Consider the following 141,152-nt stretch of genomic DNA (forward strand, 5'->3'; position numbering starts at 1 on the left):
TTCAGGTAAGAGCATGCTTAAAAGCTACTTATATGTTGACCACTTTGTTGTTTTTAATTGGAGTTAAGTAGCCTTTTATAAGACTCATTGATCTGCAAACTGGTTCAAAGCCAGCCCGGGCAGAAAAAGGTCCCTGTGAGACTGTCACCTCTACTCAGCCAGCAGACTGCTGAAAGAGCAAGCAGAGTTGCCTTGGGACTCATAGTGGCAGAGTGCTAGCCTTGAGTTGTAAAGCTGAGGGACAGCACTCAGGCCCGAGTTCATGTCCACCAACTAGCTAAGGAAAATACAGATAAGACATCTATCCCAGTGTAGAGAAGACATTCCTGGGACAAGAGCAATGGAGGAGCATCCAGAGGCAGTAAGCCACTGCTTGGATGACAAAAATGTCAAATCCTAGAGTCATTTGTGCATGGCCCTTCAAAAATTGGTCAGAGCAAGGAGGTCATGTGAAGATAGTTTGTAAGCATGCCTAATATCTATGAGTATCTACTTTGTAGGGACAGAAACTTGTGATAGTATTAAAAAGCTAAAGTTATAAAATGTCGGCAATGGTTTAAATCCCAACCCCTGTATGTGTCAAAGGCCCTAATTGGCAATAACTTTTGAGCAACACCAGCTACATAAAGTTTATCTGCTCAAGAAAAAGGTTTGTAAACCAAAGAGTGTGTTTCTATTAACATCTGTCTACAGGCCTGCACAGGTGACTTAGATATTGTTAGGGTTACTAGAGGTCACATTCCTAAAGATGCTGCAAAAGATGATTCTTTGCTCATCCTCCCCTTTTTTGAACAAGGGACCAAAGTCATAAAAAAAAATGTGACAATATAGACAAAAAAAAGACGTGAAAAATAGTAGTACAGGCCTGAGCCCTCTATATCTGCCTAAAAAAGTCAGCTTTATTTTAAAAAAAAACTATCTAGTTAAAAAGGTTGTCATCTTGGTAATTTCTCCTGGGTTATTGTCTAAATAGTCTTAAAAACTCGTGGGGCCACAGTCTGTGAAGCCTATGCATTACTTGTATACTTAACCAGGCTGTGTAGAAATTTACAGCCCTGCAAGTGGTGTGACAGTCCCTTGGAGCCACTGAGAGACCCTGCTGCAGCCTGACAGTCACCTGGAGGAAATCTACATTGTTACCCTGACCACCTCCACCGTGGAAAAAGTAGACTAAACTCCTGCCTGATTCCATTTTTTTGGATGGCTTCCCATTGTCCATGTGACCATATACCTACTCTAATTTTATTATGGCTACTCCTCTTACCGGAGAGACTAGCAAACATTGTATTGCTCCTTCCCTACACTGTTTTGCCACTCTGGGAGTTCCTAAATATATTAAAACTGATAATGGTCCGGGATATGTTGGACAAGCTTTTCAAACTTTTTATAAATCTTACCAGATTTTTCACTCTACAGGTATTCCCTGTATTCCTCAAGGACAAGAAATTGTTAAACAAGCCAACTGGCTATTAAAACACCAAATTTTTTAATTAAAAGGGGGAAATTATACCCCTTCTTTCCTGTTAATATTCTTCTCACACGTTATTTATACTAAATTTTTAAAGCTTAGACTGTAATGGCCTTTCCGCAACACAGCGGTTTTTGGGGGGAAAAAAAGAGAGCAAAGAGCTTTTGCCCAAGTTACATGGAAGAATCCTTTAACGGGTGATTGCCATGGGCCCGATCCAGTTTTAACATGGGGTTGAGGACAGGTTTGTGTTATTTTGCAGGAAGTAAATAAATCCCGCTGGTTGCCTGAGTATTGCGTTACGATTGTGGAAGCTCATACAGATGACACAAACACTGACACACTGGGCTTACGTGCTGGATCCCCCGATTGTGCACCCTACAACTTGGGAGGGAGTTGAAGTAATCATTCACGTCAATAGATCAGCATACAATACAGCTCCGGATCCCTTCATCCAACACAGCAAGATGGTAGATATCTCAGCCTCATACATTGAAATTCCTTTTTGTTTTACCACCAGCTCTAAAGGCTCCATTCCAAGCTGTATTATAATGCTATCCATGACTCATAAAATTTGGACCCCGGACAAAAATCAAATGTACAATATACAGATGACATCTTTACCAACTAAACACCCAGTTCATGCAAATTCTTCTCCATCCTATATGATACCCCGTTGCATTCATTCTTCACAAATAGTAGTATCTACAGGAGAGACTCATCCAAAAGGTACAGACATGTACAGCTATTTTATTACCAATATTTCTGGAACTAACTCTGAATTAATGGACTGGTCTGGCGCTAATCTTACTAACAAGTACAATCTTGGACTGTGGTGGATGAATGGGCATCCTCAACATCATGTTTGCATACTGGTGGCTGCACTCAACTACATAACCTGGCCCAATTCATCCCTTTTAAAAAATATTATGAGATTACACGGGAAGATGGCGGAGGAGAAGCTGGAATCTGAACAAGCTCTTGAATAGAAAACAGTTTCAGAGAAAGTTCATTACTGAACACATTCTATGAAGCCATCATAACCCTCATCCCAAAACCAGGCAGGGACTCATCAAAGAAAGAGAACTATAGACCCATTTCTTTGATGAACATTGATGCAAAACTTCTCAACAAAATTTTGGCCAACTGACTTCAACAATTCATCCAAAAAATCATACACCACGATCAAACAGGATTCATTTCAGGGATGCAAAGCTGGTTCAATATACGCAAATCAATTAATATTATTCATCACATCAACAGGAGCAAGAATAAGAACCACATGGTTATTTCAATAGACGCAGAAAAAGCATTCGACAAGATCCAACACCCCTTTATGATGAAGGTTTTGGAAAAATTAGGAATCCATGGAACATTCCTCAATACAATAAAGGCTGTATATGACAAACCTACAGCCAGCATTATACTCAATGGTGAAAAACTAAAGCCATTTCCTCTTAACTCAGGAACAAGACAAGGATGCCCACTCTCTCCACTTCTCTTCAATCTAGTATTAGAATGCCTAGCTACAGCAATAAGACAAGATGCAGACATAAAGGGGATCCAAATAGGAAAAGAAGAAATAAAACTCTCCCTCTTTGCAGATGACATGATCTTGTATTTAAAGAATCCCATAGACTCCACTCCCAAATTACTCAAGCTGATTCAAAACTTTGGCAAAGTAGCAGGTTATAAAATTAACCCCCAAAAATCAATGGCTTTTCTGTATGCCAACAATGAGAAAAGTGTGGCTGAAATTAGGAAAGCAACTCCATTTGTAATAGCCCCACAAAAAATAAAATACCTAGGAATTAACTTAACTAAAGAAGTGAAGGACCTCTATGATGAAAACTTTAAAATCTTGAAAAAGGAAATCAACACAGAACTTAAAAAATGGCAAAACCTCCCATGCTCCTGGATTGGAAAGATTAACATCGTGAAAATGGCAATACTTCCCAAGGCTATCTACAAATTCAACGCAATACCTATCAAAATTCCACCCTCATTCTTCAAGGAAATAGAAGAGGCAATCCAAAAATTCATATGGAACAATAAAAGACCCCGAATAGAAAAACGCTCCTCAACGGAAAGAACACTGCTGGAGGAATATCAATACCAAATTTCAAACTCTACTATAAAGCCATAGTAATCAAAACAGCTTGGTATTGGCATAAGAACAGACCTCAGGACCAATGGAATAGAATTGAAAACCCAGAAATGAACCTACAGACCTATAGCCATCTAATCTTCGATAAGGGAGCTAAAACAATAGAATGGAAGACAGACAGCCTCTTCAGTAAATGGTGCTGGCAAAACTGGTTAACTACATGTAGAAAACTAAAGCTAGATCCTTATATATCACCCTGCACCAGAATCAACTCCAAATGGATCAAAGACCTTGAACTCAAAGCAGACACTCTGAAAACATTACAGGATGGAATAGGAGAAACCCTAGGTCTCCTTGGCTCAGGCCGAAATTTTCTGAATAGAGACCCGGAAACACAACAAATCAAAGAAAGGTTGGACAAATGGGATTGTATAAGGTTGCAGAGCTTCTGCAGGGCAAATGACATAGCTAGCAAGATCAATAGAAAGCCCACGGACTGGGAGAAGATCTTTACTAGCCATACAACGGACAAGGGTCTCATATCTAAAATATACTTGGAACTCAAAAAATTAAACCACCCAACAACAAATCCTCAAGGAAACAACTGCCCAATAAGTAAGTGGGCGAAAGACTTAAAGAGAAGCTTCTCTGAAGAAGAAAGAAGGATGGCCAATAGACACATGAAGAAATGTTCAACATCCCTAGCCATAAAAGAAATGCAAATCAAAACAACATTGAGATATCACCTCACTCCAGTTAGAACAGCAAAAATCAAGAACTCTAACAACAACAGATGCTGGAGGGGATGTGGACAGAAAGGAACCTTACTTCATTGTTGGTGGGAATGTAAACTTGTTCAACCACTTTGGAAAGCAGTATGGAGGTTCCTCAAAAGACTCCACATAGAGCTCCCCTATGACCCAGCAATCCCACTTTTGGGCATTTACCCTAATGTCTACAAAAAAGACCACACTAAAGCTACCAGCACAACTATGTTTATTGCAGCATTATTTACCATAGCTAAGATATGGAACCAACCCAGATGCCCCTCAATAGATGAATGGATCAAGAAAATGTGGTATATATACACAATGGAATTCTATGCCTCCATCAGAAAGAATGACATTGCCCCATTTGTTAGGAAATGGAAAGGCTTGGAAAAAATTATATTAAGTGAAGTAAGCCAGGCCCAAAGAAACATAGGTCCCATGGTTTCCCTTATTTGCAATATCTAGTATAGGTATGAGTCAAGCGGAAAAAGTCAGAGAAGGTGATGTTAGGAAAACGAACCCTCAAATATGTATTTTAATGTTTTTGTTTCTTTCATGCATGTGTTTCTAATGCATTTATAAGATTATTTCTTGGTTGCTTTGTATGTCCCTCCCCCACAGTGTAACCCCTGCTTTCACTATATTTGATGTAAGTATAACATGTGGAGGAGATGGGGACAAACAAGTCGTTTAAGGATTCAGGTGGACCTGTTGCAACAATGAGAAGTACGAAATGTCACGTCAAAACCAGCTTTACAATGTCGGAGGGGGGGAGGGGGGTATGATTTCGTGGGGGGGAGGGGGGAGGCTGGGAAGGGAGGTGAAGGGTAAACAAAGGAGGAGGCTGCAATGCTTGGTAAGAAATGTATGCATTATCCTGACCATGTAATTGTAACCCCTCTGTACACTATGTTCTCAAATAAAATAAAATAAAATTTAAAAAAAAAAAATATTATGAGTTGCATATCACCACCCCATGTCTTTATGTATTGACCGTTTAATATCTCTGTAGGAGCTAATTATTTTAATGTCACCTGTTCTAATTGTTCTTTTACTAATTGCTTGTATAGAGGCATAACTAAATCCATACTTATTGTTAGACAACCATCTTTTTTTATGCTTCCTGTAAATATTTCTAAAACTTGGTATAAAAATTCTGGCATTCAGGTGTTAAGACAATTGAAAGAACTAATGTCCCCTCATTGATTTGTTGGGCTACTTGTAGCTGATGTTTTGGCCTTTATTTTGTTAGCTGCCTCTGCAGTGGCAGCTGCTGTGATACTAACACAAAATGTACAAACAGTCCATTATCTTAATCAGCTTGCTCATAATACTACATAAGCCCTACCTCTGGACTCTAAGGTGGCAAAAACTGCTATAAAAAAAAAAAACTGTTTAAACAATTTCAATGCTATATCGCTTCCCTGAATTATGTCAAAGGATTGCTAATGTCATTCCTTGGCCTGGGAATGCTTTTACTGATGGTTTTTCTATGCCTTCCTTGTATTATACGTGCACTGCAAAACTCTCTTGAGTTTAGCCAGCCAGCTACGTAAGATCAAGCTCCATATAAATAAATTCCCCCCGAGAGGAACTACAGCCAGAGATGGGTAAGAGAGGGTGCCAGTCTGACCAACCTAAGACAGGGCCTTCAGCTTCGCTCTGAAAAAGTTCCCGATGACGGGTAAGGCAGACAAGGTGATCCACCCAACCTGAGACAGGCGGGTTCGCTTCTTCAAAGACGGGGTGATATTGATTCCTTTACCAAATGGAATCTAGGAACTAAATTTTTAGAAATTGTTATGAGAATGACTAAAATTCTACCAACCAATTAGTTGAATTTACAGAGTGAGATAAAAATACTGAGCTTACCAATTATTATACATATAAAATTCTCTCATTCATGATTCTAATACCAGTACACTCTTCAAGGAATTTGGTAACAGTTAATTGACTAGGTACAACAAATAAACTTTGCAACCAAACATTAGAGCTGGAATAGCATAGTATGTGGCGTATGTAAGGTCAGTCAAACTTAACCCATTTTCATATATTTAGATATATATATTCCCTGGAAGATCTGTTCTGTCCCAGAGACAATAAAATCTGGAGTGAAAACATTTGGAGTTGGTTGCTACATTTATCACATTATTTATTACCTATTTCTATGTATTCCTCCCAGACTTTCTACTTCTAATCGATATATAACCAAAATCATTTTTTTTTGGGGGGGGGGGTCCGGACATGGGGCCTGAACTCTAGGCATGGGCACTGTCCCTCAGCTTTTCAGCTCAAGGCTATCCCTCTACAACTTGAGCCATAGCGCCACTTCCAGCTTTTTTCCTTTTGCTTATGTGGTGCTGAGGCATCGAACCCAGGGCCTCATACATACAAGGCAAGCACTCTCCCACTGAGCCACCTTCGCAGCCCATTACCAAAATTCTTATCTTTTCAGATAGCAAGTAGGGTATTTGGTGCAAAACAAGTTGGTTCTTTGTTTTTAAACAGATCTCAATTTGATAATTTAGTTTCAACTTAAAAATCCTCTTCATAGCCCAAATCTGTTTTCAAATGGTTAAAGAGAAACCATCAGTCCTATCTTATTATAAGAAAGTACAACTGACAAACTTTAGGCAAGGTTTTGGTTAACTTCAGGACTTACAGATAAGATGACTGTCAGGTGATTACTACTCAAAGTACTTTTACAAATGTGAAACTGTCTTGACTTAGGAGAAGGTACAAGGGGAGGATGAGGCAGATGGAGGAGAGACACACAATGTTGAACAGGTATATACATAAAGCTGTGCATTCAATACATGATTTTGGTCACATTTTCACAACATAGTTATTTTCTTCTATATCTTAATAAGTAAGCCTGTAGTAAAAGACTAAGCCTATATATCAAAGCAAATTCAATACAACATTCATCTTCAAGTTTCATAAATATATGCAATTCTAATTATAAAGTCTCTACAATACATCTGCACATTTTCTTAGACTAACATAATACCCAGACTCATGGAAGTCTCCTGTTAAGTAGTTAATTTTGCCTAGATTTGAAATTATTTTAATAAACATTCAATGAAGCCAGAAACAAAGGTACTGTAACCTTTGGAATCTACCCAAGTTTTAAAGGGGGGAGAGAGGGAGGGAGGGGGAAGGGACAGAGAGAAGGAAAGGGAGAGAGAGAGAGGGAAAGAGAAGCAGCAATTCCATAAATGAGAAGGGAACTCAATCCCTTACTTTCTTTTGCTTTTTGCATCAGTTGTTTGGAAAACACTAGAAGCAGACATGAGGTTTTCTATATATTGTCCAAGAACTTAGTTTTCTGATTTTAGCTTCAGGTTTTCTTTCTTAACTGCATCTACTCTTGCTGAGAGATCTTCAAGTGTGTGTTGGAGTTTCAGCACTTGATTAGTAAGTCGTGTTTTTCGTTCAGTTCCATCTGATTTTCAGCATCAACATCCATGTCAGCATTCATCATCCTGGGCACTGAACTGTGCCTCGAACAGAAAAATCCTGATGAAGGGTCGTCAGAGGCAATGGGAGGGGCGGAATCCGAAGATCACGCCCCCGGCCAGGGACTCCAGCACTGACTGACCAGACTCCATCTTCTTGATGCATTCATCCACAGTTGGGCCTTTGACTCCACTGCTCTGAACCTGGCTGACTTTACTCCACACAAACATGTCCAGTGTCACTCGTTTTTCTGCAGACACCATGGAGCTTCTGGGTTGTTTCTTGGCTGTGGTGAATAGTGCCGCAGTAGATATGGTGTTCAAGGACCAACATATTCTTGAGAATATACCTACATATTTCATTTTCTATTGTCTTTTTTTTTCGGTCGGTTGTAGGACCTGAACTCTGGGCCTGGGCGATGTTCTTCAGCCCTTCAGCTCAAGGCTAGTGCTCTACCATTTAAACCACATTGCCACTTCCAGCCTTTGCTGCTTATGTGGTGCTGAGGAATCAAACCCAGGGCCTCCTGCATGCAAGGCAAGCAGTCTATCACAGAGCCACCTTCCCAGACCCTCTTTTGCTTTTGAAGACAGGGTCTCAACTGTGTAGTCCAGGCTAGCCTTGAACCTAGTATCCTCTTGCCTCAGCCTTCTCAGTGCTGGCATTTCAGGTGCACATCACTAAGCCCAGCTGCATTTTTTACGTAACTGTTCATCAGTTCCATTGTGATCCCAAGAGATGCTTAAATGCCTTGATGAGAGGATCATCTCCAGGGAAGCTCTCAGTCACTTTTCACCTTCCTGGGACATAGGACCACTCTTCACCTCAATGCAGCTTCTTGGTCTGCCATGCCCTGGGGAAGGAGGCCTTCTGTGCCCACCAGGGTTAGCTGTTCTCAGTGATGTCACTGCACTCAGCACACGGGACGTCATTGTGCTCTGTGCACTGGAGCAAGGCAGGAGAAGCACAAAGGGGAAGGTTTGCAGTCTGCTGCTGTGGTCACAATCAGAGCCTTGAGGTTAGGACACTGTAACCCAGGCTGGCCTAGGCTGGTGTCCCTTGCTCCCAGCCTGGTTTCTGTAGGGGAGGGAGTGTCTCACTGCTGCTTTCTCTCTTCATGTGCACATACTATGAGAATTTGTTGCAACTGTTCTCTGGGTCTGTTGGGAGAAATAGCCTCACCCAGTGGCTTACATTCGCAACTTCTATGGGGATCTACTCTGCACTCCTCTCCTCACTTGAGGCCTAGTTATGGTTCTTGATTTTCTTGGGCTTATGGATGTATCCTCAGCCTCCCCCTGTCTCTGTTCCCAGACTGTGCCCTCTGTGTACTGAGTCTTCTCCAGCTGGAGTGCTTAGGAGGACACTGTGGTTGGCTCTAGGACCCACCCTCAATTCAGAGTGAACTTATCATGGGATGTTGAAACACTCACCCAGAGACACTACTTTCCTGTTCACCAGCACTGGCTCGGGACTGGGAAATAGCTTACAGGCCATGTGTAAAGAAAAACAAAATTCCCTGACTTTTCTCCACATTGCCACCACAGTCAACAGAAAAGCTGTGGCCCTGAAAATCTGAGCATTTCTCCCCAGTAGCAAGCAAGCATTTCCTTTTTCTTTAATCTGAGACTAGGACTTGAAGTAGTTATCTGATGCTTTTGCTCATTGGCAGGTGCTCTACCACCTGAGTCATACCTCCCACCCCAAGCATTTCCTCATGGAACAGCAGACACAGCCTGACCCCTCTAATTCAGTTCACTTCTCACCCTAACTTCCCCTGCTGTGGATGTGAAGGCCCAGCTTGCTTGCCTGTGTTTATGACTCTGCCCCGACGTGGGGATGATCAACTCAAAGGAATCAGGACTGGGGACAAATCCTCACAGGTTCACCATAAAGGATGCCACTGAAAAGATTTTTATGGCAAGGCCCATGGGAGCTGAGTGCCTTATCTACACCCACTATGCTCGTCGAACCTTCACATCTTGAGCTCTCTGCAAGCTCTCAAAACCTCTCATATTGTACTTTTTTAATGCAGATTTCACTGGATGGGGAAGACTGTGTCAAAGTGCGATCAAGCAGAAAGGGTGTGACAGGATGCTGACAGGGTCAGGCTGGGGGCCTAGCAGAGCCTCCGCCTGCACTCTCTGGCACTCCTGTTGGCATGTTGGGCTGGACCCTTCCCAAAAGTGGTAAAGGGATGTACTGTCAGACACTGGTCAGGATTCTGCTGTGATGGCTCTGAGATGGAAAAGCTGGGTGCAGTAGTTACCACGGCCATCCTCTGAAACAAAGCTCAGGTTCTATGGCCTGCATTCCAGAGGGAGTTAATGAGCCAGAAACTGAGCACCCAGATCCACCTGTACAGTCCAGTCCCACCTGTACATTCTTGGGTTCCCGTTCACCCATGGTGTTGCCCACAGCACGGCTGTGTGTAGAGCACATGGGCAGCAAAGATGGTGCTGAGAGAGGTAGTTGAGTGGGCAGAGCCCGATTTGCATTACGTTTATTGCAGAATCAGACCGTGGAAGCTTAGGTGCATGATAGGGTGTTAACTTGACAGTGATTGGTTCCTTTCCTCCCCTGCCATGCCACCCGCTCTTTTTTGCTTTAAAAAGGGCTTGTTGTGTGTTAATAAATGAGTTTTTCTTCTTGACTTGACTCTCCACTGTGTCTGATTGTCTCCCAGGCAAAGGGAGGCTGGGGAACCGGTGAGCTGCCACACTTACATTTCCTTGGACCCCGTCCATCTTCGAGGAACAGACAAAGACCCGACATCTGGCACCCAACTTGGGGCATGAAAGGAAAAGATGCTGGCCGAGGCTAAGCAGTCCCTCAGGGTAAGTGAAACCCTTAGTATGGGTAATGCTATCTCACAGAAGAAGGAGGATGAGGCAACATTAGGCCTTAGGGAGTAATGGAGGACTTGGGAAGTGGGAAGGAAAAGGAATGGGTCAAATTCGACCAAGAATGCACTGAAACATGCACAGTGGAAGCCCAAACAAGGGTGAAAGTTACCCCTCTGACTCAGGTGCCCCTGATGGTCTTGGCCCCCTCCCTATTCCCCTGATTGGAGTGGAGGTACCTCACCCTATGGGACCTCCGAGAGGGACCTGCAAGACCTGGACCCCTACCAACCTTCCACAGAGGGGCCAAGGGCTGGGGAAGTAACATACTCGGAGGCCTACCCTGCAAAGGAAGGGCCACCTGGGAGCCCGGATCCTAGGCCATAGGATTTGCTTCCCCAAGCATATCCAGTCAATCTGGCACCAGGAACTAATAGACACTTGGAATGGTATCCATGGAAAAGTAAGGACATTAAAGAGTGCTGCAAGGCAGTGGTGGAGGATGGCCCGAAATCTCCTTGGGCCCAGACCTTATTACAGGACATTGCTTATCACCCATGTGTCCCTAAGGACTGGCTGGATGTGGCCAAAGCCATCCTCACCAGTTCTCAGTTTATTAAATGGTGTGCTTTCTTTAAGGAGGAATGCAGAGTGTGGGTGGTGAATAACTGGCAGGTTCTACCTGAGATACCTATTACATCTGCCATGTTAACAGAGATGCGGGAAGGGCACTCCACTGGGCCCAACAGGCCACAATACCTGGTCAGTACTGTGACCAGGCGAGGCAGGCAGGACTTGCCGCATGGTACAAACTGGATGATGGGCCTACTGAGTCCCCCAAAGCAGGAGTGAGACAAAAACCTGGTGAGCCTCTAGCTGAGTTTGTAGACTGAGTCCAACAGAATATTACCTGCAAGCTGCAGCTAGGGAACCTCCGAGATCTGTTTGTAAAGCTGCTGGTCTGGGAAGGGATGAATGCAGACCACCACATGGCCTGTGCAGGATTGAGAGAGAGTTCCCTGACCAGATGGGTGGTGGCCTCGCAGGATATGGGAATGCAACAGCACCAGTCCTAATCACTAGCTTTAGCCTTACAGGCTCAGACATCGGCAATGACTGAGGCTATTACCCATCACCTGCAGCCCAGGGCCAAGGAACCCCAATACCATTGGGGAGAGGGACTTGTTTTAAATGTGGGCAGGACGGGCACTTTAAGAGGGACTCTTTACAGCAATCCCCCACCAACTGCCCCCTACACCCTGCCCCAGGTGCAGGAAGAGATACCATTTGGAAAAGGATTGTCGATCCAAGTTTGATTTAGATGGAAAGCCTTTAAACTAGGGTAGAGGCATTCTCCAGCCTCATTAACTCAAGGAGGGACACCCTCTGCTGCAAAGCCCAGGCAGCCTCGTGGCAGGATGACCCAGGCCCATTGGACCGCCCCCCTGGTGGAGGGACCCCGCCCTATAATGAGTATTCTCATAACATAGGTGGGAAGCAGTTTCACTGCTTAACTGACACTGGGGCAAATCGAACCATACTCAGGGAGGAGGAAGTGCCCTTGGACTGGAAGCTTGCACCTGGGCCTCCGATATTGGGGGTAGGGGGCAACTCCCAGTCCAAAGAGATGGTCACCCTTATGAAATGGACTAACCCAGATGGAGAACAGGGAAAGATACTCCCTTTAGTGGCAAAGAACCTCACTGCCAATGTACTAGCTCAAAACATGCTAAGACAAATGGATGCTGTGTTCACTACAGACCATGGAGCATCCTATGATGATATCCTGGATGGGGAAGAAGCACAAAGGCTTAAACAGGATCTAGAGAGAATTAAGGAAAAGGATTTTTTTAACTTTCATACTTACAGAGAAGAACATAGTGGACCCACTCGGGTGCACCCCCAATCATAAAGGCCACTCCCCCACCCCAGTACCTCCCATTAGGTGGAAGCCAGGAAGCCCTATCTGGGTGGAGCAGTGGCCATTGACCAAACCTAAACTTGTAGCCCTCCAACTTCTGGTGGAGGAACAGAAAAACCTTGGGCACATACTCCCTTCTGTGAGTCCTTGGACACATCCCTATTTGTTATTCAAAAAGGCTCTGGGGCTTGGTAAAAGAAAGGATGGAGCTAGTAGGACCTCCCCTAAGAATCAGGCCCTGGACTCCTGCTATACCTTCAGAATATACCTTGGTTGTGATTGATATTCAAGTTTTTTTAAAAAAAAAATATCCCCCTGCATCCACATGACTGCGAGAAGTTTGCTTTCTCCATCCCTTCTAGCCCGGCCTTTTGCCAACAATACTTGGCCACACTTTTAGGTCCTATGCTTGGTTCAGATACCTCCCTTGCCTATGCCTACATGGATGATATAATCCTGGGGCACCAAGACCCAGGCTGCCTGGAGGGCCTTCTGGCCCCTGTTCTCGCCATATTAAAAAAGGGGAGTTTTACCATAGCCCTCAATAAAATTCAAAAGGTACCTCCTTTTAAGGTGTTTGGAACCCACCTTACCTTGTCTCAGGCCAGGCCCTTAAGCCTTTGCTGGACATTCCAGCCTCTCTGACCTTAACCCAACTTCAGAGCCTTTTAGGGAAATCATTTGGCTGTTGCCGTGGGTTCCTGTCCCTAAAGATAGTTTTGTGCCCTTATTTGCCCTACTAAAAGACTGGATGCCCCACGAAGTTATTACAATTACAGACAGCCATCGGGCCATATTTTTGCAGTTCCAAGAAGCCCTGGATGCAGTTTCCCTGAGGAGGTATTCTATTTTTGACCCATTTACCTTTGGTTGTTTTTAGGTGTTACACTGATTTCTGCAGTTTTAATTCAAAGAGGGGAGCCATTAGAGTGGGTTCACACTCCCCTGGGGGGGCACACCTCGGGTGTACTCCCAGGCACACCAACTTGCTATTGTCCAGTGAAGGACCCAAGCCTAAAGGCATTATGGCTTGGATCCTCACTAAATTGTTTTTCTTTTTCGGGTGGCAGACGTTGAGTGGCTTAATTGAGCGAATGCTAGTCTTGCTCTCTCCTTGGAGGGGTTTCTAGGCCAAATTGACTGCATTGACCGGGAGCCTTTCCAGTCGCATGTGGCAGGCGCCGTGTCTTTTGGGAAAGGTAGTGCTGTCCAGACAGCAAAGCAAAAGCCTTGGCCTCATTCCTGCAGAACATGCAGGATTGGTTTTGTGAGCAGTTACTGAAGCATGATTGTGGGCTAGAGCAAAATGCCAGGCTGGCATCTTAAAGGACAGCAGTGTAGTGTTGTAGTTCTGGAGGTGGTGCTCTGAGCACTGGGTACTGTGCTTCATGTGGCAAGTCCTATGTCAGAAAGGAAGAATCCCAGAGATCGGTGGTGCCCTGGCCTGCCTTGCCCAGCCCTGAGGTCTGAGACTATGGCTGAGCTTGGCGCTGTCTTCGGGTGGGAGCCGGGCACAGTGGCTGGTGGTTGTGGGCAGGTTGGGGGAGGGACTGCCTGCAAAGCCTCCGGGAGGCAGTAGCTGAACCGAGTCTGAACAGAGAGAAAGGATTTTTGGCAGAGAACAGTGCTGAGAGTGTAAGCTGTACCTGAACAGGAAATCTGCTTGCCACAGTGTTGCACAGGATGGGACTCAGTCTCCCCTTCCTGAGGGGTACAGAGTGGCCCTGTCATGCAGCTCTCCCAACCCACCCCCAGCTCCTATCTTGTTCTCTATGCTGGCCATATGGGAAAACTCTGGGTACTGACAGCAAGCTTGGGTATCTTGGGGCCGAGATCCCAGGGTGTCGGGGCCCAGGGTAGGCTGTGATGGGAATACCCTGCCCCTACAGACACCATCTACAATGAGGATGAGGTCCTTCTGGCCCTAGCTGAGCAGCTAGGAACCATCACCAGCCTGGTGGGGGGCCCAGAGAATGTGCACTGCCTGCTGGTGAGTGGCATGTAGGGTTCCTGTTCCCATCCCCAGGGCAAAGACAGGAGCCGTGGAGCCGTGTTGGGAGTGGGACGGGGTGCTGTCCTGGGGTATGGCCTCAGGGCTGGAGGGCTGAGCAGAACATCAGTGCCACCCCACTGACCCGCCCCTGCAGCCCCCACTGGAGTCACTGGCCATGGTGGAGGAGATGGTGGTGCAGGCAAGGTGGTGGAGTCCTTGTGGCCAGAGCCTTGTAGCAATGAAAGGGAATCCTGAATTAGGAAAACCATCCGAAAGATGGAATCAGGTAGGAGTTTAGTCTACTTTTTCCATGAGGAGGTGGTCAGGGTAACGATGTAGATTTCCTCCAGGTGACTGTCAGGCTGTAGCAGCAGCTGCAGAAGGGTCTCTCAGTGGCTCCAAGGGACTGTCACACCTCGTGCTGGGCTGTAAATTTCTACACAGACTGGTTAAGGATACAACTAATACATAGGCTTGGTAGGGTGTGGCCCCACTAGTTTTTAAGACTGTTCAGATGATAGCCCAGGACAAATTACCAAGATGACAAGGTTTTTAAATAGATAGTTTTTTTTTTAAATAAGGCTGATTTTTTAGGCAGATATAGAGGGCTCAGGCCTGTATTAGTATTTTCCGTGTCTTTTTTTGTGTGTGTCTATTTTGTCACATTTTTTTGATGACTCTGGTCCCTTGTTTTATTTTTTTTTTTTTTTTGGTCCAGTCATGGGCCTGAACTCTGGGCCTGGAGGCTGTCCCTCAGCTCTTCAGCTCAAGGTTAGCATTCTACCACTTGAGCCACAGTGCCACTTCCAGTTTTTTCTTTTTGCTTATGTGATGCTGAGGAATCAAACCCAGGGCCTTAAGCATGCAAGGCAAGCGCTCTACCACTGAGCCACCTTCCCAGCCCTGGTCCCTTGTTTTAAAAAGGGGAAGATGGGCAAAGATTCATCTTCTGTAACTTCTTCAAGCTGACTCAGTAGGGTTGATCCTACCTACCTAGGAACCTATAACCTTAGTCTATTTTACAAAGAGGTTTACCAGGGTTAGATGTCATTAAGAAAAATATTTTAACTCTTTTTTTTTTTTTGGGTCCGGTCGTGGGGCTTGAACTCTGGGCCTGGGCACTGTCCCTCAGCTCTTCAGCTCAAGGCTAGCGCTCTACCACTTGAGCCACAGCCCCACTTCTGGCTTTTTTCCTTTTGCTTATGTGGTGCTAAGGAATCGAACCCAGGGCCTCATCCATACAAGGCAAGCGCTCTACCACTGAGCCACCTTCCCAGCCCCAAATATTTTAACTTTTGATAAATGCGGGACTTTTTTTTTTAGCTACAGCAGTGTAGCTTGTTTAGCACTTTGGTTTGTAAAAGCATCTTTAGAAGGACCTCTAGTGACCCTAACAATGCCTAAGTTACCTGTGCAGGCCTTTAGACAGATGTTAATAGAAACACACTCTCAGGTTTACAAACTTTTTTCTTGAGCAGATAAATTTTATGTAGCAGGAGTTAGCTCAAAAGTACTGCCTATTAGGGCTTTGGGCACATACCGGGGTTGGGATTTAAACCATCCCCCATGTGTTATAACTTTAGCTTTTTAGTACTATCACAGATTAATGACAAGTTTCTGTCCCTACAAGGTAGATAGTCATGGACTTTAGGCATGCTTACAAACTATCTTCCCATGACCTCCTGGCTCTGACCAATTTTTGAAGGGTCATGCACAAATGACTCTGGGATCCGACATTTCTGTCATCTAAGCAGTGGCTTACTGCCTCTGGAGGCTCCTTCATTCCTCTTGTCCCAGGAATGACTTCTCTACACTGGGATAAATGCCTCATTGGTATTTCCCTTAGCTGGTCTCTGGACTTGAACTCGGGGCCTGAGTGCTGTCCCTCAGCTCTACAACTCAAGGCTAGCACTCTGCCACTATGAGTCCCAAAACAACTCTGCTTGCTCTTTCAGCATTCTGCTGGCTGAGTAGAGGTGACAGTCACACAAGGACCTTTTTCTGCCCGGGCTGGCTTTGAACCAGTTTGCAGATCAATGAGTCTTATAAAAAGCCACTTTACTCCAATTAAAAGCAACAAGGTGGTCAACATAGAAGTAGCTTTTAAGCATGCTCTTACCTGGAACTTATTAAGAGCTAAAGTTACATCTGACAAACTTATAAGACTCCTCTGTGCTTTGTTCTTGGCTTGCTGGAAACTTAAAAAACCTATAAGAGCAACTGGAATAGCAATTAAGCAATTATTTTCGTAATCTTAATTTTTCCACTTTGAGACAAATGTTAAGAACAATTTTACTTTTAAACTTTATACCCAGAAATGCATTCCTATCTTTTAAGCCTCCTATTAATCTCTTTTATTATTTTATACTTTAGTTTTTAGTTACAATAAAAAAAAAAAAAGTTAAAATCTTGAGGCCAAGTGTCACTTATTGTCTCTTGGCTGCTTGTTTTAAAACTGATACACATTAAAACTTTTAAATCAAATTACAATTTTTCCTTAATTCAAGAATTACAATCACCATCACTGTACCAAAAGCTAGACTTAACACCTTTATGACTTTTAAAAACATATCCTAATTGTAGAACATCATTGAAAGCAAGTCATATTATACAAATACATTTTTTAACCTTCTTTTTAAGTCCAAGGGGCAGTTTTAGCAATACTAAGCAGATGATCACATCACTAATTTTTACCATCATGTTTCTAGTATTTCTCTGTAAAGAAAAAGGACAGAACAAAGCTGGGCCACTTGGCCCCTCCTATGGAATAGGCAAGCACCTAGTCTCACTCTTTAGGGTAAGATGAACTGGGTTTGTGCCAGTTTGTCCTCTTTTACCATGTGTGGACTCCTCCCATGGCCCGTCCCACCATGTATGACCAGCTGAACTGCACTTTTGCCTGTTTACCCCTTGTCCCTAAAGATAGGTCTTTTGTTGGCTTTTAAGTTTTTTCCTTTTCTTATCTCTTGGTTTTTGAATGAAAATACACAGTTTTAGACAGACAGAACAGGGAATGTCTTTGACAGTGTTAAACAAACTTTTATTTTTAAACTTTTAATATTTATCCCCAAATTTTAGCCAAGAGAACTAAATTCCAAACAGCCAAGGCATTTTTGTTGAGCCAAATAACTTGATTACAGTGTAAACAGACTTATGCATTTTAAAATACCAGAATTTTTAATTTTCTAAGTTAAAAAATCCTTAAAAAGTCATTTAAAACAATGGCAAAATTCTTAAAAATTTTTGTAATGTCCAAAGCTCATAACCTTTTGAATTTTAAACTTAAACTTACCCAATTGTTACAGATTGCTGATAATTTTTCCATTGAACATGTTCACAAACACATACAAAATGCACACAGATCTTAATGCGCGAAAAAATCAAAATCAGTTGTACGTACATTTAAAACTGGTATCAATTCTAAAACAGAACTAGACAAGACAACAACCAAAGGCTGAGTTGGGGGCTAATGGGCCCCCAGTTTATCCCTACCTCAGAAAACATAGCAGAAAATACACTGAAGTAAACAAGACAGACAAATGGCCACAAAGACAAAATCAGGTCTCAGTGAATGGCGCGACATCTCACCACAATTCACAAGTGGGACTCAAATCCACTTACCAGGGGACTCGAATCCCCTTTACTCGCCTCCGGAGGATTTTTCTTTTAGATTCCTGCAAACATTGACCCAGGGGCCTTCCAAGGTGGAGGAGAATTCCCAGTCATCTTGGGGCAAGTGAAAAAAGTCCCTAGCAGCCCTCCCCTCAGACTGACAGGTTCTCCCCCATACTCAGACCCCCTGGGCCAAGGCCCGAGGCTAAGATCTTGCTGGTGTCACTTGCAGGTGGTCAGTGGCAGTTTCATCAGGCTGCGAATTCTCCCTGCCAGCCCTTTTAAGTTATTTTTAGATCCTCCAGGTTTTTCACCCCTCACCACTCCTTTACTTCTGGATCCAGAGAGGGTGGAAAAGGTGGCAGTGAAAGGGAGAGAAAGGGTTCAGTTTAAAGTGTAAGTAACAAAGAAGGAGCTAGAGAGAAACAGATATTGAAGGGGTGTTAGCCAGCCTACACCGGGCTCTCCCATGAGGATGAATCTGAGAGAAGAAACATTCCAAGAATTCCAAAATACATACACACAAACATTGAGACAAAACACATTTACAGCATGCACGTTGTAGACTGTCAGACAGAAAGTGCTAGACTAAGGAGGGCCCAAATGTCCCCACTAGTGGATAGTTTACCCTGATGGGGATCCGGGGGATGTCTCCCACTGGTCCAGTTGGCTATCTTATAGCGCGTCCGCTAAGACCCTTGCCAACCCCAATACAGAACCTGCAGGCTACACAGATACCTGACAATTACAAAGCAGCAATGTTTTAACTTACAAGCCATTTGCATCATAGTGTCCCTGAATCCTTTTGTCCATTTTTTTTTTTTTTTGCTAAGTTTCTAAACTAATGACTCCTTACTCTGAGAACCAGGGGCATACTTCCTTGACAAAGCAAAAGAAACTCTCTAACTGACTCTGTCCAACTTTCACTCCTCGAGCTTGAAGCATGCCCTAAAGAGCCTGCACATATAATGTACAGCTGTTACCTTGCCCCATAATTTCTTACTCCCGACTATACTATCACCCGCTCTTTTTCTCCAGACACGTCCTCTTACCTTAGCAGGGGCCTCTGCCTTGATGCCAGGTTTTCAGGTCCCTGTTCGGGCGTCACTTACCGGAGCCTGCAGGCAACAAAAGGGAATCCTGAATTAGGGGGCAAGGATCCGGAAAAATAAAGACTTAAGACAAAGGATGCGGTCGGGAGGTCTGCAGCTCAAGACTGCAAAACCGTTTATTTTTAACTTTCCCTAATATATACAATTAGAAGTCAAGAGGTAACATAAGGTTACAATAGTCCAGAAAAACAAGGAAAATTTCAGTAAAAACAGAGTGCAGTAAAAACAGGACAAGGTCAACTGGTAGAAAGTAAAACAAACTCTGCAGACATAGCAAAGCAACTCCAGGTACCTGGTGTTCTTCAAGAAAGCCAGCTCCTTGTATGTGCCTTCAAGTGAGCACCAGGGTCAAGATGACCTTTAAACTTTACTGTCGGCTCCCAACACCTTCTGGGCCATCTCCCACGAGCTCTAGGCCTCTGACCTCGAAGTCCACTTCATGCTGCTGGTGAAATGGCTGGTGGGGGTAACTAGTTCACCTCCCGCACCTCTGCTTGTGGCGTCTTCTCCGTCTGCTACCCAGGAGTGTCCAGCGCTGTGAAGGCAGAGCTCCCCCAGTGAGTCCCGGGTTCCCCTGCCACCACCTGCCCCACCACCCCTGTCCTGCCCCCTCGGGACAGCTCACCTGCTGGGCCTCAGTGGCAGTCCCCTCCCCCCCGCCACAGGTTTGTGAATGCACAGTAACCCTACCTGCTGCTCCCTTGACCTGCCATGGCTGAAGTCCCCCCTCTTCCTCTTCCTATTATCCTGCTTGAAGCCTCCTATACTCTAGGCAGCAAGCATGGTGCCCAGGGGTCCACCCCCTCTGATCTCTCCTGGCTCCGAGTTCGTCCTGCCCAGCATGTCTCATCCCTCCTTCATATTGACCATAGTCACCAGGTGCCGCTGTGAATGAAGCCAAGTCAGGAGCTTGCTGTGAGCTCAGACCGGCAGGTGTGCGTCAGGTTAACAGGAGTCGGGGGTCCGGACACCACATGGCAAGGACACAGTGGACAGGAAACAATATGGTAGCGCAGAACTGAGGGTGCTCAGGAAGAAAGGAGGAGACAAATATGGAGAGAGACGTCCTGAATGTGCGAACTCTCCAGAAGTAACGAGTCCAGGGAGGGCTGCATGTCAGAGTGAAAACGGAAGGCTGTGCTTCCAGTGGACTGCAGGAGTGCATGGGGTGCAGAGCCTAACCTTGAGCTGAAGAGCTGAGGGACAGCGCCTAGGCCCAGAGCTCCAGCCCCATGGCCAACCAAAAAAAAAAAAAAGATGAAAAGCGCATGGAGCATTGCTGAGCGCTGTGGGGGAGGGGAAGCACGGGGCGGGGTTGTCTTGGATTTGGATCATGCTCAAGACAGAGTGTGAGGTGGGTGAAGTGTGGGGTGCTCCTGGGGAGCTGGTGTGAAGAGGGGGTGGGGTGGGGACAGGGAAAGCCTGCGTCCCCTCAGCAGGCAGGGAGCTGGTGGAGGGTGCGCGCTGCCCCTAGGCTACGAGCCTAAGTCCACATCCACGCTCTCCAAGGTAACACAGACTGGGAAGACCTCTGGGGACGGGAATACCAGGGGTCAGGAGAGGACCAGGTGTGTGTGATGTTAATAATGACACCAGACAGCTCTCCAAGGAGACCCCAGCATGTGTGTGCTGGGTGGAATGACTTTTGGCTGCATAAGGGCATGGGTGTGGAGGGAATCTGGCTAAAGCCAGTGTGAGGGGAGGGAGTGCAGGGACAGCAGGGCCTGTGGTTCAAGCCTTTCTGTGGTGGGGTGGCTGTGAGAACTTCAGGATCAGGAGGAGGCGCCTAGCTCAGAGCCCACAGTCCACTCATCACCTGGCATAGTCCCTGGATGGCTCCTGGAGGCAGGCCTGCCATCTGCTTCCTTTCCTTTTCTGTGCCCATCCCAAGAATTGAACTCAGGGCCTGGGGCATGTCCCTGAGCTTTTGTGTTCAGGGCTGGTGACTGTCTCCAGGGCATCAGTGCTACTTCTGGCTTGCTGTCACCCTGAAATTCATTCCTGAGAAGAAAAGGGTAGAGGTGGAGAGCCCTGGACCAGAGGCCCTCCTGTCATTCAGCACAGCAGCCCTGACCTGCACCCCAGATGCTGTGGTAAGGTGGCCTCACAAAAAGGGACATGAGGAGCACTGCAGGAAATTTCACAATAGCCAAGCAAGGGACTTTCTCAAGGAGCCTTCGTGTTGCAACAATAACTTTACATTAAAAACTGTGCTTTTTCAAAAGTACACTTAATGTCCTTGTTGAATTAGCAGAAAGTCTAGAGATATGTAACATAGACCACACAGGAAAAGAAACAGTTGTGAAAATAAATTATGTATAAGAAATAAACACGGACAAGACTAAGGGAGTAACTGTCAGGAAGGAGCCTTGATGTTTGTGGTCAGTGCTACACCAGCAGGACTTCCTTCCAACCTTCCTTCCTTCCTTCCTTCCTTCCTTCCTTCCTTCCTTCCTTCCTTTCTTTCTTTCTTTCTTTCTTCTTTCCTTCCTTCCTTCCTCTTTGCTTCCTTCTCCTTCTTCCTTCTTTCCTTCTTTCCTACCTACCTTCCTTTGTTTCTTTCTTCCTTCCTTCCTTCCTTCCTTTTTTGCTGGCTTTCCCTCGCTCTCCTCGGTCTGTCTCTGTCTATCTGTCTATCTGTGTCCCTCATTCTCTCTTTCCTTCTTTGTGCCAATCGTGGGGCTTGAACTCTGGCATCTCTTCTATCCCTGGGACGATTTTGCTCAAAGGTAGTGCTCTATCACTTCAGCCAGAGCACCACCTCCATCTTTTTTTTCTTTTAGTGGTTTATTGGAAACAAGAGTGTCAGAGAGTTTTCTGCCTAGACTCGTTTTGAACTGTGATTCTTATATCCCGCCTCCTCAGAAAATCAGAACACAGCCATCAACCACCACCATCCAGCTGCTATTTTCTTTCCAACTACTTTATTCTCCAGAACAGAAAAGGCTTTAAGAATGATTTGCTTCATTGCATAGGGAACTATTAAAGAGAGAAAGAAAAAATCAAAAGACTCACAATAGAATTAGGAAAACATGTTAGGTGAGTTTAACCAGTTTATCTTAAACTTGACACCACCAACACATAATGGGGCAGATTCTCTGGAAGAAGTTGACATGATCTAATAAGCATTATTTCAAATTTTAACATTTCCACTTTCATATAATTTTGTGGGCCAGCAAAATAGAGCAGATGAACACACACACAGATATATAGCACACAAATGTGCATGTGTGGACATGTGTGCACACTTCTATCTCTCAGCAGATGACTTTTATCTAGGTATGGAGATTGTTGAATGGCCAGGCAAAGTTCAGCAGAGATGCAAGCTTCGTGGTCCTCAGGGGAGGACCTGGTTCTTCTTTGTGCAGGTGAAGAGGAGGCTGCAGGGAGTGGAGTGTCCGCTCATGAGCAGGAAAGGACTGAGGGCTGGGAAACAGCCCATAGCAAATGCTGCCATATGGTGCAGCACAGGGCTGGGGTTGTAAATCACAGACATGCAAATCTGACAGATGAAGGACAACGTATAAAAGGAGACAAAGGCGCTCACCAGGAGGAGGACGCTTATGATGGCTCTGGACTCGAGAGAGGCTCTGGTGGAGACACTCGTCCTCTGGATGTGTCGCATTTTCTGCTTGTGTCTGTACAGGACAAAAAGCATGGAGGTGCTGCCCCAGAGCATGAGCCCCAGACACAGAACATCAGGCACCGACAGTATGGCCATGTACAGCACATCAGCAGCTGGATCGTGACGCACGGAAGAACAGTATCCATAGGACTTTAAGCTCGTCATGTTGTCATGCGCTTTGGGTCCAGTTATGTACATAAGAAAAATAATGCTCACCAGGAGGAAGACCCCCCAGCTGAGGTAGATGGTGGAGACAATGTGCTTGTGGGCTCTCCCCTTCAGCCCTGCCCACCTGGAGTCCCCCTGGCTGATGCTGACAGCAAGGAAGATGCTGAGGGAGCAAGTGCTACCCATCGACACTCCCCTGCTCACTCGGCAAAGATACAAGAACATTTTGCACCCCACATCATTGAAGAAAATTCTCCAGCCCCAAACCTCCATGGTTTGGGAAACACCCCTAAATAGAAGAGTTAGGAGGTTGGCCACAATTAAGTGCCTAAAAATCAAGTCTGTGGCTCTCATCCTGTTCCCCATGCAGGAAAGGAATAGATAATGGGAGAGAAGAGACAAATTACCCACAAACCCAACCACAGTCTGGCCTAAGTGGATCACTCCCATAAGCACATGGGTATCTCCCATCCTCTCTGTTCCTTGAGTCTCATCCAGAGGCTCTGGCCTGGGAAACTGAGGCCTGCATGGTTCCAAGGGAACTCAACATTCTCCATCCAGCATTCAGACCACCAGAAATACTTTCCTAATGTATCTCATGTATTAGGAAAAATCCAATTCTATTCATCCATGGAGAAGAGGAAGATGGCATGTTCATGGAAATGGGTGAGCCTGGAGAAATGGCATGAAAGGAAGGTGAGTTAGGTTCTGAGATGAAGACGGCTCCATTTCTCCTCTGTAGAATCAGATCTAAGATTCTAAACAAGCAAGGCTCTAGTGGTTCAAGCCTGTAATCCTAGCTACTCAGGGGCTGAGACCTTGGATTCCCAATTCAAAGCTAGCCCAGAGAAGGAAAATCTGTGAGACTCTTTTCTCCAGTTAAGCACCAGCAAACCAGAATTAGACCTGTGGCTCAAAGTGGTAGAGGCCTAGCTTTGAGCAAAATGGGTTCAAGGAACATGGGCAAGACTCAAGTTCAAGCTCTCTGACTAACTAAAGGAAGAAACTTGAAACATGGGTGACACATACCCATGGTCACATGCACTTATACCTCAATACACTGTCTGTGGGCGTGGGTCCCAGGTGTCACCCTTTCCTCAACACCGAGCCCATATTGCACAGAAGAAATACCAGGAAGATGAACCAGGTCTGTGGTGGGGATGGTGCGGGTGAAGGAAGAGGTGAATGACAGATAACGAGAGGGGCAATTTTAGGTTCAAATGCCATTCTAGAGTCGCTGATGGGAACACATCTTCCCCAGCCCATGGACATTCAGGATTCCTCCTCACTTGTCATAAACCAGGACAGACTCTGTTAGGAAGAAGAAGGGAGGAATCAACAGAGCTTGGGGGTGGGGGGCCTAGAACCCCAGTTCTTTTCACTGTCCTAGCCCATTCCTATCCTTTCCTGTGGCTTTGTTATGCATCCAGGATCAATGCAGAATCCCTGATCCTAAGGTGATACCTTACCCAGAGTTGGGAACCAGGGGTCTCTCCTGCAGGCTGCGCCTTTCCAGTGGCAGTGAACACAAGTGCTCGCCTCTTCTCTCAGGATGTGCGTGGCAGGGCGGGTCATTTCTGAGATGCACATGGGCACTTCAGAGCTTCAGAGGGCTACTTAGATAGGGGTCCAGGAGGGCGGCAGCAGTGGTCGTCTCCCGCGGGAGTGGTGATTTTCCCTTCACCTGGGGTGGCAAGCCAAGTTCTCAGTAAACTTTTTCTTTTCCCCCATGTGACAATTATCAAGACATTTTTCGCTTTCTTGTGGGTGCTTCTCCAGGGGACAGGGGAGTGGTGCAGTCGCTTAATTCTCCTGGATCCCAGTAGGCTGGCAAGAGACACTAAGGCCTGAAGCGAGATGACTGTAAACAACCTCAGCGGTGTATAAGCTATGTGTCCCCAAAGATTCTTACCCAAAGTGTCTCTTCCCTTTTTTTTTTCCAGTTCTGAGACTTGAACTCAGGGTTTGGGCACTGTTCCTGAGCTGCTTTTGCTCAAGGCTAGCACTCTACCATTGGCGCCACAGCACCATTTGTCTTTTTTCATGTGTGTGCTGCTGAGGAATTGAACCCAAGGCCTCATGCATGCTAGGCAAGCACTCTACCCCTGAGCCACCTTCCCAGCCTTCCTCATCTCAGTCTCCTTTTGTTTTATCATCATATATGGTGTTAGAAAAGAAAAATGGAACCCTGTACTGATGCAATCTCAGGAGCCTGATATCAGAGAATCAAGGTGCAAAGCCAGCCTGGTGAAGAAAGCCCATGAGATTCTTATTTCCAATTCTTATCTCCACTCTCTGGTGGTAGAGTGCCTGTCTGGAATAAAAGAGCTCAGCAACAGCATCCAGGCCCAGAGTTCAAACCCCTGGACTGGCCCAAAAGAAAGAAAGAAAAAAGAATGAGACATTTCTGTACAGGAGTTTCTTTGGCAATAATGGCCATTTTTTTCTTAAAATGTTTTCATCCCTAGAGACCCCATTTGGAGATTAGAAGTAAGTATTTCATGCATATTCCTGAAAGCAGGTTGATCTCTTTTCATGCCTGGTCGTTTCTGAGGAGGTAGCTTCATTCTCTAATTCCCTACTCATTTTCATCATTAACAGTGGTGATTTTGAAGCAGAAATTTGTCACTGTGCTCAGGAGAGGATCAGCAGTGACTCCTCACCCTGGGTTTCTGGTCTACCTCATTGCATGGACTCCATTCCTCACCTGGACCCTACTGGTCTTGCTGACAATTCCTCTGCCTTGTTTTTGTCTGTTTCAAGAACATGCATTTACCTTTCTGTGTCTGACTTCTTGCATTTCCCACAGCGATCTGTAGTTCTACACATGTGGCAGCACATGACAGGATTTCCTTCTTGTTCCTGGCCTATTCGTACTTTGTGATGAAAATAGGCTACATCTTTTGTGTGTGTGTGAAACATCTTTTTCTTAAACAGCAAAGCAGAAATGCAACACCATATTAAATATTTGTAAAATTAGGTGACAAAAGGGATGCAAAAGGGATGTTTGCAGTATGACTATTACATCTTCATATAGTTAAAGGCATTTATGAAATCTTACACTAACACATAAGATTATCCCATGATTAAAGTAGTTCAAATCTAATAACCATAAGCTATATTAGTGGATCTCGTTTCCTAGTATAATCTCTTAATATTACCGCTGATATTGATTGGTTTACCAAATGGAATCTATGAACTAAATTTTTAGAAATTGTTATGAGAATGCCTAAAATTCTACCAACCAATTAGTTGCCTTTACAAAGTGAGATAAAAATACTGAGCTTACCAATTATTATACAAATAAAATTATCTCATTCGTGATTCTAATACCAGTATACTCTTCAAGGAATTTGGTAACAGTTAATTGACTAGGTACAACAAATAAACCTTGCAACCAAACCCTAGAGTTGGAATAGCATAGCATGTGGTGTATGTAAGATCAGTCAAACTTAACCCATTTTCATATATTTATATTTATATTTATATTTATATATATATATATTCACTGGAAATCTGTTCTGTGCCAGAGACAATACAAATCTGGAGTGAAAACTTTTGGAGTTGGTTGCTACACTTATCACATTATTCATTACCTATTTCTATGTATTCTTCCCAGACTTTCTACTTCTAATCGATACATAACCAAAATTCTTTTTTTTAGAGCAGGGGTTCCGGTCGTTGGGCCTGAACTCTAGGCCTGGGGGCTGTCCCTCAGCTCTTCAGTTCAAGGCTAATGCTTTACAACTTGAGCCATAGCACCACTTCCGGCTTTTTTCTTTTTGCTTATATGGTGCTGAGGAATGGAACCCAAGGCCTCATACATGCAAGGCAAGCACTCTACCACTGAGCCACCTTCACAGCCCATAACCAAAATTCTTATCTTTTCAGATAGCAAGTGAGTTATTTGGTGCAAAAGTAAGCTGGTTTTTTGTTTTTAAACAGATCTCAATTTGATAATTTAGTTTCAACTTAAAATCCTCTTTATAGCCCAAATCTGTTTTCAAATGGTTAAAGAGAAACCATCACTCCTATCTTATTATTAAAAAGTACAACTGACAAACTTTTTTTTTTTTTAATTTTATTTTATTTTATTTGAGAACATACTGTACAGAGGGGTTACAATTACATGGGCAGGATAATGCATACCTTTCTTAACAAGCATTGCAGCCTCCTCCTTTGTTTACCCTTCACCTCCCTTCCCAGCCTCCCCCCTCCCTCCCACCCAAACATACCACCCGCCCCTCCCCCGCCCCTGCAGCCCCCACTGGAGTCGCTCGCCACGGTGGAGGAGACAGTGGTGTGGGACAACGCGGTGGAGTCCTTGCGGGCCATCTCCCATGAGCACTTGCCCTCTGACCTCAAAGCCCATTTCATGCCCCTGGTGAAATGGCTTGCGGGGGGCGACTGGTTCACTTCCCACACCTTGGCCTGCGGCCTCTTCTCCCTCTGCTACCTGTGAGTGTCCAGCGCTGTGAAAGGAGAGCTCTACCAGTGAGTCCGGTGCTCCATTGCCACCACCTGCCCAATTGCCCCTGTCCTGTCCCCTCAGGTCAGCTCACCTGCTGGGCCTCAGTGGCAGTCCCCTCCCCCTCCCATGTGAGTATGAATGCGCAGTAACCGTACCTGCTGCTCCCTTGTCTGCCCTGGCCAAAGGCCCCCCTCCTACTCTTCCTCCTATCCTGAGTGAAGCCTCCTATGCCCTAGGAAACAACCATGGCACCCAAGGGTCCACGCCCTCTGGTCTCTCCTGGCTCCTTGAATTCTTCCTGCCCAGCGCCAGTCTAGATCCCCAGGTACTTACAAAACCTCTGTTCAGATGACACCCCCATGGTGGGACGGGCCGCATCTTCCAAGCTGGGGGAGTTCGCCAAGGTCCTAGAGCTGGACAACGTCAAGAGTGAGATCATCCCCATGTTCTCCAACCTAGCCTCTGATGAGCAGGTGGGTCCCTGCTCCACCCTTCCTCCTCCCCCGTTTTCCCCCTCCCCCATTCCGCCACTGGGCCCTCTGCCCTTATGTCCCATGGACACTTAGCACTCCTTCTGCTCCCCAGGTCTCTGTGCGGCTGCTGGCGGTGGAGGTGAGTGTGAACATTGCCCAGCTCCTGCCCCAGGAGGACCTGGGGGCCCTGGTGATGCCCACACTGCGCCAGGTGGCCGAGGACAGGTCCTGGCATGTCCGCTCCATGGTGGCCGACAAGTTCACTGAGGTGCGTGAGGCCTGCAGTGCACATGCAGGGCCAAGGCTGAAGGGAAGACTGACGCGTGTCTGTCCTGCATGGGAGCGGGCAGCCTGACATCCCTGGGCAGAGAAGCCAGGGCTGGATCTTGGCAGGGTCAGGGGGGCACATTCACACTGGGAAGCTGTCACTCGCCCTGCTTTGTACACGGCAAGGACCTGGAAAGGTGGGAAAGTGAAGCTCTCTGTCCTGAGCTCCAAGGGAGACTCTTGTCCTGCCCAGGAGTAGAAGCTGCAGACAGACAAGGAGCTGAGGTAGAAACAGGACTGCCCACTCGCACTCCATACCACTTACACTGGTAAAAGAGCATGAGGCCCTTGGGGGGCTACCCTTGTGTGTGCCCTTAGTGTGGACCCATCGGCTCTGGTGGTGGTCCGGAGCAAGCGATGGTCAGGAGCAAGTGTAAGGCATCTCTGGCAACCAAGAAAAGGCAGAGTCACTAGGCACACATTCATCCAGACGTGTGTTCATACTGGCAACTGGGGCTGTGAACTGGGGCCTTGTGCTCACTGGGCAGGTGCCCCCCTTCTTGAGGCACACCTACCCTTTGGATTTATTTTTCAGCTAGGATCTCCACCTTGCCTAGGCTAACCTTGGACTCCAAATCTCCTAACTCTGCCTCCTGTATAGCTAGCTAGATTGTAGGTGTGAGCTGCTGTGCACAGCCCATTTTATACATGTGTACTGTTATTATAGAGGGGATGTACAGAGGGATTACAATGGCATGCATGAGTCAGAGAATGAGGACATTTCCTTTTGTACAGTGAGTGTCTGCTGTTCTCTCATTCCCTCCCAGCCCCTCCCTCCCATCTCTACCCACGAGTTGTGCCGTTCACTTTCATCGGTGTCCTGTGAGCTCCATGGATGCACTTTTCTTTCTATCCTTTTTCCCTCCCTGTACCCTCCCAGAGATAACATGAGAACAGACTCTTTATCAGATAAAGAACACAGCAGTATCAAAAGTTAAAAACCAAAAAATATAGATGTATTTTGCTTCCACATTTTGGGTTTTGTTTTAGTATGTGTAATATTTTATATGAGTATAAAGAGACACTTAGGCATTGGGCCTTTGTGATTCTCTCCTAAGACTATTTTCCTTTGGTCTCACTGTGTGTGAGTCTCTGGAATCCTGTGGCATTTGTCATATCCCAGTGCATTTTAGATCTAACTTCCTTATATCAGAGAGAACGTGCACCATCTATCTCCAGTCTTGACTTACCTCACTTCACATGATTTGTTCTAGTTCCATCCATTTCCTTGCAAATGACATTATTTTATTCTCTCTAATGACTTGTAAAGTACCATTGTTCACATTTTGTGGGTCCACTCATCTACCGTGGGGCATCTGGGCTGTTTCCATATCTTGGCTATTGTGAGTACTGTGGCAGTGAACATGGGTGTGCAGGTGTCCTTGTCATGATGCTCAGTGTAGATGCCCAGGAGTGGGTGGGAGGGAAGGTCTGTGTTTAGTATTTGGAGGAACCTGCAGACTGCTGTGCTGAGTGGCTCTACTAGTTCACATTCCCACCAACTGCACAGTAGGGCTCCTTTTCTCCACATCCCTGCCAGCATTTGTTCGAATTCACAGTGCTGGCCAATCTAACTGGATTAAGATGGAATCTCAGAGTTGTTGTGATTTGTAATTCCTTCATGCTCAGAGATGATGAGCATTTCCTCATGTGTTTCTTAGCCATTCTTCCCTCTTCTGAAGAGTCTCTCCTTTGCTCCCCTGCCCGTTTACGGACTCAGCCCACTGTATTTTAGTATAAATGTAAAAGCAGGAGACTCTGCATCGCTGGCATGTTTGTGGATCAGGTCACAGAAAGCCCCACTTGGGATAATGTGAACTAAGGTCTGTGGTTTTGGCGCACGCTGCTGGAGACGAGGGCTGGCTCTGGGAAGAGCAGACTGCCCCATCTCCACACCTGTACCGCTTCCACCTAGATTTTGGCCTCAATAGCTGAGAGAGGCTGCCAGACCCCCTTTCGCTCCACACACCCCGCCTCTTCCTGGTTCTGGGTTTACAGCTCCAGAAAGCAGTGGGGCCTGAGATCACCAAGACAGACCTGGTGCCCACCTTCCAGATCCTGATGAAGGTCGGTGAGGCCAAGGTGAAGGCCACGGCCTCCCACAAAGGAAAGGTGGGTGCCCGCGACCCATGCTTGAGGAGGGGGGTTCAGGGTGGAGGTGCAGCCGGCTCCATCTCATCCCCCACCCTGGCCTGCAGAGTTCTGCAAGAACCTCTCCACAGATTGTCGGGAGATCGTGATCATGACCCAGATCTTGCCGTGCATCAAGGTAACTGGTTTGGCGGAGAGAGTCAGCTGGACAGGAAAGAGGGCACAGAACAGGCTGTGGAAATGCCCCAGGCACCTGGGTCACATGCTGCAGCCAAGGAGATGGAGGCATGGACCCTGCAGCCCATTCCCATGCCCCCTGCCAGTCATGTGCAGAAGAGGCTGAGGCAGGTCTCCGAGGGCCTCCCTCCATTCTCCCTCCCAGGAACTGGTGTCAGATGCCAACCAATAGGTGAAGTCAGCCCTGGCCTCCATCATCATGGGCCTCTCTCGCATCCTGGGCAAAGACAACACCCTCGAGCACCTCCTGCTCCTCTTCCTGGCCCAGCTGAAGGACTAGGTGAATCTCCCCTCCCCTATCGCCCTGCCAAGTTGATTGATGGCTATCATGGAGTCCAGCGGGGCTTCTGAGCTGAGTGATGAGTCGATGTGTGATGGGTAAGCATGCACATGTGGGGTTGATCAGAGGCAGAAGCAGTTCAAACTCTTTCTGTCATGGAGCACCTGCTGTGTTTGCCCCGGCCCTGCTGGATAGTGGGGGCATGGCATGGATGAGGCTTGCCCTGGAGGCAGGGCTGTGCTCTGGTGGGGGCTCATGTCAGTGGAGGGAGTTGAGGTGACAGGAATGAAAGGGGCAAGTCTCAGTACTGGTGGGCCAAGTGCCATGACTCCGCCTTCCTGCCTCCAACCTCAATTGGGTCCTGACACAGCTGTCCTGGGCGGAGCTGGGGCTCACATTTCTTCTCCCATTGTGTTATTTTTCCTCATGATTCCTGCAAGTTCTCCCAGAATGACTGTAGGTGTCATATGATGCCCAAGCCTCCATCACTTAATGTCAAGTGGGGCTCTGTATGTGGCCTTGTCACTGTGTCCCTGGGGCCAGGTTGGGGCTGGGCAGTGGTCCTGGGGAGATGGCAGGTCTGTAAGGTGTTGCTGTGGGGTGGCACTCCCCTCTTCCCATTCTTTGCTGCCTTGGGCCAGGCATCACTGGAGCCCCATCCTCTGCAGTGCCCAGAGCTGCGGCTGAACATCATCTCCAACCTGGACTGTGTGAACGAGGTGATCGACATACAGCAGCTGTCCTAGTCACTGCTGCCCGCCATGGTGGAGCTAGCTGAGGATGCCAAGTGGCGGGTGTGGCTGGCCATCATCGAGTACATGCCCCTGCTGGCTGGGCAGCTGGTGCGTGATCCATGGCATGCTGGGTAAGGTGGGGAGGGGAGAGGAGGCAGGCCAGACTCCCTCACCCTTGGAGCCCTCACCACCTCTCTTATGGCAGGGAGTGGAATTCTTTGACGGGAAACTCAACTCGTTGTGCATGGCATGGCTGGTGGACCATGGGGAGTCCTGCCACAAGGAGCTGGCAGCCAGTGGGTGGGGCCACGCAGCTGTTCTGTCTGTGCCCTGCCCCCCCCCTGTTGGGACCCTGGGGAAGGCTGGCGCTGAGCCATGACCCACTTTAAAACTCCCCCATGGCCTTCCTGTTCCCCTTGCAGTCTATACCATCCATGAGGCAGCCACCAGCAACCTCAAGAAGCTGATGGAGAAGTTTGGGAAGGAGTGGGCACATGCCACCATGATCCCCAAGATGCTAGCTATGTCCGGACACCCCAACTACCTGCACTTCATGGCCACCCTCTTCTGCATAAACATGAGTGTGGCCTGCACCACACCTGCACCCAGGTGCCAGCTTGCCAGGGGAGGGGCACGCATGGCCCCACCGTGAAACCAGGCTTGGGAGTGGAGAGGCTGGGGGCCAGGACCAGCGGTACACTTCTGGAGATGGGCGGGCTCCAGGCCTCCGGCACTCTTGGCCTGAGCGTGGGTGAGCTGGTGTCACACACATCGTTGGCTGAGTGTTCAGAGTTGAACTCGTAAATCATAGTCGCAGTGAAGTGGTGTCAGTTGTGCACACCATTTCCATGCCGGTGAGGATTGGCGTAGCCTCGCCACCCGGGCCCAGGTGGCAGGCGCTGACTGTACTGATCGTGTGCCCATGCTTGGCCAGGTTCTGTCGGAGGTGTGCGGGCAGGACATCACTACCAAGCACATGCTGCCCACCGTAGTGCACATGGCTGGGGTCCCCATCGCCAACGTCCGCTTCAATGTGGCCAAGTCCCTGCAGAAGATCGGGCCCATCCTCCACAACAGGTGAGCTGGGACTTGCTGTTCTTATGCTCCTCTCCAGCTACACTGTTTCTTCCTTTGTGGTGATACTGAGGGTTGACCTTGCCAGGCAAGCATTCTGCCACTTGAGCCATGCCCCAGCGCTTTTTGCCTTTGTTATATTTCACAGAGTGCATGTGTGGCCCAGGCTGCCTGGTCTGTGCATGCTGTTCACACCGCTAGGATAACGGGTGCCACCACGCCCAGCTATTGCTAGGGCTTCCTCAGTGGCTGGGATTCCAGATGTGCACCACTGTGTTCAGCTGCCACTGCTCCCTGCTGCTTCCTCCCAGTGTCGGCTTCACTGTAGACTGAGGAGTCAGCAGTGGCCGTGGTGAGTCTTCTGGGGAGGGGGATGTGAAGGGAAGGGAGGGGAAGGATGGCTTAGCATCGCTAGTCATCTGGAGATGCAAGTTGTAATTCCGCAGGGGGTGGCCAGGCCTGAACTGAGTTCCCAGCTCTGGGCACCCATCTGCTTCATGCTTCAGCCCTTTCCCTTCTGCTTCCAGCACCCTGCAGAGCGAGGTCAAGCTGGTCCTGGAGAAGCTGACCCAGGACCAGGATGTGGCCGTCAAGTACTTTGCCCAGGACACCCTGACCGGTGCAGGCTGGGTGTGGGCGGGCGGTGGCAGGTGGGAGGGGTGGTGGTGCCCAGGCAGAGGCCCGGGAGGGCCAGAGGGTGGCAGTGCCAGGCAGGGGCTAGGAGGCCAGACATGCAGGTGGATGGAGAGAGGGTAGTGGGGCCTTGGCAGGGGCGCAAGTGGGCCAGGCTGGGCTTCTGAGCCGACCTATTCCTGTTCCTCCAGTTCTGTCTCTTGCCTGATACTGGAAGAAGAGCCAGTGCTTTGGCCTCCAGTGCCCGGCCTCCCGCCCACCCTAGGCTGAGCCCTCCCTGAGATCCTCCCTCAGGGAGCCAGTGTGTCCCTGACAGCCCTCCCTGTGCTTGGCCTGATCCCAGACCGGGCCCCACCCACGTTCTCTGAGCTGCCTCGGGAGATGGCGCCTGGACCCCTCCCAAATGCTGAGGGACACGCAGTGGGATGGACAGCAGCCAGGAGGAAGGCGCCACTCCTGCCCATAGGGAGAGATGCGAGCATACGGGTCACTGCCTCTTGCTGCTGAGATGGGGACCCCATGCCCACCTCCCTCCCACCTCCCTCCCCTTTCCTCCCCCCACCCCCTACCCCGGTGGTTTATTTGTGTCAACTGTACTGTTTATATTATATTCCTTTTTTCCCTCTTTTCACAAAGAAGTAAAGGTGTAGAAACAGTCAGCCCTCAGGTCTTAGTGGGGGTTGGGGGAGTGTCCTGGGGCCTTGGTCTCTGCCCTTTTCTGTGAGGAGACTTAATCCTAAACACTCACACTGAGTGTCCTGACCCCTAGGCATGCTGCCTGCTGTGGCAGAGCTGGCCAAGGACCCGGGCTGCCTGCGGAGGCCCTACTGTTCACATCCTCTTATTATTCACATCCTCCTATTGCTCAAGTCCTCTTACTATTCACTGAGCCACACCCCTGCACTGGGAAAATCATCCATTTTTTGATGAGCACATAGCATTGTATCAAAGCCTCAGTTTCCCACTGGGTACCTCCAGCATGCCCAAGGCCCCTGTGGTCCAGGACATCAGTGTGAGTCTCCTTTACGGCTTTATACCTTTTTTTTTTTTGTTACTCATGTGGATTGAACTCTGGTCCTGGCTGCTGTGCCTCAGCTCTTCACTGAGGGTGAGCACTCTACCACCTGAGCCACAGCCTCACTTCTGGTTTTCTGGTGCTTTATTGGAGATAAGAGTGTCATGGACTTTCCTGCCCTGGCTGGCTTTGAACCATGATCCTCATATATCAGCCTTCTGAGTAGCTAGGATGACAATAGTGAGCCACTGGCATGCGACTAGGTTTTTGTCTTTTAAAGTCTCGATTCTACCAGAGAAAAACATATTTACATTCTTGTCTGGCTTGTTTTCCTTCCCAAGATGTATGATGAATTACAGTTCCATCCATTTTCCTGCAGGTGCCAGGCTTTCTTGTTCATGGAAAGTTGTTTTTTAGGAGAACAGACAAATCTGGTTGAACCACTACTAAATATCCCCATGCTGCTGATCACAAACATGGTATATAACATGTGAACACTGTTATATATTACAGACTGTGGTAGACAATTTGCTCCAGGGAAGTTAGAATGAACTTGTGACTTTGAAATTATGTAATCATTTAATCACAATCAAAAAAAAAAGAACCTCGGGGAAGGGAGGGAGGGAGGGGATGGTAGGGGGAAAACAATGGAGGGGGTAACAATGTTCAAGAGGAAGTGTACTCATTACCTCACTCATGTAACTGTAACCCTCTGTATAGTAGCTTTACAATAAAATAAAATTAAAAAAAAAAAAAAAAAAGAATAGGACTATCAGAAGTAAAAAAAAAAAAAAAAAGAAAGGAGTAGATGGCAATAGATAGCATATGAAAAATTTGGAGCTATTTGGTGGTGGGGAATTGATATACAACATAAAGCTGACAGTATTTTCCAGATCTGTATACACCTATACGAACTGTAAAGCAGTGACCCAGCTCTACCCTGTGCCTATCAGCCAGGAGGGAGAGCTGGCCCGGCCCAGTTATATACCAACACTGCATAGAGATGACACTTCACCAGCCAAGACTGAAAACTGAAAGTTCAGGGTGGAAAACTGTCCCAAACAAATGGAAACTGACCCCAGGAGCCCCAGTTGCTTTTCTCACTAGAGCAGGGGAGACATCAAACCCAAGTTAGGTTGATGAGCTGAAGACCATTACCCTATGCTGACAGACAGCGAGCCAGCACACAGATGCCTATTGCTGCCCCGGTTTCATGAACTAGTACTACTGGATGCCATGGACCATAAGTCCAGGCCAACTTAGAATGTTGGCTTAAGATTCCCTCTCATCAAGTGATAGGCTGCCGAGCCCAAAGTCAGCAATAAGACTTAAGGATCAAATGAAGGAACAAGTTTACAAATTCAAGAATCAAAACCATACCACAACTTTACAGAACATCTGGGATGAAGCAAAGGGTTCTCAGGGAATTTACAACTGTGCGGGCCTGGCATGAAAACAGTCAGATATCTCAAATGCAATCAACGATGAAGCACAGTCTAAAAGCAAACCCAGAACAGTGGATAGAAAGATAACCATAAGGTCTGGGAAGGTGACTAGGTGATAGAGCACTTGCCTTGTATGCTTGAGGCCCTGGGTTGAATTCCTCAGCACCACATAAGCAGGAAAAAAAAGCCGGAAATGGCACTGCGGCTCAAGTGGTAGAGTGCTAGCCTTGAGCTGAAGAGATGAGGGACAATGCCCAGGCCCAGAGTTCAGGCCCCATGACTAGACCCCTCCTCAGAAAAGAAAGATAATCATAAAAATCAGCATAGAGCCACCAGGCACTCATGGCTGCTCACCACTAATCAGAGCTACTCCAGAAGCTCAGATCTTAGGATTGTGGTTCAAAGGCAGCAGAAATGTCCATGATGCTTTTTATCAATAAACTATCAATAAACTAATTGAGTTGTGGCTCAAGTGGTAGCACACTAGCCTGGAGCTGAAGAAGCTTAGCAACAGTGCCCAGCCCCTGATTTCAAGCCCTAGGACAGGCACACATATAAACACACACACACACACACAAAAATCAGGGTAAAAATGAAAAAAATGGAGTTTAAAAGAACAATGTAAAAAAATCCGTGAAAGAAGCTGAGCGCTGGTGTTTCATGCCTGTAATCCTAGCTACTCTGGAGGCTGAGATCTGAGGATCATGGTTCAAAGCCAGCCCAGGCAGGAAAGTCCATGTGACTCATCTCCAATAAGCCACCAGAAAACTGGAAGTGGCAACTGTGGCTCAAGTGATAGCGTATTTGCCTTGGGCTAAAGAGCTGAGGGACAGTGCTCAGGCCCAGAGTTCCAGCCTCAGGACTGACAAAAAAAAAAAAATCAAGGAAGGTAAGAACTTTCCTTGGTAAGATAGCTAAGACTGACAAGCCTTCATCCAACAACAGTGAAGACATCAACTAAGAAAACTAGAATGTCATAACAGTTTAAATTCCAGTTGTCACTGAGAAGTATATTAGAAACTTAATCCAATACATTAGAAAATATACAAGAAATGGATTCACTTGTTTGCATGTTGGACCCATCAGGTTTAATCCAAGATGATTTTAGTCACCTAACTATATCTGTAATCAAGCAGTAAATAGATTCACTAACAGGTTCCACCAGATGTTCAGTTACCACCAATACTCCTCAGACAGGTTCAAAAATGAGGAAAGGAAGAAGGCTACCAAACTCCCTCTCATACCAAAATGAGAACAGACTAGAGACAAGATTAGACACCTATTTCCTTGAAGAGCACAGATGTAAAACATTTCATAACATACCTGCAAGTAATTTCAACAATGCATTGAAAGATCATGCACCATGCCCACATTACATTCCACCCAAAATTGCAAGTGTGGCTCAACCAGTCAGGGATAATTTGTAGAGTAAGACCCTGGACACCTGTGACTTGCACCTGTCATCCTAGCGACTGAGGCTGAGATCTGAGGATCACAGTTCAAAGCCAGCCTGGGCAGAAAAGTCCAGCAGACTCTTCAATTCCCTACCAGAAAACTGGAAGTGGCACTAAGCTCCAAGTGGTAGAGTGCTAGCCATGAGTAAAAGAACTCAGGGACAGCACCCAGGTTCTGACTTCAAGCCCCACTACTAATTTCCAGCTGCTCCCCTCCCCCTAAAAAGTCATTATAACAATGATCCATCTGCTTTAAAGATTTCTCCACCACGGCTCTATCAGCTGTAAGAAGTGAGTAGTTATGGATTTTAATGAAGTAGAAACAATGGGAAGGTAGATACAGTCTGGTAGGGACCTGACAAGGCAAGGTGTGTGCAGTGTGCAATAGTGGCCACCATCACGCCAGGACTCGGGTGTGACCCAAGAACAGAAGTCACATGGCGCCTGTGCTAGGAATCAGTCAATGGTTACTCCCAGATCTGACCTGGCATGAGCGCTTCCCCCCAAACCCTCCTCAGGACAGGACTTTCTTGGCCCTTCGGGATTCCGCTGCTTTGATCCCAATGGCAGCACTTCTCCAGGTTGGTTGTTTTGCGAGGGTGGCGACCACAGTGTGGCCTGCTCTACCAGCAGGAGGTGCACAAGAGGTGGGGCCAGAGCCCTCAAGCTAAGGGTGCAATGTGTGGGGGTGAGCTGAACTCCCAGCCAGTTCACAGGCTGAGTCACACCTTTGTGTCACAACCCATTTTTCTGGAAGGCTTTGTCAGGAGCTACAACTCATCCCCAGGAGTGAGAGGTGAGCGTGTCTCATCCCTCCTTCATATTGAGCATAATCACCAGGGTGCTGCTTTGAATGAAGCCAAGTCAGGAGCTGGCTGTGAGCTCTGGCTGGCAGGTGTGCGGCGGAGGAGAAGAAGTCAGGGGTCCAGCCATCGCATGGCAAGGACACAGGGGACAGGAAAGGGATTGGTACAAGATGGTGGCACAGAACCGAGGGTGCTCAGGAAGAAAGGAGGAGACAGAGATGGAGAGAGATGTCCTGAATGTGTGAACTCTCCAGAAGTAACGAGTCCAGGCAGGGCTGCATGTCAGCATGACGTCGGGAGGCTGTGCTTCCAGTGGACTGCAGGGCTGAATGGGATGCAGAGCCTAACCATGAGCTGAAGAGCTGAGGAACAGCGCCTAGGCCCAGAGTTCAAGCCCCACGACCGACCAAAAATAAAAAAGAGGAAAAGCACATGGAGCGTTGTGTGGTGGTGGGTGTGTGTGAGGTGGGTGGAGGGTGGGGTGCTCCTGGGGAGCCGGCGCTCAGAAGGGGTGGGGTGGGGGCAGGGAAAGCCTCAGAAGGCAGGAAGCTGGTGGAGGACGCACTGCCCCGAGGTCAGGAGGCTAAGTCCACATTCACGCTCTCCATGATGATACAGATGGGGAGGACCTCTGAGCATGGGAACACCAGGGGTCAGGAGAGGACCAGGTGTGTGTGAGGTTAATGATGACACCAGACAGTTCCCCAAGGAGACCAGAGCATGCCTGTGCTGGGTGGAATGACTTTGGGCTGGATTAAGGGCATGGGGCAGGTACAGAACCTGGCTAAATCCAGTGTGGTGGGAGGGAATGCAGGGACGGCAGGGCCTCTGGTTCAAGCCTTTCTGTGGTGGGGTGGCTGTGGGAACTTCAGGATCAGGAGGAGGTGCCTGGCTCAGAGCCCACAGTCCACTCAACACCCGGCATACAGTCCCTGGATGGCTCCTGGAGGCAGGCCTGCCATCTGCTTGCTTTCCTTTTCTGTGCAGGTCCCAGGACTTGAAATCAGGGCCTGGGTCCTATCCCTGAGCTTTTGTGCTCAGGGCTGGTGACTGTCCCTGGCAAATCAGTGCTACTTCTGCCTTGCTGTCACCCTGATAGTCATTCCCGAGAAGAAAAGGGTGGAGGTGGAGAGCCCTAGACTGGAGGGCTTTGCGTGTCATTCAGCACAGCAGCCCTCACCGGCACTCCAGAGGCTGTGGTAACATGACCTCATAACAAGGGACATGAGGAGCACTGCAGGAAATGTCACAATAGACAAGCAAGGGACTGTCTTAAGGAGCCTTCATGTTGTAAAAACAACTTTACATTTAAAAGTGTGCTTTTCAAAAGTACACTTAATGTCCTTGTTGAATTAGCAGAGAGTCTAGAGATATGTAACATAGACTGCCAAGGAAAAGAAAGAGTTGTGAAAATAAATTATGTGGAAGAGGCTGGGAAGGTGGCTCAGTGGTAGAGCGCTTGCCTTGCATGCCTAAGGCTCTGGGTTCGATTCCTCAGCACCACATAAGCAAAAAGAAAAAAGCCGGATGTGGCACTGTGACTCAAGTGGTAGAGCACTAGCCTTGAGCTGAAGAGCTGAGGGACAGCGCCCAGGCCCAGAGTTCAGTCTCCACGACCGGACCCCCCCCCCAAAAAAAAAAAAAAAAACAACTTTTAAACTTTGGAAAGCAGTATGGAGGTTCCTCAAAAGACTCCACATAGAGCTCCCCAATGACCCAGCAATCCCACTTTTGGGCATTTACCCAAATGTTTACAAACAAGGCCACACTAAAGCTACCAGCACAACTATGTTTATTGCAGCATTATTTACCATAGCTAAGACATGGAACCAACCCAGATGCCCCTCAGTAGATGAATGGATCAAGAAGATGTGGTATATATACACAATGGAATTCTATGCCTCCATCAGAAAGAATGACATTTCCCCATTTGTTAGGAAATGGAAAGGCTTGGAAAAAATTATATTAAGTGAAGTAAGCCAGGCCCAAAGAAACATAGGTCCCATGGTTTCCCTTATTTGCAATATCTAGTATAGGTATGAGTCAAGCGGAAAAAGTCAAATAATGTGATGTTAGGAAAATGAAACCTCAAATATGTATTTTAATGTTTTTGTTTCTTTCATGCATGTGTTTCTAACGCATTTATAATATTATCTCTTTGTTGCTTTGTATGTCCCTCCCCCACAGTGTAACCCCCGCTTTCACTATATTTGATGTCAGTATAACATGTGGAGGAGATGGGGACAAACAAGTTGTTTAAGGATTCAGGTGGACCTGTTGCAACAATGAGAAGTACAAAATGTCATGTCAAAACCAGCTTTACAATGTCGGGGGGGGGGGGGGAGGGGGGGTATGATTGGGTGGGAGGGAGGGGGGAGGCTGGGAAGGGAGGTGAAGGGTAAACAAAGGAGGAGGCTGCAATGCTTGGTAAGAAATGTATGCATTATCCTGCCCATGTAATTGTAACCCCTCTGTACAGTATGTTCTCAAATAAAATAAAATTAAATTAAAAAAAAAATTATGTGGAAGAAATAAGCACGGACAAGACTAAGGGAGTAACTGTCAGGAAGGAGCCTTGATGTTTGTGGTCAGTGCTACACCAGCAGGACTCCCTCCCTCCCTTCCTTCCTGCCTTCCTTCCTTCCTTCCTTCTTTCCTTCCTTCCTTCCTTCCTTCTTCTTTCTTTCCTTTCTACCTACCTTCCTTCCTTACTTTCTTCCTTCCTTCCTTCCTTCTTTGCTGGCTTACCATCTCTCTTCTCTGTCTGTCTGTCTGTCTGTCTGTCTGTCTGTCTGTCTATGTCCCTCATTCTCTCTTTCCATCTTTGTGCCAGTCCTGGGGCTTGAACTCTGGGCCTCTGTTCTATCCCTGGGACCATTTGGCTCAAGGCTAGCGCTTTACCACTTCAGCCATAACACCACCTACATTTTTTTTAGTGGTTTATTGGAGATGACAGTCTCAGAGACTTTTTTACCTAGACTGGCTTTGAACTGTGATCCTTAGATCCCACCTGCTCAGGAACTCAGAACACAGACATCAACCACCACCACCCAGGTGCTATTTTCTTTCCAACTACTTTCTTCTCCAGAACAGAAAGGGCTTTAAGAATGATTTGCTTCTTTGCATAGGTAACTATTAAAGAAAGAAAAAAAATCAAAAGACTCAAAATGGCATTAGGAAAACATGTTAGGTGAGTTTAACCAGTTTATCTTGAACTTGACACCACCACCAGGTAATGGGACAGATTCTCTGGAAGAAGATGACATGATCTAATAAGCACTATTTCAAAATCTAACATTTCCACTTTCATATAATTTTGTGGGCCAGCAAAATAGAGACAGATGAACACACACACAGATATATAGCACACAAATGCGCAGGTGTGGACATGTGTGCACACCTCTATCTCAGCAGATGACTTTTATCTAGGTGTGGAGATTGTTGAAGGGCCAAGCAAAGTTCAGCAGAGATGCAAGCTTGGTGGTCCTCAGGGGAGGACCACTTTCTTCTTCTTTGTGCAGGTGAAGAGGAGGCTGCAGGGAGTGGAGTGTCCGCTCATGAGTAGGAAAGGGCTGAGGGCTGGGAAACAGCCCATAGCAAATGCCGCCATATGGTGCAACACAGGGCTGGGGTTGTAAATCACAGACAAGCAAATCTGACAGATGCAGGACACAGTGTAAAAGGAGACAAAGGCGCTCACCAGGAGGAGGATGCTTATGGTAGCTCTGGACTCGGGAGAGGCTCTGGTGGAGACACTGGTCCTCTGGATGTGTCGCATTCTCTGCTTGTGTCTGTACAGGACGAAGAGCATGGAGGTGCTAGCCCAGAGCATGAGCCCCAAACATAGAACATCAGGCACTGAGAGCATGGTCACGTAAAGCACATCAGCAGCTGGATCGTGACGCACGGAAGAACAGTATCCATAGGCCTTTAAGATCGTCATGTTGTCGTGCTCTTTGGGTCCGGTCATGTGCATGGGAAAAACAATATTCACCAGGAGGAAGACCCCCCAACTGAGGTAGACGGTGGAAACAATGTGCTTGTGGGGTCTCCCCTTCAGCCCTGCCCACTTAGAGTCCCCCTGGCTGATGCTCACAGCCTGGAAGATGCTGAGGGAGCAAGTGCTACCTATCGCCACCCCCCTGCCCACTCGGTAAAGATAGAAGACCATTTTGCACCCCATATCATTGAAGAAATTTCTCCAGCCCCAAGCCACCATGGTTTGGGGAACACCCCTACACAGAAGACTTAGGAAGTTGGCCACAATTAAGTGCCTAAGAATCAAGTCTGTGGCTCTCATCCTGTTCCCCATGCAGGAAAGGAATAGATAATGGGAGAGAAGAGACAAATTACCCACAAACCCAACCACAGTCTGGCCTAAGAGGATCACCCCCATGGACACATGGGCATCTTCCATCCTCTCTGTTCCTTGAGTCTTATCCAGAGGCTCTGGCTTAGGAAACTGAGGCCTGCATGGTGCCAAGGGAACTCAACATTCTCCATCCAGCATTCAGACTACCGGAAATACTTTCCTACTGTCTCTTATGTATTAGGAAAAATCCAATTCTATTCATCCATTGGGAAGAGGAAGATGGCATGTACAGGGAAATGGGTGAACCTGGAGAAATGGCATTAAGTGAAGGTAAGTCAGGTTCTGAGATGAAGGCGGCTACATTTCTCCTCTGGAGAATCAGATCTAAGATTCTAAACTAGCAAGGCTCTAGTGGCTCAAGACTGTAATCCTAGCTACTCAGGGGCTGAGACCTTGAATTTCCAATTCAAAGCCAGCCCAGAGAAGGAAAGTCTGTGAGACTCTTCTCTCCAGTTAAGCACCAGCAAATCAGAAGTAGACCTGTGGCTCAAAGTGGTACAGGCCTAGCCTTGAGCAAAAAGGGCTCAAGGAACATGGGCAAGCCCTGAGTTCAAGCTCTCTGACTGACTAAAGAAAGGAACTTGAAACATTCGTGACACATTCCCGGGGTCACTTGCACTTAAACCTCAATACACTGGCTGCAGGAGTGGGTCCCAGGTGTCACCCTTTCCTCAACACGGAGCCCACATTTCACAGAAGAAATACCAGGAAGATGAACTAGGTCTGTGGTGGGGATGGTGCAGGTGAAGGAGGAGGTTGATGACAGAGACAGAGAGGGGGCAATTTTAGGTTCAAATGCCATTCTAGAGTCGCTGATGTGAACACATCTTTCCCAGCCCCTGGACAATCAGGATTCCTTCTCACTTGTCATAAACCAGAGCAGACTCTGTGAGGGAGATGAAAGTTAGGAACCAACAGGGCTTGGGGGTGAGGGGCCTAGAACCCCAGTTCTTTTCACTGTCCTAGTCCATTCCTATCCTACCCTGTTTCTTTGTCGTGCAACCGGTTTCAATCTGGAATCCCTGCCCCTAAGGTGATCACTTACTCAGAGTGTGGAACCTGGGGGGTCTCTCCTGCAGGCTGCGCCTCTCCAGTGGCAATGAACACAAGTGCTCGCCTCTTCTCTCAGGATGTGCGTGGCAGGGCGGTCGTTTCTGAGACACACATGGGAACTTCAGAGCTTCAGAGGGCTCCTTAGATAGGGGTCCAGGAGGGCGGCAGCTGTGGTCGTCTCCTGCGGGAGCGGTGATTTTCCCTTCTGGGGTGGCAAGCCAAGTTCTCAGTAAACTTTTTCTTTTCCCCCATGTGACAATTATAAAGACACTTTCCACTCTCATGTGGGTGCTTCTCCAGGGGATAGGGGAATGGTGCAGTCACTTACCTCTCCTGGATCCCAATAGGCTGGCAGGAGACACTGAGATCTGAAGCGAGATGACTGTAAACAACCTCAGTGGTGTGTAAGCCATGTGTCCCCAAAGTTTCTTATCCAAAGTGTCCCTTCCCTTTTTATTCCAGTTCTGAGACTTGAACTCAGGGCTTGGGCACTGTTCCTGAGCTGCTTTTGCTCAAGGCTAGCACTCTACCATTGGTGCCACAGCACCACTTCTGGCTTTTTCTATGTATGTGCTGCTGAGGAATTGAACCCAGGGCTTCATGCATGCTAGGCAAGCACTCTACCACTGAGCCACCTTACCAGCCCTCTTCATCTCAGTCTCCTTTTGTTTTATCATCACATATGCTGTTAGAAAAGAAAAATGGAACCCTGTACTGATGCAATCTCAGGAACCTGATATCAGAGAATCAAAGTTCAAAGCCAGCCTGGTGAAGAATCTGTATACACCTGTCTGTATACACCAGATCTGTATACACCTGTCTGAACTGTAAAGCAGTGTCCTGGCTCTACCATGTGCCTGTCAGCCAGGAGGGAGAGCTGGCCCGGCCCAGTTATAAACCAACACTGCATAGAGATGACACTTCACCAGCCAAGACTGAAAACTGAAAGTTCAGGGTGGAAAACTGTCCCAAGCAAATGGGAACAGACCTGAAATGGAGCCCCAGTTGCTTGTCCCACGAGAGCAGGGGAGACATCAAACCCAAGTTAGGTTGATGAGATAAAGACCGTTAACTTCTGCTGACAAACAGCGAGCCAGCAAACAGATGCCTACTGCTGCCCTGGTTTCATGAACTAGTACTACTGGATGCCATGGACCCGTACGTCCAGACCAAGTTAGAATGTTGGCTTAAGACACCCTCTCATCAAGAGATAGGCTGTCGAGCCCAAAGTCAGCCATAAGACTTAAGGATCAAATGAAGGAACAAGTTTACAAATTCAAGAATCAAAACCATACCACAACTTTCCAGGACCACTTGGATGAAGAAAAAGCTTCTCTGAGGGAATTTACAGCTGTGTGGGCCTGCCAGGAAAAAAGTCAGGTGTCTCAAATGCAATCAACGATGAAGCACAGTCTAAAAACAAACCCAGAACAGTGGATACAAAGAGAATCATAAAAATCAGGATAGAGCCAGCCAGGAACTGATGACTGCTCACCACTAATCAGAGCTACATAACAAGCTCAGGTCTGAGGATTGTGGTTCAAAGGCATCAGAAAAGTCCATGAGGCTCATTTTCAATAAACTATCCCCAGAATGTACAAAGCAGAGCTGTGGCTCAAGTGGTAGCGCACTAGCCTGGAGCGAAAGAAGATTAGCAACAGTGCCCAGGCCCTGAGTTCAAGCCAAAGGACAGGCACACACATACACACACACACACACACACACACACACACACACACACACACACACACACAAATCAGGGTAAAAATGAAAGAAATGGAGATTAAAATAACAATGTAAAAAAAAATCAGTGAAAGAAGCTGAGCTCTGGTGGCTCACGCCTGTATTCCTAGCTACTCAGAAGGCTGAGATCTGAGGATCATGGTTCAAAGCCAGCTGATTCAGCAAAGTCCATAAGACTCATCTCCAATCAACCACCAGAAAACTGGAAGTGGCGACTGTGGCTCAAGTGATAGAGTGCACACCTTAAGCTGAAGAGCTGAGGGACAGTGCCCAGGACCAAAATTCAAGCCTCAGGACTGACAAAAAAAAATCAGTGAAGGTAAGAACTTTCTTTGGGAAGATAGCTAAGACTGACAAGCCTTCAGCCAAGAACAGGGAAGACATCAACTAAGAAAACTAGAATATCATAACAGTTAAAATTCAAGTTGTCACTGAAATATAGTAGAAAATTAATCCAACACATTAGTAAACATACAAGAAATGGATTCACCTCTTTGCACGTTGGACCCATCAGGTTTGATCCAAGTTGATTTTAGTCACCTAACTTCATCTTTAATCAAGCAGTAAATAGAGTCACTGATGGGTTACACCAGGTGTTCAGAGTTACCACCAATGCCTCTCAGACAGGTTCAAAAACTAGCAAAGGAAGAATGCTAATAAACTCCCTCTCATATCAAAATGAGAACAGACTAGAGACAGACTTAGACACCTATTTCCTTGAAGAGCACAGAAGTAAAATATTTAACATAACATACCTGCAAGAAATTTCAACAATGCATTTAAAGATCATGCACCATGCCCATGTTGCATTCCACCCAAAACTGCAAGTGTGGCTCAACCAGTCCTGGATAATTTGAAGAGTAAGTCCCTGGACACCTCTGGCTCGCACCTGTCAACTTAGAGACTGAGGCTGAGATCTGAGGATCACAGTTCAAAGCCAGCCTGGGCAGAAAAGTCCAGCAGATTCTTCAGTTCCCTACCAGAAAACTAAGCACTAAGCTCCAAGTGGTAGAGCACTAGCCATGAGTAAAAGAGCTCAGGGACATCAACCAGGTCCTGAGTTCAAGCCCCACAACTGATTTCCCACCCACACCCGCCAAAAATTCATTATAACAAGGATCCATCTGCTTTAAAGCTTTCTCTGCCAAGGCACTATCAGCTGTAAGAAGTGAGTAGTTAGGGATTTTAATGAAGTAGAAACAATGGGAAGGTAGATACAGTCCGGCAGGGACCTGACAAGGCAAGGTGTGTGCAGTGTGCAATAGTGGCCACCATCATGCCAGGCCTCAGGTGTGACCCAGGAACAGAAGTCAGATGGCGCCTGTCCTAGGGGTCAGTCAATGGTTACTCCCATATCTGAACTAACATGAGCACTTCCCCCCAAAACCTCCCCGGGACTTTCTTGGCCCTTCTGAATTCCTCTGTTTTCATCACAATGGCAGCCATTGGCCAGGGTGGTTGTTTTGTGAGGATGGCAAACAGTGTGGCCTGCCCTACCAGCAGGAGGTGCACAAGGGATGGGGCCAGAGCCCCCAAGCTAAGGGTGCAGGGAGTGAGGAAGAGCTGACCTCCCAGCTGGTTCATGGGCTGACCCATTTTTCCTGGAAGGCTTTGTCAGGAGCTTCAACTCATCCCCAGGAGTGAGAGGTGAGCATGTCTCATCCCTCCTGAATATTGAGCATAGTCACCAGGTGCTGCTGTGAATGAAGCCAAGTCAGGAGCTGGCTGTGAGCTCTGGCTGGCAGGTGTGCAGCAGGGAAGCATGAGTTGGGTGGCCGGCCACTGTGTGGCAAGGGCACAGGGAACAGGAAAGGGATTCATACAAGATAGTGGTGTAGAACCGAGGGTGCTCAGGAAGAAAGGAGACAGAGATGGAGGAAGACAACCTGAATGTGCGAACTCTCCAGAAGTAACAAGTCCAGGCAGGGCTGCATGTCAGCATGACGATGCGCAGCTGTACTTCCAGCGGACTGCAGGGATGCATGGGATGCAGAGCCTAAGCTTGAGCTGAAGAGCTCAGGGACAGTGCCTAGGGCCAGAGTTCAAGCCCCAGGGAGGACCAAAAAAAAAAAAAAAGGAAAAGTGGGAGGAGCATTGCTGAGAGCTGTGGGGTAGGGGAAGCACAGGGCGTGGGTTGTCTTGGATTTGGATCCTGCTCAAGACAGAAGGTGAGGTCAGTAGAGGGTGGGGTGCTCCTGGGGAGTGAGTGCTGACAGGGGGTAGAGTGGGGACAGGGAAAGCCTGTGTCCCCTCACAAGGCAGGGAGCTGGTGGAGGACACACGCTGCCCCTAGCACTCTGCAAGGTGACACAGACGGGGAAGACCTCTGGGGATGGGAACACCAGGGTCAGGAGAGGACCAGGTGTGTGTGAGGTTAATGATGACACCAGACAGCTCCCCAAGGAGACCAGAGCACGCGTGTGCTGGGTGGAATGACTTTGGGCTGGATTAAGGGCATGGGGCAGGTATGGAATCTGGCTAAAGCGAGTGTGGGGGGAGGGAATGCAGGGACGGCAGGGCCTGTGGTTCAAGCCTTTCTGTGGTGGGGTGGCTGTGGAAACTACAGGATCAGGAGGAGGTGCCTGGCTCAGAGCCCAGAGTCCACTCAGCACCGGGCATAGTCCCTGGCTGACTCCTGGTGGCAGGCCTGCCATCTGCTTGCTTTCCTTTTCTGTGTTGGTCCCAGGATTTGAACTCAGGACCTGTGTCCTATCCCTGAGCTTTTGTTCTCAGGGCTGATGACTGTCCCCGGGACATCAGTGCTACTTCTGGCTTGCTGTCACCTTTCAATTCATTCCTGAGAAGAAAAGGGTGGAGGTGGAGAGCCCTGGACAGGAGACCCCTCCTCACATTCAGCACAGCAGCCCTGACCTGCACCCCAGAGGCTGTGGTAAAGGGACCTCATAACAAGGGACATGAGGAGCACTGCAGGAAATGTCACAATAGCCAAGCAAGGGACTTTCTCAAGGAGCTTTCGTGTTTTAAAAACAACTTTATATTAACAAAGGTGCTTTTCAGAAGTACACTTAAGGTGCTTGTTGAATTAGCAGAGTCTAGAGATATGTAACATAGACTGCCAAGAAAAAGAAAGAGTTGTGAAAATAAATTATGTGTAAGAAATAAGCAAGGACAAGACTAATGGAGTAACTGCCAGGAAGGAGTCTTGATGTTTGTGGTTAGTGCTACACCAGCAGGACTTCCTTCCTTCCTTCCTTCCTTCCTTCCTTCCTTCCTTCCTTCCTTCCTTCCTTCCTTCCTTTCTTCCTTCCTTCCTTCTTTCTTCCTTCCTTCTTTCCTTCCTTCCTTCTTTGCTGGCTTGCCCTCTCTCTTCTCTGTCTGTCTCTGTCTGTGTGTCTGTGTCCCTCATTCTCTCTTTCCTTCTTTGTGCCAGGCCTGGGGCTTGAAATTTGGGCCTCCATTCTGTCCCTGGGAAATTTGACTCAAGGCTAGTGCTCTACCACTTCAGCCACAGCACCACCTCCATGTTTGTTTGCAGGGTTTTTTGGTGGTTTATTGGAGATGAGAGTCTCAGAGAGTTTTCTACCTAGACTGGCTTTGAAATGTGATCCTTTGATCTCGCCTCCTCATGAACTCAGAACACAGGCATTAATCACCACACCCAGCTGCTATTTTCTTTACTTTATTTTTTTTTTATTGTGAGAATACCCTACAGAGGAGTTACAATTATATGGGCAAGATAACGAGTACGTTTCTTATCAAGTATTGTTGCCTCCACTTTGTTTCTCATTCCTATCTGTTCCCATACTCCAGCCCTCCCCCAACCTGATTCCCCCCACACACACCAAAGTTGTAAAGTTCATTTTTCGACATAACGACTGTACATCTCATTGTTGCAATGGGTCCACCTGTATCCCTAGTTAAACAAGTTTTTTTTTCCCTTCCACTCCACAAAATATACCAACATCAAATACAGTGAAAGCATGGGTTATACTGTGCGGGAAGGACATACAAAGCAACATAGAAATCATCTTATAAGTATGATAGAAACAATTGCCACGTGCTATTTTCTTTCCAACTACTTTCTTCTCCAGAACAGAATGGGCTTTAAGAATTATTTGTTTCGTTGCATAGGAAACTATTAAGAAAGAAAAAAAAATCAAAAGACTCAAAATGGAATTAGGAAAACATGTAAAGTGAGTTTAAACAGTTTATCTTGAATTTGATACGACTACCATTTAATGGGGCAGATTCTCTGGAAGAAGTTGACATGAACTAATAAGCATTAGTTCAAAATCTAACATTTCCACTTTCATATAATTTTGTGGGCCAGCACAATAGAGAGAGATGAACACACACAGACATATAGCACACAAATGTGCAGATGTGGACCTGTGTGCACACTTCTATCTCTCAGCAGATGACTTTTATCTAGGTATGGAGATTGTTGAATGGACAAGCAAAGTTCAGCAGAGATGCAAGCTTGGTGGTCCTCAGGGCAGGACCACTTTCTTCTTCTTTGTGCAGGTGAAGAGGAGGCTGCAGGGAGTGGAATGTCTGCTCATGAGCAGGAAAGGGCTGAGGGATGGGAAACAGCCTGTAGCAAACACCGAGATATGGTGCAGCACGGGGCTGGGGTTGTAAATCACAGACAAGCAAATCTGACAGATGTAGGACATGGTATAACAGGAGACAAAGGCGCTCAACAGGAAGAGGATGATTATGGTAGCTCTGGACTCGAGAGAGGCTCTGGTGGAGACGCTGATCCTCTGGATGTGTCTCATTCTCTGCTTGTGTCTGTACAGGATAAAAAGCATGGAGGTGCTGGCCCAGAGCATGAGCCCCAGACATAGAACATCAGGCAACGAGAGCATGTCCACATACAGCACAGCAGCAGCTGGGTCCTGACGCACGGAAGAACAGTATCCATAGGCCTTAAAGCTCGTCATGTCTTCGTATGCTTTGGGTCCGGTCATGAACTTGATATTAACAATGCTCACCAGGAGGAAAATCCCCCAGCTGAGGTAGACGGTGGAGACAATGTGCTTGTGGGCTCTCCCCTTCAGTCCTGCCCACCTGGAGTGCCCCTGGCTGATGCTGAGAGCAAGGAAGATGCTCAGGGAGCAAGTGCTAACAATCGACACCCCCCTGCCCACTCGGTGAAGATAGAAGACCATTTTGCACCCCACATCATTGAAGAAATTTCTCCAGCCCCAAGCCACCATGGTTTGGGGAACACCCCTACACAGAAGACTTAGGAAGTTGGCCACAATTAAGTGCCTAAGAATCAAGTCTGTGGCTCTCATCCTGTTCCCCATGCAGGAAAGGAATAGACAGTGGGAGAGAAGAGACAAATTACCTACAAACCAAACCACAGTCTGGGCTAAGAGGGTCACCCCCATAAACACATGAGCATCTCCCATCCTCTCTGTTCCTTGAGTCTCATTCAGAGGCCCTGGCTTGGGAAACTGAGGCCTGCATGGTTCCAAGGGAACACAATATTTTCCTTCCAACATTCACACCACTGGAAATAATCTCCTACTGTCTCTCATGTATTAGGAAAAATCCAATTCTATTCATCCATCGGGAAGAGGAAGATGGCATGTCCAGAGAAATGGGTGAACCTGGAGAAATAGCATTAAGGGAAGGTGAGTCAGGTTCTGAGGTGAAGGCGGCTGCATTTCTCCTCTGTAGAATCAGATCTAAGATTCTAAACAAGCAAGGCCCTAGTGGTTCAAGACTGTAATCCTAGCTACTCAGGGGCTGAGACCTTGGATTCCCAATTCAAAGCCACCCATAGAAGGAAAGTCTGTGAGACTCTTCTTTCCAGTTAAGCACCAGCAAACCGAAAGTAGATATGTGGCACAAAGTGGTAGAGGCCTAGTCTTGAGCAAAAAGGGCTCAAGGAACATGGGCAAGACTCAAGTTCAAGCTCTCTGACTGACTAAAGAAAGAAACTTGAAACATGTCTGACATGTTCCCGGGGTCACATGCACTTATACTTCAATACTCTGGATGCAGGAGTGGGTCCCAGGTGTCATGCTTTCCTCAACACGGAGCCCACATTTCACAGAAGAAATACCAGGAAGATGAACCAGGTCTGCATTGGGATGTTGTGGGTTAAGAAGGAGGTGGATCACAGAGACAGAGAGGGGGTAATGTTAGGGTCAAATCCTAGAGTCACTTATGTGAACATATCTTCCCCAGTCCATAGACAATCAGGATTCCTCCTCACTTGTCATAAACCAGGACAGACTCTGTGAGGGGAGTCGAAGTGAGAAACCAACAGGACTTGGGGGTGAGGGGCCTGGAACCCCTGTTCTTTTCACTGTCCTAGCCCATTCCTATTCTTCCTGTTTCTTTGTTATGCAACCGGGTTCAATCAAGAATCCCTGCTCCTAAGGTGATACCTTACCCAGAGTGTGGAACCTGGGGTCTCTCCTGCAGGCTGCGCCTCTCCAGTGGCAGTGAACATAAGTGCTCACCTCTTCTCTCAGGATGTGCATGGGAGGGCGGGTCGTTTCTGAGATGCACATGGGCACTTCAGAGCTGCAGAGGGCTCCTTAGATAGGGGTCCAGGAGGGCCGCAGCTGAGGTCGTCTCCCTCGAGAGCAGTGATTTTCCCTTCACCTGGGGTGGCAAGCCAAGTTCCCAGTAAACTTTTTCTTTTCCCCCATGTGACAATTATCAAGACACTTTTCACGTTCTCATGGGTGTTTCTCCAGGGGACAGGGGAGGGGTGCAGTCGCTTATCTCTCCTGGATCCCAGCAGGCCAGGAGGAGACACTGAGGCTCAACTTGATATTACTTTCTGGAAACAATATCAGCAGTATGTAAGTCATGTGTCCCCAAAGTTTCTTACCCAAAGTGCCCTTCCTTTTTTTTCCCCATTCAGAGACTAGAACTCAGGGCTTGGGCACTGTTCCTGAGCTGCTTTTGCTCAAGGCTAGCACTCTACCATTGGTGCCACAGCACCACTTCTGGCTTTTTCTATGTATGTGCTGCTGAGGAATTGAACCCAGGGCTTCATGCATGCTAGGTAAGCACTCTACCACTGAGCCACCTTCCCAGCCCTCCTCATCTCAGTCTCCTTTTGTTTTATCATAATATATGCTGTTAGAAAAGAAAAGTGGATGCCTGTACTGATGCAAACTCCAGAGCCTGGTATTAGAGAATCAAGGTTCAAAGTCAGCCTGGTGAAGAAAGCCCATGAGATTCTTATATCCAATTCCTATCTCCACTCTCTGGTGGTAGAGTGCCAGTCTGGAATAAAAGAGCTCAGCAACAGCATCCAGGCCCAGAGTTCAAACCCCTGGACTGGCACAAAAAAAGAAAGAAAATAGAATGAGACATTCCTGTACAGGAATTTCTTTGGCAATAATGGCCATTTTCTTCTAAAAATGTTTTCATCCTTAGAGACCCCATTTGGAGATTAGAGGTAAGCATTTCATGCATATTCCTGAACGCAGGGTGTTGAGTGATCTCTTTTCATGCCTGGTTGTTTCTGAGGAGGTAGCTTCATTCTCTAATTCCCTACTGATTTTCATCATTAGTAGTGGTGATTTTGAAGCAGAAATTTGTCAGTCTGCTCAGGAGAGGATCAGCTGTGACTCCTCTCCCTGGGTTTCTGGTCTACCTCATTGCATGGACTCCATTTCTCACCTGGACCCTTCTGGACTTGCTGACAATTCCTCTGCCCCATTCTTGTCTGTTTCAAGAAAGTGCATTTGCCTTTCTGTGTCTGACTTCTTGCATTTTCCACAGCGATCTGTAGTTCTACAGATGTGGCAGCACATGACACCATTTCCTTCTTGTTCCTGGCCTACTCGTACTTTGTGATGGAAATACACTACATCTTTTTTTTTTGTGAAACATCTTTTTATTAAACAGCAAAACAGAAATGCAACAGAATTTTAAATATTTGTACATTTAAGTCACAAAAGGGATTCAAAATGTTTGCAGTGTGACTATTACATCTTCATATAGTTAAAGTCATTTATGAAATCATATACTAACACATAAGATTATCCAATGATTAAAGTAGTTCAAATCTAGTAACTGTAAGCTATATTAGTGGATCTCGTTTCCTAGTATAATATGTTAATATTACCTCTGATATTTTTTTGGAGCCGACAGTAAAGCTCTAAGGTCATCTTGACCCCTGTGCTCACTTGAAGGCACGTATAAGGAGCTGGCTTACTTAAAAAACACCAGGTGCAAGCCGGGCGCTGGTGGCTCACGCCTGTAATCCTAGCTACTCAGGAGGCTGAGATCTGAGAATCGCGGTTCAAAGCCAGCCCGGGCAGGAGAGACCGTGAGACTCCTATCTCCAATAAACCACCAGAAAACCGGAAGTGGCGCTGTAGCTCAAGTGGTAGAGCACTCGCCTTGAGCTGAAGAGCTGAGGGACAGCGCCCAGGCCCAGAGTTCAAGCCCCACGACCGACAAAAAAAAAAAAAAAAAAAAAACACCAGGTGCCCGGGATTGCTTTGCTATGTCTGCAGAGTTTGTTTTACTTTCTACCAGTGGACCTTGTCTTGTTTTACTGCATCTGTTTTTATTGAAATTTTCCTTGTTTGTCTGGACTATTATAACCTTATGTTACCTCTTGACTTCTAATAGTATATATTAGGGAAAGTTAAAAATAAACGATGCTGTAGTCTTGAGCTGCAGACCTCCTGACCCCATCATTTGTCTTATGTCTTTATTTTTCTCGTCCTTGCTCCCTAATTCAGGATTCCCTTTCGTTGCTGGCAGGCTCCGGCATGTGGCGCCCGATTCGGGACCTGAAAACCTGGGATCAAGGCAGAGGACCCCGCTAAGGTAAGAGGACGCGTCCAGAAAAAGAAGAGTGGGTGAAAGTATAGTTGGGAGTAAGAAATTATGGGGCAAGGTAAGAACCGCACATCATATGTGCAGGCTCTTAAGGGCATGCTTCAAGTTCGAGGAGTGAAAGTTGGACAGAGGCAGTTAGAGAGTTTCATTCGCTTTGTCAAGGAAGTATGTCCATGGTTCCCAGAGTAAGGAACCCTTAGTTTAGAAACTTAACAAAAAAAAAAAAAAAGGAAGAAAGAATTCAGGGACACTATGATGCAAATGGCCTGTAAGTTAAAACATTGCTGCTTTGTGATTGTCTGGTTCTGTGTAGCCTGCAGGTTCTGTATTGGGTTTGGCTAGAGTCTTGGCAGACGCACTATAAGACAGCCAACTGCGCCTCGGGGAGACGTCTCCCAGATCCCCATCAGGGTAAACTATCCACTAGTGCTGAAATTTTGGCCTGTCTATAGTTAGGCACTTTCTGTCTGACAGTCTACAAAGCACATGTTGTAAATGTGTTTTGTCTCAATGTTTGTGTGTATGTATTTTGGAATTCTTGGAATGTTTCTTCTCTCAGATTCATCCTGAAGCGAGAGCCCTGAGGAGGCTGGCTAACACCCCCTTTTAATATCTGTTTCTCTCTAGTTCCTTCTTTTTTACTTATACTTTAAACTGACCCCCCTTTCTACCCTTCACTGCCACCTCCTCCACCCTCTCTTGATCCAGAAGTAGGGGAGCGATGGGGGGTGAAAAACCTGGAGGATCTAACAATAACTTAAAAGGGCCAGCAGGGAGAACTTGCAGCCAGATGAAAATCCAACTGACCATCTGCAAGTGACACCAGCAAGATCTTAGCCTGGGGCCTTGGCCCAGGGGGTCAGAGTATTGGGGAGAACCTGTCAGTCTGATGGGACGACCACTAGGAACTTCTTTCCCTTGCCCCAAAATGACTGGGAATTCTCCACCTTGGAAGGCCCCTGCGTCAACGTTTGCAGGAATCTAAAAGAAAAATCCTCCAGAGGTGAGTAGAGGGGGTTCCAGTCCCCTGGTAAGTAGATTTGAGTCCCACTTGTGAATGGTAGTGAGATGTTGCCCCATTCACTGAGACCTGATTTTGTCTTTGTGGCCACTTGCCTGTCTTGTTTACTTCAGTGTGTTTTCTGTTATGTTTTCTGAGGTAGGGATAAACTGGGGGCCCATTAGCCCCCCAACTCAGCGTTTGGTTGTTGTCTTGACTAGTTCTGTTTTAGAATTGGTACCAGTTTTAAATGTACATACAACTGATTTTGATTTTTGCACGGTTTAAGATCTGTGTGTGTTTTGTATGTGTTTGTGAACATGTTCAAGATAAAAATTATCAGTGTGCTGTAACAATTGGGTAAGTTTAAGTTAAAATTTAAAAGGTTATGAGGTTTGGACACTACCAAAAATTTTAAAGACTTTTTACATTGTTTTCAATGACTTTTTAAGGATTCTTTACCATAAAAAAAAATTAAAAATCGGGTATTTTAAAATGCATAAGGCTGTTTACACTGTTATCAGTTATCTGGCTTAAAAAATGCATTGGCTGTTTGGAATTTAGTTCTCTTGGCTAAAATGTGGGGATAAATATTAAAAGTTGAAATATCAAAGTTTGTTTAACACTGTCAAATACATTACCTGTTCTATCTTTCTAAAACTGTGTATGTTCATTCAAAAACCAAGAGATAAGAAAAGGAAAAACTTAAAAGCCATCAACTGACCTATCTTTAGGTGTAAGGGGTAAACTCGTAAAAGTGCAGTTCAGCTGGTCATACATGGTGGGACGGGCCATGGGAGGAGTCCACACATGGTAAAAGAGGACAAGCTGGCACAAACGCAGTTCATCTTACCCTAAAGAGTGAGATTTGTTGCGTTCCCATTCCATAGGAGGGTCCAAGTGGCCCAGCTTTGTTCTGTCCTTTTTCTCTACAGATAAATACTAGAAACATGATGGTAAAAATTAGTGATGTGATGATCAGATTAGTATTGCTAAAACTGCCCCTTGGTCTTAAAAAGTGGGTTAAAAATGTATTTGTATAATATGACTTGCTTTCAATGATGTTCTACAATTAGGATATGTTTTTAAACTCATAAATGTGTTGTTTAACTTCTTGGTACAGTGATGATTGTAATTCTTGCCTTAAGAAAAAAATTGTCATTTGAGTTTAAAAGTTTTAATGTGTATCTGTTTTAAAACAAACAGCAAAGAGACAATGAGTGACAGTTGCCCTCAAGATTTTAAGGGATTTTTTTAATGTAACTAAAAACTAAAATATAAAAGAATAAAAGAGATTAATAGGAGGCTTAAAAAATAAGAATGGATTTCTGGATATAAAGTTTAAAAGTAAAATTGTTCTTAACATTTGCCTCAAAGTAAAAAAATTAGGATTACCAAAATAATTGCTTAATTGCTATTCCAGTTTGCTCTTAGAGGTTTTCTAAGTTTCCAGCAAGCCAAGAACAAAACACAGAGGATTCTTATAAGTTTGTCAGATGTAACTTTGGCTCTTAATAAGTTTCAGGTAAGAGCATGCTTAAAAGCTACTTATATGTTGACCACTTTGTTGTTTTTAATTGGAGTTAAGTAGCCTTTTATAAGACTCATTGATCTGCAAACTGGTTCAAAGCCAGCCCGGGCAGAAAAAGGTCCCTGTGAGACTGTCACCTCTACTCAGCCAGCAGACTGCTGAAAGAGCAAGCAGAGTTGCCTTGGGACTCATAGTGGCAGAGTGCTAGCCTTGAGTTGTAAAGCTGAGGGACAGCACTCAGGCCCGAGTTCATGTCCACCAACTAGCTAAGGAAAATACAGATAAGACATCTATCCCAGTGTAGAGAAGACATTCCTGGGACAAGAGCAATGGAGGAGCATCCAGAGGCAGTAAGCCACTGCTTGGATGACAAAAATGTCAAATCCTAGAGTCATTTGTGCATGGCCCTTCAAAAATTGGTCAGAGCAAGGAGGTCATGTGAAGATAGTTTGTAAGCATGCCTAATATCTATGAGTATCTACTTTGTAGGGACAGAAACTTGTGATAGTATTAAAAAGCTAAAGTTATAAAATGTCGGCAATGGTTTAAATCCCAACCCCTGTATGTGTCAAAGGCCCTAATTGGCAATAACTTTTGAGCAACACCAGCTACATAAAGTTTATCTGCTCAAGAAAAAGGTTTGTAAACCAAAGAGTGTGTTTCTATTAACATCTGTCTACAGGCCTGCACAGGTGACTTAGATATTGTTAGGGTTACTAGAGGTCACATTCCTAAAGATGCTGCAAAAGATGATTCTTTGCTCATCCTCCCCTTTTTTGAACAAAAGACCAAAGTCATAAAAAAAAAAATGTGACAATATAGACAAAAAAAAGACGTGAAAAATAGTAGTACAGGCCTGAGCCCTCTATATCTGCCTAAAAAAGTCAGCTTTATTTTTAAAAAAAAACTATCTAGTTAAAAAGGTTGTCATCTTGGTAATTTCTCCTGGGTTATTGTCTAAATAGTCTTAAAAACTCGTGGGGCCACAGTCTGTGAAGCCTATGTATTACTTGTATACTTAACCAGGCTGTGTAGAAATTTACAGCCCTGCAAGTGGTGTGACAGTCCCTTGGAGCCACTGAGAGACCCTGCTGCAGCCTGACAGTCACCTGGAGGAAATCTACATTGTTACCCTGACCACCTCCACCGTGGAAAAAGTAGACTAAACTCCTGCCTGATTCCATTTTTTTTGGATGGCTTCCCATTGTCCATGTGACCATATACCTACTCTAATTTTATTATGACTACTCCTCTTACCAGAGAGACTAGCAAACATTGTATTGCTCCTTCCCTACACTGTTTTGCCACTCTGGGACTTCCTAAATATATTAAAACTGATAATGGTCCGGGATATGTTGGACAAGCTTTTCAAACTTTTTATAAATCTTACCAGATTTTTCACTCTACAGGTATTCCCTGTATTCCTCAAGGACAAGAAATTGTTAAACAAGCCAACTGGCTATTAAAACACCAAATTTTTTAATTAAAAGGGGGAAATTATACCCCTTCTTTCCTGTTAATATTCTTCTCACACTTTATTTATACTAAATTTTTAAAGCTTAGACTGTAATGGCCTTTCTGCAACACAGCAGTTTTTGGGGGGAAAAAAAAGAGAGCAAAGAGCTTTTGCCCAAGTTACATGGAAGAATCCTTTAACGGGTGATTGCCATGGGCCCGATCCAGTTTTAACATGGGGTTGAGGACAGGTTTGTGTTATTTTGCAGGAAGTAAATAAATCCCGCTGGTTGCCTGAGTATTGCGTTAGGATTGTGGAAGCTCATACAGATGACACAAACACTGACACACTGGGCTTACGTGCTGGATCCCCCGATTGTGCACCCTACAACTTGGGAGGGAGTTGAAGTAATCATTCACGTCAATAGATCAGCATACAATACAGCTCCGGATCCCTTCATCCAACACAGCAAGATGGTAGATATCTCAGCCTCATACATTGAAATTCCTTTTTGTTTTACCACCAGCTCTAAAGGCTCCATTCCAAGCTGTATTATAATGCTATCCATGACTCATAAAATTTGGATCCTGGACAAAAATCAAATGTACAATATACAGATGACATCTTTACCAACTAAACACCCAGTTCATGCAAATTCTCCATCTTATATGATACCCCGTTGCATTCATTCTTCACAAATAGTAGTATCTACAGGAGAGCCTCATCCAATAAGGTACAGGCATGTACAGCCATTTGTTACCAATATTTCTGGAACTAACTCTCAATTAATGGACTGGTCTGGAGCTAATCTTACTAATAAGTACAATCTTGGACTATGGTGGATGAATGGGCATCCTCAACATCGTGTTTGGATGCTATTGGCTGCAATCAACAACATAACCTGGCCCAATTCATCCGTTTTAAAAAATATTATGAGTTGTATATCACTATCCCATGTCATTATGTATGGACTGTTTACTATCTCTGTATGAGCTAATTATTTTAATGTCACCTGTTCTAATCGTTCTTTTACTAATTGCTTGTATAGAGGCATAACTAAATCCATGCTTATTGTTAGACAACCATCTTTTTTTATGCTTCCTGTAAATATTTCTAAAACTTGGTATAATAATTCTGGCATTCAGGTGTTAAGACAATTGAAAGAACTAATGTCCCCTCATTGATTTGTTGGACTACTTGTAGCTGATGTTTTGGCCTTTATTTTGTTAGCTGCCTCTGCAGTGGCAGCTGCTGTGATACTAACACAAAATGTACAAACAGTCCATTATCTTAATCAGCTTGCTCATAATACTACATAAGCCCTACCTCTGGACTCTAAAGTGGCAAAAACTGCTATAAAAAAAAAAAACTGTTTAAACAATTTCAATGCTATATCGCTTCCCTGAATTATGTCAAAGGATTGCTAATGTCATTCCTTGGCCTGGGAATGCTTTTACTGATGGTTTTTCTATGCCTTCCTTGTATTATACGTGCACTGCAAAACTCTCTTGAGTTTAGCCAGCCAGCTACATAAGATCAAGCTCCATATAAATAAATTCCCCCCGAGAGGAACTACAGCCAGAGATGGGTAAGAGAGGGTGCCAGTCTGACCAACCTAAGACAGGGCCTTCAGCTTCGCTCTGAAAAAGTTCCCGATGACGGGTAAGGCAGACAAGGTGATCCACCCAACCTGAGACAGGCGGGTTCACTTCTTCAAAGACGGGGTGATATTGATTCCTTTACCAAAGGGAATCTAGGAACTAAATTTTTAGAAATTGTTATGAGAATGACTAAAATTCTACCAACCAATTAGTTGAATTTACAGAGTGAGATAAAAATACTGAGCTTACCAATTATTATACATTAAAAATTCTCTCATTCATGATTCTAATACCAGTACACTCTTCAAGGAATTTGGTAACAGTTAATTGACTAGGTACAACAAATAAACCTTGCAACCAAACCTTAGAGCTAGAATAGCATAGTATGTGGCGTATGTAAGGTCAGTCAAACTTAACCCATTTTCAAATATTTAGATATATATATTCCCTGGAAGATCTGTTCTGTCCCAGAGACAATACAAATCTGGAGTGAAAACATTTGGAGTTGGTTGCTACATTTATCACATTATTTATTACCTATTTCTATGTATTCCTCCCAGACTTTCTACTTCTAATCGATATATAACCAAAATCATTTTTGGGGGGGGGGGGTCCGGACATGGGGCCTGAACTCTAGGCATGGGCACTGTCCCTCAGCTTTTCAGCTCAAGGCTATCCCTCTACAACTTGAGCCATAGCGCCACTTCCAGCTTTTTTCCTTTTGCTTATGTGGTCCTGAGGCATCGAACCCAGGGCCTCATACATGCAAGGCAAGCACTCTCCCACTGAGCCACCTTCGCAGCCCATTACCAAAATTCTTATCTTTTCAGATAGCAAGTAGGGTATTTGGTGCAAAACAAGTTGGTTCTTTGTTTTTAAACAGATCTCAATTTGATAATTTAGTTTCAACTTAAAAATCCTCTTCATAGCCCAAATCTGTTTTCAAATGGTTAAAGAGAAACCATCAGTCCTATCTTATTATAAGAAAGTACAACTGACAAACTTTAGGCAAGGTTTTGGTTAACTTCAGGACTTACAGATAAGATGACTGTCAGGTGATTACTACTCAAAGTACTTTTACAAATGTGAAACTGTCTTGACTTAGGAGAAGGTACAAGGGGAGGATGAGGCAGATGGAGGAGAGACACACAATGTTGAACAGGTATATACATAAAGCTGTGCATTCAATACATGATTTTGGTCACATTTTCACATCATAGTTATTTTCTTCTATATCTTAATAAGTAAGCCTGTAGTAAAAGACTAAGCCTATATATCAAAGCAAATTCAATACAACATTCATCTTCAAGTTTCATAAATATATGCAATTCTAATTATAAAGTCTCTACAATACATCTGCACATTTTCTTAGACTAACATAATACCCAGACTCATGGAAGTCTCCTGTTAAGTAGTTAATTTTGCCTAGATTTGAAATTATTTTAATAAACATTCAATGAAGCCAGAAACAAACGTACTGTAACATTGGAATCTACCCAAGTTTTAAAGGGGGGAGCGAGGGAGGGAGGGGGAAGGGACAGAGAGAAGGAAAGGGAGAGAGAGAGAGGGAAAGAGAAGCAGCAATTCCATAAATGAGAAGGGAACTCAATCCCTTACTTTCTTTTGCTTTTTGCATCAGTTGTTTGGAAAACACTAGAAGCAGACATGAGGTTTTCTATATATTGTCCAAGAACTTAGTTTTCTGATTTTAGCTTCAGGTTTTCTTTCTTAACTGCATCTACTCTTGCTGAGAGATCTTCAAGTGTGTGTTGGAGTTTCAGCACTTCATTAGTAAGTCGTGTTTTTTCGTTCAGTTCCATCTGATTTTCAGCATCAACATCCATGTCAGCATTCATCATCCTGGGCACTGAACTGTGCCTCAAACAGAAAAATCCTGATGAAGGGTCGTCAGAGGCACTGGGAGGGGCAGAATCCGAAGATCACGCCCCCGGCCAGGGACTCCAGCACTGACTGACCAGGTTCCATCTTCTTGATGCATTCATCCACAGTTGGGCCTTTAACTCCACTGCTCTGAACCTGGCTGACTTTACTCCACACAAACATGTCCAGTGTCACTCGTTTCTCTGCAGACACCATGGAGCTTCTGGGTTGTTTCTTGGCTGTGGTGAATAGTGCCGCAGTAGATATGGTGTTCAAGGACCAACATATTCTTGAGAATATACCTACATATTTCATTTTCTATTGTCTTTTTTTTTCGGTCGGTTGTAGGACCTGAACTCTGGGCCTGGGCGATGTTCTTCAGCCCTTCAGCTCAAGGCTAACACTCTACCACTTGAGCCACAGCAACACTTCTGGCTTTTTCTGCTTAGGTGATGCTGAGGAATTGAACCCTGGTCATCATGCATGCAAGGCAATCAGTCTACCACTGAGCTACCTTCCCAGCCCCTCATTTTCTATTCTTTTTTTTTTTGGTCGGTCATGGGGCTTGAACTCAGTCTGGGCACTGTCCCTCAGCTCTTCAGCTCAAGGCTAGTGCTCTACCATTTAAACCACATTGCCACTTCCAGCCTTTGCTGCTTATGTGGTGCTGAGGAATCAAACCCAGGGCCTCCTGCATGCAAGGCAAGCAGTCTATCACAGAGCCACCTTCCCAGACCCTCTTTTGCTTTTGAAGACAGGGTCTCAACTGTGTAGTCCAGGCTAGCCTTGAACCTAGTATCCTCTTGCCTCAGCCTTCTCAGTGCTGGAATTTCAGGTGCACATCACTAAGCCCAGCTGCATTTTTTACATAACTGTTCATCAGTTCCATTGTGATCCCAAAGAGATGCTTAATTGCCTTGATGAGAGGATCATCTGCAGGGAAGCTCTCAGTCACTTTTCACCTTCCTGGGGCATAGGACCACTCTTCACCTCAATGCAGCTTCTTGGTCTGCCATGCCCTGGGGAAGGAGGCCTTCTGTGCCCACCAGGGTTAGCTGTTCTCAGTGATGTCACTGCACTCAGCACACGGGACGTCATTGTGCTCTGTGCACTGGAGCAAGGCAGGAGAAGCACACAGGGGAAGGTTTGCAGTCTGTTGCTGTGGTCACAATCAGAGCCTTGAGGTGAGGACAATGTACCCCAGGCTGGCCTAGGCTGGTGTCCCTTTCTCCCAGCCTGGTTTCTGCAGGGGAGGGAGTGTATCACTGCTGCTTTCTCTCTTCATGTGCACATACTATGAGAATTTGTTGCAACTGTTCTCTGGGTCTGTTGGGAGAAATAGCCTCACCCAGTGGCTTACATTCGCAACTTCTATGGGGATCTACTCTGCACTCCTCTCCTCACTTGAGGCCCAGTTATGGTTCTTGATTTTCTTGGGCTTATGGATGTATCCTCAGCCTCCCCCTGTCTCTGTACCCAGACTGTGCCCTCTGTATACTGAGTCTTCTCCAGTTGGAGTGTTAGGAGGACACGGTGGTTGGCTCTAGGACCCACCCTCAATTCAGAGTGTACTTATCATGGGATGTTGAAACACTCACCCACAAACACTACTTTCCTGTTCACCAGCACTGGCTCGGGACTGGGAAATAGCTTACAGGCCATGTGTAAAGAAAAACAAAAATCCCTGACTTTTCTCCACATTGCCACCACACTCAACAGAAAAGCTGTGGCCCTGAAAATCTGAGCATTTCTCCCCAGTAGCAAGCAAGCATTTCCTTTTTTTTTTAATCTGAGACTAGGACTTGAAGTAGGTATCTGATGCTTTTGCTCATTGGCAGGTGCTCTACCACCTGAGTCATACCTCCCACCCCAAGCATTTCCTCATGGAACAGCAGACACAGGCCAACCCCTCTAATTCGGTTCACTTCTCGCCCTAACTTCCCCTGCTGTGGATGTGAAGGCCCAGGTTGCTTGCCTGTGTTTCTGACTCTGCCCCGACATGGGGATGATCAGCTCTAAGGAATCAGGACTGGGGACAAATCCTCACAGGTTCACCATAAAGATTTATTCACTGAAAAGATTTGTATGGCAAGGCTCATGGGAGCTGAGTGCCTTGTCTACACTCACTATGCTCCTCGAACCCTCACATCTTGACCTCTCTGGAAGCTCTCAAAACCTCTCATATTTTACTTTTTTAATGCAAATTTCACTGGATGAGGAAGACTGTGTCAAGTGCGATCAAGCAGAAAGGGTGTGACAGGGTGCTGACAGGGCCAGGCTGGGCGCCTAGCAGAGCCTCCGCCTGCACTCTCTGGCACTCCTGTTGGCATGTGGGGCTGGACCCTTCCCAAAAGTGGTAAAGGGATGTACTGTCAGACACTGGTCAGGATTCTGCTGTGATGGCTCTGAGATGGAAAAGCTGGGTGCAGTAGTTACCATGGCCGTCCTCTGAAACAAAGCTCAGGTTCTATGGCCTGCATTCCAGAGGGAGTTAATGAGCCAGAAACTGAGCACCCAGATCCACCTGTACAGTCCAGTCCCACCTGTACATTCTTGGGTTCCCATTCACCCATGGTGTTGCCCACAGCACGGCTGTGTGTAGAGCACATGGGCAGCAAAGATGGTGCTGAGAGAGGTAGTTGAGTGGGCAGAGCCCAATTTCCTTTATGTTTATTGCATAATCAGACCGTGGAAGCTTAGGTGCATGATAGGGTGTTAACTTGACAGTGATTGGTTCCTTTCCTCCCCTGCCATGCCACCCACTCTTTTTTGCTTTAAAAAGGGCTTGATGTGTGTTAATAAGCGAGTTTTCCTGCTTGACTTGACTCTCCACTGTGTCTGAGTGTTTTTCAGGCAAAGGGAGGCTGGGGAACCGGCGAGCTGCCACACTTACATTTCCTTGGACCCCGTCCATCTTCGAGGAACAGACAAAGACCCAACATCCGGCACCCAACTTGGGGCATGAAAGGAAAAGATGCTGGCCGAGGCTAAGCAGTCTCTCAGGGTAAGTGAAACCCTTAGTATGGGTAATGCTATCTCACAGAAGAAGGAGGATGAGGAAACATTAGGCCTTAGGGAGTAATGGAGGACTTGGGAAGTGGGAAGGAAAAGGAGTGGGTCAAATTCGACCAAGAACGCACTGAAACATGCACAGTGGCAGTCCAAACAAGGGTGAAAGTTACCCCTCTGATTCAGGTGCCCCTGATGGTCTTGACCCCCTCCCTATTCCCCTGATTGGAGTGGAGGTACCTCACCCTATGGGACCTCTGAGAGGGACCTGCAAGACCTGGACCCCTACCAACCTTCCACAGAGGGGCTGAAGGCTGGGGAAGTAACATACTGGTAGGCATACCATGCAAAGGAAGGGCCACCTGGGAGCCCGGACCCTAGACCATAGGATTTGCTTCCCCAAGCATATCCGGTCAATCTGGCACCAGGAACTAATAGGCACTTGGAATGGTATCCATGGGAAGCTAAGGACATTAAAGAGTGCTGCAAGGCAGTGGTGGAGGATGGCCTGAACTCTCCTTGGGCCCAGACCTTATTACAGGACATTGCTTATCACCCATGTGTCCCTAAGGACTGGCTGGATGTGGCCAAAGCCATCCTCACCAGTTCTCAGATTATTAAATGGTGTGCTTTCTTTAAGGAGGAATGCAGAGTGCGGGTGGTGAATAACTGGCAGGGTCAACCCGAGATACCTATTACTTATGCCATGTTAACAGAGACATGGGAAGGGCATCCACTGGCATCCAACAGGCCACAATACCTGGTCTGTACTGTGACCAGGTGAGGCAGGCAGGACTTGCCACATGGTACAAACTGGATGATGGGCCTACTGAGTCCCCCAGAGCAGGAGTGAGACAAAAACCTGGTGAGCCTCTAGCTGAGTTTGTAGACTGAGTCCAACAGAGTATTAACTGCAAACTGCCGGCAGGGAACCTCCGAGATCAGTTTGTAAAGCTGCTGGTCTGGGAAGGGATGAATGCAGACCACCACATGGCCTGTGCAGGATTGAGAGAGAGTTCCCTGAGCAGATGGATGGTGGCCTCGCAGGATGTGGGAACGCAACAGCACCATTCCCAATCACTAGCTTTAGCCTTACAGGCTCAGACATCGGCAATGACTGAGGCTATTACCCATCACCTGCAGCCCAGGGCCAAGGAACCCCAATACCATTGGGGAGGGGGACTTTTTTTAAATGTGGGCAGGATGGGCACTTTAAGAGGGACTCTTTACAACAATCCCCCACCAACTGCCCCCTACACCCTGCCCCAGGTGCAGGAAGAGATACCATTCGGAAAAGGATTGTCGATCCAAGTTTGATTTAGATGGAAAGCCTTTAAACTAGGGTAGAGGCATTCTCCAGCCCCATTAACTCAAGGAGGGACACCCTCTGCTGCAAAGCCCAGGCAGCCTTGTGGCAGGATGACCCAGGCCCATTGGACCGTCCCCTTGATGGAGGGACTGCGCCCTATAATGAGTATTCTCATAACATAGGTGGGAAGCAGTTTCATTGCTTAATTGACACTGGGGCAGATTGAACCGTACTCAGGGAGGAGGAAGTGCCCTTGGACTGGAAGCTTGCACCTGGGCCCCCGATATTGGGGGTAGGGGGCAACTCCCAGTCCAAAGAGATGGTCACCCTTATGAAATGGACTAACCCAGATGGAGATCAGGGAAAGATACTCCCTTTAGTGGCAAAGAACCTCACTGCCAATGTACTAACTCAAAACATGCTAAAACAAATGGATGCTGTGTTCACTACAGACCATGGAGCATCCTATGATGATATCCTGGATGGGGAAGAAGCACAAAGGCTTAAACAGGATCTAGAGGGAATTAAGGAAAAGGATTTTTTTTAACTTTCATAATTACAGAGAAGAACATAGGAGACCCACTTGCGTGGACCCCCAATCCTAAAGGCCACTCCCCCACCCCAGTACCTCCCATTAGGTGGAAGCCAGGAAGCCCTATCTGGGTGGAGCAGTGGCCATTGACCAAACCTAAACTTGTAACCCTCCACCTTCTGGTGGAGGAACAGAAAAACCTTGGGCACATACTCCCTTCTGTGAGTCCTTGGACACACCCCTATTTGTTATTCAACAAGGCTCTGGGGCTTGGTAAAAGAAAGGATGGAGCTAGTAGGACCTCCCCTAAGAGGCAGGCCCTGGACTCCTGCTATACCTTCAGAATATACCTTGGTTGTGATTAATATTCAAGTTTTTTTTTTAAATATCCCCCTGCATCCAGATGACTGCGAGAAGTTTGCTTTCTCCATCCCTTCTAGCCCGGCCTTTTGCCAACAATACTTGGCCACACTTTTAGGTCCTATGCTTGGTTCAGATACCTCCCTTGCTTATGCCTACATGGATGATATAATCCTGGGGCACCAAGACCCAGGCTGCCTGGAGGGCCTTCTGGCCCCCGTTCTCGCCATATTAAAAAAGGGGAGTTTTACCATAGCCCTCAATAAAATTCAAAGGTACCTCCTTTTAAGGTGTTTGGAACCCACCTTACCTTGTCTCAGGCCAGGCCCTTAAGCCTTTGCTGGATATTCCAGCCTCTCTGACCTTAACCCAACTTCAGAGCCTTTTAGAGGAAATCAATTGGCTGTTGCCATGGGTTCCTGTCCCTAAAGATAGTCTTCTGCCCTTATTTGCCTTACTAAAAGACAGGACACCCCATGAAGTTATTACAATTACAGACAGCCATCGGGCAATATTTTTGCAGCTCCAAGAAGCCCTGGAAGAAGTTTCCCTGAGGAGGTATTCTATTTTTGAGCCCATTTCCCTTTGGTTTTTTGCAGGTGTTACATTGATTTCTGCAGTTTTATCTCAAAGGGGGGAGCCATTAGAGTGGGTTCACAATTCCCTGGGGGGGCACACCTTTGGTGTACTCTCAGGCAGACCAACTTGCAGACCAACTTGCTATTGTCAAGTGAAGGACCCAAGCCCAAAGGCATTATGGCTTGGATCTTCACTAAATTGTTTTTCTTTTTTGATTGGCAGACGTTGAGTGGCTCACTCCAGCCAATGCTCATCTTGCTCACTCATTGGAGGGGTTTCTAGGCCAAATTGACTGCATTGATGGGGAGCCTTTCCAGTTGCATGTGGCAGGTACCGTGTCTTTTGGGAAAGGTATTGCTGTCCAGACAGCAAAGCAGAAGCCTTGGGCTCACACCTACAGAACATGCAGAATTGGTTTTGTGAGCAATTACTGAAGCATGATTGTGGGCTAGAGCAAAATGCCAGGCTGGCATCTTAAAGAACAGCAGTGTAGTGTTGGGGTTCTGGAGGTGGTGCTCTGAGCACTGGGTGCTGTGCTTCCTGTGGCAAGTCCTAGGTCAGAATGGAAGAATCCCAGAGATCGGTGGTGCCCCGGCCTGCCCTGCCCAGCCCTGAGGATTGAGACTGTGGCTGGGCTTGGCGCTGTCTTCAGGTGGGAGCCAGGCACAGGGGCCGGTGGTTGCGGGCAGGCTGGGGGGGGGGGGGGGGAGACAGCCTACAAAGTCTCCAGGAGGCAGTAGCTGAACCGAGTCTGAACAGAGAAAAAGGATTTTTGGTAGAGAACAGTGCTGAGAGTATAAGCTGTACCTGAACAGGAAATCTGCTTGCCACAGTGTTGCGCAGGATGGGACTCAGTCTCCCTTCCCTGAGGGGTGCAGAGTGGCCCAGTCATGCAGCGCTCCCCAACCCACACCCAGCTCGTATCTTGTTCTCTATGCTGGCCATATGGGAAAACTCTGGGTACTGACAGCAACCTTGGGTATCTTGGGGCCGGGATCCCAGGATGCCTTGGCCCAGAGTAGGCTGTGATGGGAATGCCCTGCCCTTACAGACACCATCTACGATGAGGATAAAGTCCTTCTGGCCCTGGCTGAGCAGCTGGGAACCTTCACTGACCTGGTGGGGGCACAGAGAATGTGCACTGCCTGCTGATGAGTGGCATGTAGGGTCCCTGTACCATCCCCATGACAAAGACAGGAGCCATGGAGCCATGTTGGGAGGGGTCGGGGTGCTGTCCAGGGTGGCCTCAGGGCTGGAGGGCTGAGCAGAACATCAGTGCCACCCCCTGCCCCACTCCTGCAGCCCCCGCTGGAGTCGCTGGCCATGGTGGAGGAGACAGTGGTGCGGGCCTAGGCGGTGGAGTCCTTGTTGCCGGAGCCTGCCAGCAACAAAATGGAATCCTGGATTAGGAAAGCTGAGATATCTCCCATGTTGGTGTGCTAGATGAAGGAATCGGGGGCTGTACTGTATGCTGATCTATTGACGTGAATGAGTACTTCAACTCCCTCCCAAGTTGTAAGGTGCACAATCGGGGGATCTGGCATGTAAGCTCTATGTGTCAGCATTTGTGTCATCTGAATGAGCATCCACAATCCAAACGCAATGCTCAGGCAACCAGCGGGATTTATTTTCTTCCTGCGAAAAAATACAAACATGTCCTCAACTCCCAGTTAAAACCAGATCGGGGCCCGTGCCAATCACCTGTTAAAGGATCCTTCCACTTAACTTGGGAAAAAGCTCTTTGCTCTCTTTTTTCCCAAAACCACTGTGCTGCAGAAAGGCCATTACAATCTAAGCTTAAAAAATTTAGTACAAATAAAGCATGAGAAGAATATTAACTGGAGAGAAGGGGTATAATTCCCCCATTTTAATTTAAAAATTGGGTGTTTTAACAGTCCATGGGCTTGTTTAACAATTTCGTATTCTTGAGGAATATAGGGAATATCTGTTGAGTGAAAAATCTGGTCAGATTTACAAAAAGTTTGAAAAGCTTGTCCGACATATCCCGGACCATTATCAGTTTTAATATGTTTAGGAAGTCCCATTGTGGCAAAGCAGTATAGGGAAGGAGCAATACAATGTTTGCTAGTCTCCCCGGCAAGAAGAATAGCCATAATAAAACTAGAGTAGGTATGTGGTAACATGGACAAAGTGAAACCATCCAAAAATGGAATCAGGCAGGAGTTTAGTCTACTTTTTCCATGGTGGAGGTGGTCAGGGTAACAATGTAGATTTCCTCCAGGTGACTGTCAGGCTGTAGCAGCAGCAGCAGGGTCTCTCAGTGGCTCCAAGGGACTGTCACACCTCGTGCTGGGCTGGAAATTTCTACACAGACTGTTAAGGATACAAGTAATACATAGGCTTGGCAGGCTGTGGCCCCACTAGTTTTTAAGACTATTTTTAATTTTCTAAGTTAAAGAATCTTTAAAAAGTCATTTAAAACAATGTGATAATTCTTAAAAATTTTTGGTAATGTCCTAAGCTCATAACCTTTTGAATTTTAAACTTAAACTTACTCAGTTTTTACAGCATGCTGATAATTTTTATCTTGAACATGTTCACAAACACTTACAAAACACACACAGATCTTAAAGCGTGCAAAAATCAAAATCAGTTGTACGTACATTTAAAACTGGTATCAATTCTAAAACAGAACTAGACAAGACAACAACCAAAGGCTGAGTTGGGGGCTAATGGGCCCCTAGTTTATCCCTACCTCAGAAAACACACCGAAGTAAACAAGACAGACAAGTGGCCACAAAGACAAAATCAGGTCTCAGTGAATGGGGCAACATCTCACCAACATTCACAAGTGGGACTCAAATCCACTTACCAGGGGACTTGAAACCCTCTACTCACCTCCAGAAGCTTTTTCTTTTAGATTCCTGCTAACTTTGACCCAGGGTCCTTCTAAGATGGAGGAGAATTCCCAGTCATCTTGGGGAAAGAGAAAGAAGTCCCTAACAGCCGTCCCTTCAGCCTGACAGGTTCCCCCCCCCATACTCAGACCCCGTGGGCCAAGGCCGGAGGCTAAGATCTTGCTGGTGTCACTTGCAGGTGGTCAGTGGCAGTTTCAGCCGGCTGCAAGTTCTCCCTGCCGGCCCTTTTAAGTTATTGTTAGATCCTCCAGGTTTTTCAACCCCCACCATTCCCCTCTTCTGGATCCAGAGAGGGTGGAGGAGGTGGCAGTGAAAGGTAGAAAGGGAGGTCAGTTTAAAGTGTAAGTAACAAAGAAGGAGCTAGAGAGAAACAGATATTGAGGGAGTGTTAGCCAGCCTCCTCTGGGCTCTCGTATCAGTATGAATCTGAGAGAAGAAACATTCCAAGAATTCCAAAATACATACACACAAACATTGAGACAAAACACATTTACAGCATGCGCGTTGTAGACTGTCAGACAGAAAGTGCTGGACTACAGATGGGCCCAAAGATCCGCACTAGTGGATAGTTTACCCTGATGGGGATCAGGGGGATGTCTCCCACTGGCCCAGTTGGCTGTCTTATAGCGTGTCCACCAAGACTCTTGCCAACCCCAATACAGAACCTGCAGGCTACATGACACCAGACAATCACAAAGCAGCAATGTTTTAACTTACAGGCCTTTTGTATCATAGTGTCCCTGAATCCTTTTTTTCCTTTTTTCCTTTTTTTTTTGTTTTTTGCTAAGTTTCTAAACTAATGGTTCCTTCCTCCAAGAAGCATACTTCCTGGGGCATACTTCCTTAACAAAGCAAAAGAAACTCTCTAAGTGCCTCTGTCCAACTTTCACTCCTCGAGCTTGAAGCATGCCCTAAGAGCCTGCACATAAAATGTGCAGCTGTTACCTTGCCCCATAATTTCTTGCTCCTGATGATACTATCACCCGCTCTCTTTTTCCAGACGTGTCCTCTTACCTTAGGGGTGTCCTCTGCCTTGATCCCAGGTTTTCATGTCCCTGTTCCGACGCCACTTGCCGGAGCCTGCCAGCAAAGAAAGGGAATCCTGAATTAGGGGCGAGGATGCGGAAAGATAAAGACATAAGACAGAGGATGGGGTTGGGAGGTCGGCAGCTAAAGACTGCAACACCTTTTATTTTTAACTTTCCCTAAAATATACAATTAGAAGTCAAGAGGTAACATAAGGTTACAATAGTCCAGAAAAACAAGGAAAATTTCAGTAAAAACAGGACAAGGTCAACTGGTAGAAAGTAAAACAAACTCTGCAGACATAGCAAAGCAATCCCGGGCACCTGGTGCTTTTCAAGAAAGCCAGCTCCTTGTATGTGCCTTCAAGTGAGCACAGGGTCAAGATGACCTTTAAACTTTACTGTCATCTCCCAACACCTTGTGGGCCATCTCCCACGAACTCTCACCCTCTGACCTCGAAATCCATTTCGTGCCCCTGGTGGTGGGCAACTGGTTCACCTCCCGTACATCTGCCTGAGGCCTCCTCTCCGTTTGCTACCCAGGAGTGTCCAGCACTGTGAAAGCAGAGCTCCGCCAGTGAGTCCCGGCTTCCCTACCACCACCTGCTCCATCACCCCTGTCCTGTTCCCTCGGGACAGCTCACCTGCTGGGCCTCAGTGGCAGGCCCCCGCCCCCAACGGGTGTGTGAATGAGCAGTAACCCTACCTGCTGCTCCCTTGAGCTGCCGTGGCTGAAGGCCCCCCTCCTCTTCTTCCTCCTATCCTGGGTGAAGCCTCCTATGCCTGGGCAACAAGAATGGCGCCCAAGGGTCCACCCCCTCTGATCTCTCCTGGCTCCGAGTTCGTCCTGCCCAGTGAGTCTCATCCCTCCTTCATATTGAGCATAGTCACCAGGTGCCGCTGTGAATGAAGCCAAGTCAGGAGCTGGCTGTGAGCTCTGAACAGGAGGTGTGCAGCAGGTTAGCAGGAGTTGGGAGTCTGGTCACCTCATGGCAAGGACACAGGGGACAGGAAACAATGTGGTAGCGCAGAACTGAGGGTGCTCAGGAAGAAAGAAGGAGACAGAGATGGAGAGAGATGTCCTGAATGTGCGAACTCTCCAGAAGTAACGAGTCCAGGCAGGGCTGCATGTCAGCGTGACAATGGGAGGCTGTGCTTCCAGTTGACTGCAGGGGTGCGTGGGGCACAGAGCCTAACCTTGTGCTGAAAAGCTTAGGGACAGTGCCTAGGCCCAGAGTTCAAGCCCCACAGCCAACAAAAAAAAAAAAAGAAGAAAAGTGCGTGGAGCATTGCTGAGCACTGTGAGGGTGGGGAAGCACGGGGCGTGGGTGGTCTTGGATTTGGATCATGCTCAAGACAGAGTGTGAGGTGGGTGAAGGGTGGGGTACTCCTGGGGAGCTGGTGTGAAGAGGGGGTGGGCTGGGGGCAGGGAAAGCCTGCATCCCCTCACAAGGCAGGGAGGTGGTGGAGGACGCGCGCTGCCCCTAGGTTAGGAGGCTAAGTCCACATCCACGCTCTCCAAGGTGACACAGACAGGGAAGACCTCTGGGGATGGGAACATCAGGGGTCAGGAGAGGTCCAGGTGTGTGTGAGGTTAATGATGACACCAGACAGCTCCCCAAGGAGACCCCAGCACGCGTGTGCTGGGTGGAATGACTTTGGGCTGGATTAAGGGCATGGGGCATGGAGGGAATCTGGCTAAAGCGAGTGTGGGGGGAGGGAGTGCAGAGATGGCGGGGTCTGTGGTTCAAGCCTTTCTGTGGTGGGGTGGATGTGGGAACTTCAGATCAGGAGGAGGCGCCTGGCTCAGAGCCCACAGTCCACCAACACCCGGCATAGTCCCTGGATAGCTCCTGGAGGCAGGCCTGCCATCTGCTTGCTTTCCTTTTCTGTGCCGGTACCAGGACTTGAACTCAAGGCCTGGGGCATGTCCCTGAGCTTTTGTGTTCAGGGATGGTGACTGTCCCCAGGGCATCAGTGCTACTTCTGGCTTGCTGTCACCCTGAAATTCATTCCAGAGAAGAAAAGGGTGGAGGTGGAGAGCCCTGGACCGGAGGGCCCTGCCTGTCGTTCAGCACAGCAGCCCTGACCTGACCCCCAGAGGCTGTGGTAAGGTGACCTCATAACAAGGGACCTGAGGATCACTGCAGGAAATGTCACAATAGCCAAGCAAGGGACTTTCTCAAGGAGCCTTCATGTTGCAAAAATAACTTTACATTAAAATATGTGCTTTTCAAAAGTATACTTAATGTCCTGGTTGAATTAGCAGAAAGTCTAGAGATATGAAACATAGACTGCAAAGGAAAAGAAACCGTTGTGAAAATAAATTATGTGTAAGAAATAAACAGGGACAAGACTAAAGGAGGAACTGTCAGGAAGGAGCCTTGATGTTTGTGGTCAGTGCTGCACCAGCAGGACTCCCTTCCTTCCTTCCTTCCTTCCTTCCCTCCTTTCTTTCTTTCTTCTTTCCTTCCTTCCTTCCTCTTCACTTCCTTCTCCTCCTTCCTTCTTTCCTTCATTCCTACCTACCTTCCTTTGTTCATTTCTTCCTTCCTTCCTTCTTTGCTGGCTTTCCCTCTCTCTCCTCTGTCTGTCTCTGTCTATCTGTCTGTCTGTGTCCCTCATTCTCTCTTTCCTTCTTTGTGCCAATCGTGGGGCTTGAACTCTGGCACCTCTTCTGTCCCTGGGACGATTTTGCTCAAAGGTAGCGCTCTATCACTTCAGCCAGAGCACCACCTCCATCTTTTTTTTTCTTTTAGTGGTTTATTGGACACGAGAGTCTCAGAGAGTTTTCTGCCTAGACTGGTTTTGAACTGTGATCCTTATATCCTGCCTCCTCAGGAAATCAGAACACAGCCATCAACCACCACCAACCAGCTGCTATTTTCTTTCCAACTACTTTCTTCTCCAGAACAGAAAGGGCTTCAAGAATGATTTGCTTCATTGCATAGGGAACTATTAAAGAGAGAAAAAAAAATCAAAAGACTCACAATAGAATTAGGAAAACATGTTAGGTGAGTTTAACCAGTTTATCTTAAACTTGACACCACCAACACATAATGGGGCAGATTCTCTGGAAGAAGTTGACATGATCTAATAAGCATTATTTCAAATTTTAACATTTCCACTTTCATATAATTTTGTGCGCCAGCAAAATAGAGACAGATGAACACAAACACAGATATATAGCACACAAATGTGCATGTGTGGACATGTGTGCACACTTCTATCTCTCAGCAGATGACTTTTATCTAGGTGTGGAGATTGTTGAATGGCCAAGCAAAGTTCAGCAGAGAAGCAAGCTTGGTGGTCCTCAGGAGAGGACCTGGTTCTTCTTTGTGCAGGTGAAGAGGAGGCTGCAGGGAGTGGAGTGTCCGCTCATGAGCAGGAAAGGGCTGAGGGCTGGGAAACAGCCCATAGCAAATGCTGCCATATGGTGCAGCACAGGGCTGGGGTTGTAAATCACAGACAAGCAAATCTGACAGATGAAGGACACAGTGTAAAAGGAGACAAAGGCGCTCACCAGGAGGAGGACGCTTATGATGGCTCTGGACTCGAGAGAGGCTCTGGTGGAGACACTGGTCCTCGGGATGTGTCGCATTTTCTGCTTGTGTCTGTACAGGACAAAAAGCATGGAGGTGCTGGCCCAGAGCATGAGCCCCAGAAACAGAACATCAGGCCCTGAGAGTATGGCCATGTGCAGCACAGCAGCAGCTGCATTGTGACGCACAGAAGAACAGTATCCATAGGACTTTAAGCTCGTCATATTGTCATGCAATTTGGGTCCAGTCATGTACATAAGAAACATAATGCTCACCAGGAGGGAGACCCCCCAGCTGAGGTAGACGGTGGAGACAATGTGCTTGTGGGCTCTCCCCTTCAGCCTTGCCCACCTGGAGTCCCCCTGGCTGATGCTGACAGCAAGGAAGATACTCAGGGAGCAAGTGCTACCCATCGACACTCCCCTGCTCACTCGGTAAAGATAGAAGACCATTTTGCACCCCACATCATTTAAGAAAATTCTCCAGCCCAAAGCCACCATGGTTTGGGGAACACCCCTACACAGAAGACTTAGGAAGTTGGCCACAATTAAGTGCCTAAGCATCAAGTCTGTGGCTCTCATCCTGTTCCCCATGCAGGAAAGGAATAGATAATGGGAGAGAAGAGACAAATTACCCACAAAACCAACCACAGTCTGGGCTAAGAGGATCACTCCCATAGACACATGGGCATCTCCCATCCTCTCTGTTCCTTCAGTCTCATCCAGAGGCTCTGGCTTGGGAAACTGAGGCCTGCATGGTTCCAAAGGAACTCAACATTCTCCATCCAGCATTCAGACCACCAGAAATACTTTCCTAATGTATCTCATGTATTAGGAAAAATCCAATTCTATTCATCCATCGAGAAGAGGAAGATCGCATGTTCATGGAAATGGGTGAGCCTGGAGAAATGGCATTAAGTGAAGGTGAGTCAGGTTCTGAGATGAAGGCGGCTACATTTCTCCTCTGTAGAATCAGATCTAAGATTCTGAACAAGCAAGGCCCTAGTGGTTCAAGACTGTAATCCTAGCTACTCAGGGGCTGAGACCTTGGATTCCCAATTCAAGGCCAGCCTAGAGAAGGAAAGCCTGTGAGACTCTTCTCTTCAGTTAAGCACCAGCAAACCGGAAGTAGAACTATGGCTCAAAGTGGGAGAGGCCTAGCCTTGAGCAAAAAGGGCTCAAGGAACATGGACAAGACTCAAGTTCAAGCTCTCTGACTGACTAAAGAAACTTGAAACATGCGTGACACGTTCCCCTGGTCACATGCACTTATACCTCAATACAGTGGCTGCTGGCGTGGGTCCTAGGTGTCACCCTTTCCTCAACACGGAGTCCACATTTCACAGAAGAAATACCAGGAAGATGAAACGGTCTGTGGTGGGGATGGTGCAGGTGAAGGAAGAGGTGGATGACAGAGAACGAGAGGGGCACTTTTAAGTTCAAATGCCATTCTAGAGTCGCTGCTGTGAACACATCGTCCCCAACCCTTGAACAATCAGGATTCCTCCTCACTTGTCATAAACCAGGACAGACTCTGTTAGGAAGAAGAAGTGAGGAACCAACTGAGCTTGGGGGTGGGGAGCCTAGAACCCCAGTTCTTTTCACTGTCCTAGCCCATTCCTCTCCTTCCCTGTGGCTTTGTCATGCATCCAGGATCAATTTAGAATCCCTGCTCCTAAGGTGATATCTTACTCAGAGTGTGGAACCTGGGGTCTCTCCTGCAGGCTGCGCCTCTCCAGTGGCAGTGAACACAAGTGCTCGCCTCTTCTCTCAGGATGTGCATGGCAGGGCGGGTCGTTTCTGAGATGCACATGGGAACTTCAGAGCTTCAGAGGGCTCCTTAGATAGGGGTCCAGGAGGGCGGCAGCTGAGGTCGTCTCCCGCGGGAGTGGTGATTTTCCCTTCACCTGGGGTGGCAAGCCAAGTTCTCAGTAAACTTTTTCTTCTCCCCCATGTGACAATTATCAAGACACTTTTCACTTTCATGTGGGTACTTCTCCAGGGGACAGGGGAGTGGTGCAGTTGCTTACCTCTCCTGGATCCCAGTAGGCCAGCAGGAGACACTAAGGCCTGAGAGAGATGACTGTAAACAACCTCAGCAGTGTGTAAGCCATGTGTTCCCAAAGTTTCTTATCCAAAGTGTCCCTTCCTATTCTTTTTCCAGTTCTGAGACTTGAACTCAGGGCTTGGGCACTGTTCCTGAGCTGTTTTTGCTCAAGGCTAGCACTCTACCATTGGCGCCACAGCACCATTTCTGGTTTTTTCTATGTGTGTGCTGCTGAGGAATTGAACCCAGGGCTTCATGCATGCTAGGCAAGCCCTCTATCACTTAGCCACCTTCCCAGCCCTCCTCATCTCAGTCTCCTTTTATTTTATCATCTTATATGCTGTTAGAAAACAAAAATGGAACCCTGTACTGATGCACCCTCAGGAGCCTGATATTAGAGAATCAAGGTTCAAAGCCAGCCTGGTGAAGAACGCACATGAGATTCTTATCTCCAATTCTTATCTCCACTCTCTGGTGGTAGAGTGCCAGTCTGGAATAAAAGAGCTCAGCAACAGCATCCAGGCCCAGAGTTCAAACCCCTGGACTGGCACAAAAGAAAGAAAGAAAAAAGAATGAGACATTTCTGTACAGGAGCTTCTTTGGCAATAATGGCCATTTTTTTCTTAAAATGTTTTCATCCCTAGAGACCCCATTTGGAGATTAGACGTAAGCATTTCATGCATATTCCTGAAAGCAGGATGATCTCTTTTCATGCTGGTTGTTTCTGAGGAGGTAGCTTCATTCTCTAAGTCACTACCCATTTTCATTATCAGTGGTGATTTTGAAGCAGGAATTTGTCAGTGTGCTCAGGAGAGGATCAGCAGTAACTCCTCACCCTGGGTTTCTGGTCTACCTCATTGCATATGACTCCATTCTTCACCTGGACCCTTCTGGTCTTGCTGACAATTCTTCTGCCCTGTTCTTGTCTGTTTCAAGAACATGCATTTGCCTTTCTGTGTCTGACTTCTTGCATTTTCCACAGCGATCTGTAGTTCTAGAGATGTGGCAGCAAATGACAAGATTTCCTTCTTGTTCCTGGCCTAGTCATACTTTGTGATGGAAATAGGCTACATCTTCTTTTTTTGTGTGTGTGAAACATCTTTTTCTTAAACAGCAAAGCAGAAATGCAACACAATTTTAAATATTTGTAAAATTAGGTCACAAAAGGGATGCAGACACGTGGGGCTCAGAGCCCCAAGGGACGTTAGGTCCCTTCTTTGGATTTGCTGTCTGGGAGCCTCTCCAGTTGCATGTGGCTGGTGCCGTGTCCTTTGGGAAAAGGTGGTGCTGTCCAGACAGAAAAGTAGAAGCCTCAGCCTCACGCCAGCAGAACATGCAGGATTGGTTTTGTAAGCGATTACTGCAGCATGATCGTGGGGTAAAGCAAAATGCCAGGCTGGCATCTTAAAGGACAGCAGTGTAGTATCAGGGTTCTGGAGGTGGTGCTCTGAGCCCTGGGTGCTGAGCTTCTTGTGGTGAGTCCTAGATCAGAAAGGAAGAATCCGAGAGATCGCCGGTGTCCTGGCCTGCCCTGCCCAGCCCTGAGGCCTGAGACTGTGGCTGGGCTTGGCACGGTCTTTGGGTGGGAGCCGGGCACAGGGGCCGGTGGTTGGGGGCAGGCTGGGGGGAGGGGACAGCCTGCAAAGTCTCCAGGAGGCAGTAGCTGAACCGAGTCTGAACAGATAGAAAAGGATTTTTGGCAGAGAACAGTGCTGAGAGTATAAGCTGTACCTGAACAGGAAATCTGCTTGCCACCGTGTTGCACAGGATAGGACTCAGTCTCCCCTCCCGGAGAGGTGTAGAGTGGCCCTGTCACTCAGTGCTCCCCCACCCATCCCCAGTTCCTATCTTGTTCTCTGTGCTGGCCATATGGAAAACTGTGGGTACTGACAGCAAGCTTGCGCATCTTGGGACTGGGATACCAGGGTGCCGGGGTCCCAGGGTGGGCTGTGATGTGAATGCCCTGCCCCTACAGACACCATCTACGCTGAGGATGAGGTCCTTCTGGCCCTGGCTGAGCAGCTGGGAACCTTTACCGGCCTGGTGGGGAGTCCAGAGTACGTGCACTGCCTGCTGGTGAGTGGCATGCGGGGTCCTCGCTCCCATCCCCGGAGCAGAGACAGGAGCCATGGAGCAGGGTTGGTAGGGGGGCGGGGTGCTGTCCAGGGGGATGGCCTCAAGGCTGGAGGACTGAGCAGAGCATCAGTGCCACCCGCCCCTCCCCCGCCCCTGCAAACCCCACTGGAGTCGCTGGCCATGGTGGAGGAGACAGTGGTGCAGTACAAGGCAGTGGAGTCCTTGCAGGCCATCTCCCATGAGCACTCGCCCTCTGACCTCGAAGCCCATTTCGTGCCCCTGGTGAAACGGCTGGCAAGGGGCGGCTGGTTCACCTCCCGCACCTTGGCCTGCGGCCTCTTCTCCATCTGCTACCTGTGAGTGTCCAGCGCTGTGAAAGGAGAACTCTACCAGTGAGTCCGGGGCTCCATTGCCACAACCTGCCCAATTGCCCCTGTCCTGTCCCCTCAGGTCAGCTCACCTGCTGGGCCTCAGTGGCAGTCCCCTCCCCCCCACATGTGAGTGTGAATGCGCAGTAACCCTACCTGCTGCTCCCCCCGAAAACCCCCCACCTACTCTTCCTCCTATCCTGAGTGAAGCCTCCTATGCCCTGGGCAACAACCATGGCACCCTAGGGTCCACGCCCTCTGATCTCTCCTGGCTCCATGAGTTCTTCCTGCCCAGAGCCACTCTAGATCCCCAGGTATTTCTGAAATCTCTGTTCAGATGACACCACCATGGTGCCGTGGGCCACAGTGTCTAATCTGGGGAAGTTGGCCAAGGTCCTAGAGCTGGACAATGTCAAGAGTGAGATCATCCCCATGTTCTCCAACCTAGCCTCTGATGAGCAGGTGGGTCCCTGCTCCACCCTTCCTCCTCCCCCACTTTCCCCCTCCCCTGTTCCGCCACTGGGCACTCTGCCCTTATGCCCCATGGACACTCAGCACCACTTCTGCTCCCCAGGACTCCGTGCAGCTGCTGGCGGTGGAGGTGTGTGTGAACATTGCCCAGCTCCTGCCCCAGGAGCACCTGGGGGCCCTGGTGATGCCCACACTGCGCCAGGCGGCCGAGGACAGGTCCTGGCACCTCCACTACATGGTGGCCGACAAGTTCACTGAGGTGCGTGAGGCCTGCAGTGCACAGGCAGGGCCAAGACTGAAGGGAAGAGGGACTCGTATCTCTCCTGCATGGGACCGGTCAGCCTGATGTCCATGGGCAGAGAAGCCAGGGCTGGATCTTGGCAGGGTCAGGGGGGCACATTCACACTGGGAAGCTGTCACTCGCCCTGCTTTGTACACGGCAAGGACCTGGAAAGGTGGGAAAGTGAAGCTCTCTGTCCTGGGCTCTAAGGGAGACTCTTGTCCTACCCAGGAGTGGAAGCTGCAGACAGATAAGGAGCTGAGGTAGAAACAGGGCTGCCCACCAGCACTCCATACCACTTACACTGGTAAAAGAGCATGAGGCCCTTGGAGGGCTACCCTTGTGTGTGCCCTTAGTGTGGTCCCATCGGCTCTGGTGGTGGTCAGGAGCAAGCGTAAGGCATCTCTGGCAACCAAGAAAAGGCAGAGTCACTAGGCACACATTCATCCAGACATGTGTTCATACTGGCAACTGGGGCTGTGAACTGGGGCCTTGTGCTCACTGGGCAGGTGCCCCCCTTCTTGAGGCACACCTACCCTTTGGATTTATTTTTCAGCTAGGATCTCCACCTTTGCCTAGGCTAACCTTGGACTCCAAATCTCCTAACTCTGCCTCCTGTATAGCTAGCTAGATTGTAGGTGTGAGCTGCTGTGCACAGCCCATTTTATACATGTGTACTGTTATTATAGAGAGGATGTACAGAGGGATTACAATGGCATGCATGAATCAGAGAATGAGGACATTTCCTTTTGTACAGTGAGTGTCTGCTTTCTCTCATTCCCTCCCAGCCCCTCCCTCCCATCTCTAACCACGAGTTGTGCCGTTCACTTTCATCGGTGTCCTGTGAGCTCCATGGATGCACTTTTCTTTCTATCCTTTTTCCCTCCCTGTACCCTCCCAGAGATAACATGAGAACACTCTTTATCAGATAAAGAACACAGCAGTATCAAAAGTTAAAAACCAAAAAATATAGATGTATTTTGTTTCCACATTTTGGGTTTTGTTTTAGTATGTGTAATATTTTATATAAATATGAAGAGACACTTAGGCATTGGGCCTTTGTGATTCTCTCCTAAGACTACTCTCCTTTGGTCTCACTGTGTGTGAGTCTCTGGAATCCTGTGGCGTTTGTCATATCCCAGTGCATTTTAGATCTAACTTCCTTATATCAGAGAGAACATGCACCATCTGTCTCCAGTCTTGACTTACCTCACTTCTCATGATTGTTCTAGTTCCATCCATTTCCTGGCAAATGACATTATTTTATTCTTCCTAATGACTGTGTAAAGTACCATTGTTCACATTTTGTGGGTCCACTCATCTACTGTGGGGCATCTGGGCTGTTTCCATATCTTGGCTATTGTGAGTACTGTGGCAGTGAACATGGGTGTGCAGGTGTCCTTGTCATGATGCTCAGTGTAGATGCCCAGGAGTGGGTGGGAGGGAAGGTCTGTGTTTAGTATTTGGAGGAACCTGCAGACTGCTGTGCTGAGTGGCTCTACTAGTTCACATTCCCACCAACTGCACAGTAGGGTTCCTTTTCTCCACATCCCTGCCAGCATTTGTTCGAATTCACAGTGCTGGCCAATCTAACTGGATTAAGATGGAATCTCAGAGTTGTTGTGATTTGTAATTCCTTCATGCTCAGAGATGATGAGCATTTCCTCATGTGTTTCTTTGCCATTCTTCCCTCTTCTCCTTAGCTCCCCTGCCCATTTAGGGACTCAGCCCACTATATTTTAGTATAAATGTAAAAGCAGGAGACTCTGCATTGCTGGCATGTTTGTGGATCAGGTCACAGAAAGCCCCACTTGGGATAATGTGAACTAAGGTCTGTGGTTTTGGCGCACGCTGCTGGAGACGAGGGCTGGCTCTGGGAAGAGCAGACTGCCCCATCTCCACACCTGTACCGCTTCCACCTAGATTTTGGCCTCAATAGCTGAGAGAGGCTGCCAGACCCCCTTTCGCTCCACACACCCCGCCTCTTCCTGGTTCTGGGTTTACAGCTCCAGAAAGCAGTGGGGCCTGAGATCACCAAGACAGACCTGGTGCCCGCCTTCCAGATCCTGATGAAGGTCGGTGAGGCCAAGGTGAAGGCCGCGGCCTCCCACAAAGGAAAGGTGGGTGCCTGTGACCCATGCTTGAGGAGGGGGGTTCAGGGTGGAGGTGCAGCCGGCTCCATCTCATCCCCCACCCTGGCCTGCAGAGTTCTGCAAGAACCTCTCCACAGATTGTCGGGAGATCGTGATCATGACCCAGATCTTGCCGTGCATCAAGGTAACTGGTTTGGCGGAGGGAGTCAGCTGGACAGGAAAGAGGGCACAGAACAGGCTGTGGAAATGCCCCAGGCACCTGGGTCACATGCTGCAGCCAAGGAGATGGAGGCATGGACCCTGCAGCCCATCCCCATGCCCCCTGCCAGTCATGTGCAGAGGAGGCTGAGGCAGGTCTCCCTGGGCCTCCCTCCCTTCTCCCTCCCAGGAACTGGTGTCAGATGCCAACCAATAGGTGAAGTCAGCCCTGGCCTCCATCATCATGGGCCTCTCTCCCATCCTGGGCAAAGACAACACCCTCGAGCACCTCCTGCTCCTCTTCCTGGCCCAGCTGAAGGACTAGGTGAATCTCCCCTCCCCTATCCCCTTGCAAGGTGATTGATAGCTATCATGGAGTCCAGCGGGGCTTCTGAGCTGAGTGATGAGTCGATGTATGATGGGTAAGCATGCACATGTGGGGTTGATCAGAGGCAGAAGCAGTTCAAACTCTTTCTGTCATGGAGCACCTGCTGTGTTTGCCCCGGCCCTGCTGGATAGTGGGGACATGGCATGGATGAGGCTTGCCCTGGAGGCAGGGCTGTGCTCTGGTGGGGGCTCATGTCAGTGGAGGGAGTTGAGGTGACAGGAATGAAAGGGGCAAGTCTCAGTACTGGTGGGCCAAGTGCCATGACTCCGCCTTCCTGCCTCCAACCTCAATTGGGTCCTGACACAGCTGTCCTGGGTGGAGTTGGGGCTCACCTTTCTTCTCCCACTGTGTTATTTTTCCTCATGATTCCTGCAAGTTCTCCCAGAATGACTGCAGGTGTCATATGATGCCCAAGCCTCCATCACTTAATGTCAAGTGGGGCTCTGTATGTGGCCTTGTCACTGTGTCCCTGGGGCCAAGTTGGGGCTGGGCAGTGGTCCTGGGGAGATGGCAGGTCTGTAGGGTGTGCTGTGGGGTGGCACTCCCCTCTTCCCATTCTGGGCTGCCTTGGGCCAGGCATCACTGGAGCCCCATCCTCTGCAGTGCCCGGAGGTGCAGCTGAACATCATCTCCAACCTGGACTGTGTGAACGAGGTGATCGACATGCGGCAGCTGTCCTAGTCACTGCTGCCCGCCATGGTGGAGCTAGCCGAGGATGCCAAGTGGCGGGTGTGGCTGGCCATCATCGAGTACATGCCCCTGCTGGCTGGGCAGCTGGTGCGTGATCCACAGCATGCTGGGTATGGTGGGGAGGGGAGAGGAGACAGGCCAGACTCCCTCACACTTGGAGCCCTCACCACCTCTCTTATGGCAGGGAGTGGAATTCTTTGACGGGAAACTCGACTCGTTGTGCATGGCATGGCTGGTGGACCATGGGGAGTCCTGCCACAAGGAGCTGGCAGCCAGTGGGTTGGGCCACGCAGCTGTTCTGTCTGTGCCCTGCCCCCCCTGTTGGAACCCTGGGGAAGGCTGGCACTGAGCCATGACCCACTTTAAAACTCCCCCATGGCCTTCCTGTCCCCCTTGCAGTCTATACCATCCATGAGGCAGCCACCAGCAACCTCAAGAAGCTGATGGAGAAGTTTGGGAAGGAGTGAGCACATGCCACCATGATCCCCAAGATGCTAGCTATGTCCGGACACCCCAACTACCTGCACTTCATGGCCACCCTCTTCTGCATAAACATGAGTGTGGCCTGCACCACACCTGCACCCAGGTGCTAGCTTGCCAGGGGAGGGGCATGCACGGCCCCACCGTGAAACCAGGCTTGGGAGTGGAGAGGCTGGGGGCCAGGACAAGCGGTACACTTCTGGAGCTGGGCGGGCTCCAGGCCTCCGGCACCCTTGGCCTGGGTGTGGGTGAGCTGGTGTCAGACACATCGTTGGCTGAGTGTTCAGAGTTGAACTCGTAAATCATAGTCGCAGTGAAATGGTGTCAGTTGTGCACACCATTTCCATGCCGGTGAGGATTGGCGGAGCCTCGCCACCCGGGCCCAGGTGGCAGGCGCTGACTGTACTGATCGTGTGCCCGTGCTTGACCAGGTTCTGTCGGAGGTGTGCGGGCAGGACATCACCACCAAGCACATGCTGCCCACCATCGTGCACATGGCTGGGGACCCCATCGCCAACGTCCGCTTCAATGTGGCCAAGTCCCTGCAGAAGATCGGGCCCATCCTCCACAACAGGTGAGCTGGGACTTGCTGTTCTTATGCTCCTCTCCAGCTACACTGTTTCTTCCTTTGTGGTGATTCTGAGGGTTGACCTCGCCAGGCATGCATTCTGCCACTTGAGCCATGCCCCCAGCACTTTTTGCCTTTGTTATATTTCACAGAGGGCATGTGTGGCCCAGGCTGCCTGGTCTGTGCATGCTGCTCACACCGCTAGGATAACGGGTGCCACCACGCCCAGCTATTGCTAGGGCTTCCTCAGTGGCTGGGATTCCAGATGTGCACCACTGTGTTCAGCTGCCACTGCTCCCTGCTGCTTCCCAGTATCAGCTTCACTGTAGACTGGAGTTGGCAGTGGTGGTGGCGAGCCTGTTGGGGAGTGTGAACGGAAGGGAGGTGAGGGGTGGCTCAGCATCGCTAGCCATCTGGAGATGCAAGTTGTAATTCCGCAGGGGGTGGCCAGGCCTGAACTGAGTTCCCAGCTGTGGGCCCCATCAGCTTCATGCTCCAGCATTTTCCCCTCTGCTTCCAGCACCCTGCAGAGCGAGGTCAAGCCGGTCCTGGAGAAGCTGACCCAGGATCAGGATGTGGCCGTCAAGTACTTTGCCCAGGAGACCCTGACCGGTGCGGGCTGGGTCTGGGCGGGCGGTGGCAGGTGTGAGGGGTGGTGGTGCCCAGGCAGGGGCCCGGGAGGGCCAGAGGGTGGCAGTGCCAGGCAGGGGCTAGGGGCCCAGACATGCAGGTGGATGGAGAGAGGGTGGTGGGGCCTTGGCAGGGGCACAAGTGGGCCAGGCTGGGCTTCTGAGCCAACCTATTCCTGTTCCTCCAGTTCTGTCTGTTGCCTGATACTGGAAGAAGAGCCAGTGCTTTGGCCTCCAGTGCCCGGCCTCCCGCCCACCCTAGGCTGAGCCCTCCCTGAGATCCTCCCTCAGGGAGCCAGTGTGTCCCTGACAGCCCTCCCTGTGCTTGGCCTGATCCCAGACCTGGCTCCACCCACGTTCTCTGAGATGCCTGGGGAGACGGCGCCCGGCCCCCTGCGAAATGCTGAGGGACACGCAGTGGGATGGACAGCAGCCAGGAGGAAGGCGGCACTCCTGCCCTGCAGGGAGAGATGCGAGCATACGGGTCACTGCCTCTTGCTGCTGAGATGAGAACCCCATCCCCACCTGCCTCCCACCTCCCTCGTCTTCCCTCCCCCCACCTCCCACCCCGGTGGTTTATTTGTGTCAACTGTACTGTTCATATTTTATTCATTTTTTTCCCTCTTTTCACAAAGAAATAAAGGTGTAGAAACAGTCGGCTCTCAGGTCATAGTGGGGGTTGGGGGAGTGTCCTGGGGCCTTGGTCTCTGCCCTTTTCTGTGAGGAGACTTAATCCTAAACACTCACACTGAGTGTCCTGACCCCGAGGCATGCTGCTTGCTGTGGCAGAGCTGGCCAAGGACCCGGGCTGTCTGCGGAGGCCCTACTGTTCACATCCTCTTATTATTCACATCCTCCTATTGCTCAAGTCCTCTTACTGTTCACTGAGCCACACCCCTGCGCTGGGAAAATCATCCATTTTTTGATGAGCACATAGCATTGTATCAAAGCCTCAGTTTCCCACTGGGTACCTCCAGCATGCCCAAGGCCCCTGTGGTCCAGGACATCAGTGTGAGTCTCCTTTACGGCTTTATACCTTTTTTTTTTTTTTGTTACTCATGTGGATTGAACTCTGGTCCTGGCTGCTGTACCTCAGCTCTTCACTGAGGGTGAGCACTCTACCACCTGAGCCACAGCCTCACTTCTGGTTTTCTGGTGGTTTATTGGAGATAGGAGTGTCATGGACTTTCCTGCACTGGCTGGCTTTGAACCATGATCCTCATATATCAGCCTTCTGAGTAGCTAGGATGACAATAGTGAGCCACTGGCATGCGGCTAGGTTTGTGTCTTTTAAAGTCTCGATTCTACCAGAGAAAAATATATTTACATTTCTTGTCTGGCTTGTTTTCCTTCCCAAGATGTATGATGAATTACAGTTCCATCCATTTTCCTGCAGGTGCCAGGCTTTCTTGTTCATGGAAAGTTGTTTTTTAGGAGAATAGACAAATATACAAGATAGAAAGGAGTAGATGGCAATAGATAGCATATGAAAAATTTGGAGCTATTTGATGGTGGGGAATTGATATCCAGCATAAAGCTGACAGTATTTTCCAGATCTGTATACACCTTTACGAACTGTAAAGCAGTGACCCAGCTCTACCCTGTGCCTGTCAGCCAGGAGGGAGAGCTGGCCCTGCCCAGTTATAAACCAACACTGCATAGAGATGACACTTCACCAGCCAAGACTGAAAACTGAAAGTTCAGGGTGGAAAACTGTCCCAAACAAATGGAAACTGACCTGAAAGGGAGCCCCAGTTGCTTTTCTCACTAGAGCAGGGGAGACATCAAACCCAAGTTAGGTTGATGAGCTGAAGACCGTCACCCTATGCTGACAGACAGCGAGCCAGCACACAGATGCCTATTGCTGCCCCGGTTTCATGAACTAGTACTACTGGATGCCATGGACCATAAGTCCAGGTCAAGTTAGAATGTTGGCTTAAGATTCCCTCTCATCAAGTGATAGGCTGCCGAGCCCAAAGTCAGCAATAAGACTTAAGGATCAAATGAAGGAACAAGTTTACAAATTCAAGAATCAAAACCATACCACAACTTTCCAGAACCTCTGGTATGAATCAATAGCTTCTCAGGGAATTTACAGCTGTGCGGGCCTGGCATGAAAACAGTCAGATATCTCAAATGCAATCAACGATGAAGCACAGTCTAAAAGTAAACCCAGAACAGTGGATAGAAAGATAACCATAAGGTCTGGGAAGGTGGCTCAGTGGTAGAGCACTTGCCTTGTATGCTTAAGGCCCTGGGTTGAATTCCTCAGCACCACATAAGCAGGAAAAAAAAAGCCGGAAATGGCGCTGCAGCTCAAGTGGTAGAGTGCTAGCCTTGAGCTGAAGAGATGAGGGACAATGCCCAGACGCAGAGTTCAGGCCCCACGACTAGACCCCTCCTCAGAAAAGAAAGATAATCATAAAAATCAGCATACAGCCAGCCAGGCACTGATGGCTGCTCACCACTAATCAGAGCTACTCCAGAAGCTCAGATCTTAGGATTGTGGTTCAAAGGCAGCAGAAATATTCATGATGCTTTTTATCAATAAACTAATTGAGTTGTGGCTCAAGTGGTAGCACACTAGCCTGGAGCTGAAGAAGCTTAGCAACAGTGCCCAGGCCCTGATTCCAAGCCCTAGGACAGGTACAAACATAAACACACACACACACACACAAAAATCAGGGTAAAAATGAAAAAAATGGAGTTTAAAAGAACAATGTAAAAAAATCCGTGAAAGAAGCTGAGCGCTGGTGTTTCATGCCTGTAATCCTAGCTACTCTGGAGGCTGAGATCTGAGGATCATGGTTCAAAGCCAGCCGAGGCAGGAAAGTCCATGTGACTCATCTCCAATAAACCACCAGAAAACTGCAAGTGGCAACTGTGGCTCAAGTGATAGCGTATTTGCCTTGGGCTAAAGAGCTGAGGGACAGTGCTCAGGCCCAGAGTTCCAGCCTCAGGACTGACAAAAAAAAAAATCAAGGAAGGTAAGAACTTTCCTTGGTAAGATAGCTAAGACTGACAAGCCTTCATCCAACAACAGTGAAGACATCAACTAAGAAAACTAGAATGTCATAACAGTTTAAATTCCAGTTGTCACTGAGAAGTATATTAGAAACTTAGTCCAATACATTAGAAAATATACAAGAAATGGATTCACTTCTTTGCTTGTTGGACCCATCAGGTTTGATCCAAGATGATTTTAGTCACCTAACTATATCTGTAATCAAGCAGTAAATAGATTCACTAACAGGTTCCACCAGATGTTCAGTTACCACCAATACTCCTCAGACAGGTTCAAAAACGAGGAAAGGAAGAAGGCTACCAAACTCCCTCTCATACCAAAATAAGAACAGACCAGAGACAAGATTAGACACCTATTTCCTTGAAGAGCACAGATGTAAAACATTTCATAACATACCTGCAAGTAATTTCAACAATGCATTGAAAGATCATGCAACATGCCCACATTACATTCCATCCAAAATTGCAAGCATGGCTCAACCAGTCCGGCATAATTTGAAGAGTAAGACCCTGGACACCTGTGACTTGCACCTGTCATCCTAGCGACTGAGGCTGAGATCTGAGGATCACAGTTCAAAGTCAGCCTGGGCAGAAAAGTCCAGCAGACTCTTCAATTCCCTACCAGAAAACTGGAAGCGGCACTAAGCTCCAAGTGGTAGAGTGCTAGCCATGAGTAAAAGAACTCAGGGACAGCACCCAGGTTCTGACTTCAAGCCCCACTACTGATTTCCCGCTGTCCCCCTCCCCCTAAAAAACAAGGATCCATCTGCTTTAAAGGTTTCTCCACCAAGGCTCTATCAGCTGTAAGAAGTGAGTAGTTATGGATTTTAATGAAGTAGAAACAATGGGAAGGTAGATACATTCTGGTAGGGACCTGACAAGGCAAGGTGTGTGCAGTGTACAATAGTGGCCACCATCACGCCAGGACTCGGGTGTGACCCAAGAACAGAAGTCAGATGGCGCCTGTGCTAGGCGTCAGTCAATGGTTACTCCCAGATCTGACCTGGCGTGAGCGCTTCCCCCCAAAACCTCCTCAGGACTTTCTTGGCCCTTCGGGATTCCGCTGCTTTGATCCCAATGGCAGCACTTCTCCAGGCTGGTTGTTTTGCAAGGGTGGCGACCACAGTGTGGCCTGCTCTACCAGCAGGAGGTGCACAAGGGGTGGGGCCAGAGCCCTCAAGCTAAGGGTGCAAGGTGTGGGGGGCAGCTGACCTCCCAGCCAGTTCACAGGCTGAGTCGCACCTTTGTGTCACAACCCATTTTTCTGAAAGGCTTTGTCAGGAGCTACAACTCATCCCCAGGAGTGAGAGGTGAGCGTGTCTCATCCCTCCTTCATATTGAGCATAATCACCAGGGTGCTGCTTTGAATGAAGCCATGTTAGGAGCTGGCTGTGAGCTCTGGCTGGCAGGTGTGCGGCAGAGGAGAAGAAGTCAGGGGTCCAGCCACCGCATGGCAAGGACACAGGGGACAGGAAAGGGATTGGTATAAGATGGTGGTACAGAACCGAGGGTGCTCAGGAAGAAAGGAGGAGACAGAGATGGAGAGAGATGTCCTGAATGTGTGAACTCTCCAGAAGTAACGAGTCCAGGCAGGGCTGCATGTCAGCATGACGTCGGGAGGCTGTGCTTCCAGTGGACTGCAGGGCTGAATGGGATGCAGAGCCTAACCATGAGCTGAAGAGCTGAGGAACAGCACCTAGGCCCAGAGTTCAAGCCCCACCACCGACCAAAAATAAAAAAGAGGAAAAGTGCATGGAGCGTTGTGTGGTGGTGGGTGTGTGTGAGGTAGGTGGAGGGTGAGGTGCTCCTGGGGAGCCGGTGCTCAGAGGGGTGGGGTGGGGGCAGGGAAAGCCTCAGAAGGCAGGAAGCTGGTGGAGGACGCGCTGACCCGAGGTCAAGAGGCTAAGTCCACATTCACGCTCTCCATGATGATACAGATGGGGAGGACCTCTGAGCATGGGAACACCAGGGGTCAGGAGAGGATCAGGTGTGTGTGAGGTTAATGATGACACCAGACAGTTCCCCAAGGAGACCAGAGCATGCCTGTGCTGGGTGGAATGACTTTGGGCTGGATTAAGGGCATGGGGCAGGTACGGAATCTGGCTAAATCCAGTGTGCGGGGAGGGAATGCAGGGATGGCAGGGCCTGTGGTTCAAGCCTTTCTGTGGTGGGGTGGCTGTGGGAACTTCAGGATGAGGAGGAGGCACCTGGCTCAGAGCCCACAGTCCACTCAACACCCGGCATATAGTCCCTGGATGGCTCCTGGAGGCAGGCCTGCCATCTGCTTGCTTTCCTTTTCTGTGCCGGTCCCAGGACTTGAACTCAGGGCCTGGGTCCTATCCCTGAGCTTTTATGCTCAGCGCTGGTGACTGTCCCCGGCAAATCAGTGCTACTTCTGGCTTGCTGTCACCCTGATATTCATTCCTGAGAAGAAAAGGGTGGAGGTGGAGAGCCCTAGACTGGAGGGCCCTGCGTGTCATTCAGCACAGCAGCACTCACCGGCACTCCAGAGGCTGTGGTAAAGCGACCTCATAACAAGGGACATGATGAGCATTGCAGGAAATGTCACAATAAACAAGCAAGGGACTGTCTTAAGGAGCCTTCGTGTTGTAAAAACAACTTTACATTTAAAAATGTGCTTTTCAAAAGTACACTTAATGTCCTTGTTGAATTAGCAGAGAGTCTAGAGATATGTAACATAGACTGCCAAGGAAAATAAAGAGTTGTGAAAATAAATTATGTGGAAGAAATAAGCACGGACAAGACTAAGGGAGTAACTGTCAGGAAGGAGCCTTGATGTTTGTGGTCAGTGCTACACCAGCAGGACTCCCTCCCTCCCTCCCTCCCTTCCTTCCTTCCTTCCTTCCTTCCTTTCTTCTTCCTTCTTTCTTTCCTTTCTACCTACCTTACTTCCTTACTTTCTTCCTTCCTTCCTTCCTTCTTGGCTGGCTTACCATCTCTCTTCTCTGTCTGTCTCTGTCTGTCTGTCTGTCTGTCTATGTCCCTCATTCTCTCTTTCCATCTTTGTGCCAGTCCTGGGGCTTGAACTCTGGGCCTCTGTTCTATCCCTGGGACCATTTGGCTCAAGGCTAGCGCTTTACCACTTCAGCCACAACACCACCTACATTTTTTTTAGTGGTTTATTGGAGATGACAGTCTCAGAGACTTTTTTACCTAGACTGGCTTTGAACTGTGATCCTTAGATCCCACCTGCTCAGGAACTCAGAACACAGACATCAACCACCACCACCCAGGTGCTATTTTCTTTCCAACTACTTTCTTCTCCAGAACAGAAAGGGCTTTAAGAATGATTTGCTTCTTTGCATAGGTAACTATTAAAGAAAGAAAAAAAATCAAAAGACTCAAAATGGCATTAGGAAAACATGTTAGGTGAGTTTAACCAGTTTATCTTGAACTTGACACCACCACCAGGTAATGGGACAGATTCTCTGGAAGAAGTTGACATGATCTAATAAGCACTATTTCAAAATCTAACATTTCCACTTTCATATAATTTTGTGGGCCAGCAAAATAGAGACAGATGAACACACACAGAGATATATAGTACACAAATGCGCAGGTGTGGACATGTGTGCACACCTCTATCTCAGCAGATGACTTTTATCTAGGTGTGGAGATTGTTGAAGGGCCAAGCAAAGTTCAGCAGAGATGCAAGCTTGGTGGTCCTCAGGGGAGGACCACTTTCTTCTTCTTTGTGCAGGTGAAGAGGAGGCTGCAGGGAGTGGAGTGTCTGCTCATGAGCAGGAAAGGGCTGAGGGCTGGGAAACAGCCCATAGCAAATGCCGCCATATGGTGCAACACAGGGCTGGGGTTGTAAATCACAGACAAGCAAATCTGACAGATGCAGGACACAGTGTAAAAGGAGACAAAGGCGCTCACCAGGAGGAGGATGCTTATGGTAGCTCTGGACTCAGGAGAGGCTCTGGTGGAGACACTGGTCCTCTGGATGTGTCGCATTCTCTGCTTGTGTCTGTACAGGACGATGAGCATGGAGGTGCTGGCCCAGACCATGAGCCCCAAACACAGAACATCAGGCACTGAGAGCATGGTCACATAAAGCACATCCTCAGCTGGATCATGACGCACAGAAGAACAGTATCCAAAGGCCTTTAAGATCGTCATGTTGTCGTGCTCTTTGGGTCCGGTCATGTGCATGGGAAAAACAATACTCACCAGGAGGAAGACCCCCCAACTAAGGTAGATGGTGGAAACAATGTGCTTGTGGGCTCTCCCCTTCAGCCCTGCCCACTTGGAGTCTCCCTGGCTGATGCTCACAGCCTGGAAGATGCTGAGGGAGCAAGTGCTACCTATCGCCACCCCCCTGCCCACTCGGTAAAGATAGAAGACCATTTTGCACCCCATATCATTGAAGAAATTTCTCCAGCCCAAAGCCACCATGGTTTGGGGAACACCCCTACACAGAAGACTTAGGAAGTTGGCCACAATTAAGTGCCTAAGAATCAAGTCTGTGGCTCTCATCCTGTTCCCCATGCAGGAAAGGAATAGATAATGGGAGAGAAGAGACAAATTACCCACAAACCCAACCACAGTCTGGCCTAAGAGGATCACCCCCATAGACACATGGGCATCTTCCATCCTTTCTGTTCCTTGAGTCTCATCCAGAGGCTCTGGCTTAGGAAACTGAGGCCTGCATGGTGCCAAGGGAACTCAACATTCTCCATCCAGCATTCAGACTACCGGAAATACTTTCCTACTGTCTCTTATGTATTAGGAAAAATCCAATTCTATTCATCCATTGGGAAGAGGAAGATGGCATGTACAGGGAAATGGGTGAACCTGGAGAAATGGCATTAAGTGAAGGTGAGTCAGGTTCTGAGATGAAGGCGGCTACATTTCTCCTCTGTAGAATCAGATCTAAGATTCTAAACTAGCAAGGCTCTAGTGGCTCAAGACTGTAATCCTAGCTACTCAGGGGCTGAGACCTTGAATTTCCAATTCAAAGCCAGCCCAGAGAAGGAAAGTCTGTGAGACTCTTCTCTCCAGTTAAGCACCAGCAAATCAGAAGTAGACCTGTGGCTCAAAGTGGTAGAGGCCTAGCCTTGAGCAAAAAGGGCTCAAGGAACATGGGCAAGCCCTGAGTTCAAGCTCTCTGACTGACTAAAGAAAGGAACTTGAAACATTCGTGACACATTCCCGGGGTCACTTGCACTTAAACCTCAATACACTGGCTGCAGGAGTGGGTCCCAGGTGTCACCCTTTCCTCAACATGGAGCCCACATTTCACAGAAGAAATACCAGGAAGATGAACTAGGTCTGTGGTGGGGATGGTGCGGGTGAAGGAGGAGGTTGATGACAGAGACAGAGAGGGGGCAATTTTAGGTTCAAATGCCATTCTAGAGTCGCTTTTGTGAACACATCTTTCCCAGCCCCTGGACAATCAGGATTCCTCCTCACTTGTCATAAACCAGGACAGACTTTGTGAGGGAGATGAAAGTTAGGAACCAACAGGGCTTGGGGGTGAGGGGCTTAGAACCCCAGTTCTTTTCACTGTCCTAGTCCATTCCTATCCTACCCTGTTTCTTTGTCGTGCAACCGGTTTCAATCTGGAATCCCTGCCCCTAAGGTGATCACTTACTCAGAGTGTAGAACCTGGGGGTCTCTCCTGCAGGCTGCGCCTTTCCAGTGGCAGTGAACACAAGTGCTCGCCTCTTCTCTCAGGATGTGCATGGCAGGGCGCGTCGTTTCTGAGACACACATGGGAACTTCAGAGCTTCAGAGGGCTCCTTAGATAGGGGTCCAGGAGGGCGGCAGCTGTGGTCGTCTCCCGCCGGAGCGGTGATTTTCCCTTCACCTGGGGTGGCAAGCCAAGTTCTCAGTAAACTTTTTCTTTTCCCCCATGTGACAATTATAAAGACACTTTCCACTCTCATGTGGGTGCTTCTCCAGGGGATAGGGGAATGGTGCAGTCACTTACCTCTCCTGGACCCCAATAGGCTGGCAGGAGACACTGAGATCTGAAACGAGATGACTGTAAACAACCTCAGTGGTGTGTAAGCCATGTGTCCCCAAAGTTTCTTATCCAAAGTGTCCCTTCCCTTTTTATTCCAGTTCTGAGACTTGAACTCAGGGCTTGGGCTCTGTTCCTGAGCTGCTTTTGCTCAAGGCTAGCACTCTACCATTGGTGCCACAGCACCACTTCTGGCTTTTTCTATGTATGTGCTGCTGAGGAATTGAACCCAGGGCTTCATTCATGCTAGGAAAGCACTCTACCACTGAGCCACCTTACCAGCCCTCCTCATCTCAGTCTCCTTTTGTTTTATCATCATATATGCTGTTAGAAAAGAAAAATGGAACCCTGTACTGATACAATCTCCGGAGCCTGATATCAGAGAATCAAAGTTCAAAGCCACTCTGGTGAAGAAAGCCCATGAGTTTCTTTTTTTTTGGGGGGGATGGGGGGATGTCTGGTCTTGGTGCCTGAACTCTGGGCCTGGGCACTGTCCCTCAGCTCTTCAGCTCAAGGCTAGCGCTCTACCACTTGAGCCAGAGCACCACTTCCATCTCTTTTCTTTTTTTGCTTATGTGGTGCTGAGGAATTGAACCCAGGGCCTCAAGCATGCAAGGTAAGCGCTCTACCACTGAGCCACCTTCCCAGCCCAGCCCATGAGTTTCTTATCTCCAATTCTTATCTCCACTCTCTGGTGGTAGAGAGCCAACCTGGAACAAAAAGGCTGAGTAACAGCATCCAGGCCCAGAGTTCAAAGCCCTGGGTTGGCACAAAAGAAAGAAAGAAAGAAAATAGAATGAGACATTTCTGTGCAGGAGCTTCTTTGGCAATAATGGCCATTTTTTCTAAAAATGTTTTCATCCCTAGAGACCTCATTTGGAGATTAGAGGTAAGCATTTCATGCATATTCCTGACAGCAGGGTGATCTCTTTTCATGGCTGGTCGTTTCTGAGGAAGTAGCTTCATTCTCTAATTCCCTAGTCATTTTCATCGTTATCCATTGTGATTTTGAAGCAGAAATTTGTCACTGTGCTCAGGAGAGGATCAGCAATGACTCCTCACCCTGGGTTTCTGGTCTACCTCATTGCATGTGACTCCTTTCCTCACCTGGACCTTTCTGGTCTTGCTGACACTTCCTCTGCCCTGTTCTTGTCTGTTTCAAGAACATGCATTTGCCTTTCTGTGTCTGATTTCTTGCATTTTCCACAGCAATCTCTACTTCCACAGATGTGGCAGCAGATGACAGGATTTCCTTCTTGTTCCTGGCTTAGTCGTAGTTTGTGATGGAAATAGGCTACATCTTTATGCATTCATCCAGAGTTGGGCCTGTGACTCCACTGCTCTGAACTTGCTGACTTTGCTCTATATGACCAGTGTCACTCATTTCTCTGCAGACACCATGGAGTTTCTTGGTTGTTTCTTGGCTGTGGTGAATCATGCCGCAATGGATATGGTGTTCAAGGACCTACATATTCTTGAGAATATGCCTAAATATTTCATTTTCTATTCTTTTTTTTTCTGTCAGTTGTGGGGCCTGAGCTCTGGGTCTGGGCAATGTTCTTCAGCTCTTCAGCTCAAGGCTAACATTCTACTGCTTGAGCCACAGCGCCACATCTGGTTTTTTCTGCTTATGTAATGCTGAAGAATTGAACCCTGGTCATCATGCTTGCAATGCAATCACTCTACCACTGAGCTACCTTCCCAGGCCCTCATTTTCTTTTCTTTTCTTTTCTTTTCTTTTTTTTTTTTTGTCAGTTGTGGCGCTTGAACTCTTGGCTTGGGCTCTGACCCTGCGCTACTCAGCTCAAGGCGAGCAATCTTCCACTTGAGCCACAGCACCACTTCCAGTTTTTGAGTGGTTTATTAGAGACAAGATTTTCACAGACTTTCCTGCCCAGGCTGGCTTTGAACCCAGATCCTCTAATCTCAGCCTCCTGAGTAGCTAGGATTACAGGCATGAGCCATCGGCACCGGCTTATTTTCTATTCTTAATCTCATTTGATTACATCATTTATGCTGTCAGAAAAAGTAATTAAGCATGGCCCTGGTTGCTCATGCCTGGCTACTCAGGAGGCTGAGATCTGAGGATCACAGTTCAAAGCCAGCCTAGGCAGGAAACTCCATGAAACTCTCATCTTTAATAACCACCAGAAAACTGGAAGTGGTGCCATGGCTCAAGTAGCAAGGTGCTCACCTGGAGCTGAATAGCTCAGAGACAGCACCCAGGCCCAGAGTTCAAGCACCATGACTGAGAAAAATAAATACAGTTCAGAAAGGAGGGTATTAAGTTCCTTGGGGTGTGCTTGAGGGGTGCCTCCAGTGTTTGCAGCCCAAAGACCACACAGATGTGAAAAGGAAAACTGAGTGCTGCACACACAGCAATTGTCCATGTGTCCTGAGAAGTGAGAAGATTTTCCTCTTCCTGATCCTGGCCAAGCAGAGACAGGAGTCACTCAAGTCCTGGCTCAGGGGCAGAAAGGGACTCACATTGCAAAACACCCAGAAACCATAGCTGCTGTGCTCACTAGAAGCCAGCTGGGCATGTGCAAGCAGCCCAGGTATTCAAGGGCAGCAGGATGTCCGTGAAGGTCTGGACTCCAGGAAGGACACAGAGGGGGCTGGAGCTCTGCTCCTGCACCTGTCTGATTTTCTGCTGGTGTCTCACAGAATTATCTCCACGGAGCCCATTGTGAGTGTCATGAATAGCATTTCTGTGGTGTTACCCACACCTCCCGCAGTGCTTGGGGAGCAGCTCTGCTCAGGAGACAAAGTGAGGGATCCTCAGATGTTCCAGGACAGATTCTGAGGTGTCAGCCTGCACCCCACGTGGGACAGACGGGATGGCAGAGAAGGTAGGAATTGCACTCAAGTCCTTGCTCCAACTGTACTCTGAAGACTATTCCCACAGCCATACCACTGCTGTCATTTGGGGGCCACTCTGCAGGGAGCTGGTGAGCCTGCCTGGGGACACAGGCTATGGGATGCCGGTGGGTACCATGGCAACAGAGCCTAGCATCTCCAAGCCCCATAGATCTCACCTGAAATACTTGATCATTGACCAGAGCTAAGAGGCTTTGGCTAAGACTGGATCGTCACTGTAGAGCACAGCTGAGTCCTTGCAACTCAGGGGGAAATGGGTGATCACTTCTTCATTCTTCATAGACTATGAGCTGGTATGCCTTAGGAATAGAAGCAAAATGACCCCTGTCCTAGGCATTGTTACACACCCAGAATGTGAGCACTTCTCTAAACCTTCCTGTGACGTTCTTGGCCCTTATGGATTCTGCCGTTCTGTTCACAAAGGCAGACATGTGCCAGGCTAACTGCAGTGCAGGAGGTGCTCTGCGGGGCATGGGGAGTCAGACCCTGAGCTCAGGGTGCAGGGTACTTGGGAGCTGACCTCCCCTCCCCTCACACCCACAATTATCATCTTGCCTGTACTGGCAACATGCAGACTTCAGAAGCCCAGAACTTTCTGGAAGTCTTTTCCCAGGTGACAATTAAGAAGTAAACCTCCCGCTAGCATCTGTGAGGTGATTATTGCGGACTTTGTGCAGCTCATGTCCAGGATCCCTGGGGCACCAGCGTAACACACAGGGAGCAGGAAGCCCTGTGGGCGACCCCATGCAGCACTGGCACAACCCATGCAGTCACTGCTTCCCAGAGGAAGCCACAGCTTAGACAGCCGCAACCTCCTGACCTTTCTAGAAAAGAAATGGGGCGACACTAATTACGGGGAGAGGATTTCCAAGACATGTAGGAGGAGGAAGATGCTAGTGACTGCCCTTGGACATGGCTACAATCTCTGCAAAAACACACAGGTGACTCAGTGGGGACTCAGGTTACAATAAATGGCAACTGGTATGGAAATTTTCTATAACGTATAAATAATATTACATTGTATTCTCCATATTACATATGTATACGAATAGAGAGAAGAGAGTTGCAGAACAATAATCAAACAGAATGCTCTAAAACTGATCAAAACAGCCCATGATGGAAAAAGACCAGTCCATCCATCTGCTCCACAGACTGAATCTTACAATTGTGTCATTATCCTTCATTTCTTCTGTGTTATTCAGGTCGTGTTATTCAGTCATGTATTATTCGGTTTCCAAGTGTTTGAGTAATTTCTGCATTTTGTTTTGTTGTTGAAAACAGGTTTGATTCCACTGTGGTCAGATAGGATGCAAGGAATTATGTCAATCCTCTTATATTTGTTTGGGTCCTTTGTTTTGAAGAATGTTTCATGAGCTGCTGAGAAGAATGTGAATTGGGCCCTTGTTGGGTGGAGAACTCTGTAGATGGTTTTTTTGTTGTTTGTTTGTTTGTTTGTCCATTGTGGGGCTTGAACTCTGGGCCTGGGCACTGTCCCTCAACTCTTCAGCTCAAGGCTAGCACTCTACCACTTGAGCTACAGAGCCACTGTAGATGGTTCTTAAGTCCATTTGGGTTATGGTGTCATTTAGTTCACAGACTCCTTTGCATATCTTTTGTTTGGTTGACCTGTCCTTTGGTGAGAGCAGGGTATTAAAATCTCCCACTATTAAAAATAAATAAATAAAAAATAAATAAAATCTCCCACTATTATTGTGTATGGGTCTATCCTGTTCCGCAAGTCCAAAACTATTGTTTTAAAGCAGATTTAGGTTCCCCATTATTTGGTGCATATTGACCAGTGTGATTCACTCTTTTTGTGGGGGGGTCCGGTCGTGGGGCCTGAACTCTGGGCCTGGGCGCTGTCCCTCAGCTCTTCAGCTCAAGGCTAGCGCTCTACCACTTGAGCCACAGCGCCACTTCCAGCTTTTTTCTTTTTGCTTATGTGGTGCTGAGGAATCGAACCCAGGGCCTTGAGCATGCAAGGCAAGCGCTCTACCACTGAGCCACCTTCCCAGCCATGATTCACTCTTGATGGGTCATTCCCTTTATTAATATGTCATGACCTTCCTTTTCTCTTCTACTGATTTTAATAACTGCTCTGTTTTATCAGATACCAATATGGCTACTCCTGCCCTCTTGCAGATACATTTGCATGGAAGCTCTTTTTCCATCCCTCACTTGGAGGTTGATTACTCCTGCCTTCTTTCAGGTATATATGCATGGAGCTCTTTTTCCATCCTTCACTCAGAGGTTGATGAATGTCTTGGAGAAAACAAATGGATGGATCTTGTTGTTTTTTCTCCAGTTTCTGCTCTTTTTCTATTGATTGGGGATTGGAGTCCATTAAGGTTTAGAGCTGTTATAGAGATATGTGTCATGTTTCCTGTCATTTCTCTTGATTTCTTGTATTTTGCTACTTTTCTCTTCCTGTCCTTACTAAATTGGTCTTCTATGAACTTTTGATACGTTTCCTGGACTTTGGATGCTTTTTTCAGATTGTATACTTTCCTTTAGTGTTTTTTGTAATGCTGATGAATTCCTTTAAGTTTTGCTTGTCATGGACAGTTTTAGTTTCACCATCAAATATAAATGATAGCTTCAGTAGATACACCAGCTCGAGTTAGCACTTCAGGACTTGAATTATCCCAATCCAGGCTCTCCTTGCATTGAGTTTGTGTGGAGAGATCTGCAGTGATTCTGATCATCTTTCCATTGTAATATATCTCCTTCCTTGATTTATCAGCACTTAAAATCAATTCCTTGGGCTGGGAAGGTGGCTCAGTGGTAGACTGTTTGCCTTGCATGCACGAGGCCATGGGTTCAATTCCTCAGCACCACATAAGCAGAAAAAGCCAGAAGTGGCACTGTGGCTCAAGTGGTAGAGCACTAACCTTGAGCTGAAGAGCTGAGGAACAGTGCTCAGGCCCCAGAGTTCAGGCCCCATGACCAAAAAAAAAAAAAAAAAAAAAAAAAAATCCTAGCTATTAAGTCTAATCTTTTTACTTGGATATCTAAAAGGATTTCTTCTTTCTACTAGGGATCCTTTCACAAGGGGTTCTGTATGTTTCTCTCAGGTGGGTGTGATTTTCTCTCCAGTTTGGGGAATGTCTCTTATTTGACTCGATAGGTTTTCTATGCCTTTAGTATTGAAATATTCCCCTTCATTAATCCCAATTATGCATAAATTTGATCTCTTGGAAAGTCTGCCAATTCTTGGATTTAGCTTTGATAGGTTCTGAATGTTTTTTTCGATACCTTTGACTTTCTGTTCAGGCTCCTCTGTTTTATCCTCAACTCCTGATATTCTCTTTTCCATTTCACTTATTCTGTTACCTAGGCATTCCACTGTGGTTTGCAATGAGAAAATCGAGCCTGTTATGCTTCTGAGTTTTTTTGGTTGAGGGGCTTGAATGCTGGGTCTGGGTACTGTCCCTCAGCTCTTCATCTCAAGGAGAGTATTCTACCACCTGAGCCATGGTGCAACTTCCTTTTCTGGTGACTCATTGGAGATGAGTCTCATGGACTTTTTTGTCCAGGCTGGCTTTGACCCGTGATCCTCATATCTCAGCTTCCTGAATAGCTAGGATTACAGGTGTGAGCCACCTGCGCCAGGTTATACTTCTGAGTTTTTTGTTGAGATCAGTTCTCACAGTGTTAACTTCATCATTAATGAGTTACAAAATGTTTCTATTTTTATCTCCAACACTTTTTGGGAGTCCCAGATCTTTTCTGTCATTTCTTCTTTGTACACTTGAAATTGTTTTTGCATTTCCCCTTTTATTTCTTTGGCTGATTCTGTCATCAATTCTTTTGTCATTTCTCCTTCACTTTCACTGGGGTCCTTCCCTGTATGTTTTTATTTTTTTATTTTTTTTTGTCCTCATTGTTCATGACTCTTGTCATCTTTCATTGTGATTTATGTATCTGGGCTCAGGGATTGCCAGAGCTGTGTTATGAACTTGGTGTGCTAGTGGTGGCCCATGCATGGCCTGGGCTCCCCCGCCCCCCCCCCCGGGTGAACTAGCCCACACCAGGTTCCCCAGGTGGCAAGCCCTTGCATAAGTGTGCTGGCCTTGTCCCAGGCCAACGAGTTCTCCGCTGCCAGGTGAGTACTTGGTTGTCTTGGGGAGGAAGAGGTTGGGGGGTGGGATTCAGGCCTCTGGGTTGGGCATGAGGCTTTGGGAGGGGTGGGCTTCCCAAGCTGCATGGGAGTTTGTGTTAACTTCAAACCAGTAAGTTTGTGCTGCCAATAGCCAGTGCTGTGGATGATCCAGGGTCTTAGTGCCTTTCACTGTGAATCCTGGTGGTCTTCCACCGTAAGCCAACAGGTAGGGGGAGGGGAGAAGAGCTCTGCCCTCTGTCTTCTTCAAGTGAGGTATCCTTTCTTGGGTGGGAGAGAAGGGTCCAAGCCCAAATCTCAGGGTTGCCACCAGCAGTGTTCTCCCAGGGAGAAAGGGTCCCCAGCAAGGTACTCTGTGATCTGGAGGTGGTTGTGGGCTGATGGCAGTGATGTGAAAGCTCTTTGGGTCTGGATGTCCTAGTCACACGTTGCTGGTCTGTGTCACTGTCTGCACTAGCCAGGCACCAGGTCTGGGGAAGTTTTCTGTGTCTGGATGCTGCAGTCTCACTGGTCAGGTCCCAGGGTCCAGGTCAGCCATGGTGCTGCTCTTGTGGCCTGGCAGCCTTGTTGGCACTGAATGAGGGGTTAGGGGAAGGTGCTTTGTGGTTTTCCAACCTTGTAGCATACCAGTTATGAGCAATTTTTCCCTTCTGTTCCCGTTTCTCTATTTGTATACATATTTTTTTTCTCAATCTTGTGGGAAGAAGTATATGTTAGGACCCTAAATCTCTGGATATAGACAGCTAGGGTTTTTCCCTATCGCTTTGCTGCCATCTTGTCTCCAACAAAGTACTTTTCAAAAGTATGCCTTAAATTTCAATTAAGGCCAGTACTGGTGTTTAGCATATGTTATCTTCTCAGGAAGTTAAGGTTTGAGGACCATGGTTTCTGAGCAGACAATCTGAGAGTCTTTTCTCTCATTAACCAGCAAGAACTAGTAGTGGAGGTGTGGCTCAAAAGGGCACCAGCCTTGAGCAAAATAGCTAAGGGATAACATCCAGGCACTCACAAACTCTCCTGCCTGGGTTGGCTTCAAACCACAGCCCTCAGATCTCAAGCCTCCTGAGTAACTCCGATGACAGACGTGAGCCACCAGCACCCAAAAATTGTTCTAGTTATTATCAGAAATATCTATAAATTGTATTTGCTTGTTTGCTTTTTTTTGGGGGGGGGGGGGGGTCTGGTCGTGGGGCCTGAACTCTGGGCCTGGGCACTGTCCCTCAGCTCTTCAGCTCAAGGCTAGCACTCTACCACTTGAGCCACAGCGCCACTTCAGCTTTTTTCTTTTTGCTTATGTGATGCTGAGGAATGGAACCCAGGGCCTCAGGCATGCAAGGCAAGCGCTCTACCACTGAGCCACCTTCCCAGCCCTATAAATTGTATTTATGTAGTATGTTGAATACTGCTTCATAGGAAACATTAGATATGCAACCACATATATTTCAATACAGAAATATGTGCTGGGTGCTGGTTTTACCACTTGTGTGGCATTGCTGTTTTACTACATTGTACCCTCACAATGTGGACAGCACTGGGGAGAGTTTAGAGGTTCCAAAAGCTGTGTCAGGTGTGATTTCAAATGAACATTCTAGATCCTCAACCTTTATAGAGCCTAACTGTGTCATTGCTTTCTGTCAGGAAGAATTAGACAAAAATGAAGGAAAATGGCAGGGTGCCAGTGGCTCACGCCTGTAATCTTAACTACCCAGGAGGCTGAGATTTGAGGATTGCGGGCAGGAAAGTCCGTGAGACTCTTATCTCCAATAAACCACTAGAAAGCCAGAAGTGGCTCTGTGGCTCAAGCGGTATAGCACTCACCTTGAGCTGAAGAGCGCAGGGACAGCCCCCAAGCCAAGTTCAAGCCCCACAACCAACAAAAAAATAAAATAAATAAGGAAAATTTATCTGAATAAAAATCAGGAATCGTTCAGTACTTTTTTTTGAAAGAAGATATTTTATTTACTAACAGGAGTACATTCTGAATACAGAAGTAGCAAAATTGAATAGCAGCATCTAATCATCCTTGAGAAAATGCTATTCTGGGGCTGGGAAGGTGGCTCAGTGTTAGAGTGTTTGCCTTGCATGCATGAGGCCCTGGGTTCAATTCCTCAGCACCACATAAGCAAAAAGAAAAAGCCAGAAGTGGCGTTGTAGCTCAAGTGGTAGAGCACTAGCCTTGAGCTGAAGAGCTGAGGGACAGCGCCCAGGCCCAGAGTTCAGGTCCCACGACCCGACCGGAAAAAAAAAAAAAGAAAATGCTATTCTGTTGTGTGTGTTCCTCAGGGTTGAACTCAGAGTCTGGCACCTGCTAGAGAAGTGCTTGACACTGAGCTACCCCAAAATCCTCAGTCAAGATCTGATTAAATTCCCCACACTAGAAACTGTTTTCTCTTTCATCTCAAGAAGCAAGTAAATTCATCTTCTTGGAAAACAGGTCAGCAGTCTTTGCTACATGACAGCCATGGTCATTTAGTGCAGAGGCCGCCATTCTCCTACATCACTTCTGTCACATCTCCCGTCTCCGGTAACCTAGCGCTTGCTTGTCCCATGAGCACGGCGCTGTGCTCAGTTCTCACTTTCCCCTGTAGTTGTCAGTGCAGTACATTCTTCTAAAGAGCAGTATCAGGGTGAAGGACACACAATGGTGGGCGACATCATGTCCCAGCTCCACACTATTCCCCACCCCTCTGCTGTGCACAGCCTTTCATGGATTTCAGTAGGAAGATTCACCTTTCCCTGAGTGTGCATAGAAATAATCCTCACAAGATGGTAGGACCAGCCTTTCAAAAGCCCCACACAGGAAAACCTGCAAGGTGGGCATTTCATCAGCAGAGCTCAGCCCTAAAGGCCCAAAGCCCAGAATCATCAGACTTGGTGAACTCCTTGATTCTGGATGGCCCTGCCCCCTTTGCAAATATCTTGTTGTATTCTTGGCTTGGAATTCTTTTGCTGATAGATCGGGAAGAGTCCACAGTGAACAAGAGAGCAGATGGATCCCCTGGTCATCACACAAATAGCTAAGTGTGCTCAGCCTGGATGGGTTCCTCATAGAAATCTGTTCTGATGTCCACTGAGTGAGGCTTGCATTTGAGCCTCTGCTGTGTACATGTCACAAGTTCCTGTGTTCTGCTCTTGGTGACAGCAATTTTTTGTTGTTGTTTGTGGGGCTTGATCTTGGATCCTTGAGCTTTTCCACTCAAGGCTAGTGCTCTATTGCTTGATCAACAGCGCCACTTCCAGTTTTTTGGTGGGTTAATTGGAAATGAGTCTCACAGACTTTCCTTGTCTAGGTTGGCTTTGAACCGTAATCCTCAGATCTCAGCCTCCCCAGTAGCTAGGATTACAGGCGTGAGCCACTGGCACATGGCTGTGACAGCAATTCTTATAAACTATTTACAAGAGTCATGATGATGGGTGTCGGTGGCTTCATGCCTGTGATCCTAGCTACTGGAGAGGCTGAGACCTGAGGATCAAGGTTCAAAGCCAACCTGGACAAGGAAAGTCTGTGAGACTCATCTCCAATTAACCCAATAATTGAGATTATCTCCAATAAACCACTCAGAAAACCAGAATTGGCACTGTGGCTCAAGTAGTAGAGCGCTCACCTTGAGTTGAGAGTACCCAGACCCAAATTCAAGTCCCATAACCACCAACAACAACAAAAAGTCATGAACATGATATACAGCTCAGGCTGCTCTGAAACTCACTATCCTCTACTGGAATTGCAGCAGGAAGTACTGCACTTGAAAGCAGGCCTGAACCCCTGGCAAGCGATTTCATGTCACCCTCATGCTTACATTCAGTGGAGACTGAGCTCTGAAGGCCATACCTGGATGAATGGCACCCCGCTACAATCCCTGGCAGGCCTTTTGTGAGTGAAGCCTATAATGGATAGTCAAGTTGGGACTTCGGCTGAATACCTTGCCACAAGCGTCACACACATCCCCCCTCTCCCTGGTGTGTCTTGAGGTGGCGCTTAAGATGCGTGCGCAGCTTGAATGCCTTCCCACACTCATTGCACTGGTAGGGCTTCAAATCCGTGTGGATGGTGCGGTGGGTTGTGAGGCTGAAGTGGGAAGCAAAGGCTCTGCCACAGTCTGCACACACGAATGGCTTCTCCCCAGTGTGTGTCCTGCGGTGGCACACCAGCTGCGCGTTCCGTGTGAACATCTTCCCACACTGGGCACAGCGGTATGGCTTCACCCCAGTGTGCACGGCCTGGTGCTCGTTGAGGCTCTTGCGAGAACTCAACACCTTGCCACACGTGTCACATGTGTATGGCTTCTCCCCAGTGTGTGTCCTGCGGTGGCGCATGAGCGGTGAGTTCTGCGTGAATGTTTTGCCACACTGGGTGCAGCGGTACGGCCTCGCCCCAGTGTGCACAACCTGGTGCTGGATGAGGTACTTGCGACTGGTGAACGCCTTTCCACACGTGTCACACACAAATGGCCTCTCCCCGGTATGCATCCTGTGATGTATGACAAGGCTGGAGGACTGACGGTATGCTTTCCCACACACAGAGCACCTGTGAGGCTTCTGGTCACTGTGCACTGTCTGGTGTTTGGTCAGCTTGCCACGTGTGCGGAAGGCCTTGCCACACAAGCCACACGCATACGGCCTCTCTGTAGCATGTGTCCTCTTATGGCGCATGAGGCCAGATTTCTGTAGGAATGCCTTCCCGCAAGTGGCACAGCAGTATGGTCTCTCCCCAGCATGCGTCCTCCAATGCATGATGAGGCTGGAGTCCTGACTGAATGCCTTGCCACACTCTCTGCACTTGTAAGGCTTTTCCTGAATATGTGCTTTGGGTGTATGTGTGCGTAAGGGAGAACATATTGGAGCATCATCACATGCATGGACAATGTGTGTGTTCCCACTGGAGGGGCTCCCCTGAGGGCGGGACATGGGGGCCCTGGTGAGGGCGGACTTCTCCAGCTCAGTCCTCACCCCTGGCCCTTCACACAGGTATGGAGAGAGCCTGCGCAGGTGCTCCTGGAGGGGCCGTCCCAGCCACGGGCTTGTGGGCTGCATCCCTGCGAGACCCCCACCCTCCTGCTCTCCTCTGCCACTACCCTCTTCTCTGTGGACCATAAGCACCCCTTTAGCACAGCCGTCAGTGGCGCTCCACTCCCACTCATGTGGAGCCTTCTGGATTTCCTCGCAGGAAAACTCATCATTGACTCTGTCCCCATGACTTTGAGATATTTCTCTCCTACTGCTGCCTGTGCAGGGTGGTAAGTCTTTAAGTATATATCTAGGAGAGGTATCTGCAAGATATAAAATTCCATTCTGATTAATCATAGAGTTCAGTATTTCATACTGAAGGAGAGAATGTACAGCAAAAGTTACACAGGCAACCAGGAGCCATGGGAACTCTGAAAAGAGAAAATCCAATATGTAGGAACTCAAAAGGAATAGGATTCTTTATTGCAATGGATCATATAGAATCTACCTTATGAAAAGGCAAGTCTCATTTCAAATACCCTATAAAGAAACCATCCATCCTGAACAAATCTCACTGATAGGAACACAAGACTTTCCCCCTAAGTCACAAAAGCCATACGGTGATATAGTAACCGAGGAGAAAAAATGCCTATTTATAACATACTTAGTATGTACAAATACGTTGTAATGGTTCAGAGCCCAAAGCAGTTTACAGAATGAAGTAACTGGCAAGTTTGAATTGCAAAACAGAGAAAAGAACTGCCATACAATTTCAAAAAGAGGAGGAATTCAATACAACAATGCCAGAAAAGAAACCGAAACCAAAAACACCTGGATTATGTGCTATAAACAACCTACATATATTAGTAGTGAACAGATGTTAACATGAACAAGAGGTATCTAGCAGTTATGTTGCACAATATATGCTGAATACATTTAGATGCTGGTAAAGTTACCAACAACAACAAAAAGTAACTCATGATAAAATGATCGAGTATTTCCCCTTTAAAAAAAAAAGGGGGGGGGGGTGTTGCTGGAAAGATGGCTCAGAGTGCTTCCCTTGCATGCTTGAGGCCCTGGGTCAGATTCCTCAGCATCACATAAGCAGAAAAGGCCAGAAGTGGCACTGGGGCTCAAGTGGTAGCTGAAGAGCTAAGGGACAGTGCCCAGGCCCAGAGTTCAGGCCCTACAACCAACCAAAAATGAAAAAAAAAAAACAGCTGGGCACTGGCGGCTCACGCCTGAAATTAAAGCTACTCCAGAGGCTAAGATTTGAGGATCGCAGTTCAAAGCCAGACCAGGCAGGAAAGTCCATGAGACTCTTATCTCCAATAATTTACCAGAAGACTGAAACTGACACTTGAGCTCAAGTGGTAGAGTGCTCGCCTTGAGCTGAAGAGCTGAAGAACAGAGCCCAGGCCCCAGAGTTCAATCACCATGACAAAAAAAAAAAAAAAAAAGAAGTTGCAAAAAGTCTAAGAAGTGGAATGTCCAGCCATAGCTCTAGGTGTGCATCTGAAGGAAATGAAGTCAGAGAATAAAAGAGATGTCGGGGTACTGCACACCCACCATTAGCTGGAGAGCTAGCCTAGACCACTTCAATGGACACAGGAAATGCAGTGGAGACACAGAATGGCATATTGCTCTGCAGGACAGGGCACAAATGGAGACATTCTAAAGTCCTTTAGGGCTCACAACAGTGACACATTTGTTTTCCTACAGAAAACTTCCATTTGTGCCCAGGTTCCCCAGTTCCATCTCTGCACATCTGAACTCTTACCTGCACACACACCTTTGGCGCCTTCCCAACCATAGATCTCTCCTGGAGTTGTCACATGGCTCTGTGCCACCCAGGGCTCTTCCTCGAGCTCCAATGGCAAAATCACACTCACACTGGGAGGAGAGACTCCTGTTGATAGAAAGACAACGCACTGTGGCCTTTCCAGAATCCCCAGTCCCACGCTCATAGGAAAAGGGGACATCACACATGGATGCAAAATACAGTTCACATATTCAGCAGACTGCCTCCATCTGAACACTTCAGAGCACACTTTAATGTGCAGACAGCAACACAACAACTACTGAGTCAGAAGCACAAGGAAATCCATTCGTTCAAAGTCTGAGGTGGGCTGAGTGTGGTGTCATCTGTGTGTAATCCCAGCACTTAGAGGATCAGTGGCAAGTTCAAGCACAGCCAGGGCTATAAAGGAAGACCTTTTCTCAAAAAAAAAAAAAAAAAAAAAATGATGAGGAAGAGGAAGAGAAAGTGGAGGAGAGGAAGGAAGGACTGCCATAGTGCTTGATATGTAACACAGTGATGAGAGGACCTGCCTAGCATGTACAAAGATCTAGAGAGAGAGGGAAAGGAAAAGAGTGGAGAAAGGAGGGAAGAAGGTGAAGGGAAAAAAGGAACAAAGGAAAATGGGAGACAAGCCTGCAAAAGCTGACATGTACAGGTGCTCACTTAAGCTGTAGGACACAAGAGATAGGACAAAAGAAGGTTATTAAAGTCCAGAGGCCATGTTAGCATGTTTCTGTCCCTGAGTTGGTGGACCTTTATGTCTAGTCAAGGAACGTGGGACTCTCCAGGCAGCACTCAGGGGAAACCTAGGCCAAGAGTAAAACTCCCAACTTGTGCAGGGAGGGGTGCTCACCCACAGAGACCAGGTTCCTGTAGGTGTCCAGCATGACGTCCCTGTACAGAGCGCGCTGAGCCCGGGTCAGGCACCGCCACTCCTCCTGGGTGAAATCCACCGCCACATTCTCAAATGTCAACTGTCCACAAGGAGAAAATCCAAAAGCATTTCACACACATCCATGGACTCAAAAAAAGTATTACATGGAATTATAATCAATGCCTACCATCAAAAAGCAATCAGGGAAACTTCAGGATTTTACAATTTGTAAAAGTTCTTTGATATGACACCCAAAGCAAAAAAAAAAAAAGGACATGGAATTGTACATCCCAGCATTCTTCAGAGTTAGTGGGGAAGTATGATGAACACGCCTAGAATCCTAACCAGTCCAGGAGCCCGAGATCTTAGGATCAGGGTTCAAAGCCAACTGGAACAGAAAAGTCCATGAGCCTCTTGCCTCCAATGAACTACCAAAAAGGCCAGAAGTGGAGCTGTGACTCAAGTGGTAGAGCAACAGCCTTGGGCAAAAGAGCTCAGGACAGCACCCAGGCCCTGAATTCAAGATGCAGGACTGGGTGCTTGGTGAGGAGGGGGACCAAAAGCTGAAAAGAAAACCAGCAGAGAGGTTTCAGCAAGCACACAGGAACACTTGATGGGTGATGCTCTCCTGTGCCCACACCCAGTAGAGGGGACAGGGCTGAGGGAAGGCGTGGGGGACATGAGCACACATGGCAGGCAGGCAAGCACCAGCACAGTCAGAGCCCAGGCCAGCTCTGTGCACAGGAAGGAGACGCCACATGGCTTTACCTGAGTCACAGCCGCCATCCCTGCTCCTTGGCTTTCCTCTTCCTCCTCAGGTAATACCACTTTCCAGAAGTCAGTCCTGAGTGCTGAAAATATCCCGTTTAGTGCTCACACCCAACATGCACTCTCTGTGCCCTGGCCACAGCTCAGGGAGAAGATGGTCCTGTTCTGCCCACTCATGGGGTGATGGTGAGTGCCAGTCCTGGGAATGGAACTCAGGAACTGGGCCCTGTGCCTGAGCTTGTTTACTCAAGGCTGGTGCTCTACCACTTGAGCCACAGCTCCACTCTTGCTTTTGGCAGTTAACTGGAGCTAAGATTCTCCTGGAGGAGTTGAAGCACCACAGCTCCTGAACAGAAAAACATCAGATACCAAGTTTCCCAGTCTGTACCCTAAAAACAACAACAACAAATGTATGGGACATTCCTGCCCAGGCTGACGTCAAACCTCCATCCTCACATCTCAGCCTCCTGAGTGGCTAGGCTTACAACCATGGGCCCTGCTCCTCTCCTTGTAACCCATGACCCCTCTTTCCCATGGACCAAATGGCTCTGCACAACTACAAATCTTTCTCCTCTCCTATTCGGAAGTGCTCCCACATTTCCTGCACCCCACCACCTATGTGATGTCTTGGATCCTTCTAGAGATGGAAATTCTAAACTTCTCTCTTTGCTTTCCTCTCTGCTGTTCCCTTTGTGGCTTTTGCTCTTTCCATGGATTCTTTGCAAAGCCTTCAGTGCACTCTCTACTTTCCCAGCAGCTGTGGAGGCTCAATCTCCTTTTCCTGTTTTCCCGATTTCTTGTCATTCTTTCTTTCTGATGATCCTTTGCCCTTCCCACAGCCCCAAGTACAGGCCCGGTATAAGAAGGCAGGCCCCAGGTTGCCCTTCCCCACCCCGAGGTTGGCCTGGGGTAGGCTGAGGAAGGGCCAGCGCAGGGGAGGGTGGGCCGGGTCTCAGGACCACAGAGATCAGCGATGGGGGAGCTTGGCCAGGGACTGAGCCCGCCGGGACCAGGGCCGGGCTGGGATGGGGATCAGTGGTCGGGGCCCGATGTGGGGGTGGAGCCGACGCCGGGGCCGCGGCGGGGGTCGCCGCGTGGGCAAAGCTGGGGGTTGGGGCCAGGCCGGGGGTTGAGCAAGGGACAGTGCAGGTGGAGGGGGTTCGCGGATGGTACGGGGATGGAATTCGGGGCTGGAGGGCCGCGGCTGGGGCCGGGAGTCCGGGGCCTTTGTCCGGACGCCTTGGCCTGGGACCCGGAGGCCGGGGTCTGCGGTCGGGGGAGGGGAGCCAGCGGGTCCCAGACCCCCGGCCGGGCCCGGAGGACCATGTGGAAGATGGTGCCGGGGGCCGGGGACCGAATGTCTAGACATGGGGCCCAGGGTCGGGGTCGAACAGGAGCCGAAAGGAGCAGGGGCCGCGCCCACCCCGCCCTCGCCCCGCGCGCAGCGACGCGGGGACGCCCGGGTCCGGACGCCACGGTCGCGCCAGGGCCGGCGGAGATCAGGGAAGACCGGCCGGCAACCCAGGCCGCCGGGCAGGAGGGCCGCGCGGGGGCTCCGGAGACCCCTACCCCGTCGTGGGGCGCAGACTTACTCTGGCTCGGGAGACTCGTGGTCTGCACCACGAACTTCCGGTTACGCCATCCGCTTCCTAGTCTGAGGCGAGCTGCGCGCGCAGAAAGCGAGGAGGGCGGGCTTGGGGGCGTGGCAAGCAGGGCGGGAGCCTGCGGCGGGGGCGGGGTGATCTGGGTGAGGCTTTGGAAGGAGCCAATGGAAAAGTGGAATGGGCGCCGCCAGAAGGAAAGCCAACCTATTGGACCAGTGCTGGAGCGTGCTCTGGCCTGGGCCAGAGAGCAAGTGGGCGTGGCCTACCTGGACTGAGAGTGGCAAATGGGTGGAGTCAGGGGGGACACTCCCGGCTTCGGAGGATGCTGCCTGGGCGGGGCCTGGGTGCGGAGGCGGGCCTGGTTGGGGGCGGGGCCAGAGTGCTGAGGCGACGTGGTGCTGAGGGCGGAGTCTTCATGCTGAGGCGGGCAGATTGCTGGTGGCGGAGTCAGGCTGCTGAGGCTGGCGGGTACAGTGGGCAAAGGCAACGTGCTGAGGCAGGTAGGGTCCTGGGGGCGGAGTCGGGGTGCTGAGGCGGGCCAGCTACTGGGGGCGGAGTCGGGGTGCTGAGGCGGGCCGGGTGTTGGGGGCGGAGCCAGGCTGCTGAGGCCGGCCGGGTGCTAGGGACGGAGTCAGGGTGCTGAGGAGAGAAGAGTGAGTTGCTGCAAAAGAAGAGAAGGAGATAAGGAAGCCAAAGGAGGGAGAAGAGAAAGGAACAGAGGAGAAGCAGATGGGGAGGATTGCAGAATGGAGAGGAGCGAGGAGAGACAGAGAGGATAAAGAGAGAGGTAAGATCAGAGGGAGCAGAATGGAGAGAGGGGAGAGGGGAGTGGAGGGAAAACGGGAGAAAAGACAGAAAAGAGAGAGGAAGAGAGGGAGAGGAGAGAGACCAGAAAGGGTGTGAGGAGAGGAGAGGTGCTACAGGGGAGAGGAGAAAGAAGGAAAGAGAGAGAAGACAGGAGAGAGAAGAGTGGAGAGGAGAAAGAGAAGAGAGAGCAAAGGAGAAGAGGAGAGAAGACAGAAGGGGGCAGCAGAGAGGCGAGGAGAGACAGCCAAGAGAACCGGACATAGAGGAGGAGAGAGGAGCCAGGAGAGAGGGAAGAGAAAACAGGGAGAGAGGAAAGAGCAGAGAGAGGAGCGGGGAGGAAAAGGGAATGGAGGGAATGAGAACAAAAAGGGAGAGAAAAAGCAGGGCAGGTCCATACGCATCTGTGGGGCACAGGCGCGGTGGAGTTCTGAGATTAGAGATGAATGTGAACAGTTCCATTGTTTAGACATATGTCATTTGCAGGGAATGGATGGACCTAGAAGGGACCATGTCTTGTGAGGAAAACCAAGCCTAGAGAGACAGGGTGCACATCTAGTCTATGTGGAAGTTAGGTCAACAGTATAAGTGGACATGGTAAATTACACAGAATGCTAGACATCACGTGCGCGCGCGCGCACACACACACACACACACACACACACACACACACATCAAGTCAGACTAAAGGAGGATCCCCTTAGGGGAGGAAATCAATGGTGTGAAGTTTCTGTTTATTTTTTGGTTGGTCCTGGGGCTTGAACTCTGGACCTGGGCACCTCCTGCACTGCAGATAACAGCCTTACACATAAGATGAGCCTGGCACATGTCTGCCATTGTGAACAGAATGGCAGAATCTGCAAGGGCCAAACATCACAGGAAGGTTTGGAGAGGTGCTCACACCAGATGAGAACATTCTGGGTGTTTAACTATTGACCAGTGCCTAGGATAGGGGTCATTTTGCTTCGGTTCCTAAGACATACCAGCTCATAGTCTGTGAAGAATATAGAAGTTGTCACCCATTTCCCCCTGAGTTGCAGGGACTCAGCTGTGCTCTACAGTGATGATCCAGTCTTAGCCAAAGCCTTAGCCCTGGTCAATGATCAAGTATTTCAGGTGAGACACACAGGATTTGGAGATGCTAGGCTCCGTTGCCATGGTACCCACCAGCATCCCATAGCTTGTGTCCCCAGGCAGGCTCATCAGCTCCCTGCATGGTGCCCTGCACGTGACAGCAGTGATGTGGCTGTGGGAATGACCTTCAGACCGCAGTTATAGCACGGACCCGAGTGCAATTCCTACCTTCTCTGCCATCACCTGTCTGTCCCATGTGGGGTGCAGGCTGACACCCACAGACTCCGTCCTAGAACATCTGAGGATCCCTCACCCTTGTCTCCTGAACAGAGCTGCTCCTCAAGCACTGCTGGAGGAGGTCACACCACAGATATGCTGTTCATGAAACTCACAATGGGCTCCATGGAGATAATCCTATGAGACACCAGCAGAGAATCAGACAGGTGCAGGAACCGCAGCTCCAGCCCCTCCGTGTCCTTCCTGGAGTCCAGACCTCCATGGACATCCTGCTGCCCTTGAGTACCTGGGCTGCTTGCACATGCCCAGCCAGTTTCTAGTGAGCACAGCGGCTATGGTTTCCAGGTGTTTTGCAATGTGAGTCCCTTTCTGCCCCTGAACCAGGACTTGAGTGACTCCTGCCTCTGCTTGGCCAGGATCAGGAAGAGGAAAATCTTCTCACTTCTCAGGACACATGGACAATTGCTGTGTGTGCAGCTCTCAGTTTTCCTTTTCACATCTGTGTGGTCTTTGGGCTGCAAACACTGGAGGCACCCCTCAAGCACACCCCAAGAACTTAACACCCTCCTGTATTTCTTTTCTCAGTCGTGGTGCTTGAACTCTGGGCCTGGGCGCTGTCTCTGAGCTCTTCAGCTCAAGGTAAGCACTCTACCACTTGAGCCACAGCACTTCCCGTTTTCTGGTGGTTATTGGAGATGAGAGTTTTATGGAATTTCCTGCCTGGGCTGGCTTTGAACGGTGATCCTCAGATCTTGTTTTGCTCGGACTCACTACCCCGCAAAGTCCACCAGATACCAAGATCAAAGTAAGCAACGAAAGAGTCGTTTATTGCAAGCTTGAGCTTGGTCCTCTGCACATTCAGTAACTGATTGACACTAAGAGGCCCTGAGCATAGAATCAGAACAGCTTATATAGTATTGAACAAACAACTTCAAGGAACTTTTACATGAGAAATTACATGATTGGTTGACATTTAAAGCAAGGTAAGCTGGACAAACATGATTGGTTAACATTGTTATTGATGCGAATTGTCTGACTACTGGGTCATGGTGTCCTGCATGGCCACCCCGTGTCTGACTGATGCATCTGGAGGAAATTCTTCTGGTTTTTCTCAAGGATTATTTATGTCCCTAATTGCCCAAGCATTGTTTTTCTCTTTGTGTAATTCCTGGGTCAGGCTCATGGTCAATTCCATGACTCATACCTCACAAGATGGTTACTGGCTTAAAGATAGAATCACTCAGGCATCAGGTTCTTCATTCCCCCCTTTCTGACATGCACCTTAAGGGCCAATCATGGTCCTTATGGGCACACATCACATTCTCCATTGGGAACCAGTTGATATTCAGCCTTTAAGACCATCATTGTACAGTGTTAATGTGTTTCTAACAAACATCACTAGCCAGTTTACAACACATGGCCCGAATGTGAGTACCAGCACCACTAAGATGATGGGGCCCAGTAAGGTGGATATCAAGGTGGTCAACCAAGGAGAGTAATTGAACCATGAATCAAACCAACCTTCCTGCTGTTTTCTTTCCCTTTTTCATTTTCCTAGTCCTTCAATCTTAGCCCCCTGAGTAGCCAGTATTCCAGGTATGAGCAACCAGGGACCGCGCTCAATTACTTTTTCTAACAGCATAAATGACGATGCAATCAAATGAGATTAAGAATAGAAGATGAGGGGCTGGGAAGGTAGCTCGATGGAAGACTGTTTACTTCACATGCATGAGGCTCTGAGTTCGATTCCTCAGCATCACATAGCAGAAAAAGCCAGAAGTGGCACTGTGGCTCAAGTAAGTGGTAGAGTGCTAGCCTTGAGCTGAAGAGCTGAGGAACATCGCCCAGACCCAGAGTATGAGCCCCACAACCAACAAAACAAAACAAAAAAAAGAATAGAAATTGAAATATTTAGGCATATTCTCAAGAATATGTAAGTCCTTGAACACCATATCCATTGCGGCATGATTCACCACAGCCAAGAAACAACCCAGAAGCTCCATGGTGTCTGCAGAGAAATGAGTGACACTGGTCATATAGAGCAAAGTCAGCAAGTTCAGAGCAGTGGAGTCACAGGCCCAACTCTGGATGAATGCATAAAGAAGATGTAGCCTATTTCCATCACAAACTACAACTAAGCCAGGAACAAGAAGTAAATCCTGTCATCTGCTGCCACATCTGTGGAAGTAGAGATTGCTGTGGAAAATGCAAGAAATCAGACACAGAAAGGCAAATGCATGTTCTTGAAACAGACAAGAACAGGGCAGAGGAATTGTCAGCAAGACCAGAAGGGTCCAGGTGAGGAATGGAGTCACATGCAATGAGGTAGACCAGAAACCCAGGGTGAGGAGTCACTGCTGATCCTCTCCTGAGCACAGTGACAAATTTCTGCTTCAAAATCACCACTGCTAACGATGAAAATGAGTAGGGAATTAGAGAATGAAGCTACCTCCTCAGAAACGACCAGGCATGAAAACAGATCGCTCGTCACCCTGCTTTCAGGAATGTCCTTTGAAGGTCTACATCCAAGTCCCTTATGGGGTCTCTAGGAATGAAAACATTTTTAGAAAAATGATGATTAGGTTGGGAAGGTGGCTCAGTGGTAGAGTGCTTGCCTTGCATGCATGAGGCCCTGGGTTGGATTCCTCAGCACCACATAAGCGAAAAGAAAAAATGCCGGAAGTGGCGCTGTGGCTCAAGTGGTAGAGCGCTAGCCTTGAGCTGAAGAGCTGAGGGACAGCGCCCAGGCCCAGAGTTCAGGCCCCACAACTGGACCCATAAAAAAAAGAAAAAGAAAAATGATGATTAAAGCCAGGTGCCAGGGAGTCACGCCTGTAATCCTAGCTACTCAGGAGGCTGACATCTGAGGATATAGGTTCAATTCCAGCTCGGGCAGGAAAGTCCATGAAACTTTTTTGTTTTTTTTTTGGGTGCGGTCGTGGGGCCTGAACTCTGGGCCAGGGCGCTGTCCCTCAGCTCTTCAGCTCAAGGCTAGTGCTCTACCACTTGAGCCACAGCGTCACTTCTGGCTTTTTTCTTTTTGCTTATGTGGTGCTAACGAATCGAACCCAGGGCCTCGAGCATGCAAGGCAAGCGCTCTGCCACTGAGCCACCTTCCCAGCCCTCCATGAAACTCTCCAATAAACCACCAGAAAACCAGAAGTGGCGCTGTAGCTCAAGTGGTAGAGCACTCGCCTTGAGCTGAAGAGCTGAGGGACAGCGTCCAAGCTCAGAGTTCAAGCCCCACAACCGACAAAGGAAGGAAGGAAGAAAGAAAGAAAGAAAGGAAAAATGATTAAAGCCAGGCTCTGGTGGCTCACGCCTGTCATCCTAGCTACTCAGGAGGCTGAGATCTGAGGATCAAGGTTCAAAGCCAGCTTGGACAGGAAAGGCTGTGCAACTCTTATCTCCAATAAACCACCAGAAAACCAGAAGTGGCGCTGTAGCAGAACGCTAGCCTTGAGCTGAAGAGGAGGGACAGCACTCAGGACCAGAGTTCAAGGCCCATGATAGACAAAAAAAAAAAAAAAAGGAAAATGATTACGAAAGGAAATCCTTCACAGAAATGTCTCACTCTATTTTCTTTCTTTCTTCCTTCCTTCCTTCCTTCCTTCCTTCCTTCCTTCCTTCCTTTCTTTCTTTCTTTCTTTCTTTCTTTCTTTCTTTCTTTCTTTCTTTCTTTCTTTCTTTCCTTTTCTTTTTTTCGTGCCAGTCTGGGGGTTTGAACTCTGGGCCTGAATGCTGTTGCTGAACTTTTTTGTCCCAGGCTGGCGCTCTACCACAAAGCCCCAGCTCCTCTTCTGGTTTGTTTGGTGGTTCATTGGAGATAAGAATCTCATGGGCTTTCCGCACTAGGCTGGCTTTGCACCTTGATTCTCAGATATCAGGCTCCTGAGATTGCCTCAGTATGAGGTTCAATTTTTCTTTTCTAACAGCATATATGATGATAAAATAAAATGAAACTGAGATGAGGAGGGCTAGGAAGGTGGCTCAGTGGCAGAGTGCTTGCCTAGCATGCATGAAGCCCTGGGTTCAATTCCTCAGCACCACATACATAGAAAAAGCCAGAAGTGGTGGTGTGGCACCAATGGTAGAGTGCTAGCCTTGAGCAAAAGCAGCTCAGGAACAGTGCCCAAGCCCTGAGTTCAAGTCTCAGAATTGGAAGAAAAAAAAGAATAGGAAGGGACACTTTGGGTAAGAAACTTCAGAGACACAAAGCTTACACACCACTGAAGTTGTTTACAGACAGTCATCTCAAGTTGGGCCTCAGTGTCTCCTGCTGGCCTACTGGGATCCAGGAGAGGTAAGTGACTGCACCACTCCCCTGCTCCCTGGAGAAGTTCACACAAGAAAGTGAAAAGTGTCTTGATAATTGCCACATGGAGGAAAAGAAAAAGTTTACTGAGAACTTGGCTTGCCACCCCAGGTGAAGGGAAAATCACCGCTCCCGCAGGAGATGACCTCAGCTGCTGCCCTCTTGGACCCCTATCTAAGGAGCCCTCTGCAGCTCTGAAGTGCCCATGTGCGTCTCAGAAATGACCCGCCCTGCCAAAGCATCCTAAGAGGCAAGAACTTGTGTTCACTGCCACTTGTGAGGCACAGCCTGCAGGAGAGACCACAGGTTCCACACTCTGGGTAAGGGATCACCTGAGGAGCAGGGATTCAAGATTGAACCCAGTTGCATGACAAAGCCACAGGGGAAGGATAAGAATGGGCTGGCCAGGGAACACAGCTGGGGCAGGTGTACATGGAATATTTGTGGTCTCATGACCATGTGTGTACATGGACTATTATGGTCAAATGACCACAGGTGTCCATGGAACATTTGTAGCCCCATGATCACATATGACCATGGAATGTGAACGAGATGAAAAGGCATCATCTTCATTCAACCTTCCTGGTGAACAGGAACCCATGCTAGAGCTACTGGAAGACAATGACAAGATGCCCTTGAGGATCAGAATGTCAGTCTCCCCATGGAAGGTGGTGCTTCCTCCTCACCAAAGCTGTGCTCAGCCCAAGTCTGCTGCTGGTCTCAAACACCACTGAATTCAGCAACATGTCCATGGTCAGTGGGCCTGTGACTCACCTGTAGACCAGAGGGGCAGCTCCTGGGCGGAGCCTGGGTCAGCAGGGCAGCTCTGCTGGAGGAGGTGGAGTCTCAGGAGCCAGCCCAGTGCTGCTGGCTTCACCTGGCTCCCAGAGCCCAGGCCTGCGGCTGCACGCCTGCCATGTTTCTCTGCAGTGGAGAAGGCTGTGTTGGGCCATGAAGCCTCTCACTCTGATGGGAGAATTTCTGCCTCCTCACCCACACGTCTTCCAGCCCAGAACCCTGAGACTAGAGGTCTTCCCTCTGGTTGACCCCAGCTTATGGGAGAACGGCCAAACTAGGGGAGACCCTGATTCTTCTTTGTACCCCAGCATTGTCTGAAGCCAGGCACCTGTGGCTCATGCCTGTAATCCTAGCTACTGAGGAGGCTGAGATCTGAGGATCGCAGTTCAAAACCAGTCCAGGCAGGAAAATCCATAAGACTCTTATTTCCAATAAACCACCAGAAATCTGGAAGTGGCTCTGTGGCTCACGTGATAGAGCACTAGCCTTGAGAAAAATAGCTCGGGGATAGTGCCCAGACCCAGAGTTCAAGCCTCATAACTGACAAAAAAACAACTAACTTTAGAATTGTCTAAAAAGAAAAAAGTGAGAATTTAGTGCTAGGTTCATAATTCATTTATTGACATTCAAAGTTCAGACATTAAACCCCTTTTCCTACTCAGAGGAATTAATTAAAATTAAGTACAACAAATTAAATGCTCATTTACCTGGTATGTGATGTCTCATTAAAACACAGATTACACACTCACAAAAGCCCTATCAATTACATCTGATTAAGCTTATTAATTATACCTTCTTCCCCCGGGACCTTAGAACTCAGTGCCCCCAGTTTCACAGTATGAACTGCAGGTTTGAGATACATTTACAATCTTTAAAAAGGATAATGACTGGAAAGACTGATTTATTATCCCACAAAAATATTATTTTCCCTCTTTTTTTGTCGGTTGTGGGTCTTGAACTCTGGGCCTGGGTGCTGACCCTGAGCTCTTCAGCTCAGGCTAGCACTATACCTCTTGAACCACAGAGCCACTTCTGGCTTTTGCTGTTTATGTGGTGCTCAGGAATCAAACCCAGGGCTTCATGCATTCAAGGCAAGCACTCTACCACTGAGCCACCTTCCCAGCCCCCCACAAAAATATTATTGAATACTCAAACTCCACAATATATAAACTATATTAGTATTCCCAACTATTCCCAATGCATCCATACTTCACTGGCCAGGCTTGTTTTTCTCCCTAGTGAACCGTTCAGAGGCTTCATTTCTCCATATCAGGGCCTGGGCACTATCCCTGAGCTTCTTTTGATCAAGGCCAGCATTTTACCACCTGAGCCACAGCTCCACTTCAGGATCTTTGCTGATTAATTGGGGATAAGAGTCTCATGGGCCTTCCTGTGTCTCGGTCCAGCCACAGCATGAACAGGGGCTCCCAAGGGGCAAAGTGATTGATGAAGGAGACGGAGAAAAGGCTGAAGGGATGGGGCTGGGAAGGTGGCTCAGTGGTAGAGCGCTTGCCTTGCACGCATGAGGCCCTGGGTTTGATTCCTCAGCACCACGTAAGCAGAAAAAAAAGCCGGAAGTGGTGCTATGGCTCAAGTGGTAGCGTGCTAGCCTTGAGCTGAAGAGCTGAGGGACAGTGCCCAGGCCCAGACTGAAGGGACAACTCTGTTTATCTCAGCAAAAGTCTCACTTATAGGGCTGGGAAGGTGGCTCAGTGGTAGAGTGCTCATTTTGCATGCATGAAGCCCTGGGCTGGATTCCTCAGGACCACATACACAGAAAAAGCCTGAAGTGGTGCTGTGGCTCAAGTGGTAGAATGCTAGCCTTGAGCCAAAGAAGCTCAGGGACAGCCCCCAAGCCCTGAGTTCAAGCCCCAGAACTGGACCCAAAAAAATGTCTCAGCTATATACACTTTCTATATTTACCAAATGCTTACATCACATTGTTTCAGGACCCACCACCCCCACAAGTGCAGATAGAACCTAGCCTTCCTCAATCTACTTCAAACAACCCTAATCTACCATTCTCCCTCAGATAAGCCCCCAGGCACAAAGCAGAGAAAAAGACTTCCTCAAATAAAAAGGCAAGTACTTGCAGCCCTGAGGGTTGGAGCCAATGGCCAGAGCCTTTGCTCACACCTTGCCAGCTCCTGCCACCTTAGGGTCTGCAACATCTCCCCCTTTTTATTTTTTAAATTGAGCAAGTATCTGTCAGCCTGGACCTGGGCAAAGGAGTGGACCATACAGCTCCTTGCATGGAATGGAGAACTGATGCAGCCAAGTCTTCGGAGACTGTTATCTTTAGGGTGGAGTGGCCAATATCAAATATCTGCCCCTGAAGCTGCATCAAGTCAAAGCTCAAATTATCCTGGGACTGGAGTCCCTGAATATGTCGCTGGATTTTAGTCTAAGTCACATTTCCATCCTATTGAAGAAGGGAAGCACAGATGTACTGATAATTAGCATGACATGTCATTTTTAACTGAGTTTTTAGCAGTGTTACCTGGTTATTAACATACATCATGGCTGTTCCCAAAGCATTTAGACATTTCTCAATCGTTTTATCCATTCCCACATGGGTCCCAAGGGCACTAGAAATATTTCGAGTTAAAGTATGAACATGTTGTATGTGTGTATGTATGTGTATGTGTATATGTATGGTTTGGGTAAGGGCCATGGCAGAAGCAGTAGCACTGGCAATAAGAGATATTACATGCCTGTAATCCTGGCTACTCAGGAGGCTGAGATCTGAGGATCACGATTCAAAGCCATCCCAGACTCTTATCTCCAATGAACGACTAGAAAACCCAAAGTGGCTTTGTGGCTGTTGCGCACTGGCCTTGAGCTGAAGAGCTGAAGACCACAGGGACAGTGCCCAAGCCCAGAGTTCAAGCTCCAGGACCAACCAAAAAAAAATAAAAAAGGGGCTGGGAAGGTGGCTCAGTGGTAGAGCGCTTGCCTTGCATGCCTGAGGCCCAGCGTTTGATTCCTCAGCACCACATAACCAAAAAGAAAAAAGCCGGAAGTGGCGCTATGGCTCAAGTGGTAGAGTGCTAGCCTTGAGCTAAAGAGCTGAGGAACAGCACCCAGGCCCAGAGTTCAGGCCCCAGGACCGGACCCAGAAAAAGAAAAAGAAAAAGAGTTATGGTAGCAATAACACTGGCAAGCAATGAAGAACCAGAGTAACTCCATTCTAAGACTGGCACCATCTTTGTAAGGTATATTAAATAGGTAGGTTTCATTAGGTAGCTGATGAAGAGACCACAATGCACTATTCAGGCAGGAAAAGTTTATTTACCGAACTGCTGCCCCCACCATGCATGGTGGAGAAGCATGGCTGAAAAGGAAAAGGGGGAGAGGGGGGAAAGGGAAGGGGGCCCCACCTCTGGGCCAGGACTTTTCTAGGCCAGGGACAGGTAGAGGTGTGGCCAGTTGGGGGAAAGGTGTGGCCACACTGGATCTGGATGTGACCTCAGGGTCTGGGACCCTCCTAAGGTCAGATGGGAGGCAAGTAACCAGAGGTGGCCCAGGATGTGACCTAACAGGAGAGGAAGGTGACTGCTTCAAGGTCTGCCAGTTACCTAGGTAACAGATAATGGGTGGAAACTTAGCCCAGAGAGAGTTCAGAGCTTAAAATCTTGTGTTAGGCTGCCCTCAAAATATCCCTGGGAGAAAATAAACAATTCTCAGAAAATCCGCAGATAGCCATCAACCCTGTCTAACCCTAGCAACAGCCCTTCAGGAGAAAGCAACCAGGTGTTCCAGGAACAGAACAGAATGGTTTTGCAACGAAGGAACCATCAAACGTGGACCATTACTATAATCTCTGCAACTATCTACCAATTGTGTAACTGCTTGTGTGGAAATCTCCTAAACTTGTTTGTTCAATACTATAAAAGCCATGCTGAATTTAAGTTTGGGGTCTCTTAGCGTCACTGGTTTACCCAGTGCGTGGAGGACCGAGCTCGAGCTTGCAAATAAATGACTCTTTTGCAGTTTGCATTGGTTGTGGTCTTTTGGGGGGTCCCGAGTCCATGTATAACACCAATATTCCCAAAAACCTATGGGAGCAGATAAGGATCTTTTGAACCTCAATAGAAAACTGAAGACTCAGATCATTATACTATGGTTCTGAAGGACTAAACTAACTCCATTTTTAAGGGCAAGCCACCATTTAATGTGAAACTGACCTCAGATCGAACTTAAGAGACAAACAGTTATTGGAAAAAACAGTTTTTAGAAGGTTCTCAGAAAGCCTGCAATCAAAACTGCAATTATACCCCTAGCAACCGCCAATTAGACAAGGGTTAAGAAATAGCCAAGAAACATGAAAGTTTCCAAAAAAGGTAGTATGATCAGGCCACATTCAAACCTCAGTACATGTGCCAATGGGACACTGACAAAACCACTTCTGTAAATATCAACCAATCCTGTAACTGCCTGTGTAAAAGTTCCTCAAAGCTGTTTGTATAGTGCCAAAAACGAGCTTTACAATGTCGATGGGGTGGGGGGGAGGGGGGGAAAGATTGGGTGGGGGGGGAGGGGGGAGGCTGGGAAGGGAGGTGAAGGGTAAACAAAGGAGGAGGCTGCAATGCTTGGTAAGAAATGTATGCATTATCCTGCCCATGTAATTGTAACCCCTCTGTACAGTATGTTCTCAAATAAAATAAAATTAAAAAAAAAAAAAAAAGCTGTGCTGATTCTATGCTCAGGGCCTCAGTTGCCGATTGTGCGGAGGACCAAGCTCCAGCTTGCAATAAACAGCTCTTTTGCCTGTTACATTGGTCTCAGTCTCTTGGAGGGTCTCTCGGGAGTCTTTTTTTTTGGGTCTGGTCGTGGGGCCTGAACTCATGGCCTGATCGCTGTCCCTCAGCTCTTCAGCTCAAGGCTAGCGCTCTACCACTTGAGCCACACACAGCGCCACTTCCGGCTTTTTTCTTTTTCTTTTTTTTCTTTTTTTTTGGGTCCAGTCGTGGGGATTGAACTCTGAGCCTGGGCACTGTCCCTCAGCTCTTCAGCTCAAGGCTAGCGCTCTACCACTTGAGCCACAGCGCCACTTCCGGCTTTTTTCTTTTTGTTTATGTGGTGCTGAGGATTCGAACCCTGGGCCTCATGCATGCAAGGCAAGAGCTCTACCACTGAGCCACCTTCCCAGCCCCCGGCTTTTTTCTTTTTGCTTATGTGGTGCTGAGGAATCAAACCCAGGGCCTCATGCATGCAAGGGAAGCGCTCTACCACTGAGCCACCTTCCCAGCCCCTCTCGGGAGTCTTGAGTTCGAGCTTAACAGTTCCATCCACTTAACAGGCAAGTTAAGGGGGTTCATAGTAACAAACATTGTACTGCTCCAAAATGTGTCAGATTAGTTATACAGTTATTAAGAATACAATTATTTTTGTAAGAGGCATGAAATACCTCCCCATTCTTAACAACCACACCCCGCCCCTCGGCGCCATGATTCCACCCCTTTACCCCTAACACTCAAGACCCGCCCCTTCCACCAGGTCACTCTGGCTTGGCCATGGCTCCGCCCCTTCCCCGCCCACTCACCCTGTCCCACCCAGTGAGGTTGGTCCCTCGCCCCGCCCCTGCTGACCACGCCCACCTGTCCACTTCCTCTCCGTCGTTTGCCCCACCCACGCCCGCCTTTCTCCCTGGCTGCGTGCGCAGCTCCCCTCAGACCAGGAAGTTCAGGCTGCGGAGAGAAGCTGACTGTCCCGACCACGAGTTTCCTTAAGTGCAGAGTAAGTGCGTTCCGGGTGTGCGCGGCCCGCGTGGCCCTCCTGCCCAGCGGTCTGAGTCGGCGGCCGGTCCTCCCTGACCTCCGCCGGCCCTGGCGCGGCGGCGGAACCCTGGCGGCCCCGCGGCGGCGGGCGCGACCCCGCTCCGACTCCGACCGGACGCTGGCTCCGGGCCCGGTCCCCCTTCCGGGACCCCGTAAGGAGCTGAGGGTTTCCGGGCGCAGACCCCCTGCGCACCCCGAGGCTCGGGTCCGAGGTCCCCGGCAGGAGAACTTCCTCCGGAGCCCGCGGTGCGCGGCCGGGCCCTCGGTGCCGGCCCCGAAGCGGCCCCGTGTCGCGGGCGGGCACGGTGGCCGGGACTCCCGGGCACCGCGGCAGTGAGGGCGGCGCCGAGTGCGGAGCTGGAAACCTGGGTCGGCGGAGCCCCGGGGTCTTGTAGGGGCTTTTGGGAGGTCGCGCAGCGGGGACCGGCCAGGGCCCCCGACCCTACCTACCTCACCTCACCCCTACATCCTCACCCACCTCACCCCTACCCACCTCACCTCACCCTCTACCCTGCCCTGTGTTGCATTGCTACTCCTCATTCTATCCCTCGCTGATGGAGGGGAACCTGGGGCCTGCCTCCTTACACTTGATCTGTAAGTGGGGCTGTACAAAGGTGAGGGCAAAGGATCATCAGGAGAAAGACTGAGGAAAACAGGAAGTGAAGAGAGCCACAGCAGAGGGCAAAGTAGTAATGAGGTGCAGGCTTTGCAAAGATTCAATTGTAGTGCCCAAGTCGCAGGACCCCCACCAAGAAGACCAAGGGAGAGTCAGACATTCGGAAATGCAAAAGCAAGGTTTTATTTAGATGGGCTGCAGCTCCGGCCTCCACAGAGGAGCCTAGGAGGAGAGCCTGAGCTAAAGATTTGCAGGGCTTATAAACAAACAACCAGGTTTTTGGATTACTACCACGTGTTGCTCTGCTAGCTGAGATAAACAAGCAGCAAATGGTCACTGCCTCAAAAATGGAGTTACTTTAACCCTTCAATCCCCCCTTGACTTATGGTCCTGAGACACAATCTTGTGGCTCCGCCCAAAACCGAACTCCAACAGCTCTTGATCTTGACTAGTCCCTCTGACCTTAGCCATGATGTTGTCTTTTGCTATTCCTGAATGGTCAATGTAAAAACAACTCTTCTCCTAGGGCAGCACAAAGTTCCCCTTGTTGTACTGAGCGGCTCCCAAGAGTTCTGCAAATGAATTGCAATAATACCAATATTAATCAGTCCATTTTTCTTTTCTTGAGGTGTATGAGGAGTGGTTGGGTAGGATGCTTGGAGACTTCCCATGTTTCCCCACAGTCGTCCAGGGCATAGGGGTCAGCCGGTCTGGCATGGGAGCTGTGGATCCAAGCAGCAATGCCGTCCACCTTAAGGGCAGTAGGTGTAGCCAGTAGCACCATGTAAGGTCCCTTCCACCGTGGTTCCAGAGATCTCAAGTTGTGCCTTCGAACAAACACCCAGTCCCCTGGTTTAAACAAATGGGGGGTAGGAATAAAAGCAGAATCATAATGCTCTAAGCTGGGGCCACATGCTCTTATGCACCAGCTGTAAATAGTCAAGCTTACACAGAAATTCAGTATCCAAGTCAGCAAACAATTCAGTCTGGAGGCTAGGGATAATTGGGGGGCGGGGGGGGGGGGGTGTTGTCTATACATTATTTCAAAAGGAGTAAAGCCAAGCTGATAGGATGAATTTCTTACTCTAAATAGGGCAAAAGTAAGGAGCGATACCCAGTCTGTGCCAGTCTCCAAAGCCAATTTAGTTAAGATCTCTTCTAGAGTCCGATTAATTCTTTCTACTTCCCCTGAACTCTGGGGTCTATAAGCACAGTGCAATTTCCAATCTGTCCCCAGTGCTGCGGCTATTCCCTGACTTACTTTTGAGACGAAAGCTGGTCCATTGTCTGACCCAATGGTGGATGGGAAGCATACCTGGGTAGGATTTCTTCCAGGATCTTCTTAGCCATGACATTTGTGGTCTCATGCTTTGTTGGGTAGGCTTCAACCCATCCTGAAAAGGTGTCTACAAAAACTAGCAAATATTTATGTCCAAATTTTCCAGTTTTAGTTTCTGTGAAGTCTACTTCCCAATACATACTTGGCCTATCTCCACGAAGGCGAGCTCCTTTTGTAACCGGTTGATTGAGGGCATTGGTGAGCTGACAGGCTTTACAATTTTTAACAATGTCCTCAATGAGCTGATTTCCTTGCCTAATTTTTACTTCTGAGTGTCGGAGCAAGTCCTGCATTCTTCGGGTTCCCATGTGAGAGGCCCAATGGATTCTCTTAAGAATCCCCTTGCCCAATCTTTTTTTTTTTTTTTTTTGTCGGTCGTGGGGCTTGAACTCTGGGCCTGGGCGCTGTCCCTCAGCTCTTCAGCTCAAGGCGAGCGCTCTACCACTTGAGCTACAGCGCCACTTCTGGTTTTCTGGTGGTTTATTGGAGATAGGAATCTCACAGTCTCTCCTGCCCGGGCTGGCTTTGAACCGCGATCCTCAGATCTCAGCCTCCCGAGTAGCTAGGATTACAGGCGTGAGCCACCAGTGCCCGGCCCCTTGCCCAATCTTTGTGGCAAGATAAGTTTCCCCTCACCAGTTTTCCACCAGTCTTTATTTTCTTCTGGAGGTTTATAGGCCATGGGAATTTTCTTTATCCACTCCAAGTACTGAGGCACAGGAGGCAAAGCTCGTGGCCCTGGGTCTACCAGTAATTCTGCTCTGGGCTGGAGGGCCGCCTCTAGCTGCCTGATCGGCCAAGTTATTTCCTTTGGTTATAGAATCAGTTCCCTTTTGATGGCCATGGCAGTGAATAATGGCAATATTAGCTGGTTCCCATAAGGCCTGGATGAAGCTTAAAATTTCTTGTTTGTTTTTAATAGCCATTCCTTCAGCTGTTAGCAGCCCCCTCTCTCGGTAAATGGCTCCAAGGACATGCACCGTGGCCAAAGCATACCGACTGTCTGTGTAAATGTTTAGTCTCTTCCCTTTTCCCATCTGTAGGGCTTTTGTTAGTGCCACTAGTTCTGCTCTTTGTGCAGACTTTCCCTGGGGAAGTGCTTCTGCCCATACTATCTCAGTGTCTCTGGTGACTGCTGCACCCGCGTACCTTTTTCCATCTCGAATGAAACTGCTGACATCTGTGAACCAGGTATGCTCAGCATGCGATAGTGGCGAGTCCAACAAGTCTGGCGTGAGACTATATACTTGGGCCAGGATCTGCTCACAGTCATGCAGGGGCGCTTCCAGATCTGGATCCGGCAGCAGAGTAACTGGGTTTAATGCTATAGGTACGCAAAAGCTGATCTGCGCAGGGTTAAATAACAAGGTCTGGTAATGGACCATGCGGGCATTGCTTATCAACTGGTCGGGCGGTTGTTTTAGCACCTCCTCTAGAGAGCGTGTGGAGCCTTGGCCTGGTCTCTCTTTTCACATTCAATTTCACGTTCTCTGTCCTTCCTTTCCTGTCTTTGCTCCTCTGTCTCTCTTACTGTAAACTTTTTCCGCCGCGGCTACTAGATCCCTAATAGACTTCACCAAATTTGTCTAGAGCCTGCAACTTTCGCTTTATGTCTGGTGCAGCTTGATTTATATAGGCAAACGTAATCATCTGAGCTGACTCCTGGGTCTCAAGATCATACGGAGTATATTGACTATAAGCTTCCATGAGCCGCTCAAGATACGCTGCGGGACTTTCACTCCTCCCTGTCTAACATCATAAACTTTGGCCATATTAGTAGGTCGGTGAGCCAGCGCCTTGAGACCTGCTAGCAGAGCCTGGCGATAGACAAGGAGTCACTCCCTACCTTCAGCCTTGTTGTAGTCCCACGTTGGCTGGGTCTCGGGAAAATAGACAACGATCTGGGCAGGATCCGTGATGGGCACCCCTCTGGGGCCAGGGACATGTTTCCGGGCTGCCTCTTGGATACAGTCTCCTCAGTGGTAAAAAGGACCTGCAAAAGTTGACTACAATCATCCCAAGTGGGCTGATGAGTAAAGAGAATAGTTTCAAGCAAACAAATTAAATCCTGGGGTTTCTCAGAAAAGGGGGCATTTTGGGTACCCCAGTTTTATAGATCACTGGTAGAAAATGGCCAATAGTGGAATTGCTGTCAACCATCAGCATCCACAGGCCCTACAGCGTGGAAGGGAAAAACAGCTGCATTAGAAGGGGGGTTGATCCCATGGCGTCGTGGAGTGACTAGCTCCTCAGAAACTTTAGGGGCAGGTGCCAAGGGTTCAGCTGCTGGTTCTGTATCTCCCTCCTCCTTGATAAGGAACCTGGGAAGGGGAGTAGGGGGGAGGAAACATTTCTTCCAAGTTATCTCCCTGAAAAATGGGGGGGGGAGTACAATTTCTTTTTCTCTTTCTTAGTTTCTTTTTGTAAGTCTAGGGGGCTAGATGAAGTGTTGCCCATGGTTCCCAGTCCTGTCAGTCGTACAGCCCAAAAAACAATAAACAGTACAAAAAAAAAAAAACCACGCAGGCCTGACAGTTAAAAAAATAGCTTACAAAGTGGAGATCTCCCGAATTGGTCCACTGACTTCTGTAACGGGGAAGCAAAAGGAGCCGACCCACAGTGGGCAAGTTGGGCCTCGGTTATGAGGCCCTCTTGGTCAGTTCCGGCCCAACACCGAACTAATTCACACCCCACAATTCTCACGGCGGGGTTCCAAGGACCCCCCCCACACACAAGAGGATCTGGGACGTTCCCCAGTTCCTCCAGGGTTGTCATGCAAGCACGTTGGCTTCGACAACCCTTTACACTATGAATCGGAGTGGCCGTCCTCACAAAGGAAAACGAAAGTAAAACAGACAGACAAAGGACAGTACAAGACAAATTAACAGAGACAATTGACAGCACTTTTTTCTTACCTTTGGAGTCTGGGGTCTCAGGGGCCTCTTGGGGTATCCCAGACAGCCCCCACTAATATGTAGTGCCCATGTCGCAGGACCTCCACCAGGAAGACCACCAAGAGTCAGACGTTCCGAAATGCAAAAGTAAGGTTTTATTTAGACAGGCTGCAGCTCTGGCCTCATCCTACACTCTGACACAGCAGAGCCTAGGAAGAGAGCCCTGAGCTAAAGATTTGCAGGGCTTATAAAGGCAAACAAACAGGTGTTACTCTGCTAGCTGAGATAAACAAGCAACAAATGGTCACTGCCTCAAAAATGGATTTACTTTAGCCCTTCACAATGACATGAGTAGAGAGGAAAGCAAATAGACAAATGCAGAATGTCCATCTCCAGAATGGACATAAGTGGCATGGTGCAGGAAACACGGCAGCACTTCTGAATGGGAGGAGAGGAGAACAGTTTGAAATTGTGCAGAGCCATTGGTCCCTGGGGAAAAGGGGTGGGTCTCTGGTTACAAGGAAAGTAGAGGGAGCAGGGCCCATGGTTGTAACCCTAACTACTCAGGAGACTGAGATGTGAGGATGGAGGGGTTTGACGTCAGCCAGAACAGGAAAGAGTGTTTTTTTGTTTTTTGATCCTGTCATGGGGCCTGAACTCTGGGCCTGGGCGCTGTCCCTCAGCTCTTCAGCTCAAGGCTAGCACTCTACTACTTGAGCCACAGTGCCACTTCTGGCTTTTTTTTTCTGCTTATGTGGTACTGAGGAATTGAACCCAGGGCCTCATGCATGCAAGGCAAGCGCTCTACCACTGAGCCAACTTCCCAGCCCGGTTTTGTTTTTGTTTTGTTTTTTGGTAAAAGACTGGGATTCAAACTGTGTACTTGGTGATTTTTCATTCAGTGACTTTGGCTCTTCAACCCTGCCTGAGACTCTTCTAATTAACCAACAGAAAGCAAGAGTGGAGCTATGCCTCAAGTGGTAGAGCACCACCCTTGAGGAAACAAGCTCAGACACAGGGCCCAGATCCTGAGTTTCATTCCCAGGACTGGCATTCCCCACAAGCCCATGAGTGGGCAGCAAAGGAACATCTTCCCCATGATGAGGTCCTCCCTGGGGTGAGGCTGGGACACAAGGAGTGCATGTTGGGTGTGAGCATTAAACAGGATATTTTCAGCACTCAGGACTGTCTTCTGGAAAGTGATATCACCTAAGGAGGAAGCCCAGGGAGGAGGAAGAGGAAAGACAAGGAGCAGGGATGGCGGTTGTGACTCAGGTAAAGCCGTGTGGCATCTCCTTCCTGTGCACGGAGCTGTCCTGGGCGCTGCCTGCTACATGTGCTCAGGTCTCCCACACCTTCCCTCATCCCTGTCCCCTCCATTGGGCATGGGCACAGGAGGGCATCACCCACCAAGTGTTGCTATGTCCTTGCTGAAACCTCTCTGCTGTTGTTCTTTTCAGCTTTGGGTTCTCTTTTTATTTCTTCCCCAGTCCTGGGTCTTGAATTCAGGACCTGGGCGCTGTCCTGAGCTCTTTTGCCCAAAGCTGCTATTCTACCACTTGAGTCCCATTCCCACTTCTGTCTTTTTTGGTAGTTCAGTTAATTGGAGATCAGAGTCTCTTAGACTTTCCTGCTCTACTTGGCTTTGAACTGTGATCCTCAGATCTCAGCCTCCTGAGTGACTAAGATTCTAGGTGTAAGCCACTGGTGCCTGGCTGGGTTTTTTTTTTTTTTTTTTTTTTTTTGTCGGTTGTGGGGCTTGAATTCAGGCCTGGGTGCTGTCCGTGCGCTCTTTAACTCAAGGTGAGCACACAGTGCTACTTCAGGTTTTCTAGTGGTTTTGGAGATCAGAGTTTCCCAGACTTCTCTGCCTGGGCTGGCTTTGAACCATGATCCTCAGATCTCAGCATCCTGAGTGACTAGGATTTTAGGTGTGAGCCACTGGTGCCTGGCTGGGTTCTTTTTAACACAGTAGATCATATTTCTTCACTTTCTCAGAAGAATGTTTGAATGTGCAATTCATGTAGGTTTTCCCATTCCATGCCCTATCAAGGACAGCATTATAAGCTTCCTTCTGTCCCTGGTGTGTTGATTGCTGGGTCATGGCAGGCATCTGATTATAATTCCATATAATTCTTTGAGTCTATGGGAGTGTGTGTGTGTGAAATGCTTTTGGATTTTCTCCTTGGGGACAGTTGACATTTGAGGATGTGGCAGTGGATTTCACCCGGGAGGAGTGGCGGTGCCTGACCCCGGCTCAGCGCGCTCTGTACAGGGACGTCATGCTGGATACCTACAGAAACCTGGTCTTTGTGGGTGAGCACCCCTCCCTTCCTTGCACAAGTCGGGAGTTTTACTCTTGACCTTGGTTTCCCCTGAATGCCTGGACAGTCCCCAGTCTCCATGACTAGATGTAAAAGCTCTGTGGACTCAGAGATGGGAACGTGCTAACGTCACCTCCAGACTTGCACACGCATCCTTTGTCCTGCTCCTGTGATGCATCTGTGTCCCACAGCTTAAGTGAGCTCATGTGCATGTCAGCTATGGCAGGCTTCTCTCTCCTACTTTGTTTCTTTTTTCCATTCCCTTTCTTCTCTTCCTTTCTCCGCTCCTCTCCTTTTCCTTTCCTTTCCCTCTATGGGACTTTGTACATCTAGACAGGACCTCTCTACAGATCCTAGGCAGGTCCTGAGCTACAGCTCAGGCACTATGGCAAACCCTCCCTTCCTCCCTTCTTTCCCCCTCCCTTCCCCCCCTCCCCCCTCCACCCACCTTCCTTCCTTCCTTCCTTCCTTCCCCTCCACCTTCTCTTTTTTTTTTTTAAGAAAAGGTCCCACTTTATAGTCCTGGGTGGCCTTCAACTTTCCCCTGAACTTCTGAGTGCTGGGATTACACACAGATGACACCACACTCAGCCCACAGAAGACTTTGAATGGATGGATTTCCTTGTCCTTCTGACTCAGTAGTTCTAGAATTGCTATCTACACATTAAAGTGTGCTCTGAAGTGTTCAGATGGAGGCAGTCTGCTGAATGTGTGAACTGTCCTTTGCATCCATGTGTGATGTCCTTTTTCCTATGATCATGGGACTGGGGACTCCAGAAAGGCCACAGCGCATTGTCTTTCTACAAACAGGAGTCTCCCCTCCCAACATGAGTGTGCTTTCGCTGTTGGAGCTCAGGAAAGAGCCCTGGATGGCACAGAACCATGTGACAACTCCAGGAGAGCTGAGTGGTTGGGAACGAGCCAAACGTGTGTGCGCAGGTAAGAGCTCAGATGTGCAGCAGAAATGGAGCTGGGGAACCTGGGCACAAGTGGAAGTTTTGTGTAGGAGAACCAAAGTGTCGCTGCTGTGAGCCTTAAAGGACTTTAGAATGTCCCTACTTGTGCCCTGTCCTGCAGAGTAATATGCCATTCTGTGTCTCCACTGCATTTAATGTGTGCTTTGAAGCGGTCCCAGGCTAGCTCTCCAGCTAATGGTGGGTATGCAGTACCCGGACATCTCCTATATTCTCTGACTTCATTTCCTTCAGATGCACACCTAGAGCTATGGCTGGACATTCCACTTCATATATTCTGTGCTTTTTCTCCAACAAAAGTTGGTTGTTTTTTGTTTTTTTTTTGTCCATCCTGGGGCTTCAACTCTGGGCCTGGGTGCTGTCCCTGAGCTCTTCGGCCAAAGGTGAGCACTCTGCTGCTTGAGCCATAGCGCCACTTCCAGTTTTCTAGTGGTTTATTGTAGATAAGAGTCTCACAGACTTTTCTGCCCTGGCTGGCTTTAAACTGTGATCCTCAGATCTCAGCCTCCTGAGTAGCTAGGATTACAGGCATGAGCCACCATCGCCCAGGTTCCCTGAGCTTCTTTTGCACAAGGCTACCACTCTACTAGTTGAGCCACAGTGCCACCTCTGGCTTTTTCACGTGTTACTGAGCAATCAAACCCAGGACTTTATGAATGCTAGGCAAGCACACTACCACTAAGCCTTATTCCCAGCTCTTGTTTTCTTTTTTTTGGGGCGGGGGGAGTCCGGTCGTGGGGCCTGAACTCTGGGCCTGAGTGCTTGTCCCTCAGCTCTTCAGCTCAAGGCTATCGCTCTACCACTTGAGTCACAGCGCCACTTCCGGCTTTTTGCTTTTTGCTTATATGGTGCTGAGGAATCGAACCCAGGGCCTCAGGCATGCAAGGCAAGCACTCTACCACTGAGCCAACTTCCCAGCCCTTGTTTTCTTTTTAAAAGGGAAAGGACTTGTTTATTTTATCCTGGGTTACTGTTTCTCTTTTTGGTAACTTGCCTAGTATCAAAATGTAATCAGCCTGTATTATGTAACATAAGTGCTAGATATCTCCTGTTCATATTACAATCTGCTGTGAGTGCCTGTAGGCAATTTAGAGCATATATTCCAGGTGTTAATTGTCTTTTGTTTCTTTTCTTTCATTGTACTGAATTCAAAACCTTTTTCCCACCTCTGCTTTGCAGTTGGGTAATGCCTGTTAATTCAGGCTGTAATGTGCTGTGGGCTGTGAATCATTACAATATATTGTGTGATAGGTGGCGTTTCTTTGTGCATAGTTAGTGTGGTGTAGATAGCATTTTTTTTCCTCTTTGGTAGTGAGATTTTCCATGGGTCCCAAGGAAGAATGTCCTGTGTTCCTCTCCGCTCAACTTGATCAGGATGCATGTTTTCCTTGTTTGAGATAAAGCTTACTTTCTCTTTCTTTGTTTTCTTTTTTTTGGGGAGAGGGGGTGGAAGGTGTTGGTCATGGGGCGTGAACTCTGGGCCTGGATTGTGTCCTTGAGCTCATTCACTCAAGGCTAGTACTCTGCCAGTTTGAGGCATAACTGCACTTCTGGCTTTCTGGTGGTTTATTGAGCTAAGGGTCTCACAGCCTTTCTTGCCCAGGCTGGCTTTGAACTGCGATCCTCAGATGTCAGGTACCTAAGTAGCTAGGATTACAGGCATGAGCCACCAGTGCCCAGCGTATCTTCTCTTAATTTGGATTCCATATGATCGACTTTCCAATGAAAGAATCCTCTTCCTTTTGTGTTCCTAAATGTTGGATTTTATGTGTCTCAGAGTTCATATGGCTCCTTAGTGTATGTCTGATATTTGCTGTGGTATTATCTCTCTTTGGGTGAAATACTTAACTGTCCGATTAATCAGATGGGAACTTTATATCTTTGCAGATACCTCTCCTAGATATGTAATTAAAGAATTACCACCCAGAGCGGGCAGCGGTAGGGGAGAAATATCCCAAAGTCATGACGACGGAGGCACTGACGAGTTTTCCTGGGAAGAAGTCCAGAAAGCTCCACGTGAGTGGGAGTGGGAGTGCAGCGGCGCTGAAGGGGTGGACTTACAGAATGTCTTCTGCTAAAGGGGTGCTTGTGGTCAACAGAGAAGAGGCAGTGGCGGAGGAGAGCAGGAGGGTGGGGGTCATCTGGGGAGGTAGCCCACGAGCCTGTGCCTGGACGGCCCCTCCAGGAGCGCCTGCGCAGGCTCCCGCCGTACCTGTGTGAAAGGCTTGGGGTGAGGACCAAGGTGGAGAAGTCTGCCCTGGCAGAGGCCCCCATGTCTCGCTCTTGGGAGAGCCCCTCCAGTGGGAACACGCACATCATCCCTGCAGGTGATAACGCTTCCATTTGTTCTTTCTTGCCCTCACAAACACCTAAAGCACGCACTTGGAGAAAGCATCACAAATGTGGGGAGTGTGGCAAAGTGTTCAGATACCCCTCGGTCCTGGAGCGGCACCGGCTGAGCCACACTAGGAAGAAGCTGCACCACTGCACCGTGTGCTGGAAAGCTTTCTCCACACATTCTCGTCTCTTGGTTCACAAGCGAAGCCATAGTGGTGTGAAGCCCTATTCTTGTTTGGAGTGCGGGAAGACGTTCTGCAAGGCCAACAGGCTCACTGTGCACCGCATGATACACAGTGGGGAGAAGCCATATGTGTGTGAAAAGTGTGGCAAGGCCTTCCGAGTGCCTGCTACTCTCGCAGCACACCAGGTTATGCACACTGGACACAAGCCCCACAGGTGCGCCACATGTGGCAAGGCGTTCAGCTACGGCTCCAGCCTCCTCCGGCACAGCAGGATGCACACTGGAGACAGGCCATTCCGGAGTGTGTGTGGCAAGGCCTTCATGCGTGGATCCCGTGAAGCACACCAGGCTGTTCACATTGGATGCAAGCCACATAAGTGTGAGGATTGTGGGAAGGTGTTTGGCTACCCTGGCGCCCTACTCCTGCACCGCAGGACGCACACCGGGGAGAAGCCGCACCGGTGCACCCAGTGCGGGAAGGCATTCGCACAGAAAAATGACCTGGCGCGCCACCAGAGGACACACACCGGGGAGAGACCGTTCGTGTGCAGTGAGTGCGGGAAAGCCTTTAAATCCCAGACAGAACGCCACAGCCACCTTGCCATCCACACAGGACATAAGCCCCACCAGTGCACAGAGTGCGGGAAGGCATTTTCCCGGAAGACGAATCTGGTGCGCCACCAACAGATCCACATCAGTGAGGGCCCGTACGAATGTGACATATGTGGCATGGTGTGCAGGAGGCGCTCCAACTTCACGTGCCATCGCAGGCTTCACGCCCAAAAGAAGCCCCGCCAGAGGGCAGCAAGGCGTGAGCCATCCATGCGTGGCCCTTAAAGACTTATTTTCCACAGATCATGTGACCGAGGTGATGCAGAATGGCGGTCCCTGCACACAATGACTGTGGCTGTCATGTAGCAAAGAGTACTGACCAGTCTTCTAAGAAGACATACCCATATGCTTTTGAGATGAAAGAAGTATATCAAAAGTAGAGAATTTGGGGCTGGGAATGTGGCGTAGTGGTAGAGGGCTCGCCTAGCATGCATGAAGTCCTGGGTTCGATTCCTCATTACCACATACACAGAAAAAAACGGAACTGGCGCTGTGGCTCTAGTGGTAGAGTGCTAAACTTCAACACAAGAAGCTCAGGGACAGTGCCTAGGCCCTGAGTTCAAGCCTAGGACTGGCAAAAAAAAAAGTCAAGAATGTAATCAGATATGGAATGAGGACTTTCCTAGCAGCCTGGCTCTTGAGTTTAAACCTCAGGACACATACGAGCAGAATAGCATTTTCTTGAGGATGGTTATACAGAACTGCTGCTGTTAAACTTTGCTGCTGCTCTGTTCATAATGTTCATAATGTCCATGCTTTAGTCCATAAAATAACCTTTTAAAAAGAAAAGAATTACTGAGCAATTGATGGTTTCTATCCAGATGAGTTTTATTTCTATCAAATTTTTCCCAACAGAAACTCTTTGTCCCCAGTGCTGTTCTCCACACCGTTAGGGTCCGTGTAGATAAAATAGCAATGGCACATGTGAAACCAGAGCCCAGCCCAGGTTTTTATATTGCAAGATGTGGTTGCATAGGAATATTAAACATGACAATGAAGCGCAATTTCAGAATCACGCTGTGCTTCATGAGGCAAAGACATTGAAGACTATATGGGGAAAATGTCCACAAATACCAGCCCCACCAGAAAAAAATTCTATTACTTTATTCTCTTATTTGATATACCGTCATTGCATCCTGGATAGGGAATGTTTCTTCAGTGCTTGATTGGATGTAGTCACATTTTATCTTCAAGATGTCCCATGGAAGTGTTTTCTCCATCCATCTGTTTTGGTGTCCATATGTGTCCCTGTGTCTTGTGATTCAATGCTGTGCTGAAGATATAAGTTCAGCTGGGTGCCTGTAATCCTAGCTACTCTGGAGGCTGAGATCTGAGGATCCCAGTTCAAAGCCAGCTTGTCTGTGAGACTCTTATCTCCAATTAATTACTCAAATATCCGTAAGTGCTGGGAAGGTGGCCCAGTGGTAGAGTGCTTGCCTTGAGTGCATGAGGCCCTGGTTTGATTCCTGAGCACTATATAAGCAGAAAAAGTCAGAAGTGGTGCTGTGGCTCAAGTGGTAGAGTGCTCGCCTTGAGCTGAGGGACAGTGCCCAGACCCAGAGTTCAGGACCATGACCAACAAAAAAAAGAAATAAAAAAGAAATATTCATAAGTACAGTTGTGGCTCAGGTGGTAGGGCAGTTGCCTTGAGCCAAAGAAGCTCAGGGACAGTTCCCACGCTCTGAGTTCAAGTTCTTGGACTGAACCAGAAATGATATTAGTTCAGCTACTGTTGGGGCTCTCGTTGTATATGCTACAGTAACCCTGTTGCATAAAGTGATTGTCTCTCCATGGTTTTTTTTGTCCATCAGGGGGCATGAAATCGGCCTGGGCGCTGTCCCCTCAGCTGTTCAGCTCAAGGCTAGTGCCCTACCACTAGAGCTACAGCACCACAGAGCTACAGCACCACTTCTGGCCTTTTCTGCTTATGTGGCCCTGAGTAATCAAACCCAGGACTTGTATGTGAGGCAAGCACTCAACCACTGAACCACCTTCCCAGCCCTTTGGAATTCATTTTGATAAATTTCAATTTAAATGTCCAGAGAAAGACGGGCACCAGTGGTTTATGCCTATAATGTTAGCTACTCAAGCAGGCTGGGATATGATTGCAGTTGAAAGTCGGCCCAAGCCAGGCACTGGTGGCCTCACGCCTAGCTACTCAGGAGGCTGAGATCTGAGGATCACAGTTCAAAGCCAGCCCGGGCAGGAAAGACCTTGAGACTTATCTCCAATAAACCACCAGAAAACCAGAAGTGGTGCTGTGGCTCATGCCGTAGTGCCCTAGCCTTGAGCTGAATTGCTGAGGGACAGTGCCCAAGCCCAGAGTTCAAGCCCCACGACCGACCAAAAAAAAGCCCAAGCAGGAAAGTCTGGGGCTCTTTATGTCCAATAAACCACCAGAAAACCAAAAGTGGTGCCCAAGATGAGAGTTCAAGCCCCACGACCGACCAAAAAATAAGCTCCACCATTGATTTCTTCCCCTAAGGGGATCCTCCTTTAGTCTGAGTTGGGGTGTGTGGGTGATGTCTAGCATCCTGTGTAATTTACCATGTCCACTTGTACTGTTGATCTAACTTCCACATAGACTAGATGTGCACCCTATCTCTGCGCTTGGATTTCCTCATGAGACATGGTCCCTTCTAGGCCCATGCATTCTGTGCAAATGACAACGTCTAAACAACGGAATTGTTCACATTCATCTCTAATCTCAGAACCCCATTGGGCCTGTGTCCCGCAGATGCGTATGGGTCTGCCCTTCTGTTCTTATTCCTTCCATTCCCTTTTCCTCCCCACTCTCTCTGCTCCCTCCTCTCTCCCTTTTCTCTTCCCTCTCTCCTGGCTCCTCTCCTCTCTATGTCCTGTTCTGTCACCTCTGTTCTCTCTCTCTGCTGCCACCTTCTGTCCTCTTTCTTCTCCTTTGCTCTCTTTTCTCTTCCTCCTCTCCCCTCTTGTCTCTTCTGTCTCCTCTTTCCTTCTTCTCTCCCCTGTAGCAGCTCTCCGCTCACACCCTTTCTGGTCCTCTTTCTCTCTTCTCCCCTCTCTCTATTCTGCTCCCTTTGATCTTACCTCTATCATCTCGTCTATCCCTCGCGCCTCTCCCTTCTGCTCTCCTCCTCATCTGCTTCTCTTTCCCTTTCTTTTCTCCCTCCTTCAGCTTATCTCCTCTCTCCCATCAACTCTTCTCTCTTCAGCACCCTGACTCTGCCCCCAGCCTCTAGCCGCCTCAGTACCCTGACTCTGCACCCCAGCAACCGGCCACCTCAGCACTCTTGACTCAGCCCCCGGCCTCTGCACCCAGCGCCCGGCCAGGCTAGGCACCCAGCCCCTGCCTTAGTAGCCTCTTCAGAGGCCTGGAGTCTCCCCTGGCTCCAGCCCTTTGCCACTGTCACTCCAGGTAGGACCCGCCCACTCTCTGGCCCGACCAGTCTTGTTATCGCCCCGCCTTCCCCCTCCTCCACCCCTCCCAGCTCTGGTCCAGTGGATTGGGTTTCCTTCTGGCGGCACCTATTCCCACTTTTCCATTGGCCCTTCCTAGCCTCACCCCGATCGCCCCGCCCTGCTTGCCACGCCCTCCAAGCCCGCCCTCCTGGCTCGCTGCGCGCGCAGCTTCCCTCAGACCAGAAAGCTGCAGGCATGACAGGGAGTTCACAAATCCCTCTGGCAAGAGTAAGTCTGCGTCCCGGTGTCCGCAGCCCCCACGACGGGGTGGGGTCCCGGAGACCCCACGCGGCCCTCCTGCCCAGCGGCCTGGGTCGCCGGCCAGTCCTCGCTGACCGCCGGCCCTGGCGCGACCGTGGCGCCCGGACTACGGCGTCCCCGCGTCCCTGGGCGCCCGCGGGGCGAGGGCGGAGTGGGCGCGGTCCCAGCTCCTCTCGGCTCCTGTTCGACCCCTACCCTCGGCCCCACGTCTAGACCTTCGGGGCCCGACCGGGGGTCTGGGACCCGCTCTGGCCCCAGACCCCGGCCTCCGGGCCCCAGGCCAAGACGTCCGGTCAAAGGTCGCAACTCCCGGCCCCAGCCGCGGCCCTCCAGCCCCGAATTCCATCCCCGTCCCATCCGCGAACCCCCTGCACCTGCACTGTCCTTTCCTCAACCCCCGGCCTGGCCCCAACTCCCAACCTTGCCCACGCGGAGACTCCCGCCGCGGCCCCGACCGTCGGCTCCACCCCCACATCGGGCCCCGATCCCTGGTCTCCAGGGCCTGGCTCAGTCCCTGGCCAAGCTCCCCCATCGCTGATCTCTGTGGTCCTGAGACCGGGCCCACCCCTCCTGCGCTGGCCCTTCCTCAGCCTACCCCAGGGCAGCCTCGGGGTGGGGAAGGGGCAACCTGGGGCCTGCCGGGCCTGTACTTGGGGCTGTGGGAAGGGCAAAAGATCATCAGGAGGAAAGAATGACAAGAAATCGGGAAAACAGGAAAAGGAGAGCGAGCCCCCACAGCTGGTGGCAAAGTAGAGAGTGCACTGAAGGCTTTGCAAAGAATCCGTGGAAGAAGCAAAAGCCACAAAGGGAACAGCAGAGAGGAAAGCAGAAAGAAGTTCAGAATCTCCATCTCTAGGATCCAAGACATCACATAGGTGGTGCGGTGCAGGAAATGTGGGAGCACTTCTGAATAGAAGGAGAGGAGAAAGATTTGTAGTGTGCAAAGGCATTTATTTGGTCCATGGAAAAGAGGGGTCATGGGTTACAAGGAGAGGAGCAGGGCCCATGGTTGTAAGCCTAGCCACTCAGGAGGCTGAGATATGTGGATGGAGGTTTGAAGTCAGCCTGGGCAGGAAAGTCCCATACATGTGTTGTTTTTAGATTATAGACTGGGACTCAAACTTGGTATCTGATGTTTTTTTTGCTCAGGAGCTGTAGTGCTTCAACCCCTCCAGGAGAATCTTAGCTTCAATTAACCACCAAAAAGCAAGAGTGGAGCTGTGGCTCAAGTGGTAGAGCAACAGCCTTGAGTAAACAAGCTCAGACACAGGGCCCAGTTCCTGAGTTCCATTCCCAGGACCGGCACTCACCATCACCCCATGAGTGGGCAGAACAGGACCATCTTCCCCACGGTGAGGTCCTCCCTGGGCTAGGGCTGGAACACAAGGAGTGCATGTTGGGTGTGAGCACTAAACGGGATATTTTCAGCACTCAGGACTGACTTCTGGAAAGTGGTATTACCTGAGGAGGAAGAGTAAAGACGAGGAGCAGGGATGGCGGCTGTGACTCAGGTAAAGCCGTGTGGCGTCTCCTTCCTGTGCACAGAGCTGGCCTGGGCTCTGACTATGCTGGTGCTTGCCTGCCTGCCATGTGTGCTCATGCCCCCCACGCCTTCCCTCAGCCCGAACAGGGAGGGAACACCTCCACTGAGTGTGGGTACAGAAGAGTATCACCCACCAAGTGTTCCTGTGTGCTTGCTGAAACCTCTCTGCTGGTTTTCTTTTCAGCTTTTGGTCTCCCTCCTCACCAAGCACCCAGTCCTGCATCTTGAATTCAGGGCCTGGGTGCTGTCCTGAGCTCTTTTGCCCAAGGCTGCTGTTCTACCACTTGAGTCACAGCTCCACTTCTGGCCTTTTTGGTAGTCCATTGGAGGAAAGAGGCTCATGAACTTTTCTGTTCTAGTTGGCTTTGAATCCTGATCCTAAGATCTCAGGCTCCTGGACTGGTTAGGATTCTAGGCGTGCTCATCATACTTCCCCACTAACTCTGAAGAATGCTGGGGTGTACAATTCCATGTCATTTTTTTGTTTGTTTGATTTTTTTTTTTTTTTTGCTTTGGGTGTCAAAGAACTTTTACAAATTGTAAAATCC

At 48.3% G+C, this 141,152-nt stretch overlaps 7 protein-coding genes and 3 pseudogenes across 9 annotated transcripts in view; 3 read left to right on the forward strand and 7 right to left on the reverse strand.

The window, feature by feature from the left end:
* Positions 1 to 7,584: 7,584 nt before the first annotated feature.
* Positions 7,585 to 7,829, reverse strand: LOC122125476 (annotated as a pseudogene).
* Positions 7,830 to 14,251: 6,422 nt separating this feature from the next.
* On the forward strand, positions 14,252 to 33,766 carry LOC122125550 (annotated as a pseudogene).
* A 7,839-nt stretch (positions 33,767 to 41,605) lies between these two features.
* Positions 41,606 to 42,535, reverse strand: LOC122125551 (vomeronasal type-1 receptor 4-like). Its single transcript, XM_042700073.1, has one exon. It carries the CDS (start codon positions 42,533 to 42,535, stop codon positions 41,606 to 41,608), a length of 930 nt encoding a protein of 309 aa, XP_042556007.1.
* Positions 42,536 to 49,737: 7,202 nt separating this feature from the next.
* Positions 49,738 to 50,421, reverse strand: LOC122125552 (vomeronasal type-1 receptor 4-like). The gene has a single exon (XM_042700074.1). It carries the CDS (start codon positions 50,419 to 50,421, stop codon positions 49,738 to 49,740), a length of 684 nt encoding a protein of 227 aa, XP_042556008.1.
* A 10,859-nt stretch (positions 50,422 to 61,280) lies between these two features.
* LOC122125877 lies at positions 61,281 to 61,526 on the reverse strand (annotated as a pseudogene).
* Positions 61,527 to 74,554: 13,028 nt separating this feature from the next.
* On the reverse strand, positions 74,555 to 75,196 carry LOC122125553 (vomeronasal type-1 receptor 4-like). Its single transcript, XM_042700075.1, has one exon. It carries the CDS (start codon positions 75,194 to 75,196, stop codon positions 74,555 to 74,557), a length of 642 nt encoding a protein of 213 aa, XP_042556009.1.
* Positions 75,197 to 91,781: 16,585 nt separating this feature from the next.
* Positions 91,782 to 92,711, reverse strand: LOC122125554 (vomeronasal type-1 receptor 4-like). The gene has a single exon (XM_042700076.1). It carries the CDS (start codon positions 92,709 to 92,711, stop codon positions 91,782 to 91,784), a length of 930 nt encoding a protein of 309 aa, XP_042556010.1.
* Positions 92,712 to 104,680: 11,969 nt separating this feature from the next.
* LOC122125815 (zinc finger protein 347-like) lies at positions 104,681 to 111,128 on the reverse strand. Its single transcript, XM_042700440.1, has 5 exons — positions 111,063 to 111,128; positions 109,471 to 109,553; positions 108,682 to 108,802; positions 107,808 to 107,936; positions 104,681 to 106,350 (listed from the first exon to the last, which is right to left on the reverse strand). The coding sequence occupies exons 2-5, from the start codon at positions 109,486 to 109,488 to the stop codon at positions 105,017 to 105,019; spliced, it is 1,602 nt and encodes a 533-aa protein (XP_042556374.1). The 5' UTR covers positions 109,489 to 109,553; positions 111,063 to 111,128; the 3' UTR covers positions 104,681 to 105,016.
* Positions 111,129 to 123,985: 12,857 nt separating this feature from the next.
* Znf649 (zinc finger protein 649) lies at positions 123,986 to 135,817 on the forward strand. Of its 3 annotated transcripts, none has more exons than XM_042700443.1 (6): positions 123,986 to 124,041; positions 130,108 to 130,206; positions 131,127 to 131,247; positions 132,066 to 132,194; positions 134,117 to 134,245; positions 134,605 to 135,817. In XM_042700443.1, exons 2-6 carry the CDS (start codon positions 130,189 to 130,191, stop codon positions 135,585 to 135,587), a joined length of 1,380 nt encoding a protein of 459 aa, XP_042556377.1. In that variant the 5' UTR covers positions 123,986 to 124,041; positions 130,108 to 130,188; the 3' UTR covers positions 135,588 to 135,817. The 3 variants fall into 3 exon arrangements, with proteins under 3 accessions (XP_042556377.1, XP_042556379.1, XP_042556378.1); XM_042700444.1 differs by having other exon boundaries at positions 124,025 to 124,041; positions 130,115 to 130,206; XM_042700445.1 differs by lacking the exons at positions 130,108 to 130,206; positions 131,127 to 131,247 and having other exon boundaries at positions 124,014 to 124,041.
* Positions 135,818 to 138,999: 3,182 nt separating this feature from the next.
* Positions 139,000 to 141,152, forward strand: part of LOC122125816 (zinc finger protein 160-like) — a 6,317-nt gene continuing 4,164 nt past the window's right edge. Inside the window, exons 1-3 of the mRNA XM_042700441.1 lie at positions 139,000 to 139,028; positions 140,211 to 140,413; positions 140,490 to 140,572. Of these exons, the coding sequence (XP_042556375.1) occupies positions 140,555 to 140,572 (18 nt within the window). The 5' untranslated portion in view covers positions 139,000 to 139,028; positions 140,211 to 140,413; positions 140,490 to 140,554. The remainder of the gene's footprint in view (positions 139,029 to 140,210; positions 140,414 to 140,489; positions 140,573 to 141,152) is intronic.

This window comes from Dipodomys spectabilis, unplaced genomic scaffold (genome assembly GCF_019054845.1).
Source record: "Dipodomys spectabilis isolate Male_0828 unplaced genomic scaffold, ASM1905484v1 ptg000266l, whole genome shotgun sequence".
In the NCBI taxonomy this organism is placed as follows: domain Eukaryota; kingdom Metazoa; phylum Chordata; class Mammalia; order Rodentia; family Heteromyidae; genus Dipodomys; species Dipodomys spectabilis.

Bases quoted from the DNA above. Each gene is read 5' to 3' on its own strand.
- LOC122125552 (XM_042700074.1), bottom strand. From the start codon at position 50,421: ATGGTCTTCTATCTTCACCGAGTGGGCAGGGGGGTGTCGATTGTTAGC.
- LOC122125815 (XM_042700440.1), bottom strand. The intron at 107,937-108,681 runs GTGAGCACCCCT...TTCTATCAACAG, and splicing joins CAGGAACCTGGTCTCTGTGG to GAGTCTCTCCTCCCAGTGTG. The intron at 106,351-107,807 runs GTAAGAGTTCAG...TATATCTTGCAG, and splicing joins CGCCAAAGGTGTGTGTGCAG to ATACCTCTCCTAGATATATA.
- LOC122125551 (XM_042700073.1), bottom strand. From the start codon at position 42,535: ATGGAAGATGCCCATGTGTCCATGGGGGTGATCCTCTTAGGCCAGACT.
- LOC122125553 (XM_042700075.1), bottom strand. From the start codon at position 75,196: ATGGGTAGCACTTGCTCCCTGAGTATCTTCCTTGCTGTCAGCATCAGC.
- LOC122125554 (XM_042700076.1), bottom strand. From the start codon at position 92,711: ATGGAAGATGCCCATGTGTCTATGGGGGTGATCCTCTTAGGCCAGACT.
- Znf649 (XM_042700443.1), top strand. The intron at 131,248-132,065 runs GTGAGCACCCCT...TTCTACAAACAG, and splicing joins CAGAAACCTGGTCTTTGTGG to GAGTCTCCCCTCCCAACATG. The intron at 132,195-134,116 runs GTAAGAGCTCAG...ATATCTTTGCAG, and splicing joins AGCCAAACGTGTGTGCGCAG to ATACCTCTCCTAGATATGTA.